This window comes from Cottoperca gobio, chromosome 16, assembly GCF_900634415.1.
Source record: "Cottoperca gobio chromosome 16, fCotGob3.1, whole genome shotgun sequence".
NCBI classification, from domain to species: domain Eukaryota; kingdom Metazoa; phylum Chordata; class Actinopteri; order Perciformes; family Bovichtidae; genus Cottoperca; species Cottoperca gobio.
The window spans coordinates 13,113,871-13,254,012 of NC_041370.1; the positions used below are offsets into that span (position 1 = coordinate 13,113,871).

Here is a 140,142-nt window from a genome sequence, read left to right on the forward strand (position 1 = left end):
GTAATGAAGTAAGTAAGGTGAGTGAGTGAGTAAGTAAGTAAGTAAGTAAGTTAGTAAGTAAGTAAGTGAGTAAGTAAGTAAGTGAGTGAATGAGTTAGTTAGTAAGTTAGTAAGTTAGTAAGTGAGTAAGTACGTAAGTAAGTAATTTAGTTAGTAAGTTAGTAAGTGAGTGAGTGAGTGAGTAAGTAAGGAAGTAAGTAAGTAAGTAAGTAAGGTGAGTGAGTAAGTAAGTAAGTAAGTTAGTAAGTAAGTAAGTGAGTGAGTGAGTAAGTAAGTGAGTGAGTAAGTAAGTTAGTTAGTTAGTTAGTTCGTAAGTGAGTGAGTGAGTAAGTAAGTAAGTAAGAAAGTAAGGAAGTTAGTAAGTCAGTAAGTAAGTAAGTAAATAAGTAAGTAAGAAAGTAAGTAAGTACTTAAGTAAGTAATTTAGTTAGTTAGTTAGTTAGTAAGTAAGTTAGTAAGTGAGTGAGTGAGTAAGTAAGTAAGTAAGTAAGTAAGTAAGTCAGTAAGTAAGTAAGGAAATAAGTAAGTAACTAAGTAAGTAACTTAGTTAGTAAGTTAGTAAGTTAGTAAGTTAGTAAGTTAGTTAGTAAGTGAGTAAGTAAGTAAGTTAGTGAGTGAGTAAGTAAGTAAGTAAGAAAGTAAGTAAGTTAGTAAGTAAGTTAGTAAGTTAGTAAGTAAGTAAGTGAGTAAGTAAGTAAGTAAGTAAGTAAGTAAGTTAGTAAGTAAGTTATAAGTAAGTAAGTAATAAGTAAGTAAGTAAGTAAGCTGGATCATCTTTAGGGCCCGTTTACTGAGATCATAGATCCTCGTGAGAGAGATCATCTCGACAATAAGGCGTGAAATTGTGTGGGATGTTTTAATGCCGTGCCTGTGTTAATTCTCTAACTCTTGCCTCTTCTAACTCTTTACTCAATAAACACAATGATGTTCAAGGACTCATGCTTTTATTGAACACAACCATTTTGACTCAATTCAATTCACCTGGCAGTCAGACGGTCAGCTTGATCATCCTCAAGGGGGCAGTGGACTTGTGTTTTTTAGGATTTGATTTGATGATTGACATTCAACTTTGAGACAAAACAATTTACTTCATCTTTGTGGTTCGGCTTCAGTTTCATTTCAGCTCAGCAGCGCCTTGTCTTCGGATTAAATTGATCGTGACACTTTGCGACAGCAGATGGAGCTGTGAGGCTTCTGTAGACGGCGTCATCACTACAGATTGATTCCTACGAAATTGAAAAAATTTCAGACACTTTCTTTCTTCATTTTATTCCTGTTCTTACATCATCAAGGTCCAGACTCATCTAAAATAGTGCAGACTAAATTTGGAAAAGATGTTCAGTTTGAGGCGCTATACAAACCATGTAATAGCTTAATAGTATTTATTAATGATTAAATGTAATATTAATGTATAAAGACATATAATGTATTGTCTATGTCCAAAGAAAATAAGACAAATTGACACACACATCTATAGAAAATACTGAACATGAATAAATAAGTGAGATATTATGTGCAAAGCCACAAGACTGGGTAAAACTTTAACAATTATTTTAAAAGCAGCCATAACTATACGGCCTGGGAAAATAGAAACAGACTGTGACTCGCAGAACAGCAATTTTGTCTTGTACAATACATACACATGTCACCTGATCACCAGACTGTGGTGCACAGCCTTGTTTTATTTGTTTGTCTGTCACTTCTTCTTTTCCTTTTCCTTTTGTTTCTATTCGATATATTGCACATAATCGGGAGACCAGAAGAATGGGTAGGATTTTACAATTCTTTCAATATTAAGGAAGTCATAAACCTGAAACCCCTGAATATGCCAGACTGCGGTGAACTGTAACTTTATGTAAAAAGTACATTTTATCCACCATATTTATTAAGTTTTGGTCCCTAGTTACTTTACAGATTCCGATTATTAATGCAAAATGATATATACAATATATGGATATTTAATTATAAATTATATTACCAAAAACAAACCAACTTTACCAGCAGCAACATTAAAGCGATGAACACATGTATCAATGACTATAATCCAGTAATAAAATCTATATGATTCTGAAATGGAGCATTCTTAATAATGAGCACTTTACTTTTGATCCTTTGAGTATATTTTGATGCTAACACGTTCGGACATTTGCTTAAGTAAGAGTGTGCATTCAGGACTTTTACTTACAGAGTATCTGCTACTTTTACTTGAGTAAATGATTTGGGTACTTCTTCCACCTCTGATGTCAGACATGTTTTTATTAAGTTATGGTTCCTTTAGATTCCTGTGGTCCTCTGGCCATTTGTCTGTTCTTTGGGATGCGTCTAAAACCTGCAGAAAATCAGATTCAACATTAAGATTAAGATTTCAAGATATTCATTAAAAGAAAAATCTCAGAACAGATCATTTCACCTTTCACATATTAGTTTATCTAATTTCTTTTCTGGTTATCCAACTTTCTACCATTCACCCTTTTAATTCATTACTCTCGACATTTGTCTCACTTGTTATGCCATTTTATTCTATGTTTTATGCCATTATATTCTCTATATTTTACATCTCTCTATACTGTTATTTTGTTAAATATATAAAATAATACTAAAAATGTTTAGTCCTTTGGTAATTTTTGTGTTCCAATAGGATGTCTTGTTTTTAAGGTGACACAGAGCTTCCTGTATCTGTGTCTGCGAGACAAATATACAAAACAGTAGCTATCAACTATATAAAAAAAAATAAAAAAACAGGAGTGTAAACTGCTCTAGATCTTAAATTGATTGACAGGTACATTAATATATGGCGTAACAAGTTATGTATGTTTTCTAAAGATGAGAATACTTTGTTTGATTATGTTAACATTTGCGTTAATAAAGGCAAAAAGTTAAGTATTTTAACTTATGATCAGTTAATAAGCAAAACATGTGACAATATGTTTTTTTGCGGTCAAAATTACATTTATTTTATTTGGTTGTTTTGATGATTGAATGTCTGTCAAGAAAATGTACTTCATCAGTCTTATTGTCTTATTAGCAAAATACCATATACATGCCAGCAAATGAGCAAAACAGAAACCCAACCTTACTGTCTTCATGTCCTACTTAAAATCCTCGACAAACGAAAATACTGCACAAACTCTAGAGCGGTGAAAGCTAGAGCTTTATATAATGTATTTGATTTGTAATTCATCTTATTTCATTTGGTTTATGTTTGTTTTTTATTTGTTCTGTATTATTTTGTTATGTTCTGGCACTATATTTCAAGATGATATTGCTTTGTTACTGTTGTTGGTAAACCTGTTTATTGATATTAACATATAATACATTATTGTAGATTAAACCATGTGTGTTATTACTAGACTGGACCAGCTAAAACATTAAAATGTACTTTGTGTACAAGTATAACATCCAATATTATAGTATCAACCTATAAATGGCAGGTACTTTTACATTCAATACTTAAATAAATGTTTCTGGTAAAACTTCAGTGCTTTCACTTAACATTTGGACTTCAACTTATTAAATGTATTTCCACATTATGGTATTCCTACTTTTAATCAAATGATCCTAATATATCCTTCCACCACCGTGCCTAATCATAATGTATCTTTGTGTTTGTTTGAGTACTTGTACTAGTTGTTGCTAATATTTCAGTCTACAGTGCAGTGGTTAATGTTGAGTGTGTGGCTTCCCCTCTGCTAGAGGACGTGTCGTGGAGCACAGCTGTGGGCGGTGATGGGGAACAACGTGCTCTGTGTGTACAAGCAGGCAGCGATAAGACAACAAGAGAGCAAGACTTCATCACAGAACATCACAGATCCCTCCGGCGCTGTAAATCACTCCATCCCATTGTGAACACACTGGTGACAGAGAGGACGACCTGTTGAAGATTTCAAAACAAAACCGTTTTTGACATGCACTTTGATAAATGTGAGTACTTGTGCTTTTAATTTGTTAATCATAGGCAGAATATAAGTGTTATCACTGGTACTGTTTATTCTTATTGAGTGCAGCTTTATAGTTTAATATTGAATGGTTTAACAGTGGCAACTATGACTTTTTTAAGTTAATGCACTTCTGGACAACATACTTGTTTTTATTAAAGTGTTATTGTGTAAGTAGCAGCATTATAATTTCATTGTATTCATAAGACTACAAGATTACACAAACTAATCCTCAAACTAAATGTAACTGTGTTTTAAAGTCAGACTGTGTTTTTTAGCCAATAGGGCAATATGTATTTTAGATTAAATACCTCTCTATTGATAAGTGCAGTGAAATGATACCTACAACCTTTCTCTTGGTTTACGTTGAATGAAGTCAGGACATCATTTGGGGAAACCCTAATGCACACCCATCCTTGCCATTTGTTTCATTTCCCCTTTTGATTAGTGCCAGACAAGCAAACAGTGTGACGTGACAACTTAACTTTCTTTGTTTGTGCCCTCTTTGTCACATGCCTGACAGATTACATACTTTGTAATGCTCGCTGGTTTCTCTTGAACCACAAAATGAGGAAATTGGCACTGAGCTGCTTTTTCTTTTTCTCAGCAGAGAGAGCCAAAAGAGAAAGGTTGTCGGAATCCCTCCTACGCACATGACTCAATGTCCAGGGGTTTCCACAACTCTTATTTGAATTAGCACAAGTAGTAGCCCAAAGCAGTGTGGGGGTAGTTAGTGCAAACCCGAATTGTATATGTGTGTGGACTTAGATCTCATTCTTGGAGAAACCATTAAAAGCCATTTCCTCACTTCTGGTTTCTCTCTGCTGATGGGCAAGACTGTTATTGAGCAACTTCTATCAGCTGGTAATGTACTCTATAATGCAGACGGTGTTCGCGAATGCTGCAGCATTACATCATCTGTAAAAAGAAAAAGGCCAAACGGTGGCCCTTTGTTGTAAAGATCAAATGTGTCAAGGTTGAGTAACCTATAGTAACACCTTCTGAAACTGAAACTATGCATCACTGAAATGTACTAACTGATGTCATTTATTCTGATTAAGTGACCTTCATGATGTGGTGGGGGCAGGTGGCGCACGGCAGCACAAGGCCTTATTGTTTAGGACAGGTTTTCAGCTGGAAGTGGAAGTGCCGATTTTGAGCGAGAGTGAGAGAAGTCGTGACTAACTGACAGGAATACGAACTCCATGAACTCACATTTCTCTCTCACTGGTGGAATTTGCATATTTAGTTTTAGGAAGTACACTCTCTTTGTATTTGCTGTGGAGAATAGAGCTGTCTTGCCCCTGTGCAGTCAACATTCACAAGCTAAAAAAGAGAAACGACAAAAGAACATTTTCTTCTTTTGCCTCCTAGACATGTACGTACGTAGGTGTAATAGAAAGAACAAGGCGACTACACGTGTTGAGGTGACGTGCCTGTGACACACCAAAGGCAGGAAGATGTGGTTTGTCTTTCTGTTAGCGGAGCACAAGACAGAAAGATGTCATAGAAAATAAGCAGTGGCAATCCTGCTCCATGCTCAAGATTTTCTGATGACTCTGTATGGTTTAGCACGGCCGCACAATCTGTGTTCCTAATGGAAGAGGTTTCTCTTTATCTTTCTACTACGGTTCCACAAACAGGGTGGAAACATCACTTTATCTTGCACGTGTGGGGAGAAGTTTTTGAGGAAACAGAATAACCTGTGTGGTGACATCATATCACCTGGAAACATCAGAATTCAGTTTTTTAATACTTTTTCCTATTTTTCTCACCTGTTATTCATACTTTGTTTTATCAGCAGGGGGAAACATACTCATAGTAAAATGGATTTGATGTACTTTTGTCTAAAGTGGAGCAGAAAAACCACCATGGAGAAACTGAGCAGGCAAAGTGATAACAAACTAAGATTTGTTCAGTCCTGCATTACTTCAAATCTAAGCTTGCAACATGATTTATATCTTATTTCTATGGCCTCACACTTGTCAGCCTGTATGTGTAGTATTGGGTTTATTGACTTTAGGTATATATATATATATATATATATATATATATATATATATATATATATATATATATATATACATAGATATATATATATATCAAGACCTTCTTGATGAGATGGATAGTTAAATTGTGGATGTACTCTGGTGAGAGTAAACAAGACACAATCAATCCATACTCCTCTATTCTACTATTTATTTATTTCCTGACATATTTGGTGATGCAAACCTACAAAAAGAGAGGGCTTGAGGTCTTTCTACATATAATTACAGGTTTTTTGTCTCTTGATTAAATCGTTTTTATTTGGTCGCAGCTTTCTTTTGTTCTGAAAGCAAAAATAACAAGCAGCATTGTTTTAATTTTTTTGCAGCTTTGGATGATGGATATGGTTTCCAGAGCTGAAACAAATAGTGTAATCTTTTGGTTAATTGATTGACAAAAACTAGTCCCCTTTCAATCAAAAACACCAAACATTCTCTCGGTCCAGCTTCTCCAATGTGAGGATGTGCAGCTTTACTCTGATTTATATCACTGTAAATGAAATATCTTTGGGTTTTGTGCTCTGGGAAAATGTGCTTTTTTGCATTACTCTCTGTTTCCTTACATTATATAAACCAAAGAATAAAAACTAATTGAAAACATAGCAGCAGATAATGGATAAGGAAAAAACTGAACTGTATGTAACACATTATGACCAAATAGTAATCTTTTTGGCATTACTTTTTCAGCGCCAAAAGAGAAGCCGTGTTGCACTCTGCCCACAGTGAAGAAACTCTTGGAGCAGAAGAGAAGGCGTGATACGTCGTCTGTGCTACCCTGCTGCTCTACGGCCAGCGCAAGTCCTGCTCCTCCAGCTGCTGTTACAGTAAGGCAGCGCACACAGCAGCTCACTAAATATGATCTCATAAAGATGGGATTGTTTATGATATATCTTTTTTTCTTTCTCCCAGCAGTTGTCATCAGCAGAACCATTTACCTGTACAGGTAAGACTAGGACAACTTCTGCATAACACTTAAAAGCTGGTAATATTGTATAAAGCTTATTCCTCCGTGCTGCATAGTGTCGTTGTCCAAAAACGCATTGATGAGCCAAACTGTTGCTCTGAGTGACATGTTCCTTCATTATGATGAACATTGGCACTGTAGTTTATTTTGAGCATTTCAACAATACACTATTTACTCCTGATTTAGGAAATTATTTAGCCTTTTTAAAATGTAAGTATGTATTTGTGACCTGGTCATTATTAAGATTTATGTCCATGGCTTTGAGTGCCACAGATAGGGAAGTCAGAAAGTATTGAAAGACAGACAATGTTGCTTTTAGTCTTTTTTTTGGGATTTGTTGACTAACAAAAATGTAAAATATTACCAGAGTTGTCCTTTAAATTGTTTTAGTATAAATATGTCTGATCGTCCTCTCCATCCTAGGTGCATCAAGCAGCTACTCAGACATGGCAGTGAGCTATGAGCAGTGGACCTCAGCACCAGAGTCTACACTCAGTTATTACCCCAGCCATCCAGGACCCAGCTACGCTGCAGCCTACAGCCTCCCAATGACTACTGAATACGCCACACATCAGCAGCTCTCGGGATTTATAGAAACAATGCCTCAGACATATGTACGAAAAATCTCTTTGTCATGGACTTTTGAACTAACATGTTGTATCCGCTCCATACCTTTACGATGGTTTGACCTTTATGACCTGCATTCTTCTGAGCAGGAGTGCCCGATGACAGTCGCAGATCCCAGCATGGCCACGTCTTGGTCACTTGTGGGTCCCAGTCACACCGCACAGCTGAGTTTTGGTTCGACCATGGACGCCACCAAGCTGGAAGAGGCCCGGATGCTGCTCAACGGGATGGACTACAGCAGAGCTACAGGGCAGGATGAAGACGGAGACACGTAAGTGCTTATACTAAATGTGTGTGAGAATGTGTTGGTGGTTTATATGTGCTTCAGTATATGTGCGGGTGAGACCCAAGACAAAGAATACAAGTTAGCTGAGAAATATGGGCTATATTCTCATTTTACTTTGAGATCATAGATTGCAAGATTACACACACACACACACACACACACACACACACACACACACACACACACACACACACACACACACACACACACACACACACACACACAAGTAAGTGCTCAATTGATTTACTACCATAAGAGTTTCGTTTTCAGTCACAAGCTAAAAGTGAGAGCCATATTTGCTAATCCTAAAAAGATTAAGAAAACCGAAAGATGTCAATGAGTTTGCGGCGGATTAGAAACTCAGATAAAATGGAAAGACGAATTCAACTGTGAAAGGGAATAGTGTGAAATTGGTTGCGGGGATTACCAGATTTTCCAGCCCAATTTTAAACTAATTCATGGTTTGCTCTTGTTCTACCAGCATCCTGCACATCTACACTGCCAAGGGGCTCAGGGAGTGTGCCTTTGCTGCTGCAGAGAGGCTGAGGGATGTAGGCAGGCTTGATGCCAAAGAACACAAGGGAAAGGTAGGAACAAAAACATCTTCCAAAAGCGTGCAAATTGCTCTTTTTGGCTCACTTCTTTTTAAATTCAAATCACAAACATTAGGACAGGATTATAATTTCTCAAAATAAAGTTGCATAATGAATGTGTTTGTGCAGACTGCTTTGCTGGTGGCGGTGACAGCCAACCAGCCGGAGATTGTGGAAGATCTGCTGTCATTTGGAACGGACATCAATGCATGTGATGTTAAAGGACAAACTGCCCTTCATCTGGCTGCCCACTATGGTTTACCTGGCGTTCTGCAGGTAAAGCAGTAGCAGTATGGAATTACGTCGGTATCACAGCAGGTCAGAAAAGTTAACAATACCAAGCTGACCTTAACAATGATTTCTTTTTTTTGCAGGCAATTCTGTGTAGCAGGCCGGCTGTCAACCTGGAGGCTCGCAATTTTGAGGGTAATTTAATGTTATCACGATGCAAAGGATTAACTGACAGAGAAGTTGTGTTAACGCAGCCATACATTATAATTTGGACCAAGTTTTATCAGCACTAATTATATATACTAATTACACAATAATAGTTACATCATTAGAGCCTTAATTCAAGTGTTACATGTGTCTTCTACTTTGCCTTAGGTATGACTCCTCTGCACTGCGCAGCCATTTCTCACAGTGACACCATGAAGGCGTTGTCGAGCAGCGGGCTGGCAGATGTTGGTCTTCAGACCCTGGCTGCGGAGAAGCTCTCCTGTGTGCAGATGCTTCTCAGAGCAGGGGCGTCCCTATTCAGCCAGGTGCATTACAGCTCTCCCTTTTCTGAATGTCATAGAGCTATAGATGTGTCACAATAGATGAATAGATGAATGAAGGGACAGATTAGTAGCCATTAGGCCAGAAATCAGTTACAGAAGCATCAAAGTCCAATGTGTTAAAAAACCTGACCTTTCATTTACAATATACATTCAAAGGGGAACTGCCCAAGTGTTATCTAACCTGGATGATGTCATAGTACTAACTACTCTCCCCCTAACTCCCTCATTTGTTTTCTCTTCCTTGTTTGACACTTAAATGTCTCAGTCTGACTTGTGGTTTCATTATGTGGTCGTGTTTTTCTTACATCACGTTCTATAATTCCAGGAAATCAAAAGTAACAAGACTGTGCTGCATTTGGCTGTAAAGGAGGGGAACATCCATCTGGTTACTTATCTGCTGAGGATTTCCCTGCCGAACATGAAAGACTTTGTCAACTTGAAAGTGAGTCTCACACTCCTCAAACACCAAACTCTGGATTTGTGATTGGGGCTTATGTGTATGTACAGATAAATACCGTATACATATCTGACTGTAAACAGCCTGAGTCATGCTGCATTATTCCCTTTTCGCTGCAGGCGCATGGCCACACAGCACTACACATGGCAGCTGGTCTCCATGGTAACCCCCACCAGGAGGAGATCCTGCAGCTGCTCCTGCGCAGAGGATCTGATCCCAGCATCCGCAACCTGGAGAACGACCAGCCAGCTCACCTGCTGCAGAGCGGCCCCAAGGGAGAGCAGGTGAGCTGCCCATCATTTTAGCAGCTAGCCAGATCTGTACAGTTTAGTCCTGATGTTTCTTTTATCAATTCATTATCGTCTTAATTTCAATTTCTAGCTCAAGCTCATGCTGAAGAAAAGAAGTGCTTCATCTCGTCGACGTATCGTGTCCTTGCAGGACCAGGAATAATTTGAAAATCCCCATTTGTAATCTCCATTTGGAGGGAATGAGTCTTTAAGATGTTGCCTCTGTTAAGAAGAGGATTTACAGTTTATTGGTATGTTGCTTTGGGAGTCTCTGGCCTATATATTGATAACAAACTAGTTTTGGATATACATCTCCAGGTATAATTCACATTGGATTAGACAAATGATGCTTTAATGCATAAAGCTTAAATGATCTGCGATTTAGCATCTGTAAAAAAATGCGTTATTTATTTTTTACGCACAGGGCAAAGTATTCATGTGCAGGCGAAGGATTTCATTCCAAAATGTGATATTCTACATCAAGCCTTTTCACAAAATGTGTCAGTTTAAAAATCTGACTATTGGAGATTTTAATGTATGTATTTATTTTTGTCAAAATGGATATTCAACATTTTGAAATGAAAGCCTTTGAATGAACAGAAATGAAGAGCTGTCTTCACACAGCAGGATGTATTGACGTTTCTGAGGAAGGTGGATTAGTGTTAATTTCCCTCACAGGCTACAATCCCAAGTTTAATGTTGATTTCTATGAAATCGTTTGTATAACCTCCAGGACAATGTCCCTGAAACCCCTCCGACTCTCTTACCAAAACCCCCCATCATGATAAGTTTTCATATTGATACACTGAGTGATGGTTTTCATTTCAGTCATCACGCATGTTTATGTTAAGAATGCGTATGTTCAAAAAATAAGAAGCTATCACATAACTTAACTTTCTGTATGCATCATACTTACGTGTGTAACATCAAGTACAATTTTTTTTCTTTGTGGGAAAAAGAAACTTGACTGTGTGTAAAATTATTATGTATTTGAAACTGATTGTGACAAAGAATATTCCTATCACAGAGACATCACATGAGTAAGTGCGGTGACAAACTGTCTGACTAACTGTACATTTTAGCCATGAGTCATGAATAAAAGTACAATAACACTTATTTAAAGTTCCATCTAAATGTTTTGATCCTTTGAACAGTTTCATTTACATTTAGCTACAAAACCTACCAATTTCACATTCACATTCACATGTCCCAGGTGAGATGAGGTTTGTTTTTGATTGTAATTTGAGTGATGAATAAGGTTTGAACTGTCCTTCACTTATTTGTCATCTATGCTAGATATTGTAAATCCCTGTAAAACCCAAAGGAAAGATAAATCTCATGAGTAAATAACATAACAATGATCATATTGTCTGATTTCTACCTCACATTTACATCATTTTGGATCATTTCAAGCAACAAGATTATTAAAGACGCTGATAAAACCATGTCGAATTGACAAGACCTTTATTTGAAACAGTGGTCTCATTTTTCACCTTTACAGGTAATAATGTCATGTGTAATATATTTGCCTTAGATTCAAACACAAGAAATAACTAATAAATCACATTTCAGCCATTTTAATGTGTTTCAAAGCATTTTCAAAATGAAATACATTACAGAACAATATCTTCATTGTCATCAAGATACTAAGCTAGCTGTTTCCTTTTAGCATGTTATACTTGGCCTAATCAATGTACTGGTTATTCTTCATTATTTCATTATGCAAAAAAGTAGATATAAACATACATAAATACAAATAAAGGCAAACCATGCATCATCAATGCATGCGGTTCCTTGTTACAACCTGGAGATTTTGTCGATATATATTTAATCATGCTCCTAATTTTATTGTTTTACAAGAGTAAAGTGTAAAGAAGAGATACTAATTGTTGCATTTTTTTCATTCAAAGTACCTAATCAAGTCTCATGGTTGGGAGTATTTTTGTATTTATTATTTTATTTTAGTCAACACTCAAAGAATGCTGAGCAAACCGTAGATAAATATTTTACTGCCTTCTTGTAGGACTTTGTACAGAACTCAGTGGGAAACCCAATGAAACCAGGTTAGACTTCATCTTAAACCCTGTGTATGGCTCATCCAGCTGTCATAGGTATGTTAGCCATGATAGTGTGTGTGTCTTCGCTGGCACGGTTCCTGTGACGACTTCCTCCCTTTCAAGTATAAGCTATATTTTTATACAGTTTGAGGAGGCACTGCAAAAGAAAAGGAAAGCAATCAGAGATAATTGCAAAGAGAAAGTCAACATTATTGAGTTTAAATCACATAATGTTTAAAGTCAACTTACCCTCTGTCTTTGGAATTTGGGTACCAGATGAGCTGGACCTGCAAACAATGAGGATATTAATAAACGCATTTTTATTTATTGTTTAATCCATCAAGATTACTGATTATGAAATAAAGTTTGAAAACTGTGGCCACAACTTGAACTTGGAGTTGGATTTGATGATCATCAGGGTTAGAAATAATCCAAATAAAGTTGAAGCCACAGGGTAACAAAGGTGTAACTACAGACCAAAATGCAGATTTCTGTACCGTTCAGCAGCACTCGTCTTTCTTCTCGTGCTGCCATACAAGCGGCATGCGATCAGATCATATCAGATCAATATACACTGCCCACTCACTACTAACACATGAGGCGTGTGGTTTTAAGAGCAAGCACTAAGGGAAAGAGAATATCAAAGCACTATGTGACTTGTCACACAAGGTTAAAACTCTTTAATGTGTTGGAAGTGTGTTTTTGGGTTGAGTGCAGAACAGGGAAGGGGGTATTTAGAGAAGAGGCATCCAGGGCAGGGATGGGAAAAGCTGTGGGAAACTCAGTTTTAGTCAAATATGTTTTTTCACACTGGTCGGGTATCCCCCTTCAAGTCAAATTCATACAGCATGCACAGGCGCATCATCTACTAAGCTTTGCACAATTCTTACTTGGATGAGGATTTTGCACAATTTGTGAATTTTTTACCTGTTTGGGGAATGATAGATTAGTTACAAAGGGAAATTAGCTTATGTATTTATGATAAAGCCTTTTTATTGAAGTGATATGTGAGTGAATGTCTAAACTTACTGAGGGCTATTAGAATGCCAGTGACACACATGATTACAGCAAGGATAACCCCCGTGGTCTGCAATGTGTCATAATCTACAAGGGACACATTTATTGGAGTTTATGTTGAATTTGAAACATAGTGTAGTTAAAACAAATACAACATTTGATATGTTTTATGTGAATTTATTGATTTGTTTGATAATAGTAGGTGGGGTAAATCTTACCATACTCAAAGTCACTTCGGTCTGTAAACATTGTTTCTGCAAAGAAAGAGCCCGGTCAGTTATAGAGAACAGAGTAGTGTTACATTGTGTTCAGCACCATGGACAGCAAGCATTGCAGCTCTCCGGATCTGAAGGCTTGGCTCCACAACTCCTCAGGAGGATTTTTTTTTTCTACTGAGGGGAGCTCAATGCAGCATCTTTGCTCAGCAGAAAAAAAAGATGCACCATGAAGAAAAGTGGGTTACAAGCCAGCAGCAGGATATCCCTGGTATCATTACAGCAGCAGAGGGAAAGGGGTTTGAAATGTAATAGAGTTTTAGAAAGCCACTTAAATTAACTGCAGTTTAATTTTTAATGCAGATTTCTACTCTTAATGAACATAATGATTTATTTTGCAAATATAAGCCTATTTTCCAGCCACAGCCCGTGCCAGATTGTTAGAGAGTATCTGGGCGTCAATAATGCGGCTTGCATGTTGCTGAACCCTCACTCCCCAGTGGCTGAGCTGGCAGTTTGTATTTCTTTCCATCATTTTCTCTCTACCACAAAGACTCCTCAGTTTGAGAAAAACAAGTGCTACACATCTGTAGTATTGTTCATTACAAGAAGATGTTTTACAGTTATTTACTAAGAGCTCCCTTTGTTATAACACTGATCTATGCATCAGCAGTAAATTGGCTCTTAGCAGTGAAGCAACATTGTAGCAGGATAATTAACGACACAAAGATAGGTATGAACATAAAACAAGTCATTTCATTTTTGCAAATTAAATGACAAAATCATAAAATTATCACACAAATAATAATCAAACAAGTCATTCTTTCACAACTCAGACAGTAGAGCTTACAACTGGTTCACTATGCAATCCAGTAAAAGAAGAAAATCAAATCAAACCTGTGGTGGACATGGCTGCACTGTAGAGATGTAGAAGAGCTCCGTCTCCCAGATATATTGCTGGTTGCTGGGTTGCAGTTTAAGGTTGGATATGAAAAGAGGTAGCTGGACAGGACAGCAAGCAGAACTGCTTCAAAGCCGTCTGTAAACTCAGCAGGAGTCCTCTGGTGGCCACAGTGCAACATTGCATTCATAGTGGTGGAGTCATAGGGGTGGAGTACTCCCCATAGTGTGACCAATCGACCAGGATGCAGACTACACCAGTAGTACAGTTCAACATTAGAATAAATAGAGTAAACAGCGAATGTAATCTGTATACGAATCTTCAACAATGTACTGAGTGCCATACAGTCTTGTGTTCTATGTGTGAGTGTCTGAGTGTCTGAGGGAGTGTTACTGCATGATATCTGGGATATTTGAAGATTCTGTGTAATGTGACTTTTGCTTTAAGATTCCCTCCAGTTTCTTAATTATAATGCTATAGAATCTATAGAAATGTTGCTTGCATGCTCAAAATGCACCAGTTTCTATCCCCATGTGTTGTATTTTGTGCAGTGCAGTCAGCCCGTTCCTGCAACACCAGGGAGAATATATAATGCCCGCATATGCAGCTTTTTACATTCAGAGGCTGCCAGATTCTCTACAGTTGAATATGTGCCAATAAAACGGCACTGAAGAGAGATAGGTAAAATTAAGTGCATTTTTTTATTTTTTTATTAAACACAGTCTTATCCAAGTGCTGCACAATGCAGCACATAAATCATTCACACTCCCTCTGCTGGTAGCTACTACTGCACGTGTAACTGAAGTGTCTGCAGCGTCAGCAGAAGCTGGAGTGCAGCATATGCGAGAGCTGTTTGCTGATCTACTTCTAAAGGCAATGGAATAATAATAATAATAATAATAATGACATAATGATGCATACAAAAAGAAAGAAACCTTTTCAAACATTTGTTTTAATCTTTTGCATCAATCTTAAAGTCACAAAAATACAAATGAGAATCACACAATTCCTACCATATAAAGTTGGAACATTATCTAGTAACAATTATTGATGATAAAAACATTAAAAAAGAGAAGAAAAATAGCACAGTAACATGCTGTGTTCATGGAAAGATTGTACTCAGTTGTGATCAAGGTATTTGCTGCCATCTAATGGTGAGACAGTAACACTGTGGAAAAGAGGTAGAGGGTGAGAAAGAAATCTCTTTCAGCTTCCTTTTGAAGAAAATAGACTCAGTTGTTTATAAGACACTCACCAGAGCTCCTCTGCTCTTTGCCGCCGCGCGTCTACGAATCTGTAGAGTTTTTTTGATTAAAATAAAATGTAACAAATAGGAAATGCATCTTCTTGATAGGCATTTGACATTATAGTTATTATTATTATTATTATTATTATTATTATTATTATAGAACAAAGAAAAAATATTTACCCTTTGGAACAGCTGATTCCACATCAGGCCCCCTGGGTCTGAGGGAAATGAACAGTTAGAGCAAGGGTGTCAAACTCATTTTAGTTCAAGGGCCACATTCAGCACAATTTGATCTCAAGTGGGCCGGACCAGTAACATCACAGCATAATAACCTGTAAATAACAACAACTCCAAATGTTTCCCTTCGTTTTAGTGCAAGAAAGTACAAGCACATTCTGAAAATGTTCAAATTTGATCTTTTTACCTGAAATTTCTTAAGAAAAAAAAGTTCAATTTCAACAATAGTATTAGTTTATCATTTACACATGTGCATTACATATCTTACAGATCACAGTGGATCTACAAAGGCACAAAACATTTCGTCACAGGTATCTGGAACAGTATTATACTTTATGATCAAAACAACTCATTTTTACACTTTGCAAAGTCATCCCGCAGATTGGACCCTCTAGCGGGCCGGTTTTGGCCCCCGGGCCACATGTTTGACACCCCTGAGATAGATAATCCAGCTGGAGGGATGTTTTATCAATTTAACGGAAAACTACTGTCTTAACAGATGAGTCGGACTTCACTTACCTTGACTTATCGCTGTTTGAACAGGTACATTTTCGGGCTGTGTTTGGGGCAAAACACAAGAAACTAATTATTCATGTCTAAAACAGCGACAAAAATTATAAATAGAATGTATGCAGCTAAAGCATTGGTTTACCCCCCCCCCCCCCCCCCCCCCCCCCTCTAGTAGTAAAAAAGGAAGAGGTTGTTCCATGCCTTGATAGGTACATGATTACAGACTGGAGCTTTTGCCAATAAACCCATCAGGGCAGCAAGTCTTGCAGTTTATTGGCCCGAGCACAAGACTTTATTAAGGTAAACAGCAAAATTCAGTTGTTTGACTTTGTCCAAAATGCAGGAGCCAAAATGTTGAATAACATCCAGCAAACAACTTTCACATTATGTGAGAGTCAACAAAAAGAGTTTACACTTTCAACCTCTTTGGTTATGTCATTTAAACCCACTTCTGTTAGCCTATAAACATCATAGAGGCGGACTGCTCAAAGGTATAGTTCGGATATTTTGAAGTGAAGTTGTATGAAGTACTTGGAAGCAAAGCAATGTACTACTGTACTTCTTTTAATGACCTAAATCAATATCAGTTAGTGTATGCAGGTCACAAACCCGGTCTGGGATTTTCCAGCAGTTATGCCGGCCACAGCAGGAGGTACACATCTTAGTCGACAGTTTGCGTAGCAATTGCATGTTGCTATATATATATATATATGTTGATATATATATATATATATGTTGATATATATATATATATATATATATATATATATATATATATATATATATATATATATATATATATATATATATATATATATATATATCAACATGCAATTGCTACGCGAACTGTCGACTAAGATGTGTACCTCCTGCTGTGGCCGGCATAACCGCTGGAAAATCCCAGACCGGGTTTGTGACCTGCATACTCTCAGGACTAAGAATAAATCTGTGAGCATCTTGACACTCTTCCTTCATTCACTCACTTTGACACTGGGAGGCGCCAAAGGGTGCCAATTGCTATCAATTATGTTTTAAATACATCAATGTATTTTTTATTTATTTGAACAGATGTCACACTTTCACATGTGCATATTAAATCAATAAATTAAATGTATTTTAAAAATATTGGGAAATAAGTAAGTTGTGTTGAAAATCGGAGAACAGATTACAGATGTAAACAAACATGTAACAACAACAAAAACATGAATAGCTTCTAAGTGTTTTTCTTTTACTGTAAACAACTGAATTTAATGACCTTTAAATTGACTTTGTGGTCCACCATGTGTAGCTGTGGCAGTGTGAGGACCTGTTTACATCTGGATGTCAGATTGCACATTTCAAAGCCAATTGGTAAATTCAAATATACTTTCATCCTCTGTTTTTTTTCAAATAATGTTAGTTTAATGCAACCACTTCATAGAGTGCAGTTAGGAATCCACAGTGATCTTGACTAACAGAAGCAGAGTGTGTGGATCCTGATGAATAATGTATTGCTTGGTTTTGGTTTCAGGGATACCACAGGCAGTGACAGCATGTGCTGGCAGTTGAGCAGGAGCATTCTTGGAAGGACACATAGTGAGGAAAGGGATAAGGTATAAAGGGCAAATTGCTGTGATGCACAAATCATTAGATCGCGGAGTACTAAGATTGTGCAAGAGGCATCAGTACTCCTCCCTTTCAGAACTGCAAAAACAGAAGCCTGCTTGTTTTGGGAGACTTTGAGGTCGACTCACACATACAGGGATCACAGTGTGGTGACACTGACACTCAACACTACACATCCACTGCGTATTTAAGGTGGACAAACACTTACTGACAATGAGGGCGATACCCATAATGAACAGTAACACCGCGACAACCAGCCCACCGATTCTTAGAGACTCATAATCTGAAATGGAAAAAGAAAACACTTTAAAAGTGCATGGTAACATGTGAAAGTTCTGAGATACAAAACCCCATGAATGCAAAAGCGTTTTGAGACATGTTACCACATTTTGCTTCAAGAGCAGCATAACAGAAATATTTTTGCAGCCCCCCTAATGGTCATGGGACACCACAAATTCCTGTGAGCTGCAGTCACCAAAACTGTAAACACTATGGTCAACCTGAACTCTGTAGCTGGCTGTCTTAATAAGGCTGGATACAATTGTGCAGAAGTATGACATGTCTGTGTTTCCATCCATTTGAACACAATCAAAAGCAGCAGTAACTGCTGGAGAGGGGCTGCTTGTTCAATCTATGAATGCTTCATATCTGCCGTTTATGTTGTTACCAATACAGAAAGGATTACAGCTTTGTTTACATGCATCAAGCAGCACCACGTGTTGTTAGCTAGTTTACTAAAGATGGTAACTATCTGCAGGCATTAGCATGAGCAAATAGATATTAACTACAATTAAAAAATGGGGGGAAAAGTACGAGTAAGTTTTGGCTACTGTTGCTTTTTCAGTTGGCAGCAGTCTACATCAATTCTTTAGTGCAGTAGTTCTCAACCTTTTTTGGCTTGTGACCACTTAGAATCAAGTGTTGTCTACTTGAGATCCCTTGTAAACACTCCCATTAACGGTTGTTTAATTCCAAGGAAGACCAGAGGGGAGGAACAAAAGAACTTCATAAGAAAAATAGAGCAAAATAAAATGTTTGTGCAACTGAAATTTGTGTTTTCCTTTCTTATCCCTGTTTCTATTTTGTGAACCCTCAGATTTATCCTAGGCTCCCAATACTATGACACACTATGGTTGGAAAGATACAATAATGGTATACAATAATTGCCCATTCCCAATAGAAATGTAAAGATAACAACCAGTACATTGCTAATGGTGAGTATTCATAAAATACCAACGCAGACTTTGAGTCAGTCTGTGTACTTTAGTGCCTTAGATGGACATAAAATCCAGCCTGCGACACAGTGTACAGGGTTAGAAGTATTCACAGTAGGACTACTTCTGAAGCTTAGCCCTGGGGTGACAGTTTTCCATAACTTCTGGAAAAACAAGTGGAAAATGCGAACTTGTCTCGACCTCCCAGATGTTTCCTGTGTAGAGGGGTCGGCCATTAAAAGTCCGCGTTCATCTGCTGAACACTCACCGTAATGAAAAGCACTGTCATAGTCTGATAGGAGAGAACAGAGAGAGGAAACAAATGAGGAGCAGATTTACCCACTGACACACTTCAGAGAGCACTCATGATATGACAGCTATTCAGCACTTTAAGGGCCTCAGTCATCCATCTAGTCATTAGTCAGTTTGGTGCCAGGGCCAATTTATATGCCAGCTAAAATGAGTATGCAGCTTATCTTAATTTGACTCTTCTAAGCTTCTGTTCAAATAATACCCACCTTTGTCCTCATCTGCCACGGAGGCTGTGAAAAAAGAAGCAAAAATCATTAGTCTTTATAAGACATTCACATGGTGGTGTAAGTGCTTGTCAGCAAATGCCAAAATTGATGGTAGTGGGAAAAATTCACTCTGCAGAAAGGCCGGAAATGGTGAGTATCAAACACATTGTATTTATGCAAAAGTTCAATGATAAAGATATTATAATACCAAATTGTAAAATAACTCAAATTGACATATATATATATATATATATATATATATATATATATATATATATATATATATATATATATATATATATATATATATAGCCTCTCTCTATACCTTTGTTTACCTACTGTATATTTATTGGATTGCCTTGATCTGTGTTAATCTGTGTGCTATCGGGGATGTGGGAAAGTACAGACCCCTCTGCTCTTTCACCTCTCTTCTCCCATGTGGAAACACATGTTGGACGCATTCATGTTATGTGCCGCTCTTTTGAATCTTGCTAGAAAGTATACTGTACTTGGTAACGAGCTAAATAGAAATTCTCTGCCTCATGTTCATCAAGAAAACAACCAGAATAATTTAAGAGACAGCTTCCACTTGGTGTAATAATAAAAACACAAAGCAGACATTGTTTATACGAGCACCGGTGTTTGGAGCGAGAATAATTTACCCTCGGAGCAGCACATTGAATGTTACATAAATACTTTTCTACTTGTGCTAGGAAACATTTCACATCATTAATGTATTTTTTTACAGCTCTCATTAAAATGTTCAACACACTTTGAACAGCATTTTAAATGTCAGCCAGTCCCAGTAGTTGTGCTTATGTGTATACGTGGACAACTCATGTACAGTTAAATGATAATCTGTCAACCAAATGTAAGTGAACTTGAAGTGTAAGTTTGCCTGTTGCAACTTATTCCAAGCTCATTAACAAAAGGTTATATACTAAAAGTTGACACCCAGTAAAATAATCTGAATTATATTTTATACACTACACGTTCCATTTAATGCAGATTAAGGGTAGAGTGCTCGAGTTAACTTTGGCTTCTTGACCAGGCAGTAAATACTAATGTAAGTCCTTTATTCTATGAAGTAAAAACACATTTTATTTTATCAGTGCTGACGAGCATTTGAAAATAAGGTCGGACTCTAACGGACAGCCAGAAGATAAAAAACCCTTAGGGTAGGCGATGCTGCTTAACATCAAGTTCAACTGATGGCATGCAGGCGCACAGAGAAGTGAACCAAAGACCAGGGCCTGCATTAACAATGGAAAACTTGGCAGCAGTGTGAATAAATGATTGTTCAAACTGCGCTGGAAGGAAACATTTACACTATTCTGACAGCAAAACACAGACATAAAATGATTTAATAGGGAATAATGGAAATCATACTGAAAATAGTACCACTGCAATGCTTACAAAAGGACAAGGCACTCAATACACTTTTGACACAAAAGAGCACATGGCAAGCAGCCATATCACATAAGTGAGCAGCGGAAATCAAGTTGCCATGCATGGGCAGTTACCACTCTAATGCAGGAAACTTACCAAACACCTCCCTGCCAAACGCTGATCCTGTTGTACAGACACATCAGCTCGTTTAGCGTGGACGAACATTAAAACACAAGCAAAGCTACAGAAAGGAGAACCAAATGAAGAACACCACGCTCACACAGCCGTAAAGCTGCTCAACGTTTAGTGAAACGGATGCTCACCGAGTGTAGGAGCCAGCCAGGAGCTGAACGCCACCAACACCACAAGATCCATTGTACCTGCTGAGAAGAAACAAACAGAAATAGTACACAAGAGAATTAATAAATGTCTTCATCTAATTATGTAAAGGGAAAGTGCACACATTTGAAGTTATGGCTTTTTTAAATGTGATTTACAGATAAACAGGTAACTCACTGACTCCCTTTAGACTAAAATAACTCGGCAACTTAAACAGTCTTGCTGAGAACAGAGAGATGCCTGTTGTGAAAATCTTTAGCAACTCCCCTCTAATACCTCTCAGAAACTACCAAGCAGCCACTTGTTGTTTTCCAGAACAGTGAGGGATCAGACATTGAACAATATCTACCAATTTGTTTATTTGCATCAAACTGCAAATCAAAATGATATTGTAAAAGCAAAATGAATAGTCAAAAAGCTAAAGGTATCTTGGTTTTTAGTCCTTTGTACAGGCCAATCTTCAAAACGCTAGACGCAGCATAGTAGTAGTAGTAGTAATTAATAGTACGGCCTCTTGACTGGGTAAGAGATGAGGGTCTATTTAAGGCTCAGCGTCTCAGTACATGGGGATTGGCAGTTGAGGGGTGCATGGAAAGGGTGTTGTGTTTCTTTAGGTCAGTTGGTTAAGAGGATCCGTTTTTCTGGGTCATCTATTTTGCACATGGAGCATGAACCTCCTCGGGTGGTTTTTCGGTCTATATATTATCGCAGACATTCTTTGAGATACTCTTACGCCCATGTCTTTACAGGTTAAGGCAGAACAACCAGACAGTGACTCCTGATTGGACACAAAAGCTTTTCACAATTTAAGGACACTGCATGACTGAAGAGCACTGGTTGCAGTTTTTGTTTGCTTCACAGCCACATTATACCAATAAAACATACAACAACAAAATGTTATGCAGGTACACACCACTTTAGGTCCACACTTGCCAAAAATCAAATCTAAACCATGGAATAAAATGTTTTGCATTGCAAAGATCAAAGCCTACATTACGTACATAGTCAAGGTTTCCCTCCCTGGCCCAGAGCACTGCTGAGGATTCATGCATGACTAGAGTGGGGGTGTGAACATGGAGCTGGAGTGGAGACAAATGAACACTTCAACCCTGGGAGCAGGATTAACAACAAAGGGGTGCCAATCAGGTTTAATCAAACACATACAGGTTGAGTTATTCTAACAAGAACCGATCCAATAATCTTGTTTGTTAGTCTTCTGAGTGATGTAGAGGAATAGAATCAGGAGACAGGAAAGACGCCAATAGAGCATCACTTTAAAAATTAATTACCATGGATTGTAATAAAGTGGGATTAACATGGACAGTTTGTAATTAAAAAAGGGGTTGCTTACATTAACCCTTATAGGCAAACCCATGAGTGCATTCGCACTTTAAATACATATGTAAACTCTTTAGAGGTTTTTTGATAATTAAACTTGGGAGACTCAAGACTGATTATTGCTGCAGACAAAGAGTGACTAATATTCGAGTTCACGTTGCTGCTCTCGTCAATTAACGCGATAAAGATTGACGAACATGTTTTAAATGGTTGGCTCCGGTGTTTTTGGCAGCACTAACAGTAACAAGTGTGACACAATAAACTTCATTAAACTCACCAGACGGCGTGGCATTTCCTGACAGGATAACATTGCGCCAACTAAATGAGACTGGAAAACACTTCCACACTATCAACTTAATACACTGGTAAATACCCGTGTTTACCAGTGTATACAGTCACAAAGGACTGTAGTGTGAAGTTTTAAGTTGGTAGTAGTGTTTGGCTAAAACAAAAATAAAGGAAAACCTCTCTAACACAGAAACTTTCAGATGTCAGCTGTTTACGCGCACTGACAGGGCAATTGCATTCAACGAAATGAATTCATGTCAGAGCTAAATTTGGACATTTTAAATCAACTTACCTTGTATCAGCTTCCTATAACTAATGTGAGTTAGTTAGTTCTCTCCGCCCAGTGAGCCGAACTTTGCTTGAAAGGTTTTCCACTGGTTACTTCAGCAAAGAGAGAACATATGATATGCAAAACCTTCTCTTATAGCTTGCAAATAAAATTAAAAGCGGTGATTAAAAAGGAATTATACTGTGGAGATTGCTTAGTACTCGCTTGCACCAAGTAAAGCTCTGTTCCTCCTTGGTCTTGCCTCAGGAATAACAGTGAGAGAGTGAGAGGAGAGGGGGGTGGGGTGTGTGTGTGTGAGTGCTCAACCACGAGTACTCTTTAAACTACCCTGAGCTCCCCTGAGCAGAGGTAAACAGCACAAGGAGAGCTACAGTACAGTGCTACAGAGCAGAGAAGATTACTCTCATGCGGTTTGGTGCCAGTATAGATAGTAAAACATGATTTCATAATGAACTGTAAATCACGCTCATTTTCCCCCACAGCCAAATATAACAGACACAAGCTGAATCAAGCAGTGAGCTTGTTGCACTGTGGTGTAATTTACAGCCTTTGGAGATACTAGTGCGCTTTCATGGCCTGTCGTTGAGATAAAGTTTTCTCTCAGCTATATGAAAACTGTCTCCCCAAGGTCTCTCCCACACCCAGCTGCCAGATTCCCCCCTCCACGAGTAGCAAACACAGAGCTGGGTGGCAGCAGGTCCTGTCTCAATCTGGTGAATTCACACTCTGATATCCAGGTTGGTATCTGTCTATTGTTATTGTTAGTTATCTGTAGACATTTGTGCGATTTTGTTATTGCGATATTTTGTCACTCCTACAACAAGGACTTTTAGGGCAGACAGCTTTCTTATCTAACCGTCAATTTAACACATGATGTCTCGCCTCCAGCTGTGCTGGATGCAGCAGAAGCTGTGCACACATTACCCATACCATAAGAGTCATGCATTTTTAATTTAGACTGATATACAGGCAGTGTTTCAGACGCAAAATTCTCTGGGAATCACAAACAACTCAATCAGTGTAATGAAAAGTTATTTATTGGTTGGAACAGTAAGCAGAATACATTTAGTAAAAACACATTTTAAAACTTGGCAAGTACAGTATAATAAGACAGGTATACAAGATTACTCTTGGCTGTTCTGTGGAAAATAGATGCTATAATTTCCTCCTCCACTAGATGGAGATGTTGGTCAGGAATGAGCTAGATTTAGTCTCCAAAGTGAACAATAGAGGACCAGACGGCTAGTAAACAACCAAAACAATTTAATGAATCAAGAAGTAAGTATTGAAGTATGATCAGTAAGATCGACTGTAAACAAGAAACTCTCGCCAAACGACTTCAAGTTCTTCATCCTGTTTAAGGGGGGGGGGGGGGGGGGGGGGGGGGGGGGGGGGGTGAAAAGCAAGCATGTGAGCCACAGTGTTACGGTTTCATTTATGAGGAAACATCAGTTCATGGTTTTGAGAGGAAATAACTTCAGGTTTTACCTGTATACCAGATGCTTTCCATCGCCACAGAACCAACAGCTCTACAAGCCACTGAAATGAAACAGAAAAATTGCAGTCAAAGGGCACTGGAGCAAAGTAAAGTCATGTTCACTCGGGCACAACGGAGATTACAAGCAACACTTCGGAAAATGGTATTTCTAAAAGGCATATGCAAACACTCAACAGCAGCATTGATTCTTCGGTGCATTTTCTTGTGTTGTTTGTGGTCTGGTGATGTGAAAAACCCGCAAAAAGACAACTATGTTGAATGAAGAGAGGAAGGGGGATGCACACAACTTAATTCTCTAAGGGATTGACTTAAGGCTAGAACACAGAACTATAGATGAGGGCTCAAATTAATATTGTACCCAGATGAGTCTTAAGTGTCCTTGGATGACAAGCAGTGATTGGATTGCAAGCTTGGTAGCTTTTGATGGCCGTGCCTGTCAGCCTCACCTGCTTTTTAATCAGTAATTACCATAGGGGTTTCTCTGGCATTTCTTAATTAAATTGGACCAAATGCAATTAAAAACCACACTCTCATTCCTTTAAAAGGGCTCTGTGGGGTCCTTGTTTAGTTCTTGCTGTTAAGAGAATAAGCGGTTGAATGGTCATAGCACCGTACCATCTCTCGCTGATCTGTACTTGATTGTTTCAGTGGTCAAATTAAGTTTGCTGTTTGCATAATAAAGGGCAAGATAGAGTTCGAGATTAAAACTTCCACTCTAACTAGAATTGAAGGTTAGAAGTGTAAATGAGGAGGCAAAGTTGTTATGTTATTAAAACAATTAAAGTTAACGTCGGGAGTTGGGGAACAATGTGATGAGAGCATGTAGTGAAGAAGATCATTATCGTAGCAGTAAATGTAACAATGTATCTTTGCCCATAACATTTACACAGAGGAAATGTAACAGTGTGCCTTTCAAATACTCACCATCTAGAAAAGTCCCCGGCGCTCCAGGAGCCAACAACCACGGACACATCAGTGGTGATTTTCCCATCTGCAGTCCTCATATCATCTTTGGAGTTGTTGTTGTAGTTGCCGCAGGCGCCGCACATTTTACCGGACAGGCTACTGTCAATAATGACCGTGACCTCCTGTGAAATTGAGTAGGTGACCCGCACAGCAGATGCCTTTTCGATGATCACAGTCTTCTCTGAGATTTGGACAGATATGTCACTCGTCACTTTACTGGGAAGAGACACTTTCCTGCCATTTACCTGGATGACATGAAGAATGGGGGGGAAAAGGTAATAAACAAAGTGAGATAAAAAACAAAAACGTTTTAACAGCAAAACTACTTTCATGGTTAAGCAATAAACTATCATCACTCCTGACTCTTCTCACCCAGGTCACGTGTTGGCTGTTTACAGTGACGGCGGTTTCCTTGAAGTACACATACACAGTGGCGACAGTGGGAGATGCCCCTTTGCTGCAGACCCTGACGTCCACGACCACTCGGAACCACAGCTTGGCGGTCTCGTCACACAGAGACGCCACTTCAAATGCCCCTTGAGCTCCCATCGCTCCAGACATGCCATCAAAGGAGGTGAGGTGTCCGACTTGGCTCACGCCGCAGTGACCCCGTTTGACGTGGCAACCTCTGACGCCATCTCTTACACCACAAACCTCTCCGCTGGCACAGGACAGCTTCTCACACTTCACCAGCCCAGAGGCCTGGCACACACACTTGGATGTGCAGGCTTTGTCCACAACATCTTGGCCCACCTGGAAAAATACATTGCGTATAATGTTATCTTCCAGGTCGGTAAATATTCATGTGCAAATGCTATGACAATGATAGAAAGTATTAGTATTTTCAATTCTGTGGCAGTTTCTATGTATGACAACAAAGTAAAATCTCAGTACAGTTTTACCGTTAGATATCTGCCATTGTGCACACATCCACAGTTGTCCAAGGGAACACATTGCATGCCATCGAAAACAAAGCCGGCGTCACATTGGCATCCTTCAAAGCAGCTTTCAGAACAAGTAAATGGGTAAATAAAGCTGGCACAGGTCCCACCGCAGGTGTCAGCACACACTTCATAGTGACTGTGTGCAGGGCAGGAAGCAGCTACAAAAGAAGAAGACATTATTAAGACTTTGTATGAGCACCTGAAAAACAAAACATCTGAAATACCGTTGCGTGTAACTTACGGCAGAAGGAGCTGCTCCTCCACGGCTGGATTATCACTCCTTCGTTCTGGCAGGCCACAGCATAGGCCTGGATACTGTTACACAGAGTATCTTTGTTGCCACCCACAGCACAAACATCAAAAACGCAATGAGACACATATGCTGCTGGGTCAATTTTACTGTGACAGGCTTTGAAAAGCCCATTAGGTTCACTCATGATGCCACAGGAGTCAGGTTTTCCGTACACCTTGGCCTTGGCCGGCTCACATACTGGACACTGGCCTCCACAGCCCCCACATACATTGCCAGGCATGTCCACCACCCACGCCTTCCCAAAGTCATCCACGCTGTTGGTTTTTTTGCCACCTGGAAGTCTGAAGTCATCACCACCATTCTTGTCGTAGTTGCCGCAAAGACCACACATCTTCCCCTGGTATGTAGAAGGAACGATCACCTCAACGTAATAGACAGTGTCATACAGGACGGTCAGTCCAAAGTCTGTGCGGACAATTATGTTGCGACCTTCCTGAGTGACTCGGAGACGCCCATTGTCCAGGTAGAGAGGAAGGTTTAGAAGTTCGTCATCCAACTGGACAAAGGAAGAAAGAGAACAGAATCGTCGTGAGGAAAGAAAAAAACATGCACAAATGTAACCACACGTGTTTTGGATTAAGTTGTTGAACTCACAATGACTTTCCATGGCACTTTCTGCTGGATGTAAATGACATAACCGTAGACCGCCACTGCAACAGACTTGGTTACTGCCACTTTGCCATTTCCATATTTCTCATTCCCCTGAGTGACGCTGAACGGCGTCAGCTGGCCATTGTCATCATCACAAACCTTGGCCAACACATAGACACAGGTACCCTGGAAATCAAACCTCCGTCCATCAAAGGAAATGTAATGAGGGTCACCGGAAGCCACACACTTGCCGTGCCCCTCAGGGTGGCAGCCTTTCACGCCGTTTTCAAGCTTACAGGTCTCCCCTGCCCGGCACTTGGCCTTTTGGCAAGACACCGCACCGTTTTCTCCACAGATGCATCGCTCCACGCACTCTGTTTCGGGGTAGAAGACGTCTCCTTTCCTGTAGTAGTGGCCATCGTAGGAGCAGCCACAGTCTCTCACAGGCACGCAGGTATCCCCACTTAGCTGGTAGCCTTCGTCACACTCGCAGGCCTCTGCGCAGGCCCTGCGGCAGGTGGCGAGGGAGGTTAAGCTGGCACAGGTGGCTGGGCAGCCCGTGGCACACAAGGTGTAATGACTGTTAGCTGGACACACCATTGCTGTGGGATAGGATGGGTAGAGGGAGACAGGAACAAGGTAAAATAAAGGAGATATTTCGAAACAAGAGATTTGAAATATGAAACCAAAAATGCAACAATCTCAAACTCACGACAGAAGGCATCTGTTCTCCAGGAGCGGATGGCGATTCCTTGGCTCTGACAGGCAGAGACATAGACTCCCACGGCATCACAGACTGAGCCATGATGGCCATGATACTGACAGGCATCATACACACAGTCCTCCAGGTAAGGAGCAGGATCCACACGACTATGACAATCTCTGAAAGGCCCTGCCTTGTCAGCGATAATGCCACAGTATTTCTGGGCTCGGTACTCTTTCCTCTGGGAGTCTGAACAGGCCTGGCACCATGCCCCCTGGCAGACTGATGAGCAGCCTGGTACGAGGGCCACCTGCCAGCTCTCCCCCAGCTCAGCTCCATTTTTGGTGATCTTGCCGTTCCGCATGGTCAGGTCATCCTCAGCCTTGCCATTGTAGTTGCCGCACAGGCCGCAGACTGCGCCCTGGTAGTTGCTGGGCAGAGTAACGCTCACTGTGCTCCGCCAGTCAAAGGTCACTGTGATACCAGCGGCTGTCTCCACAACGGCTGTCCAGCCGCTGAGAAACACGGTCAGCTCATTTTTGTAATCCAATGGTAACGAAACGAGCTGCCCATTGAGCTGAAGAGGGAGGGAAAAATATCTTTATGAGATTATAGATTTAATAATTCTGCCGCCCTTGCTAATCCACTCTAATGTGCAGTTAAATCTTAGTTTAATTAAGTCTGCCTGGATCAAAATTTTAATATGCAATTAAATATATATGCAGAAGAGCATGAGGGATGTCAGAATTAGCACAATGACAGAAGGCATTATCATCAGCTCATTTGAATGAAGCACAGAGTATCTGTCCTCTGTTTATTTTTAATACTGTGACTACATGACCCATTTATTTTCACTCCAAAAATCAAAGTGTCAAAATGACTCATTTAATCTTTTATTAAATAGCACATATGCTTTACATTATCCATACCTCCACATCTATACTTACCAGGACTTTGTAGGGGTATTCTCTGCTGATGGTGAGGGTGATGCCATATATAGAAAACATGACAGTCCTTGTGTAGGACACAGCCTTGCTTCCCCGGTGGTCGTTCTGCACAGTCACCTTGAACGGCACAAGCCCTGGCTGCTGTGAGCACAGTCCCACCAGCTCGTATACACATGTGCCCTGGAAGTCAAACCTGCGGCCATCAAAACTCCGGTAGTGTGGGTCACCTGAGGCGCTGCATGTGGCGTGACTGATGGGTCGGCAGGCACGCTCTCCATCCACTACGGTGCACGTCTCCTTGGCAGAGCAGGAAGCCTCGCGGCATGTCACCATGCGCAGGCTCGTATCACACTCACATAGGCGACCGCAAGCCTCATCAGCCCAAAAGCGCTGGCCTGGCTTGTAGTAACGGCCCTGATAGGAGCAACCACATGTTTTAGCCGGCACACAGACGCCAGCGCTGAGGACGTAACCCTTATCACACACACAGGCCTCCACACAGGCATCTTTGCAGGTCGTCTTTTGCTCAGGGAATGGGCAGGATGGCTGGCATGGGCTGGCACAGTATTCATAGTGGCTGTGACGCTGACAGCTCATTGCTGGATATAAATCAAATTTAAAAGCATTAACCAAAAATGTAAAACTTTAATTGATAGAAATCTTTGATTAAAATGAGCAAATGAAATTCTCGTAAATACTCACGGCAGCCAAACGTTTTCCTCCAGTCCTTGATTGTTATTCCTTCCGAACGACATTGCTGACTGTAGGAGGCCAATGCCTGGCACAGCATCTTTTTGTCTCCCTTATTCAAACACATATCATACACACAGTTGTTCATGAAGGTCTGGGGGTCCAACTTTTCATGACATTTCTTAAACACATTATTGGTCTTGGCTACGAGGCCCCCACACAAAGCCTCAGTCTCATAGAGCTTGCGCTGGTTACCGTCACAGGTAGGACAGTTTTTCTCACACGTATCCCAGCAGGGATGCTCCTTGTCCTGGTCAGGAGCTTGCCAGCTCTTGCCCCACTCTATCACTGAGGAGACAGCTTTGCCGGCTGGATTCTGGAGCTCGTCACGGTTGTTGCTGTTGAAGTTGCCACACAGACCACAGACACTGCCGTAGTAGCTGCTGGGCAGCTTGATGATTAGCTCCCAGTTCCAGTCGTAGGAGACGAACAGGCCAAAGTTTGTCTCCACCACCGCAGTGTGACCACGCTGAATCACTGACACCACGCCCTCTCCCTCATCCAGTTGTACAGGAAGATTCAACAGCTCCCCGTCCAACTGAAGGGAATGGATCAGAACAATATAAATATAATGTACACAATGAAATACTACAGTTAAAAACACATCAGAAAGTCAAATCTTACCGTGACTCGACCGACTTGGTTCTTGCGGAGGGTGATGGTGTAGCCATACACAGACACGTCTACCTCCCTGACGTAAGAAACTGCAGTGTTTCCCCGGTTATCATTCCTCTCGGTGATCGAGAACGGCACTAGACCATCCAGTTTCCCGCAGGTTTTGGAGATGACATACTTGCAGGTGCCCTGGAAGTTGAAGTTGAAACCATCAAATGTGTGGTAGTGGGGGTCACCCCAGGCCCAGCACTTGCCTGTGTACTCGGGGACGCACACAGCTTCACCCTTCTCAACACGGCACTTCTCTTTGACCCGACACTTGGCATCTTTGCAGGGATCTACACAAGATAAAGAAACAAAAAGGAAATTCATTGGAAAATTGCAATTTAACTCAAAAGTAATTTAACATGTTAACTCAGTTAACAAGTTTAGATTGGATAAAATAGATAAATAAACAGTATGTGTGTCTTGCCTGTGTTGTAGCATGCCCTGATATCTTTCTTGACCATGCATTTGGTGCTTTTAGGGCAGGAATGCTTTTCACAGACGAGGCCTTTCTCTGGATTGCAGGTGCACTTTGTGTTACAGTCTTCCTCATACACCACTTCACCAGGCTGGGAAAATAGAGCAGGTTTATTACACAGGGGGAAATCATTCACAGAAGAGGAGTCCATATTATTCCATTCTTATTCCATCTTATCAACCCTCCCACAAATTTAGATAATCTGCTAATTAAGTCTCAGGAGAAATCCTCAGTGCGTAAATCTAAGATCAGACTGGCTCATGTCCAGCACACTGTGGAAAAGGCGAAGGCAACTTAATTGCCATGTCAGCGTGAATGCTGATATGGGTATTAGCTTGAGCCACTTTGACACTAAAAAGCTATCATTTGTACTTTACTGTGTATGGAATGGCTTTTTTCTACAGAAAGAGGTGTTGTACCTTGTATGCTCTTCCATTGTCATAGCAGCCACACGCAGTCTCTTGAACACACGCATGTCCATTGAATAAGAAGCCAGCATTACATTCACAGCCTTCTGTACAGCTGGTGGAGCACTGGACAATCTCTGTGAGGCCTGCGCAGGATGCAGAGCAGGCGTCTGCACACACCTCATAGTGACTGTTGGCTGGGCATTTCATGGCTGAAAGAAATTAGCACAAGATGGATTTAAAAAAGGAGCTTTTTCTCATACTTCATAAATACAACAATAACAGTTTTGCAGACAAGAATAAGAGGTTGATTTGTAAGAAAAACAAAAAAGTCACTTACGACAGAAAGAAGCCGTCCTCCAGTTTTTGACATCAACTCCTGCCATGTGACAGTTGAAGGCATAGGCTGCTATGCTGTTACACAGCACCTTCCCATCGCCGTTGGACGCACACACATCGAACACACAGTCAGCAAAGTACGGCTGGGGGTCCAGTTTACTATGGCAGGCTGCAAAAGGACCGTTGGGTGCTGTAACAACGCCGCAGTAAGTAGACTTTGAAAACACAGCCTTGCGAGCTGGGTCACATATAGGACAGTTATTCCCTTCGCAGCCATTCTCACACACCACATTAGGGATGGTGACCTTCCATGATTTTCCAAACACATTCACGTTGTTTGAAAGTCGACTGTTGGGCATTTGGAAGTCATCTTTTTGTTCCCCGTTAAAGTTGCCACACAGGCCACAGACCTTACCGCGGTAGTTACCAGGCACTGTGACTGTCACGTGATAGACCAGGTCATAAGTGACAAGCAGTCCGAAGTCTGTTGCAATAACATAACGCATGCCTTCTTGATAGACCAGCACTGCTCCATCATTAAGATTCACAGGAACGTTGTTAAACACTCCATTTACCTTAAAAAATAAAATCTTATTTAAAGACAAAGAAAAACGGATGGCCACAAGAATGTTGAAATATATTTAACATGCTAGTTGTACATCTCTCAACCATCTGCCACTTTGTGACTAAGCAATACATGTCACTGTATTTCAAATATGGAGCTTGGTTCAAATGAAGACTAAGTGTCGCTGCTCACCAGGACTCCAAACATGTTGTTCCTCATGATGAGTGTGAAGCCGTAGACCTCCACAGCAACCAGCTTAGTGACAGCCACCACTTTGTTGTTCATCATCTGGTTCCACCGCACGTTCTCCACCTGCACAGAAAAGGCCACCAGGTGGGTGCCTTCCAGCCCACAGCTCTTGGAGAGTGTATAGGTGCAGGTGCCCTGGAAATCAAATGTTCGCCCATCAAAAGAGCGGTAATGGGGGTCACCAGAGGCATGGCACACACCCTTACCAACAGGATGACATTTCTGCACACCGTTCTCCACTTTACACTTCTCATTAGGGCCACATGTGAACTTCTTGCACACAACCTGAGGAAAAACAGTTGAAAAACAAGATTGTATTAAACATCCAACAAATTAATTTGCATTCTGCAAGTTCACACTGATCAGTCATTGTTTTATAAAATTGTATCCATTACCTCTCCATCTTGTGTGCACTTGCACTCCTCTTGACACTGCCCATTGGGATAAAACACTTGGCCGATGTGGTAGTAGCGCTCATTGTAAACGCAGCCGCACTGTGAGAAGGGAACACAGTGAGCTCCACTGAGGATGTACCCCTCATCACAGGAACAGCCCTCCTCACACTGATCTTGGCAACCTTGGGTAGGGATCAGACTCTGGCATGAGGCAGGACAGCCGTTTGCACAAACTTCATAGTGGCTGTGGACTGAACATTTCACCGCTGTAGACAAGGGACATAAAAGACAATGTGAATTTATTTAACAGAGACATTTAAATATACATTTTCCAAATGTAGGCAGTGAATACGAAGCAACAGAAAATCACAGAACAGGAAGAAACACATGGAAGTGTTAATCTTTCCTATATTATTGTTATAATTTATACCCTATTGCTATTAATGATGCTCCTTATTATTAAAATGAATGCATGTCTCACCACAGAACTGACTGGTTCTCCAGCTGTACACCTTGACCCCCACAGCTTGGCAGGCAGATGTGTATGATGTAATAGCCTGACACAGCACATCCTTTCTGCCCTTATACAAGCAAACATCATAAACGCAGTCTTCAAAGTAGCTAGCTGTGTCCACTACAGCATGGCAGTCACGGAACGGCCCTTTAGGGTCTCTCAACAAACCGCAGAAATCTCCTTTTTCATATTGAACCTTCTGTGAAATGTCACAATCAGGACACACCCCTTTACAGCCGTCAACACACCCTGGGATCTCTGCTACTCTCCAGCTGATGCCAAAATCTGCTGGTGAGACGGGTTTGACACCATTCTTTGGAAACAGGTCATCCTGGGGTTTGCCGTTGTAGTTGCCACAGAGGCCACAAACAGCTCCCATGTAGTTGCTTGGCAGAGTTACATACACAGCGCTTTCCCAGTTGAAGGATACTTTGAGACCGAAGTTTGTGGTGACCACAGCAGACCATCCGCTCTTATACACAGATATCTGTCCTTCATCCAGTTTGACAGGCAGGTTAACAAGCTCATTATTCACCTGGAAAAATAACACAATTGTATTTCAGGGTTGGGACAGATCATTTTAAAATGTCAGTTACTGAATACAAATGACACGGACATTTTTGTAATTATTAATGTAATCCACTGGATTATAATGTAATGTTATCTGAATACTTTTGGATTACTTCAAAATCAAACATTGAAAATATTCACAAATCAAATCAATCAAATCAAATTACTCTTCAAAAACAGTACTGGAACAAACTGCATGTGTACTGTGTGTATTCTACAACATGTGGGATGAGTTATTAGAATCGGTTATCATGATTTTAATTTTTAAAATTGCCATATTTTAAAGACATAATCAAAAATGTAATCAAGTAATCCATGACAAGGTAACTAATCCAATTTCAATTCTTTTTCAAATGTAACCTGGGCTGATTATAGTTACTTAATTTCTGTACCCAACCCAGATTGTATTTAATTTAATTGTTAATTTAAATACATTGACTGAATATTAGAAATATTACATTTTTCATATCTAAACATTGTGTAGTTCTTACCATAATCTGGCCCTTGTGTGTCTTTGTAATGACAATGCTGAGGGAGTGCACCTTAATCTCCACTAATTTTGTGTAGGAGACCACCTTGCTGCCTCTGTAATCATTCTGCACCAGCACTTCAAAGGGCACCAACTCTGGGTCCTTGGAGCAGAGAGCAGCCAGCTGGTACACACATGTGCCCTGGAAGTTAAACTTCCTCTTGTCAAACGTCACGTAATGGGGGTCTCCTGTGGCCTGGCAGGTGCTGTGGGAAACTGCCTGGCACTTTCTTATGCCTTCAACCAACTGGCACTTCTGCCCTGCCCCGCAGCCTTTATCTTGGCACTCCACACGTCTGCTTCCAGCAACGCATTTACACCTTCGCCGACAGCCCTGGTCAGCCCAGAAGGACTCCCCAGCAGGGATGTTTCGACCCTCATAGGTACAACCACACTTACCGGCAGACACACACTGACCTCCACTCAAAACAAAGCCTGCGTTACAGGTGCAGGTCTGCACACACGGGCGTTTGCATTTGGAGGGAGCACTAGGGTCAGAACAAGTGGTAGGACAGGCATTGCCACAGTGCTCATAGTGGCTGTTGGCTGGACATTTAGCAGCTTTAGGGAGAAGAGAAAGGGTATAGAGTGTGATAAATATTAAGGGCAAATAAGAAAAAAAAAAAAACGTATGTTAATTTGAGGATTAATTTATCTATCATTACTTACGGCATTTTGCCATCTTCCTCCAATCTTGAATCTGGATCCCAGCAAGTTGGCAGGCTTCAGTGTAAGCCTCCAGTGCCCTGCAGAGGAAATGTCGGAGGCCGCCTCCCATGCATACATCATATTTACAGTTCTCCAGGTATGCTTGTGGGTCAATGACGGCATGACATTTGCTGAATGGCCCATTTATTATCACTGTGATGAGCCCACAAAACAAGTCACCCTCCCACATCTTCATGAGGCTGTGTTCACAGCGCTCACACCCACCCACACAGTCATCTCTGCACAGAGCGCCTTCCACCAGCCCTGGCACCTTCCAGCTGCTCCCAAAGGCCACAGCTCCACCTGCCTGAGTGCCGGAGGGTGTGCTGAAATCATCATTGGGATTGTCATTGAAGTTGCCACAGAGACCACAAGTCTTACCAGCGTAACTGCCGGACAGAGTGACGACAAGATAGTGTTCCCAGTCATAACGGACAGTCAGGCCAAAATCAGTCTCAATGACCACGGAGCGACCGCTCTGAAACATCGTCAGCTTGTCGTTGTTCAAGGTTATCGGCAAACTCCACAGAGTGTTGTCAATCTGCACAGAAGAAAAAATATATAATGTTATGAAGATATTACAGTCATCATTTCTTAATACACCAATAAATAAATTGATGTCAAGATAATATTTAAACTATGTATATTTGAAGGAACACATTTGTTTTTTACTAACAGAAATAGGGAGCCTTACCCTCACACGACCCGTCTCAGATCGAACTATTGTGATGGTGACGCCATATACCTTCACCGTCACCACGGCGACATACGACACCCTGAGGCTTCCTCTGTTCTCATTTTGGGCGAGGACCTCAAAGGCTGGGAGATTGTCATCCTTCTCACAATTTTTAGCGATGACGTATGTGCAGGTACCCATGAAGTTGTAGTGTCGCCCGTCAAAGGTGCGGTAGTGGGGATCTCCCATGGCCGAGCAAGTGCCAGGCTTCTTTTCCACCGCCTTGGGGACACACGAGGGATAGCCGCCCTTCACTTCACACACCTCATTGTTGCTGCAGGTGATACTGCTGCAGGACAAAGATCCACTTCCTGGAAAACCATAAATAATATATAATTAAAACCCATATTACAGTTAATTAAAGTGTTATGTAAAAATATTGTATCTCTCCAGTCAATTTGTGTATATTATATGAAATATAAATACTTTTATATATAGTATGTGCACTTTACCTGGCTGAATACATTGTCCTGGAGCACCATAACCATTCATCTGGCTGACTCCTATACTATAGAGAGCAAAGCGGGAACCAGAGCTGGACACAGTGCGTCTATTGTTTCCAGGGTTTTGCTTGTAGGACATCTCTGCCCAAGAGAAATCTGTCCCTGCTACTTTTTTCCACTCGACATTACGGGGCAGGTTTGTACCATCAATGCGCAGCTCTGCCATCGCACTGGTCTGTGCCACAATCAGGGCCTTGTTTTCAAAGCCCTCTAGAGCCTCGAGCGAGTAAGAGGAGCAGAAGCGGTCTGTGGGCAGGATGGACATCAAGAAAGGGTCGTAGTAATGGAGCCAGCTCCGTGTGACACCATTGAAGAGCATTAGGACCTGAATGCCATGATCAGCCTGAATGGACAGTGTTTCAGGATTGTGGTAGTGGATCTCCATTATTTGCCCCCTGGTCAGAGTCAAAACCTCTTCACGGTTTCCGTATTGGACAGTGGCTCGGGTGGGCTGCGAGGCCTGGAGGAAGACGCTGTCATATCTCTTCTGGAATGTCAGGGGAGGCACGATGAAGCTGGATCCCCATCCGCTAACTGGCAGCAGCTGCTCATATACATGGTTACATTTGGCGAAGCGCCAGGTGCAGGTGTGACCCGTGACAACAGCAACAGGGTGCTGGGAGGCAACTCTGGTGCCGGAAAGTTCATACACGCTCTGGAGCTGCACACTCTCATACGGCTGGAGATCTATCACCATTCGGTTGCCACTCCCATAGACACGACCCTGGAACTTAATGGGGCCGCGTGGGAAAATCTCCACTTTGTTGCTCTCTTTTCCATTTGTCACAGAGAACTCTTTATAGGAGCCATAGGGGGAGCCAGCAGGTGTAAAGATGAAATATTCTGTACCCCATTCAGTGGTGGGATACACCACAGAGGTGTCTGCTGTGTACAGCTTGGAGTTGAAGGAGGTTACAGACACATCTGCCGAGGATTCAATGCGCACCGTGTTGGGAGACCTCTTGCTGCCGTAGATCTCAACACCAGTGGGGAGACTGATGGTGACCCTTTCTCCAGCATTTAGAGTTTTCTCTTGCTTGAAGTTTAAGGGAGGCACTTGCACTGTCACTTTAGTATTGGCCTGGAACAGCGGTGATGAATAGCTGATAGCGGGGAGTGTCGTAGTTGGGAGCATAATTCTGCATGAATGACAGAGCAAACTCCCTCCCTGCCCCTCCAGCGTTAGAGGGACCTGACAGACCGAGAGCAAGGAAACAGACAGAAAAACACATGTCAGACACACACATTTCAGGTTACCTAAAATAAAGTAGTCCGGTACAAAACTGCATTTCACACATCTCGAATGTGAAGAAAACATTATGAAAAAAAGCATTTAGGAAAAGAATGAGACTATTTCTGCCAAAGCAATCAAAGGATTCACAGACTGGCAATACAAAACTTGGCTTGAGACTTCTTGGATCGCATACACAGTACAAAGAAACAATATAAGACCAAAGAAAAAGTGTCTAAAAAATACCTTCATTTCAAAGTTAAAAAAAGCAGGGATGAATGCTAGTGTATAATGGATGGATTGCTTTTTTTTCTTGATAACCATTGTGAGAGATTTAGACTGAGGAATAGTCACTTAACTGCTTCTCAGCGGCACTCAATAAGTCACTTGGGCAGACAATATAATTGCATAATGGAAATATTATCAATATCTGTGCCTTTGCTGTGAAAAGAACATTTTCTGGGCTCAGCCAGGGCCTGGGGGATTTAGATTACACTCCTGTTTCACCCATTCAGTATAATAGTTCCAACTCAATAGCAGCTGAAGGTAAATGCTATTCCCAACAAAAGCAAATTTCAATTTAGATGGCTATCCTTTATGTGCTGCTCTCTCGAATTCTTCAGCTGTTTAACATTCTGCTTCATTCACACAAGCACCTGGTATGGCCGCACAACAATGCTCTCAACTGATGGGGTTGACAACCTGGATAAATTGCTTCAAATTGAGCGATCACTTGGCTACAATGTCATGCTGGGGAATCCTGCGCAAAGGTTCCAGGAATTCTGCTGTGATTGATTAATTGAGCTAAGCCAAGTTTAGTCAGATTTAATAGCTATTGAAGGTTGTCAGGAATCGGGATAATTGTTAAAGAAAAGAAAGACTTTCCCCCGTTTTTACTGTGTTTGTTCAGTATAACACAGCTTAAAGTCATGAACATTTGAAAAGACAAGCACATATATATCACATTGTAATTAAAATAAGTGGGTCCTGCCATAGTATAGAATAAGAAATAAGAAAATCAGAGTGTGACTTACAGCTGAGAAAAGCCCCCAAAGCACAAAGCAGCAACAGGGTGCCCATGGCTGAAAGACAGAAATGATTGTGTTAGTTACAGAAGTATTTAAACTTTACATTGTTTGAATATTAGAAATGTATTAATTTCACCAAAAAAAAGCCAACATAAATGATCTCAGAAAGAAGAGTGCTTACCTGCTGTATGACAATTCTTTTTTACTGTTCCATCCTTTTATATACTCTGACGTGCAAAAGCACAACCAATCACATATAGTGAAGCTCAACAGCAACGACTTAGAAAAAACAATACCCTTCCTCTAAAACAAATTAAGGCAGAACTTGGCACGGACTTGCACGTCCTGCTGTATGTTGACATAGGTGTGAGGTTTAACTTCATGTATAGGATGAATCATTCATCTTTCGCTTCAGTTACACAACCAAAGACATGCACATCTCGTCATTTATTTCTCAAGATCTGATGAGAATCCCTGGATACCCTCCTTATTAAATTGTATATCTGTAGAAGATAAGTTTGTAGGTATGGGAAATACTAAATATGTATTTGAGGGAACATAATATTTCCATCAACCTTTCTAAAATCTAATTTTCTATTCCTTTCTCTTACATGAAACATTCAACAGACTAAAAGATGCTGAGAATTTAGATAATATATCACTAATCATGCCATTATTAGAGTTTTGTTATTCAACTTTTTCTTTTTAATTAGCAGAAATTTCAATGCCATTGGGAAAATTATTTGCTCACCTTCAGCTGCACTGTATCTTCTGGTGTAACCAAATAATATTATCCATTTTAAAGTGGGCAAGGCAAGAATGTGATAAGACCAAAGTCTGAGTAGAAATCCAACAGTCTAGTTTGAGAATAGGGCTGGGTTTTGAAGAACATAAAATATAGAGCTGGGTTTTGAAGAGTAGAATATCTATATATATATATCTATATATATATATCTCTATATATCTCTATATATATCTCTATATATCTAGATATATATATATATATATATATCTATATCTATCTATATCTAGATATATATATATAGATATATATATAGATGTCTCACATCACAGACTATACAAGTTTACAAATGCTGGTTTCTTCTAGTAAGAACACATTTTCTTTGATTTTCACAGTAAAAAGAAATATCAGCTGTGATGCAAATACATTTTAGCAAATTATAAATATAAACTTTAAAAACTGACATTGTACAAATGTAATTTGTTTATTTCCTCTATCTTTATTAATTTGGCTTTTAATGCTCTTCTGCAACGCCAAGTGTTATGTCATATGTGCTATCAGTTAGAGGAAAACCTCCGCGATCACACCCCTTTTGTACATCACATTGGTAGCACATAAATCGCAACTTCTGACAATGTTTATAGTGTGTCCTTTAAGCCAGTTCATACTTGTAAACAAGACATGTTCCTTGTAACACTTGCAAAATGGGTGGATAATCCCATAGCACTGATCGATCAAATCCTAATTAAACTAACATTTCTGCAGAGTGGCAGTAGTTGAGCTTAACTGACAGTTTGCTTGTTTTGTGTGTCACCCAAAAACAGCACAGTGAAGGGTGGTACAATCATAGGTGATAGAAGGTAAATATAACTTGGCCCTCAAAGTTTGCATAAGATAAAAAAAAAAAAAACTCCAATATTGAATTAGTGCTCATTTAGTCAGAAGCCTTTGGGCAGGGCAACAATAAGCCTGGTTTAGTTTCTGTAAACATTGTGGATTTAGATTAAAGATTACATTGGCAAGAGATGACCTTATATAAAAAAGGTGTATGGGCCTGACTGATAAGGGTGCTGCTAGTATTGTGTAAAATGTATGAGAAGGGCATATCTTCCATCAGAGTTTAAAATAACAGGCTGCATAAAAGCTCTTAAAAAGTTTTTATTCAAACATTCAACAATACACAACCAACGCAGGACATCATCCAGTAAAGCCACTGTAAAAAAAGAAAAAGAAAAAAAGAGTATATATACACATACATACAACACACATACATACATAACTTACCAGCCAGGAAATTCAGGTAGAACCCATGACCTGACTGAATTGCGTGAGTGGAGATTATTAAGGTTTCCACAGAGGCCACACAATTTGCCCGAGTACCAGAGAGGGACCTTGGCTGTCACCATGGTAACACCAATCTCTATCTCCAGCTCTGACTCCATCCCAGCATCTCTTGTCAGGATCACTGTGATCTCTGACTTGTCCTGGTTCACACCCGACGACAGGCACACCCCTGATGGCAAGATGTGAGGGAGGGACACAAAGTGTCCATTCACCTATGGGGTGCAGCAGTGAGTAAGTTAGGACAGACATTTTCAAAATGTGTTTCAGTTTCTGGCCATAAAAATCGTGAGTTATACCTTCACTACGCCTTCCTGTATGGTAAATGATGATCCATGCACGAGGATTTGAAACACAGTGACAAGCCTGGAAGAGCTACCATCACAGAGTCCATGGTAAGAGATCAGGCTGAACCAGTGCACACTGGCTTTGTCACAGAGGGACATCAGACTGTAAGATAACAGAGGTTTCAAGCTCAGCTGCTGACCACTGAGTGTGGTGACTTGGAGGTTTCCCCTGAGCTCACAAATGTCAGCTCGATCATGACAGCCCCAGGAACCATTCCTCAGAGCACACTGCTGCTCCAAACTGCAGCCTGCCTCCTCACATATCACTCCACCCAAAGGGTGGCACCAGCATCTCTGGGTGCAGTCCTTAGTGTACAATTGCTCATCCATCTGAGAGGAGGAGAGAAAACCAATTCTGCAGTTGCTAATACTCCATGTGAGCTTTGATTACAGATAGCATTCCCTTGAGAATGTGCCTTTACCGTTTGCATTAAGCTTGTATATTTACCTTGATATACACGTCATGATGAACACACCCACACCGACTGTAAGGTATGCACTCGCCCCCATCAAACACATTTCCATTGTGGCACTCGCAGCCTTCTGAACAGCCTATTGCTGAAGAACCAGGCTGGAGCACAGCAGGGCATGAGTTGGCGCTGGATTCGACACACTGACTTGGGCTACTGCGGTCAGGACACTGGAGAGCTGATGGTAGAAAATACTAATTATTCAGAGTGGGTCACAAACTCTTCATTTCAACAGCAATCAAAAGTATTCACTTGCCACAATGAGTGTTCTCTCTCCACGATCCCACTGCTATGCCTTTAGCCTGGCAGGCTGCAGAATATGCTTCCAGTGCTAGACATGCGGCCATGTGCCCAGCCCTGGCACAAACTGCCCTTTTGCACAGAAGTGTGTAAATATCATGCTCCACACCACTGTTCCAGCACCGGTGGAATTCAACAGTATTGATCAACAGGCTATCGCAGGTCATGCTGTCGTGTGGGGACGGCCTGCACTCGTCACACTCTCTCCCGCAAGTGTCAGTGCAATGCTGTCCAGGAGCTGCCCAGCTGCGCAGGAGCTCTGCAAAGCTCTCGGCAAGATGGCCATTTCTCAGTTCCAAGTCATCATATCTGTCCCCATTGAAGTTCCCACAGAGGCCCGTAGCTGTGGCATCATTTACCTGTGGTACAGTTAACCTGAGGTATTGGGTAGAGGACAAGTCAATTCCCACCCCAGATGGTGTGATGATAATCAATCTGTTGCCAACTTGGTATGCTTTAAGTTCTCCATTGTCAAAAGGCACTCTGTGTTCTTCTCCATTTATCTGAAAGCACAGAGACCAGTTAAGGTTGCAAATAATTTTATATCTTAAAACCCAAATGAACACAGTTTGCAAAACTTACTTTTATTTTCCATAGAGTTTCAGGGTCTATGTATACTTCCATTGAATGCAAATTAAATACTAGTCTGCCGATTGTGAAAGTTCCATTCCCGTCGTTTTTAAAGCCAAGTAGCAGAGTATAGTCATGCAAGGCTTTAGAGGAGAGGGCCGACACTACATAGGTGCAAGCTCCGTGGTGAGGCAGAACAACACCATCAAAAGTGATGTAGCCAAAGCCAGCAAACACTTGGCACACTCCATACGGCAAAGCATGGCCATCGTTTACCAAACAGCTTTCCATGGGGCTGCAGGTCACCTGTCCTCTATTGCAGTTACACTCTTGGCAGCTTTTCTCAGAGTGGAAGTGGCCAGCAGGGCGATACTGTCCCTCATGCACACAGCCACAGTCAGAAACCAGCACACACTGGCTATCACTCAGCACGTAGCCAGGGTCACACTGGCAGCCCTCCTCACAACCTCCACTGCAGTTTGCTGGGGAGGACAGTCCAAGGCACACAACAGGACAATGAGGTCCACACAGCTCATAGTGGCTATTCTTAGGGCATGACAAACCTGTGGGGAGAAAGATGCCAACATAAGAATTTGCTGTAATATACGTATAGACCTAAATCACAACCAACATATTTCATCCTACAGAATTGTCTCCCCAACCCCCCCCATAGAAGTATCAAACATTAAGTATTTTGAGCCTGGACAACATAATCAGCTGAGAGGTGTTAAATAAATCTAACCAATGAGAAAAAGACTGAACCATATACTCACTACAGAAAGTGTCACTTCTCCACTGCCTGACTGGGAGCTGAGCTGCTTGGCAGGTAGCAGCATAAGATGTAATGGATTTGCAGAGTGCCGAGTAGTGTCCGTCAAAAGAGCAGGAATCCGTTACACAGATATGGAAGTAAAACTTGGGACTCAACACCAGAGCACAGTCTGCAAATGGCCCTAGCTCATTCAACAACACCCCACAGAAATCGCTGCCTTCAAAAAGCTTCCGCGTCTCAACAGGACAATGCTTCTGTCGGGAGGAACAGGTGGACCTGCAGGCTTCTGCTCCCAGAGACCTCCAGCTGTGGGCAAACTCTAGCCGAGTTTGGGCAAGCTCTTCATTAGGCATCATTTGGTCGTCATGAGGATCAATGTTGGCATTTCCACAAAGACCAGAGACGGAAGAGCCATAACTGCTGGGGAGGACAACCCTTATTGTGCCGGTGTTGTAGACAATCAGCTGTAATCCCACATCAGTGTGAATGATGATAGATGAAGGTGTGCGGTAGGCATTTATGTGGCCTGTCGGGTGAGAGTATGGCAAGGCCTTACACAGTCCATCAATCTGAGAATGAAAAACACGAATTAAAAAGTGGTTCATTTTGAAGATTCTGTCGATAAGACCTTGCAAAGCACTCACCAAAACAAATGAGTCATCTTTTCTCACCACCACCTCCAGACCATAGATTGAGAGTGTCAAATCAAGGCTATGAAAAAGCCTTTTGTGGCAACTTGCATCAGAGATGGTGATATTGAATGATGTTAGTCCAGTAAGGTTGGCCTTTGTTTGAACCAAAGAATACGCACAACTGTCTCTAAAGTCAAAATGATGTCCATCAAAGGTCATAAAATGAAGCCCAGTAACAATGGTACAGTTCTGGGGCTTTTCAGATTGACACAGCCTCTTGTGCTGCTGCTGCTTGCAGACCATTTCTCTGGGGCACTGGTTTGGGCGGCAGTGGATCTCTCCAGTAGCCGGTCCACAGATGCAGAGCTGACCACAGTCATCCGGTATCCAGAAAGTTGAGTTGAGGTCGTGGTATATGCCTCTGGAGTCTGTGGAGCCACACTGATCTGGTTTCACACAGCCAATTTGACTCTCAATGAAACCAGGGTTACAGAAGCAGCCCTGCACGCAGACCTGGATACAGACTGCGGCAATAAATTCACAGGATGGAGGGCAGGCCGAGCCACAGGTCTTGTAGTGGCTGTTTGGTGCACAGTGCACATCTGAAATGATTTATTGGAGAGTCATTTAAAGTTTATTTAAATCACTTATTAATTGTCACAACAAAATTGTAACACCTTTTTATTGCACTCAACACTACTACTTACCAGCCGACACGCCAACGTGGTAGCCATCACTGGCTTCTTCACAAACTAAGGAATATGAATACATGGCCTGGTCAAGAGAAACCTTTGACCCTTTGCTATGCTTGTGGTCGACCACACAACTTTCATAGAATGAATCCGGACGGACTCGACTATGACAGTGGGACAACGGACCATTCTGATCCATGAGCACTTCACACGGTCGCCAGACAGCGTCATTAACAGAATCCGTAAGCAAATTCTCTTCATCCAGTTTCAGGTTACAGCCAGTACAACAGTTATCGTCCCCATCAAAAAGCCGGTAAGCCTGAGCAAGCTCCACACTTGTCTTAATGGGAGGGGAACCAGGTGTAGTTACAGAATACTCATCTTCAGAATCGCCGTTAAAATTGCCACACAGCCCATACACTTTGCCCTTGTAGTGTGGGTCCAGTGTAACAACAACAGTGGAGTACTTGTCAAAGACTACATGCATACCAAAGTCAGTTGTCAGTAGAGCTTTGCCTTCTTTGTAAGAAACCTGGATCTTACCCCGCAACAGTTTAACAGGAATATAAGTCACATGACCATTAACCTGAAAATAAAGGAGACCCATTAGTGATAAATGTAAAAAAACCTGAGCAGCCGTCATTCAATAACTGACATTTACTTACATGTACGCTTCGCTTTTCGCTACCGAGCTTGATGATGAACCCATAAACGTGTACAGTGATGTCATTCTTTTTGGATACACTAAAAGGTGTCAGACCACATGCTGCCCCTTTGCTGGCTGCAAGCAGATAGGTACAGGTGCCGTTAAAGTCATAGTTGAGCCCATCGAAGGTGTGGTAGCGATTGCCTCCCAATGCCCAGCACAGACCCCGACGACTCTCGCAGACAGGCACACCATTGCTCAGGTAACATCGCTCCGTTGCATCACATTTTCCCTCACATGGATCTGGGTTTTGCTCTGCTAATAGAATATATTTCAAAAACATAAAAAGTACTAAATGCACCAAGTAAATCAGTATCTAAATGTGTGGTTCTTTAGTTTAAAATGCTCACCTTCCTTTTGACAACCCAAGATTCCTTCTGAAACTATACAACTGTGCAGTGCAGGACACGAGTACTGCTTGCAGACAAGGGGAGGCCCACAGGTGCAGTTAACAGTACAGGTTTGTAGCAGTTTGCTCTCAGAGGCCTGAAAACAGAAACAACAAAATGAGTTTATTAAAGAGCTAAAACATATCGATTAAAATATTGCAAACAGAAATGGTCTAATTAAAAAAAAACGTGTTTATTTCTGACCTTAAACCTCCTCCCATCCTGTACGCAGCCACACTGCTCTGCTGGTACACAGGCATGGCCATCATAAAGGTACCCAGTATTACACTGGCAACCTTCCTCACAGTCTCCGGGGCACTGCATTGCCTGGTTAATCTCCGGACACAGTGAGGAACATACATTGACACATTGGCTGTAGTGGCTGAATTGAGGACATTGATAAGCTGTAAAATAAAACCGTTAGACTTCAGTATGATATCCTACTGCATTTCATCATTTGAAATTGTATTCACGTTTAATTAAAAACGCCACTAAACAATATATCTAGACTTACCACAGCTTGTGGTGTTCGTCCAGAGGTCAACCACCCCTCCTGCCTCCTTACATGCGGCCTCATAGGCCCGCAGTGAATCACACAGGGCCCAGTGTTGGCCCTCTGCAACACACAGGTTTTCCATGCAGAATGAGTAGTATTTCTGCAGTAACACTAAATGGTGACAAGAGGAGAATGGTCCACTGGGATTGGTGAGAAAGCCACAGTACATGTCAGAGGTGTACTCGGGCCTAGGGGAGAGGCAGAGTTGGCAGGTACCGTCACATGTGTCGCTGCAGGATAAGTCAGTATCAAACCACTTCCATGACAGCCCAACGATGTAAGGATCAGAGGTCACGCTGCCATTAGGCAGCTGCAGGTCATCCGAGGGATCGTCATTGTAGTTCCCACAAAGTCCGCAGGTTGTCTGGTGGTAAATGTCAGGGATCTTAACCAGAATGTGGTTTTGCAAGTCTGATATAAGCTCAATAGACTGTGGGGTTTTGATGTATATCCGTCCATTTTTCTCATGTACAGTGATGTTGTTCTGGGAGAATGGCAGGTTCTCATAAACTCCATTTACCTGGGTGAAAAAGAATTCAATTTCGAAAAATCATAATACAGTAGTTTGCATGTTGTGAAAAATGACTTTACATTGCATGCTAAGAGATGACAATAAATCATGTTGAAGGCTGTGAAATCATTACCTCAATTTTTCCAGAAAAAGCCATTGACGTCCCGAAATGCATTTTATTGACTTGCAAGTAGATCTGCCTGCCCTCACTATAGTTTCCCTTTGCAGTTATAAAAACAGACTCTACATTCAGTTTATTGAGGCATGTCTGCACCAGAGTGTAGTTACATGAACCATGAAATTCAAATGCCAGTCCATCAAATGTGGTGTATTGGGATCCATCAACAGAGCAGTGTGCCACTTTGGGTTTGGGGTGGCAACCTTGAACACCCCTAATAAGCTTACACTCTTCATCATCTCCACAGGAGACATTATGACATGTCATGTGTCCCCCAGCATGACATAAACAGCTTTGCTTGCATGTAGACAACGCCTGTCCTGCCGGGAAGTATTCTCCATGGTGAAAGCAGCCACAGTTTTGTGGAGTGACACAGAGGCTGCCACTGTGAACTAAGCCTGCTTCACACAGACAGTTCTCCCCCATGTTTGGAGGCATCTCTACGGTGTTATTCTCCCAGCCGAGGCAGAGGTGAACAGAGGCAGAACTCATGTTGTAAATGGTACTGGAGGGACAGGACTGGTCTGTGGACATACAGAGAGACATCAGTCACTTAGGACAGGAAGACGGGAAAATATTGTAAAAGGTTAGGGTTGACCAGTGATGCATTGGTACCATCTAGTGGTCCAGTAAAACCTGGAAGGTTGCGGCCGCAATACATATGAGCCTCAGAACACCAACTAATAATTTATACTAACACTTTCAAAACAATACACAAGGGAACAAACTTTAAGCAACTACAGGCATATATCTGATTTGTATGCAAATAATCTCCATTCTCTTATCCTCATGTTGCGTGATCAACAACAATCTAAACATGATGAAATGGTGTGCGCTTGCACAGGCTTCTGCAAACTCTCCATATTTCATTTGGTGTGCAATGATGCTGAACTCAAAATGGCACAATTACAATAGAGAGTATATTCATAAAATTTAATTCACTTGCACATCAGAGCTGGGAGCACACCACTACTCACAGCAGAATCCAGGACTCCTCCAGGCATAAACTGTAGCCTTGTAGGAAAGACAGACAGCAGCATACTCTGCCAGGGAGTGACACAGTGCAGGCTGGAGACCTCCATGAAGACACAGGTCACTGACGCAGCGCTTGTAAAAGCTGGAGGGGTCCACTTTGCCATGACACTGTCTGAATGGTCCATTAACTTCCAGAATCTTCCCGCAAGACTCCGGGTCAGAGAAGCGGACCAGACGCTCAGATGAACATGTTGGACAACTTCCTCCTAGACAGCCCTCCACACACCAAGGATTCTGCCCACGTCTCCAAGCTTTTCCAAAATGCTCAGCACCGAGATGCTCCTGTGTGCCATTTACTGTGATGTCATCAGTAGGGTCAGAGTTGAAGTTACCACACAGGCCACAAGTAGCATTAGCATATTTAGTGGAGAGAAACATGCTAACTATGCCCTCTATGCTGAGACTCAATACAAAGACATTGTCTGTGTAGATGTAAGTGTGCCGCCCCAAAGAGAAAGCCATAGCATTAGAGCTGAAGAGAGAGGGCATGTTCTTCTTGACACCATCAACCTGTAGGGGGGGCCAACATTGCATTTGAAAGTCAGCACAGGGCAACACATTTTCAAAAGCCATCTTTGTAAAGTCTGGTTTAATTATCAGATGATTTATTTATGCATGACCTATTACAGTGTCAAACGAAATGGGCATTTTGTGTGACACTCACCTCTATGCTCTCAGTGTTTTTGCTGTTTAGCTCTACAAGCACACCACTCGCATTGACCAAAACATGAAGAGCTGACTCTCGGTGTCCATCTGTCTGTACGTGAACCTGAATGGCACCAAGGCCTTGTTTTTGTGCACACATGCCCAGTAACTGGTACCGACAAGTGCCATGAAAATCATAGTCATGCTGGTCAAAGGTGACTATGTGATGAGCAGAGTACATGCATGTCTGCAGGGGCTGCGGCACACAGCTTCTGACTCCATATTGAAGATCACAGTATTCCTTAGGGGCGCACAAATCCAAATGGCACTGCGCCTGGTGGGTATTGGGGTCACAAAAACACAGTTCAGTGCATCCCTCATCGACCCAGAAGGTCTGGTTGCTGTGGTAATGAAAGCCGTTGTGAGTGCAGCCACACTGGGACAAGGGCACACATCTGTCACCATCCAGGACGAACCCTGGATCACATTGGCAGGTCTCCACACATTGCAGGGTGCAGGGTCTTGAACTGGATGAGTCCTCACAGGTGGCAGGGCAGGCTGAGCCACAGGACTTATAATGACTATTCAGTTGGCAGGAAATGGCTGATAGGAGAGAAGGAGAATGATCAAAAACTACACACACAAAAAAAACAAAAAAAAAAACAGCTGTAACCAGTTAAGTATATATACACACACGTTGGCTTTTAAGACATTTTGAATCTTAAATCATTTTTGCATCATAGTAACATAAATGTACTTACGGCAGAAAGTGTTATTCCGCCACTCTCCTATCTGGATCTGGGCATTTTGACAGGCGGCAGCAGAGGCCTCCAAGATCAGGCAGAGGGCCTTCTGAGTGTCATTACTAGAGCACAGGTCAAACATGCTGACAGCGGCAGATATTTTAGTGTAGTTAACAACTTCCCAGCAGTGGTAGAATGGATTTTGTTGTGACCAAATGTACTCGTGCATGGAGAGCCATTGACTGGCTACATTTTTCTCCAGTAGCTGCACAGCAGAGCAGCGTGGGCATGCATCTCCACAATCTGCTGTGCACCAAGCTTCCTGATCAGGAACTCTCCAGCTCCAGCCAAAGGTGGTAGCATTAACAGCCTCACCCTGTGGGGTCCTGAGGTCATCATCTTCAATGCCATTATTATTCCCACACATTCCATGGACTTTCGTTGTACGAGAGAGGAGGATAGAGGCAATTTGAGAGCAGTCATACTTAATATTGATGCCCAGACTAGTACCCACAACAACAAACATGCCACTCCGATAAATATTCACACGTCCAAACTGTAAAGTCACAGGTAGTAGCCTTTTCTCGCCATTTATCTGTGGAGAGAGCACAAAAACACATTTATAAGTATAGAATGCATTTTTCATGTAATTTTGTTGTGAAAACTATTTAAAGGCCATATTGAAAAAATCACTTATGGTTATTCTGATCATAAAATAAAAAAGGAAAATCACAAACTGACAGGTCAGAATGGAGCTGTGACTGTTTGCATTTCCTAATTCAAACTTACCCAAGCATAGCCTTTTTCCCCTCTGTAGATGGTAATATAGTCTTTCGCCACTTTGACATGAATAGCCTTAAGAGAGGAAGCCTCGTTGGGGGTCCTGTCTTTCTGTACTCTGACCCAAAATGTTGTAATGTCACTGATGCCATTTAATATATGGATCAAAGTGTAGGTACAGTTTCCATGGAATTTAAACACCTTTCCATCAAAAGTGTAGAAGTGGGCTCCCCCCAGTACCAAACACTGGGTTTGCCGAGGTGGGCTCCGTGTATCATGTTGCAAAACTAGCAGAGGAAAAAAAGAAAACAGTCATAAAAAATTATAATGCACGACTAATGAGTGTTGCATGGTGCAATAAGTGAACAACAGTTAGCCTGTGATGAAAAGTCAAAATCCCAGTATAACCAGCTGGGCCTACCTTTCCCTCTACAGCCCCAGGTATCGTTAAGGGTGCAGTTCTCTCCCTCAGGGCACGAGGCTGGCTCACAGCTCATCTCGGCAGCAGCAGAGCAGTTACACCGCTCAGAGCATCCCTCAGTCCACGATATCTCCCCAATCTACAGAGAACAGTGAGTCACCGTTGGCGTGTTACCCAACCTCTTGTTAAAACACAGCGCAAACAACAACCCAGAAGAAACACAAAAGGTCTTGGATTTTATGATTAGTCATGCTACGAACACAGACTAGGCATATGTACGTTTGGCCAAAACATTAATGAGTCATGTTATTGCATTGAATAACTAGGGCATGTCACTTGTTCATAACTACACATGCAGAAGGGTCACATTAAATGTCATAACACACCTCAGTCAACAAATAGGTTTATCAGGAGTCAAACAAAGCTGCAATTTTCAGGTTAGATCACATTATAAATCTATAGTTTCACAAAAGTCGTAAATGAATTGCTTGGATAAAAGGGAAAACGTATATGCTAGTCGGTATAAGCTAACTAATGTGTAGCTACTCACCTCATAGTAGTGCCCAAGGTATAAGCAACCACATTTCTCAGCTTTGACGCAGCCATTTCCACTCTGCATGTATCCAAAATCACATTGGCATCCCTCAGAACATGCAGGGCTGAGCAGTGGGCATGGGATATTGGATAAAATACCACAGGACTCAGGGCACGCACTGACACATATATTATAGTGAGAGTTTTCAGGGCATGAGAGTGCTGCGGAGAGGGGGGGGGGGGGGCGAAAGGGTTCATATACTGTACAGAATCTAGCTAGCGTTACATCAATCTGGCAACTTCACTGTATAGAGCTTGCCATAGTTTACAATACAAAAATAAAAAGAGAAGCATGCGTGCAGCCCTGTATGATTTACATACATGGGCACACCATAACAGACTGATGAAACACATGTACATGTAAGAATGTCAAAATTAATAATACTCACAGCACTTCGTACCCCTCCATGGTTTGGCCTTAGCTCCTGCCTCCTGGCATGCAAAAGTGTAGTCTCTCAAACTACTGCAAAACACTTTTTCATTTCCATTAGACATACACAAGTCATTCACACAGTTCTGAAAGAAGGGCTTTGGGTCCACAGTAGAGTGACATCGACTAAATGATCCTCCAGGAGCAAGCAGCATGCCACAGAAGTTAACAGATGCAAATTCTGCTGCCACGGTAGAGTTGCACTCTGAACAGCGATCACATTCTTTAGAGCAGTTTGTTCCAGGTGGAGAACGTGACCAGGAAGATGCAGAGATGGAAACATCACTTGCAAGGCTGCCATTCGGGCTCCGTTTGTCATCTGTAGCAACAGCGTGGATGCTTCCACACAAGCCACATATTTTTCTATAAGAGGCGGGGATCATTATTTGCGTCAGATCAGGTCCTCCATAAGTGAAAACAACCCCTGTGTCTACAACAACACGGGTCAGCAAGCCAGAACGCCGTATTGCCATGTGATCCAGCTGGACAGGAAGACCCCTCAAAACACCATTAATCTGGAAAATGTTAAAGTTACAATTCAGGCACATTAAACAAGTTTATGTTTGTACATGTGCAGCTGCTTACCTTTACTTTTCCCAAATGCTCCATCGCCAAAGTCACGTTCACTCCTCGGACCCTGAGGTGCAGCTGTCCTCGCTGGATAATAACAGTGGGGTCAGACTCTTCCTCGTCACAAAACTGGAATAGAACATAACGGCAGCTTCCAATATTAAAGTCAAAGCTATGTTGATCATAACTCCTGAAGTGTCTGCCACCCATGGCTGCACATTTAACAGGTTGTGATGTGTGACATGCCCTCTGGCCGTCTTTGATGCCACATTTTGTTTCAGTTGGACATGTGTGGTTGGTACATTGCACTCTGTTGTGGCCCACACAGACACAGTGCACCTGACAATGCTCATCAGGGTAGAAGTTCTCATGGATTTCATAGTAAACATCATTGTAAATGCAGCCACACTCCGAGATGGGTACACATTGCCCACCGCTATGGAAAAACCCAGGTTTGCAAAAACAGCCCTCCTTGCATTTCACTGCTACAAGACTTTGGTTTTCTACACAGTCCGACATGTGACTGGTGCATAGGCGATATTCACTGTTAGGTGGGACAGGAGAGATCTAGGAAGTGGGGGGGGGGGGGAGAAAAAACAATTTCATGTAAATATTCCCATTCTGTACACATTCAAAATAATTGAGATATCATAGTTACTTACTACAAAAGTTGAAAGCCCTCCATTCATCCACTATAGCTCCCATTTCTTGACACACAGCAACATAGCTGGACAGAATCTGACACAGGGCAGTCTGGCTACTATAACAGAAGTCATGAGCACAGTTCTTGTAGAAATCTTCTGGATCAACAGTTTTGTGGCAGCTCTGGAATGCGCCATTAGCGTCCAGTAACCTACCACAGAAAGATTTTCCCTCATAAAGAGTCATATCTTGTGAATTGCACCCTGAAGTGTTCAATGGCACATCTACGCAGTCACGATCAGTGCTGGTTTGCCATTGTTTAACGGCCTGAGAAATATTGGATTCGTAGTAGTGAGGCATCAGATCGTCTTCTGGATTAGAATTAAAATTCCCACACAGGCCACAGAGATTACCAGAGAAGATCCTTGGCATTTGGACAGTCAGGACATCAGAGCTATACACTACAAAAACACCAAAGTCAGTCTCTATACACTTTGAGAGTCCAGTCATGTAGAGCTTTACTTTGCCTCAGCTCAATACAGATGGAAGACGCAGTAGCTGTCCATTTACCTAAAAACAAGGAGTAATGTTAACACTGCAAATGGAGAACACATAACTTAGTCTAGAACAACTGAGGAAAAATAAATTAACCTACCACAACTCTGTTACTTTCATCATTTGACATCTCAATGGAATAACCAGAGACTACCATTTTAACAAGCCGAAAGGTAACATTTGTAGCATCTTGGTTCTGGACCTCCACACTAAAGTCTTTCAACTCCCCCCAGGCGGGACAGAAAGAAACGAGAAGGTAAGTACAGTTGCCATACACATTAAAGTTACGCCCATCAAAGGTGGTATAATGAGGACCTCCTTTGACTATGCACACCCCAGGCCCATCATTGTGACAGCCCAGGACTCCATTTATAACCTTGCACACTTTTCCATCCTGGCAATGAGACTGAGCACACATAACACTCTTGGAGCTCGGCTGGCAGACACATTTCTCCTGGCAGTGCTCGCCCATCCAGAAGTTCTCCTTGGGGTGATAGTAAGAACCTTGATGAAGACAACCACAATTGCTATGTGGTAGGCACTTCCCACTACTCAGTAAATAGCCCCTGTTGCATTGGCATGATTCCACACAGGGCACGGTGCATTTAGTAGGGGCCTCTGGGTTACCGCAGGTGGCAGGGCAGGCAGAACCACAGATCTCATAGTGGCTGTTCATAGGACATACCATAGCTGTAAAAGGAACAAAATACTCTTAGCATTTTTCTTTCAGCAAACCATGAGAGTAAAAAAAAAAAAAAAAAAAAAAAAAAAAAAAAAAAAAAAAAAGTTAAAAATAAAATCATAAAACTCACGGCACTTTGAGATGGTTCTCCAGTTTCGGACTCTGGCTGAGATCCTCTGGCAAATGTTGCCATACTCAGTCAAGATCATGCACATAGAAGAGGCAGCTTCATTGACACAAAGGTTGTTCCTGCAACTACGAACAAATGGGTCAGGGTCAATATACGAGTGGCAATCTGCAAAAGGTCCACCGCTCTTCTGCAGTAGAGTGCACCCAATCCAGAAGGAGTTGCCTTTCGTGTGAGGAAATGATTTGGTTTGGCTTTCAGTACATACTGGACATGAGATACCACCAACGCAATCTTCAATACAGGATCCTGCACCACTGTTCACCACCCATAGGCGGGTAAAATCCACAGTCTGGTTCTCATCTGTGCCATAAGGTGCAATGACACTGTCTGAGAAGCTGTGATTAGCATTTCCACACAAACCACACAGGGATCCATACAGCTCTTGGCCAACTTCAACTTGGAGATGGTGCTTCCAGTCATACTGCAGAGCCAGGCCGAAGTTAGTGTCCAGAACGACGCTGGAGCCACTTGGATAAAAGTTCAGCGACCCATTTCCCAAGCTGAGTGGCAGGTTCCTCTTCAGTCCATTAATCTAAGTTTGTATGCAAGGACAGACAGTCAATGAACACCCAACAGTTACAAATAAAATTGCATGTTTAAATTAACCAAGTTTGGCACACTCACCCTAACATGATTTTTGTCTTCTTTAACTATGGAGATATTAAAGCCCTGGATGCTTATCTGCACTGTGTGGATGGTGGAGACAGTGGCACTGTTCAAATATGCTCGGGCTATAGTAATCTGTAGTGGAACAGAAGCATTTAAGCCTGGACAGGTGGTCTGAACTAAAGTGTAGTTACAGTTTCCCTGTAGGACAAAATCTCTTCCATCAAATTTGCGGTAATAAGAGTCGCCCCATGCCGAGCATATTTTAGTTTCCAAAGAACAGAGTGGTTTTCCATCTTTGATAGAGCACTTCTGTTTGAGACCACAGTGCAACTCTTTACAAGAAGCTGCGGCTGAAAAAAAAAAAAAAAAAAAAAAGGTAAGTACACTTCTATGCATTTGTGTTGCACAAAAAAATGCCAAACATGGAACACAAAGATATTCAAAAAGCCTCAATACATACTTTTGTCACACACTGCCGGATATAGATGTCTGTTCATGGTACTCAGATAGTATCCTACATCCTTGTCTGTGTGAAGAGAACTGGGCTCTGCATCAGGCAGCGGAGCAAAGTTGGGCTCCTGGGAGAAGTTAACTGCAGACTTTAAATCTGTGTAAGTACTGTTATCTTGCTGCTCGCCCATATCACTTGAATTGAACTTAGGTATAGTCTGGCAGATATCATCAACAGATGGCAGTACTGTGAAAGTTGAAGGACTCTGTGCATTGCCACCTCTGAAGAAAACAAGTTGCAGAGGACTGCCACTAGTAATGTGGATTTTATCCGAGTTCACAACCGGGATGGCCTTCATGATGCCACCAACGAGAGACACATTTTTTCGCTCTGTGCTGGCGGTGATGTCCAGGTCAGAGTTGATAAAAGACATTGCCAACAGGAAACTGGAACTAATTTCTTTGTTTACCAAGGGAGGGATAATGTAATCAAAACCCCAGTGTGTGACTGGTTTCAGTTCAGCAAATCCATAAAGGCAATCCCCAGGCGTGTGTTTAGAGCTGGTAAAACCAACAACTACACCTACAGCCTCTTGAGAGTTTAACTCAGAGCCAGAGAGGCTGGAGTTGCTCTGGAGGTAAACACTCTGCAGCACCCCTATATTCAACCTAAGGACACTACCCATGGGGTACATATTGCCTTCAAAGAGTACTTCCCCTGAGAGGAAGATATCAACCGATGTCGCCCGGTCAGAGCTGGTGATCACCATCTGGTTGACAACCTTCTGGTTAGGAAAGTTTGGAGAAATGGGATAGTAGTGGGTTCCCCAGGAGGACACATCATGAAGGAGGCTATGGTCACAACCAGTCTGGGTACAGAATGAAGTGACGACTGTAACAGGCCATACAGACTTCACTCTGAGGAGGTAGGAGGAGCGATCGCTGGTCATTCCCACAGACAATGGCAGGTGAATAGTCTTTGACTGGTGAGCAGAGAGGAAGATGTGTTGCAGGAAGCCGCTTTCCAGAACCTTCACAGTGACTGAGGTCCAAACATTAGCCGCTGTGATAGTTACTTGATGGCTAATATTTGCCGTTGGGCCATTATGCGGGGGAAACATCATCAGAAACTTCCTACCAGGACTGGCCACGGACATGCCTGTAGGAGAATTTACATTTTATTCAATATAAAACATTTGAATATGTATCCACATTAAGACTACAGGAAAGTGAACAACAACATGATTTACAAAATATAGACTACACTGACAGCAGTTGATTGTAGGACATTAAAAAAAAAGACACTTGCACTTAAAGAGTTTTAATCCATTTACTGAGAGCAGTGACCAAGTTTCCCTGTATGCACAGCAAGTCTACTTTTCTAAAGAGATAAGACTGGTGGTGTCAGCTTTCAACAAGCTCTGCAGCCAATGAACAGCATAGTTCCTAGTTCCTGACTGGTTACACCTGTATTACCTTGCACTCTCACTCTGGCAGTTTTCATGATGACAAGGATCTTGGCGTAGGAGCAACAACATACTAGCAGTGTAGAGAGACGACTCTAAACAGCTCATTTAAAATGTAAGTTCACCCATTATTATTCTAAATTAGTATGTTGTTACTTGCATAAAAAACTACTGTATTATTCCTTTCACTACTGACTTTTAGCACAAGCTTATACTGTATGGGTTGTCATTGCAAAAAGTAGTAAAAGTTCAATTTATCTTTAACATTGTTTATTGTGCGTTTTGTCTTTAGCAAATGCAATTTTACTCAAAATACAAGATGGAGAGAGTCTGCAACCATAACTTTACAAAATTAAACACCAATGATAGAGATTTAAGAGGCGCTAGATTATTTACACAATATGTGTACATGCCATCAATACATCTATATATGAAATATCATGTTATCTTCCAAACCAGTTTATAACATCCTAGGATCATATATTTTTAACTCATAGCAAAAGCACTGACAAAAAAGATAGGTGTTGTGTGACCTATTTTTACTTACAATTATGTCTTGTAATAAAATCCTAATGCAGACAAAATACGGAATTTCTGAAGACCCCAATTACTAACCACAATTCCCTTTGGCCACGTATTATCAGCTTTTGTTTTTTCAAGGGCTGAGACATAGCTACCCCACTCATTACTCAAAACTAGACAAATAGAAGGTAGACAGCAGAACTGTGTTGAGACTTGTGTTGCAGGTGAAAGAGAAATAAACTAATGGAAATATGCTGCAAATATTTAGAGAAGGGATGAAGGTACAATGGACATAGCCGAGTGAAGAAAACACAGACATGCTGGAAAAACTCAAGTTATACTTTTTGTGCAAATAACCGTTGAATCTTGTTCAAACACATGTGCACCTATAAACAATAGCATGACACTTACCAAGTCCCAGGAGGCACACCTGGAGCAGCAGCACACACTGCATTACTGCACTGAACCTACAGCTGCTATATGTTTAGGCTATTTGCATGACATGGATAACATCAAACAGCGAACTTTAGGGATGCGCTAGACACATACTGCCAGCAACGAGGGAAAAATGTCTAAAACAGCAGATTAGCACACCTGTGTTTAATACGCCTGCTAATCAAAGAGTGTTGACGTCTTAATACGGGCTAATTGCAACTGCCAGGTGATCCGCATTATCAGTGGCAGATTTCATTTTGAATTATTAAATGTTCTGGTCCAGTTTAAAGTAAATAACTTGTAATTTTCAGGAAAATAGTAACATCAGTTCTGACACGTGAAGGTATTTTACGCAGTAACAAACATTTGACTGAGAGGCAAACTTTAAGGGGCAGTTCAGCACCATATGAGGTGGCTGTGAATCCCCTTGTAGGTGAGAATAGAGTTTCTCTGAATTTGGCCCACACAGCTGCAGAAAGCTTTTCCTGTTGATCTTAACGAGTCGCCTCCACTCACTTTGGATCTTCTCATCGACCGACGTACAGCTGTGGTGAGTGTGTCAATGTTCGTGCAGAGACTAAGAGAGGTTACACAATATTATTTTAAAACTTAAACTTCCGCAAACGGTAACACGTTTTACAATATGACCATTTTCTTTTATTATTAGGTTATTGATTATGTCTTCAGTACTTGGCTGTAATGTAATAATACAGAAATACTACGAGCATAATGGACTTTATTTGTTAGATTTTCTCAGCAAGTTCACCAATTTATTGTGGGTTGTTTATTAACCAATCATTCTCAAGAGTGTAACTCACTTAGCGAGATTTCAGCTCTAAACAACAGCAATGTTGTTAGTTATAGAGTGAGTCAATGTGAAAATTACACAACATTCAAAATCAAACTTCTTCCTTAAGGAAGCAGGTAACAGAAGGTGAGGGTGTTTTAAACCTGGCTTGGCACACTGCATCACCCCATCTCTTACTTCCTGTGTTAGTAAGTTTGTTATGCAAATTGTGCTCATGAGTGAACTTTTTGACCTGTTATATTAGTCCAATAACAAAGTGTTTTTCTGCTGTTGTTAATCAATCTGCTTGCTTAGGGAGTGTCAGAGGTGAAGCAGGGGCACCACATATTTGTTGAACTCTTTACAACTCTTCTTCACAGAATTTCTTTTTTCACATGTTGTGTCACTTTATTTCCTGGAGGAGTGATGAGGTTGCTTTCAGATAGATGGGGACTATGAAAATCCTCAATGTGACTTTGGATATTTCTTGTGATAATGTTGTTAACAAAACAAAGCCAAAACGGCTTTGTCTCCATCTGATAAAGTAAACCTCATTCTATGTACCTGGTTGTTGCTGTTTTAGGAGAGAGAGAGACACAGAAATAGAGAGAGAGAGACTCACATACAGAGAGAGAGAGAGAGAGAGAGAGAGAGAGAGAGAGAGAGACAGACGCAGACGCAGAGAGTGAGACAGACACAGAGAGAGAGACAGAGAGTGAATATGTGTCTTAGTTGTTTGACTGTTTGCCTTATTGGCCTGATGCTCGACACTCGCTCATAACACAATAGTATTGGAAATAACTTGTTAGTAGTCAGACTGTGGCGGATTGGAACCAACTGAGGTATTGTGAGTTTTACTTTCATTTCATCATCTGTTTCCTTGTTACTTTGTTTGCGGTCCAGTGGCATAGCGGAGAGTATGTTTATAGAAGAAAAGGAATATACATCAACCTCACTTAGATAAATGGCTCTGGTACAGATGGCAGAGTTGAGTAAACATTTCAATAGGAATATTGTCTGTCTTCACTGAACCAGAGTGAGCTACCACTTTTTATAGAATTGAATAGCAATGAATAACAAATGATCTGGGTGCTTTTTTCTGTTATGTTGTTCGGCTCATTGTTTTTTTTGTGTGTGTCTGTTTTAGTGTTGACACATCTTCACAATAATCAATTGTTTTCTTGGCTGTTTTCTCACAAACTCTTTAGGCCACAGTAATTCTAACATCTTTGCACGTTAGTGATCGTTATCGCTGGTGGTGAAGTCTTGTCAGCGATGTACAGTGGTTGAGCAGAGCGCTGTTATCAGTGTGAGCAGATGAGAAAAAGATAAGCCCGTGTCTCTGCAAGTAGTTCTGCTTATGTACATGTAGTAAACCTCTGTTTGTGCGTGTGTTTTGTTGATATAGATTGTACTGGGTGGGTTGGAAGGAGTGGAAAGCGCTCATCATTCAAAATTAAACCTGGTAAACAAGATTAAGGGGTTCTGTGGGCTGGCCTGGCCAGACAGGTATGATGTTTAGGGTTAATCCTGTCAGTTGAGAACTGCATCATGGAGGATGGATCAAAAACAAGACAAATTCTCCCTCTAGCAACAGTACAGTATATGCTTTTTCTTTTAGCTTGCACTACAGACAGTTTTATGATTTTTACATTTACCTTCTATGATCTTTGCATCTCTAGCCAGCAGTCAGCTGGTATGTCTGCTTTATAAGCAAGCCTCTGGTTATTATATGTTGCAAATTGGGTCTGGTATTAAAGAGCAAATTCAATCGGCATTCAAATGTACAAGAATATATTACCCAATTTGAAAAATAATACAGGCGTCAGGATTCATTTTGATACAGAGGGAGTGGACTGGGTTGATAAATATTTCCAAATTGGATCGGCTTATTATTTCACCCAAAGCGACTCTGAAAAGCAAATTGGATACAGAAGGGGATTTTATTTGCTGCTTCTTAGGTTGTTTGCGTTTTGGAGATTTACTGCAGCTATTCACGAGGCCAAAACAGCCCACACTGCACTCTTTCCAATCAGCCTCAGTTGTGTGATTAACATCTTTTTCCTATATAGTCTTAATGCTGTTCTGCTAATTTAGCATGAAGATAATCTTGTTGTGGTGGACTGGGTTGTACTCGTTCTTGTGCAGCCCTACAGGGTGGACATTTGTCTCACATGAAAGTATCACATTTACAGTTTCTGGCCAGTTTTCGGATGCATAGCTCTTTCATAAAACTGTATGGAAAGATTAAACTGATGTTAACTAGTCTCCATTCTTAATGCCCATGTCTCCTTTCGTTTTCACTTCCATTGACCAAATATGGTAAATAGAATCTTCTCGCCATACGGTGATGATGGTCCACTTCCTTAAATTGTAGCAATGAGTAGGAAGCAGTAAGTCGGTAACTGCTGTGTGGGGGTGTCGGATGGGTTTGTGCTGCTGCTGTCCCTCAGAGCCCTGCACCCTAACAATGTGGGTCACCTCCGTTCTTTCCACATAGTCATTAACTACGAAGGAAACAAGGACACAATGGGCATGGCTAACAATGAACAGGCTCCTACAGTAAAGCATTTGGCACAAAGGTCAGTGGGATAGTTCCCTCTGTGCACAGTATCAAACATTGCATGACTACTGGTTCCTGATCCCATGCCAACCTCAATGGCTAAATCTGACCAATGAGGATTCATCCGGGAGCTCAACTGGGAGAGAGGTCATTCCCATGTTTTCCCACTTTAAAAATAACCCCATTCATATTGTGTTGGATACAGCTGGGGCTTTGTTTGGTGGCCCAAGAACATCTGCGCTTCGCATCTATGTTGTGGTGATGGGGAGCAGAGGTAGGATTTGTTTTGGGCCCTCTGCCAGGAGGAAGCTGTTCTCTTTTAAGATCAACAATACATAAACAAATATACCACAGCCAATGTCACTTGGTTTCTGTGATGTCATAAATTTAGCGGACAAATGTGTTCAAATGAAATCGAGCGCATGCTTTTTCTTGCCTATTTAGCATGACGAGTGTTGCTTAGCAAGATTTATTAATTTTACACTTTTTTTTTGCGCAACACCTGGCATAGCACTTAGGCTTTGCATAAGGAGGGGAAAATGTTGGATGGACACTTGTTGACAGCTGACTGTGACAAAATTCTCAGGGCAGTTTTTCTGCTGAGCACTATGGGAAATAAGGTCATTCACTGACCCTCTCACCACCACCCACCTCGGATTACAATCTAGATTTGCATGCATACTTCAAACCAGTTAAAACTGTTCAAGAATTTGTTGGCTCAGAAATTGTGGTTTTCCACTGACTAGCAGTATGTGATCCTAAATCTCAAAGTGCCACACAAGTCCCAATAATAGACAGCATTGCTGCTTTCCATCTCACCCTATCTCGAAACCAAAACACCAAGATTCTGCACACATCAATGGCTGAATATTAATAGCAGATATTTTTAACTTGGTTTCTTTTCCCCCCGCAGCATTTGAAGATGATGCGATTTCTGTTCCTGTGTCTGCTGCTGCTGCTGCCATCTGCTTCTGGTATGTTCTCATCTCTGTGACGCTTCCAGGTGATAAACATCTAATCAGGGTCCATGCATTCCTGCGCCGGCATGTTTTTCTCACCTACCTATGTATTTGAACTGTCTGTGCAGATTAATATATGCACAACCTTTTGAATTATATTATAAAACCACCTAACGGAGAAGGTGCTCCAGTGAAGGTTCACACATATAAGATATAAGAATACAATTAAAGAAAAACATGCACAGTGATCATCATCAATATTCTCAGTGCTGTATTCTTGGTATAGAAGATTCCAGAAAATATCAGCAGATAGACTCCACTGAATATACGTAATACACATATACCATTTAAAAGTAGTGTTGCCCAAATGCTTTTTGTGCTGTACAGTCATATGAATAAAACTATTGCCTGTATTGTAAAAGTATTCTAACTCTATACCTTCTCATACAGCTGTTTCAGAAGAGACTGAAGGATCCGCTACTGGAGGTATGTAATGCATCTTTATCTGTAAAATAAAGAAAAACGGCAGCACTTTATGAATAAATCAGCTTTGGCACAGTTGTCATAGTGCTATCCAACACGTAATCAAGTGAACTGGTTCTTGCTGTAAGCCAATTAAGGGTAATTTAGGGACACAAATAAGTACATCTGATTCAAATTAAGCATTTAAATCAACTGAAAGATCACACCCATAAGCAACAACAAAGAACATGTTTTGAAAGGGATTATCGTACTGTAATTTCAGTTCCAATATGTTGTCCTTGTTTTGACGTCGGGTAATCTTAGTCGGTCCTTTAGGCCATGTATGAAATAATTAACAGATGTCAAGGGTCATTCCAGACATGTTTGTTGAAGCGAACTAGTGAATTTGATGTCAAACAGAATAACTTGAAAACCTAATGTAGATTTATAATGCAGCGTGCTGGACTAGAAAGAAAATACACATTTCCTAGGTTTTAGATTCTCAACCATCTCCCATTTCTTACTTGATGGTAAACTGGTGTGGATTCTTGTTTTCAGCTTTGTTGTTTTAGATGGGTTTTGGTTTTCTATGTAAAATATTGATTCTTATTTATATTTTTAACTTCTTTTCCCTGTCAGACCTTTTTGTTCCTAAAACTGACTTGATAAAACCCTCAATGAATAGTGTTACTGAAATATCAAAGGTGTTGCTTATATCCTGACTATTGTACGATAAAAGAGCTCTGTTATTATTTGAAAGTGCTCACACTGTAAAGCATGCATTTCTGTACTGTCTGTACAAGCATCTGATTTCTCCTTACTTCACAGGTCCAGTTGATGATGATGATGATGAGGATTAACAGGTGAGTTTATTACCTCATTTCCCAGAGTGGATTGGAGTGCAGTAGGATTTTCTGGTTTCCTCATATCACACCTACAAACACTTTTAACAGCAGCTGCCCAGAGGAGAGAGTGTGAAGGTTATGGCCTCTGTAAATATTGTCAGCAAGTCAGCATTGTGTTTTGGGTGCTGTAGTCTAGTGAAATAAGTGGGGCTGTGGCCCCTGTTTGCTTTCCCTTCTCCCAACCATTAAACCCTGAATGGAATCAATTAGCTCCCTGAAGGGGTGCTGTGGATTCTGCCGAAAGGCCAATGAACACGTCGCCATCTCCGCCATCCTGCTGGTCAGCTAATCAACATTGGCATTCTCATTCTCTCCGCGCGCCACTCTCCGTCAATCCTCATCTTCGCTTTGATGGACATTTGATAGAATTACAGATCTGTTTTAAAACGGGGCAGTCGGCTCGTGGAGAAGCAGCCTTTCTGCACGGAGTTGCGATTTTCTCTGAAGCCTCGACCCTCTGCCTCTCTGTAGACACAAGCCCATGCACATAGACTCAATTCCATATTCCTTTTTTGGTTGTATTGTCGGGGGTTAAAATGTACAGTACACCTGGAATCAGCAGAACTCAAGTTAACTGTTCTCTTCTTCCACTTCTTCCGTCTGCCACAGACATTCCAAAACTTCACGATGGTACATTTAAAGCTACAGGTGTAACAGACTCACAAGGTGAGAAATATTTTAATTATAATTTATGATGTACATCAACAAGTATGAAGGATGCATACTAGCATGCACTGGTATCGACTTACCTTACTTACCACTGCTTGTTTAATACAATTGCCAACTTGCTATTTTTTCTCTTTTAGATCAATTCACCGTGATTGTCATCATTGTTGCTGTGGCTATGTTGACTCTTTCAGGCGCTGCAATAGTTGGTAAGTATTCTGTGTTTTGCTTTGACATAATGTAATGAAATGTGAAATAGTGCCTGTTTTTATTCCCACAGTTGACAAATACATTGCTGTAAAGCCCTTTGGTGCTTGGCTGAAATCTATGTAGTCCCTGTGTGCCTTGTAAAGCTGTTAATACCTAAGCAAATATGAATTTTCTTTTGTGCAACCGTGACCTTTTTTCTATTTTTCTTTCTTGCAGCCATACTGTTGGTAAGACGCCACATGCGCAATCGGCAGCAAGGGTAAGGTCAAATTTCTCCATTTTCAAAATTGATATTTGAGAGATGCATGTTCCACTTTACGCTTAGTCAGCCTGAAAGTGACAGAACCAGTCTGGTGGGTAACAGTTTTTTTGCTGCCTTGCCAATGAACCCTACTTCACCCAACTCGCCAGCATAAAAAAAACAGACAAAAACACTCAGGTGGCAAAACGTTACCAGTATCCACCCATCTGAGCCTGTCTGGACTTGTACAGCAAATAGTTTCACAGCCTAAGGCCCTCCACTGCCACCACTGAGCACTCTCTACCTCCAACCTTTCCCCTGTTAGCCATCAAACAATAGCCTTAAGACAGTGCTGCTGGGTCTGTATGACCAAATGGGACAGGACCTAACCTGTCCAAAAACTTACCTCATCAACTGAGGCCTAAGTAGATGACTCTGAAATAAAACAATCCAGTAAACATGATGCTGGCGTCATGACAACAATCTGCCAACAGCACTCTGTCAGCAGAACAGCCTAAACCAGTTCTACAGAAAGACGCTCTCTTGACACTTGTTTTGCCTCCCTTCTACACCTTGCTTATTTACCTGCAGTTAGTTCTAGTAAAGCTTTCTGCACACTAATTAGTTTTTTTTTTGTTCTGCGATGCAGTAATACATGATCTGCAGGTCAGGTGAGAGAGGTTACAGAGTTCAAGTTAGTCCCCAGAGATCTCCAAGCAGAAGCAGGAGAACTGCCATTGCAGAGAAGACACCCAAGACAATCTGCAAGGGTTAAATTCCTCTGCAGGATTACTGGCTGCCTCCCGGGGATGCAGCCAGCTCTGGCAGTGTTTGGTGCTGACTGATCGCTCTGCTAAAAAGAGGCTTAATCACACAGCAACCTCTGCCTTGTTGGATCAACAGTGCCTTGCCAAGTTTATAAGTCCCACCTGGGGATGAGCTGTGTTTTGAGGTGATGCAGTCACCGTGCACCTCTCAGAGCCCTGCATGAGGCAGACGTGTCGTTTCCTGAATTCCGACACAGAGGGATGTTTCTTGTTTCTTTCTGCTAACAAACTGTGAAATAACCTAAAAGTATCTTGAAGGTGACATACTTTTTGTTTTTTGCCCTGTCTCCTCCCCTCCCCTTCCTTTCCCTTCCCTTGCCTTCCCTTCCCTTCCTGTGGCCTGTTCTCCCTCTCTCCCTCTTCAGAATCTACTCCGTGCCTACAGAGCAGGTCCAGAAAGGGGATGTCTAGTTCCTGGTGGGGTAGCAGTCCTAATGACAGACAAGAGAGGAGCAATGCACCGGTCTATGTCATCTCCTACTCTTCGACTCAGGATAGTTAGACTTCGTTGCACAACAGCCTACTTCTCAACATGCAGTTCATAGCTCGCTACAACACAAGTCACTATCAATACATATACAATATGTGTTTGTTTTTTCTGCTGTATACTTTTGTCTCTGTCCCAGCCGTTTATACTCCACATACACGCAATTTAGCCGGGGACATTTGGAACGCATTCAAAGCTTCTAATTGGATTCTATTTGAGGAATCCAAATCAAAGACAGTGAATATGGCTTAAAGCTTCTTTTGTTAAAAGGGATAATTTAGCACAGCCAGAGCTCCCTTTTTTTTTAACATTCTGAAACAAGAAATTATTCCCACCAGCTATGCAGTGAAACTGTATTTGCGTTTGATTTGGGGCATGAGGAACAGACCTGTCTGTTGTCTTGTGTAAATGGTCGATGAGTGAGACGAACAATGCTAATCCACACTAAGCCAGCCCAGTGCTCACTTCACTTGTCTGACACCTTCTGTTCTTGGCCCATTAGGAATGACAGGAGGCAGTGCAATAAGATAAAAACCTGTTTCCCCTCTTCTCAACCATAGTAAAAAAAAGAAACCATTGGAAATAGCCAGTGTGAACATCTTCTTGCAAGGCAGAAAATTAATCGCCCGCCACGAAGGATGATATTTTTCTTTTCCCCCCTCTCTGTTTCGTTTTGAAAGGCTTTCACTTTAGTCCTGCAGATTGTAAACACAGTAGCTCTCTGAATGCTGTAGAGAGTTAGATTAACGTCTCACACTGGTAGAAAGAAGCTGGGTGTGAGGGAGGGATATAATCTCACAAATCAAATAAAGTCCTGGGGATGATTGGGAAAATACCAACATTGGCTTTGTTTCAAACACTCGGGGTATAATGCCTTCTCTGTTTTCATTTAAATGGAAATCAATCATGCCCTGTGAAAGAAAGCTTTTTATCCAAGAACCCTGTGCACTGGTTGCCTTATTTGTTCAAATACAGTGGAGGGAACTTTCTGTAGCCAAGGTTAAAGGGGAATGGGACATGCTCCCGTTCGACATGACAGTATTTAATTTGTGGCTTCATGAAGACACTTATAATGGAGTAAGCAATACTGGGAATGGCTACATGGGGTTAAACGCTGGATTTGTCAAAGCAGGATCTTATTTTGCTCCTCCACTAAATCTTGCAGCTAATCTCGCCACTGGGGACAGAGCTTGGCTCTATTCCAGCCTGACTTGAGAGCAAAAACAATTGTGCAGTCACGTCCTCTTCAGGGTGTGCAGCAGCTATAGGTCTGTGCTGAGACGTCGCCTTAAAAAATGATGCATCCCAATTTATTTAACACAAACAAATTGGCAGATGTGATTTATTGTTTGTGCGTTTGTTTTTCTGTTGGTATTTGAGCACTGTTTGTACAGTATGTGTTATTTCTCAAAAGCGTAGCATTGCCCCATAAGCCTTCAATATGTGTCAGCATTTCAATTCGAGGACAATTGGACAAAAATTGCAGTACAAAACATTTCAGTTTTTTTCCCCATGTCTTAAATAATATTCACTCATATTCAGTATTTCTGTTGGACTAACAAACCACAATGGAATAACATTTGAGTATTTTCTTTTCAAGGTTTTTTTCTTCTTCTCCAAATTGCAGAAAGCAAAAAGACTCCAAAGAGAAATACAGTATTTAGTCCAGCCTGTTTCTCGCATGTAACCAAACTCTACTCACTTATTCCCCCATGTAAAGCCGCTCTACTGTGACCCTACATCTGTAAATGTAACACATGTAGACGTTGAGCTTTTGTTTGTTTTTCAATGGGATGTGGAAAAGGTTCAGATTTTTCTTTTTTTCTTTTTTGAACTGGCTCATTTGTTTTCTTTACAGGATAGTGTACGGTGTCCCTGAGAAGTCAATGCACTGCAACTTAAGAAAACCTATGCAAAGAGACTTAACGTAAGCAAATGAAGAAAACCTCTTAATCAATGGGACCACACATGACACGCATTTAGAAAAAACCCTGCTGCAAATACAGAACCAAATCAAGAAACGTGCTACAAATGCACGTTCGTGCAGCATTCTTGTGTTTAAATGTGCATGTGCAGGATGTTTGCTCCATTTTATTTGTGTCTTGTCTAGTTGCATGTGTTTTCTAAAGATGTATCGTGTAGCTCTTTCAGGGCCACCGTACTAAAGGCATTGCCTGACCTTGCGCAATTATTCTAGCCTTTTGTATAACTTATATAATATATTGTATGTATTTACAGATTTACAGACCTATATATTTGCATTGTGTCTCTTGATGGAAAAAGAATATTGTGTTTGGTGAAATGGTCTTTTTATACACTTGTTAAGGGGTGATGTCTTATCTCCACTGTTCATTTAAAAAAATGTTTGTGGTGGGTGAGAGTCAGGTATTTGCCAAAAACTCTTATGTAAAATATTACTTATGACTTAATGTTGAATACACATGTTCGTATGCACTTGCATAACCAGATGTACTCACACTGTATGTATTATTTGTGCCAAGGGCATTCACATCTGTTTTTCGTTATATAATTATTTACAAAATATATATATCTCTCTTAAAAGAAAACAATTGCGGTCATAATATACCATGAATCGATTGTTTGCACATCTGCTCTCTCTTTGATTTTGTTCTGATAGCAATTAGAACAGTGAATACTGCTGTATATTATGTAGGTATGCTGAACTCTGTATTGATTTTGACATGAAATCTTTTATAAAAATTTGCTTGGTTTCTCCCATTTTGTTGTCTGCATCATTTTGATGCCATATGGATGCAAAGATTATGCGCCAGTGGATCGTGTTTAATCTAGGGCTTTACTCACTTACAAGCATAGAGCCACTAAGAGGCTTAGACACCCCTTACTAAACATCACGTTTTTGTTGAGATTGAAAGTGTGAAGAGCATGCAGTGTTTATCAGGAAGAGGAAGTGACCCAGCTCTCAGTTTTAGATCCTGACAAAACATAAGTGGTGTGCGAGATTGTCAAACATGGGATGTTGCGGGGTTATTCTTCATAACCTTTAATAATAATCCTGTGAGACACTGCCTATGGCTGTGTTATCAGTTATAAGATAAAAAGGTCATTAGAAACAAGCCCGCTTCATGGTTGAAGGTGTGATTCAAATATGAATCATCTCCATCATTTGCCAAGATAAATAATCACTTTACTTTTTTAGTGCAGTTTTCCAAGTATAGAAATTACATTTGACAAAGATTAAGCGAATGTCACTTTTTTTTCTTCAACATGAATCATTTATGTTTATTGAGTGTTTTTCTTTGTCACTGTTACCAAGCAGCGTACAGTCAGTCAATCCACATTCACACGCACATGTTTTTTCCCCGTGATGAAGTCCTGGTTGGTTTCTTAGCTCTGCGCTTGTATCAATGTACACATGCTCTCTTTAGCCTTGGGCTACTCGATATGATCTGGACAAAAAAAAACAGAACAGTTCAAGAATCAGGCACTATTTAAGCAATGAATTATATCAAGCACAAATATTCAACTGTAAGGAAAATAAATAATGTGCTTTGCAGCTGTTGCAGTTACAGTTTCGCCCAACAAATAGCTTAATCATAATCCTTTTGATTTATTAATCATCACAGAGATTTTAGTCAGCATTCTGTTGAGCTATTATATGTCTGAAGTGACTGATTGTTCGCCATATATCACCCAGTAGCCTGTGATATAAATTACTTAACTCATTCAACCGCAGTTTTCCTAACGGCGTGTTATAAGCACGGCTGCCCTTCATGCACACGGACTGTAATTTAGTCAAACATCGCTTTTGTCCGGCAGCTTTCATTGTCTTAAATTATTCAGCACTTGGGCTAATCATGCACCTCTCAAACATGGCAAAAAATACATAATTTTAACAGTCACTAGAATTATTGAAATAAAAAGCTGTAAGAACTTACTTAGATGACCTCTTGTGACAGCTGGGTAGGCGACAGACCCTGCCACCTACAGTCAGAGATAAGCAAAACAGTGAGCAGGCCAGTTGAATACAATTACAATTACAGTAGTTTACAAATGACAAAAGTGGCTTTCAGAGCCATACTTACAGCCAATGATCATGATGCCCACGATGAAAAGTACTGCTGCAATGGACAGTCCAGCATAGCGCAGGGATTTATAATCTGGACACATAAAACACGATTGAAACACCATAGACACAACAGGTAATAACACAAGAAAATTGTCAAATGTAGCTTCTTACCATAGGTGAAATCTTCATCCCACTCCGAGTCTATAAGAAGTACAAGCAGAAAGAAAAGTATTGCATTAAGTTTGAATGTTGAACACACAGGAAGAAAAAAAGGAGAGAGGATCACCGGGGACCAACAGTCAGAGATAGCATGACAGATCTACTGGCCCCACTGGCATGCTGTTGGTGGTGTATCAAAACCCTATCTATGGTAAGCCAGTACAGCATGAGGACACAAATATCTTATCTCTTCTTGTATAAGGTACAATCAAGCATTAATCTGTTGGCAAGAGAGGACGTGAGGTGCTCTATTCTACCACTCCGCCATGGGTTTTGTTCGGAAGACAGGGAATTGTGATACTGTCAGTCTGCCATGAGATAACAGTGAAACTGCAACGCCTGTGGCATTTAAGGTAACTATGGAGTAGTAACATTTTTAGTCACCCCAGGCAACATATTGATGGGTCCCAGTTTTGGTAGTTCTCTTAGTTACGGATGGGGAAGATGTCACTGTGGATGAAAAAAATAGACAGTTAAACATTAGTTTTCATGACTTTTTTTTAATGTTATGGATCCTTTTACCTCTGTATTTAATGCAAAGAATAATGCGAAAGCATAGTTTTGTATATCGGAGCATATGGTCTCCTTATCTTTGCCATTCGAGTCCATACATAATTATTTCTCATTAAATTCTAGGTGCATTCCTATGTTTAACTCTATTTTTAATTGAATTTCTGAATATTTCAGTAGAATGGCTCTCTTAGGAAATTTAGGCTGGCACTTTTTAAATCATATCAGTGCTCTCTCTGTCGCTCTCACTCTAGTTCTCTCGCTTTCCCCAGTGCTGTAAAATCGAGCAGAAATACTCCTCTGTACTGTATCTCAACAAGGACAGGGAGTTTAACATTTTCTAATTACCTCATAATTAGTTCCTAAAGGGAGAAAGCTTACTGCAAGCCTTTGCTATTGGTGTGAGGGAATGTTATAGCCTGCTGGAGTGCTCACGGTCTATCCATCAGCCAAACTCAATGGGTGTTTAAACATGTGAGGGTGATGGTGCAGATTGTTACCTGGAGGTGGTGTGACCTTTTTTTGCAGTGTTGTTGTTCCCTCAATGGGAGCTAAAGGGACAGAAACATAAAAATCACATTAGGTTGAATTGAAATTATGGGTGTCACGTATACGGCACTAACAACACACCAGACTACCTGTTGAATTCTTATCTGATCTGGTGGTGTTGACATTGACTGGTTTGCTGGTGCCGCTAATGTGCTGGCTTGTGGTTCGTTTTGCAGGGGGAGTTTCTGGGGAGGAGTCAGCATCTCTGGTGACTCTGCTCACCGCTCCTTTTCCTGTTTCATCAAGAAAGCAACTGAATTAAATGTAACTGAAAGACGCCTTACCTTTTGTCATGAAATGAGATGAATAGATGAATAGATAGATAGATAGATAGATAGATAGATAGATAGATAGATAGATAGATAGATAGATAGATAGATAGATAGATAGATAGATAGATAGATAGATAGATGTTGCTGTTTTTTCTCTTCAGCTATGTTACTTTACAGATTACGATTTTATACACTAACCATATGATGAATTTATAAAATAAATAAATAAAAGTGTATAAAAAGTTACATTTGGCTCCACCACGACCAACTTCTCTCCTCCACCACTAGACAGGCAGGCAGATTGATAGATACAAGTTTAGAAATAATATTTATGACTAACATATATGAATATGGATAGTAAGTGTAAAAAATGAAAACTCCACACTGAGGAGGCTGCAAAGTGTCTTTTTTTTCAGGATAGCCACGAGTAGCGTACCAGTGGGAGTCGAAGCAGCGGGCATTGTTGTTAAGCTTGCAATATTGTTGCTCACAGACTCCATTTGATCCACGGTTGTGGGAGTCTGAGCCCTTGACACTGCGGGGGGGGGAAAGACACATTTTAATCACCAAAAACACAAGTCAGATGAAGCCTCACAGCGAGTCCTCGATACACTAAACTTTACAGGAAGAACAAAGAGCAGTGTTGTTTACCCCAGTGACTTTCTCAAACAATGCTGTGATGTATTCCTGGCAGAGGCCAGACTAGAGAATGTGTCTGGCCATGCAGGGGAGAGAGGCCTGCAGATGCACTGAGAGTATGCCACAGTAATAGTCCTATGAGTGGGGCAGTGCAGCACAGTTACAAAGAAGTAGCTCTTACAAAACCTCTGGCTACAACAGAGCTGGATTGTTGTGTGAGCCTGCGGGACAGTGAGCCCGTTGTCTGTTTACTCACTCAGCACCTTCCAATTAGTGCTGAAACTCTACAAAACTTCTACTTTCTCGGGCTAATGCTGTGATTCTAACTACTTTAATGAACCCATATGCAGGAAACTTGACTAAGGGTGTTAAAATTTATAGCTGATTCTATTTTTTTATGTACCCGATATATTGCGTGTGGTGTTTGTTTGCTGTAAACCTTTTATTAAAGTAATCTGTAGTTCTAAGTTCTTTAGTCTGAGCTCCACTATATGATATAAAGTTGGACCTTCAGTCTTCCAAGCCCACATTAGGATCCACAGTATAATGTATACTCAATTTTGCCTATTCCTTTTAAAAATCTGTCTCTTACAAGTCCCCTAATTTTATGGAAGTGACATACTAAACAGATGGTGCACCCTTTTAAGTTGCTAGTATGTAAACTGCAGTTTAAAGTGGCACACTACTGAAAGAAGAAATAACACATTATTCCTCTTACAAGCAATATGTTGAACTTTCGTGAGAAATAAAACACACCCTTGTGCAATTCAATACACTCAGGCGCTTTGCTGCTACAGTCTTACCTCATCTGGTATGACTATTAGCTTATTTTGGCTAATGTTGGCAAACGCTAGATACATATTGCTGTATACCTGACATTAGTGAGTTTAATTACTGACCTTATGACACTTTGCCACCTCTACTACTGTAAAGCTGAATTTGAACATTTCTGTTTTAGCATAGCATTATCCTGTTGTTGTAATTGGTTGCTGTTCAGCAAAAGCTACGACTTGCTTTAAACTCAATTGTCTCAATACACTCACCTTTTAACATGACAAGCAGGAAGAAGGTCAAAGAGGTCAAATAAATCTGAAAGGAAGAAAAAAAACATATTATGGGGAGAGGAGGTGAAACAATGATGCAAGAAAGTATGAACCAAGTTGTATCTCAACTGATGTCTTAACAAATTGTATTTCAACTTGTGCAGCTTTATCACAATCTGTGTTTATCACCTTATCCAAACTCTGCAAAGTAACCCAAAGCCTGATACACAACATCCAGACAAATGTCTGCTCATTAGCATACAGAAAGACAGTTAATTCATGTTTGGCCACGCTTCTGATGTTACAATTGTCTAACCAGGGAACAAGGTGAACATGCATAAAAAACGTAATTAAGGATTGAAGCGACAGAGCATTCACACAGGAACATTTTGTGCTATGCAAATTTAACAGACAGGAAGTTGCACTTATTGAGGTTGAGGACCACATGGCTACTTCTCCTTCCTCTTAAAGCACAAAGGCAGCAACATCTCCCACTCTTCACGCGGCGTGAATACATAACATTCTTACTTTGAATGTCAAACTTTGTAAAATCCACATTTATCTTATTCATTTGTCAAAAAATGAGTGATTGAGGCCGCACATTGTGTATGCAATCCTCCCACACGTGTCTGTGCTGAACTTTGTGGCACTATTGATCAAACTTCATCACATTTTTTAAGTTTCCTACTGTCACCAATTTAAAATAAGTTGCATTGGAGGATGTGTCAAAACAACTTCTTTTAGCATAATGATACTCCTGTACTGGTGAGCAGCATTGTCTGAATCAGTGGAAAAACATACTTGTTCCACCCCCTCACAACATATTGCCCCTAGCTTGAAACAAAACACTATATAAAAACAGATGTAGGCAAAAAGCTGTCCAATATTGCATGCTTTTATAAAAATACAGAGAACAGCAGCTGCCGAGCAGAGGCAGGTAGAGTGACGAATGGAAGTCTAGGCCAGTGGCTCGGGTTGAATCCACCCCCAGCAGAAAATTAATCTCGATCTTTGACCTATCCTGGTGGCAGCTCGTCCTCCGGGCTTGGAGCAGTGTGACAGGTGAGCGTCTGTGGCCGTCATGAGTTGTGACAGCTCAGATTAGCAGGTCATGCCAATCTTCATTTCACTCCAGAGCATATGTCAAGATGAGGCCTGTGTCCCCTGGGCTGTACAGGCGTCTTTCCCTTCCCCTAGCCTGACCTGCCTGCCTATTTGTCACATCTAGCACTTTCACTCACTCTCCGTCTGTCTGTTCATCCGTTTGTCTGTCATCCTCCATCAATCTCTCCTTTCAGTCCACCTCACCAAAATACCTCTCAGCCTTCTCATATTTAGTCATTCATCCAGGCTATTATGCTTACCTTAGTATCCATCCTGCGAGCTCCCCGAGTGCCGAGGTTCATCCACAGCCTCATCATCCACGCCGCTCTCCTCTGTATGTCACTTCGGAAAGGCTGATGGGCTAACGGCTAACCAACCACACCCATGTACATGCTCTCAGTACTTCCTCATCCAATTGTCTGAACTCTGTTTCAGTCTTTCATTCTCTCGCTCACCCACTCTTTCTCATGACATGGCCTCCTCCTTCTTGTTCTTTGCCTTCCAGTCTTTCACTCTGCTATGATCTCTGTCTGCAGTTCAGCCTTCTCTCAGCACGGCAGCTTGTCGTCCTACTTTATTTCTGTTCTCCCTTCAGTATACTGTCTTTTATTGTACCTGTTTATTGTTTCTATTGTATGTGTGTTTTGCCTGTCTGTCATCCCGTCTAGCTTGCTGTCTTTTTCCATGTTTAAACAATCTTTTCTGTCCACAGGTCCAGCTGTCATCATGTTGCTGTCTCACAAACAAGATATGGATGACCTTGTTTTAATGAGAAACTGTTGATATATATATATATATATATATATATATATATATATATATATATATATATATATATAAAATGCAATACTGTTGGACTAATCATTGTCTGCCTTTTATTGGTGAGTTTTTTTAAGAGTTTTATTAAATATCCTCCATTGAACACACTGATATTGAGGATGTTCTAAAATATGTGTAGCTGTAAATAACTATGGCTATATTCTTTACTTTGAATACCAACATTTTCAAAAAGCATAAAGAAGCACATTTTGAGTATATTTAAAAAAGATATTTATAAAAAAGATATATCTCTTTCATGATCACGTTGAGTTGCAGTTTAACCTGAGACACATCTGTGGGTTTTTTGTCAAATTTTTTTACTATTTCTTCAAGGCTGCAGGATTGGTGTGATTGTGACCCACCAGCATGACCTAACAGAAGCACACATCCAGACTGTTACAGCAGACAAAGCCTGCAATTCATCCACACGAGCAGAGGACATTCTTTGTCCAGAGTGCTTTTGGATCAGCTTGTCCTCACTCACAATTCTATGGTTTCTCTAAATAAATTGTTAGCACTTTATAATGAGCAGCCTTAACACAGTGGTTTTCAGATGCAAAACAAAAATAAGTGGTTGCTCATTTTATGCTTTTAGTCAATCCTACTGTAGTATGTTGTAGGTAACCAATCACAATCTGCTTGTACACAAATATGATAAGTAGAACGTGTTGGACAGTAAAGCACACTTACATTTTGTACTTTTGACTCCACTGCATTTCTATGAAGGTTCCCATCACTTAGAAGCATAGTGTTGAAGTCAGCAAATTCATTTTATTTTACTTTTGTGGATTGTTATAGGCCATACGCTGTGTCCATCACAAGAGAAAACTAATCACAGTAAACTACTCCTCCTACGCCTGAAGCTCTAAGTGCTTGCTACATTTTTTGTACAATTCTTTCAACTTGGTGGTGGTAATGACACATGCTACACACTCACACAATGCCAGAGCTGACTCAGAAGAACTCTGCTATGCTGTTTTGTGGGGGTTGGATTGGGTTGGTGTTAAATAAAAAAAATGAAATCGACAAAGGCTGTCAGACAGACAGACAGACAGACAGACACACAGACACACAGACAGACACAGAGAGGGAGAGGCTTTTGTTAAAGAACACTTCCTTCCTTAATAATTTGTTCCTTATTTCCATTCTTTTGTTTTCATCACTCCTGCGGGGCATTTTTGTTGATGAGCTGATTTAGCTCTTTATTTTTCCTCATCAGACAATATTTATTTTATGTATGGATGTAAGTTTACATACATGTGTAGATAAACATTTGAAAATACATTTCAGAAAGTGATGTATGAATACGGAAATGTATTTGTACAGAATGTGGTATCATACTAATAGTAACAGCTTTTTATTCAATTTATTTGTCCTCTAGTCATCATTTTATCCTAGTGTTAGAGTGGGAGTATGTGTGCATTTAAATGAGTAAGATGAGGGACGTGTGGATTTAAATGTGCTTACATATGGTAAACAAAAAAACCCAGGTTTAAATGAGACTTGAAACAGAAATATATGTTGCTTTCGTTGAATACACTGTATACCTTCCCAGAGATTAATGCTTTTCTATATTTGAATTTTGCAACAAATTAACACTCAATTGTGTTTGCAAATTACATCCTTACTGACAACAGGAGAGCGCAGCCACAAAGTGAGTCATAATAACTGCCAGTAAATTCATGTTCTAATTTGTAAGACCTGTGGTTGCTTTTGATTTGATTTCTATTTAGTTCAAATTGAAAACTGTGAATAATGAAAGCAATGACAGGGTTTGCAGCAATTTGAGTTCAATTTGAGTAAGCTCCCCACTGGTAGCACCTGTTAAAGTAATAAAGGAGTGTTATTCAATCTCAGATTTGTTTTTCCCCCAAAAAATAAAAAAAACATTCATGAGAGGGGTAAAAAACACTCCTAGAGCTGAAGTAATTAAAGTCCCATTTTTGTTTCTCTGTTGACTTAATTGTGCACTTGTGCAGCCTAAATGTTCAAGCTCCCTCGAGATTCACCTGAACGCATCATATCAAAACGTTCATGAGGAAAAACAGAGGTTGACGTTCAGCAATGAGCTGTCAAGCCTTCAGTTTATCAGATTACTGTTTGTGCCTGAGCAGAAATGATGCATCATGAACAGGCTGTGGTATGAACACAGCAGTCATCTTGACAGGAACTTAAACAATTGTTCAGTAATGAGACAAACACACCTTGACAGCTCATGATGGAGAATAGCGAGCCTAATTGAGGGAACGCAGCTCTGTGAAACATTGAGATTTATCTCCAGGGAGTCTGGCCCCATTGAGGAAACAGAATTGAGTAGGTTGTACAAATGTGTGGACAACAACAACCTCACCCGGATTTAAATATCACCTCTCTCAGTACATATTTCAACTCTATTTTACAGTAGTTATAATGTTGTGTGAAGCTTGGTGCAGCTAGAAAAACAAGTCATGAAGCAAACCACATCATCTTCATAAAAAAAGAAATCAATAAATTAAGAATATACCATTTTTTCTTTAAATGTGTGTCTCATCTAAATGTGTTGCCTGTGCTGTGCTGTGCTTTGCGTGTGAGTCTGATGTGACGAATCGTGCTTGAGGGAAAAGTAGAAGCTGGAAGCAGAACCAGAAAGCATGCATAACGGCTGTTTACAGATATAATAAGAGCCCAGGCACTATTTGCGTATTTGACAAGGCAGCGGGAACCTAAAAGAGCCATGGAAACGTTCTGATCTCTGCACAGTGAACATTAAAAGATGAAGTTACACAAATACACAGAGCTTGAATTTCCAGGGGCGCGGGGTTCCGTTGGAGGAATATATATGTATATCTTTAACGGTGCACGATCTATCCGGTCGATCACAAACTTTTGGGCACTCCTTTTAGGCACTCCTTTTGGGCCCCCCTTTTGGGCACCCCTGCTGTAGACTCTTAGTCTCAAGTTATTTTTTTATTTTTGTTGTGTTATATTGCTAGGATTAGTTTTATCTTGTTATAAAATCTCCATTTCTATTAGATTTTATATTGGATTTTATAATTTGTCGATTTTAATTAGCTGCCTCGTGTAAAGCAACTTCGGTTTTGATGTGTGTTCTATAAATACTCTAATTAATGTATTGGCTGTGGTGTAACGCTATACAGTGGATTATTTTTCATTGAACTACAATTTGAGCAATAATGGAAACCAAAGGAGGAGGAGAGTAGATTTCCTAATACCCTGCTCGGTCTCTCACTCTCTCTGTGAGCTAAACTTCAATCCGAGAGAAAACAGGATTAGAGTCTGGCCCTAGATATTGCTTTACCTTACTGAAGACAAAACCATGCTAAATACCACTCAGTACTATCCCATTGTAGGAATCTTCACGGCCTTACTCTTTGTATTAGAGAGGGGAGGAACAGGCCACTGTCGTCAGGTTTCATCTTGATACATGTTTCAAAATGTTGACATTGGATGGGTCAAAAAGAATGTTGTCTGCTCGGGTGGCACTGTGAGTCTGTGCTGCTTCTGCCCCATTGCCAACCACAGCGTTGTCAGTCCATTTTTGTCTCTAACTGAGTGATTCATGTCTACCTGCAGGCCAAAAAGGGGGGGGGGGGGATGTGGGAAGTGACTGTGACTTGGCTCCAAGAAAGAGGGTAAAGGTGGCAGAACAAAGAGAGGTGAAAGGAGGAGTAATATCACAGAGGGAGAATAAAATAAACTGGTGTCTGATCTGTGTAAAAGGAAAAAGCACATGCAGTAGCATTTATATATATATATATATATATATATATATATATATATATATATATATATATATATATATATATATATATATATATATATATTGTTTCAAATCATTCTGCCATTCTTAATTGCTTTTCTTAAGATTCTTCAATTATCTATGTTAAGTTAACTCAATCTGAGGAAAACACTCAACGTTAAGAATAATAACAAAACAAATAGAAATACTGTATTAAATGGAATATTACATCAAGCATTTCAGCTCCACTCTACTCATGTGACAGTTACATTCAATGTGACTTGTGAGATAACATTCAACACGTTTTGCATTCAATATCTGCTACACAACACTAGCAATGACTATCAATGAGCAGTATCATAGAGTATTTGTTTGCTCTGACCTTCTCACTCTAAACTAATTCTCCTCGTAGTTCAAAGGGAAGATCGGAATCTCTCTGAGGTTTTCGAACACCTCTCCCTCTCCCAGCAGCCTGCTGTGAGACAGATAGCATCTCAGTTACCATTAAATACGTGCTAAAGTGGCAGCACATCATCTACCTTTGTAAATGGCTAATTTAACAACTGAATTGTGATAATAAATGTAAAATCATATATCAAGTAGGAGCTATCATCATAGGTTAGGGTTGTGTTTACACACCTGAGGGAAGGCTCTCCACTCATTCCTTTGAAGAGACAATCTGTGGTCGAACAAGAACGGAGGGGAAGGAAGAGGGGAAGCCAGGATGTCCTGGTTCAGACCCCCGTCTCTTACGTCTTCATACAGATGGCTGTTAGTGTCCACAGGGAGGTGCGTGACATCTTGAAGAGCACATGGAAATGTATACTCAAAACATGAATAATTGCTACTAGCAAACAATAAGATTAATTTAGAAAGTTCTCCACTTGGCCTAAGCTGTTTGCCACAAGTTCAAACAACGACAGATTCAGCTCCCGATTGTCTCGGACTGCATCGTGTTTTGGAACGTGAACGTGTGTTTACTGTTGTCTTGTTTACGCTGACGCATATTTGTGCCTCACCGTGCCTGCGTGTTTCCTCAGGGAGTGTGCTGAGAGGCGGCATGTAGTCACCGGTGGGGTAATAATAATGGGAACTTTCCTGAAATTAACAGAAGAGATAGCATCAGATCAGCTTTGACCTGAAGTAACTCCAGTTACATGACAATGACACATATGTTGCATCAGTGCAGGGAAGTCTTGGATGGCCCTTTCACCCACATTATTTTCTCACTAGCCTCTAAAACAATTCCACCTTGCTTCAACTTTATGTTATCCTTGCTTTATACAACAGAGGTGAATAGACTTTTATTAATAGACCGTTTTAATTGGAATACAGACAAATACTGAAGAAACAGTTGGGATGAAAATGGTTGACAGTAAGGGGGAAAATCCTGATTGATAGGGATTTATAGCATCAGATGTTGTCTCAATTGTGTTGGGGTGTAGTCCAAAATCTTTAACACTATCTGCACTCAAGGCCAGATAACACTACAGGGAGACGGGGAAATGTGTTTGTATTGGTAATGTGGCTGAACCAACCCTTACAGGTATGTAGTGTTTTAAATGAGGGGGAAAATAAAGCCAGCCTCTGTTGGGATTTGAGGTTTCATTATACCCCACCCTGGCAGCACAGTGCTATCTGTTTTCTTCTACCTCACTCAACTGTTTTCTTCAAGGTTCAAATTCTTGTTGGCCTTTTTAAAGTACAAAATGATAATTTCTCCGAGATCGATGTGCATTTTGAATGCTAATTGTGAGGTATTGATCTGTGTTCCATCTCTATGCACAGCTAAAGGTTTCATTAGTTTATCTATCCATTGTCCTTGTTATGGCTGAATCCTCTACTTCCTCCTCTGCCAGATCCCATCACCCCCTGCCTTACTTCTTTCCTCACCTCATCTGTTTACTCAGCCTCCTCTGTGTCTCTGCATATTTTTCTAACTTCTACTTCTCCTCCTCTCTCCCGTTCTTACCGCTGCATAGCTCTCGTAGACATTGCTGTCAGTTTCAGATCCAGAGTCGACGAGGAGCGTGCGCTGGGCTGCGGCGTTGATCTTTTCTCTGCTCTCATACTTGTTGGAGTTGCTTACAGTTGACTGACTGGATCTGCATGGAGAAATCAGATTCTGTCATCTACTTTTACTTTTTTGATTAATTTCCTATCAATTTTCACTCCCTTAATATGAACTGCCGGAGATGCAAAACACTCGGAACACATAGCTCATTTTTTACTGCACACATTAAGTTCTTCTAACAATGTATCATGTTGTGCTTGTACACATTTATTGCAGGATCGTGGTGCAAATTTGATGACACTAATATGAATGGATATTGACAGAGGCTTGTTGTTTTGCCTGCCTGGCTGTTTTTAGAAGCTCATTCAGTCAATGGACAAGGTCTCAGACTTCTCAGAGTGGATTGGATGTGTGTCTCTTTATTATTTCCACTGCAGGGCCTTAACTTACCCCTCCTCTTCATTCTTCTTTCCATCTAGCACATTGCCTCCTTTACTCCCTGCAGGGGGAACAGAAACAGGAGGGAATAGGCTTAGTGTTAGGAAATTAGAACTCGAAGAGAGGAGCATCATCTCATAAACACTGAAATTGATCAGAGCAATGAAAGGGCCAGAGAGCGAGAGTGAATGAAAGACAAGTAATCTAAGAAAATCTATGTGAAAAACCAAAGGGCAGAGGAAGGTGAGGAATGAAAAATACAAGATAGAGAGTGGAGATCCTGACAGTTAGACTGAAGAACAAATAGAAAGAGACAGAAGGAGAGATGGAGAGAGGACATAACGCTAGCAAATGAGATAAAAGATATGGACGAAATGCAGAAGTGACAGCTTTGAAGGATGAATGTGGCATGAGGTAGAAGCTTAGAGAATAAGCAGTAGGAGAGGAGACAGGAAAGATGGGTATAAAAAGGGACATGGAGAGATGAGAAGAGGGTGAGAGGCTGAGCTGACAATTGCCTCATGGTTCTGGAGTAATCTCTTTAGAGTTCTGTTGAGGATTTGGGACATTATAGTGCCAGAAAGTGATGTGGGAAACACTTTTGCATTCATGGATGAAAAGATCATTATGGTTACCTGTCTTGCCTCGCCTCTTTTTCCACCTCAATCTGAGGAAGCAACCCAGTGAATTAAACACCAGCAGGACTCCAAACACCAGTGTGAACACTACTGTCAAGTAGACGGGCAGTCCACTCGCACCTAGTTCACAACACATTAGAAACATTAGCTTAATGCACAATAATGAAAGTTAAAAAGGACGTACTATGGAAATGCTAGAAGTGGGACAGACCCTTTCTCAATTCTCTTTATTGCTTAAATACTAGCAGAGGGGGGGGGGGGGGGAAGTATGGGTGGGCGCCATGACAACTGCTTCTCTTATAGAGTAAACATTAACAGCCTTGGAGGTGCATACATAAACATGATTTAGCTAAATGAAGCTAGCTGCTGTGCAAACAGCAATTTCCGACTGCCCTTAAGAGCTTTTTTTAGGGAGTTGTGATAAAAGACTTACTATGTGAGAATGAGTCATCATCTGTTGGGACTTCTTCTAGGTCTGGCCTCTCTGTAGAGAAATAAATATATAACAGAAACGTACATGCCAAACTTCTAAGCATATGATGCTTATGTTGAATTTATTGAGGATTATCAGACGGTTGCACAGTTTTTTCAGTGTCAAGCTGGGGTTACTCCAAACTGACCCTTGGTGGTGATGGTCAGTACTGCATTGTTGTCAGCATATCCACTCTCTCCCATTGCATTGAGGGCATTGACAGAGAAGTTGTAGGTGGTGACAGGCTGAAGGCCAGTGACAGTGAAGGTTGTTGCTCCGGGAGGAAAGACGTCCACGTAAAGGAAACTGACTGACTGATCCCAACGGTATCTGTCAACCAAAAGGTACTGTCAAGTACAATTATTTTATAATGAAAGGGTGTCATTCTTAAACCAACATCCTTTCTTAACTTCTCACCTTACACGAAACCTTTGCCGCAAACCTCCATTGAAGCTGGGGATCCAATCCAGAGTGACCGAGTCATGGGAGAAGCCGATTTGGCGAAATGATGAAGGAGGATCTGGGTAATCTGAGGGCCAAAGAAAAGAAGAAATGTGGAGAAAAAAAAGCAGATGTACTCTCGATGTTGTGAGAATACTGAAGAGCAGAACACCTTCACTCGACGGGTGGCTATTTGAAAAGGCTTTAGGTGCTAAGAAATGAAGATGTGTGCCATGAGATAGTCAAGTGATTATATCTGCAGACTCTGAAATAACACCTGAGGCCCTGCTGGCCGATGCGAGCGTGCCTCCCCGCGCTCTGCTTTGTAGTGGTTAAAAATAGACAAATTGATATCACTAAAAGAAAATGCGGTGCTGATGTTCTTCTTGATAGAAATAGAAGAGTGGAAGACTTTTCCCATTGGTCATACAATTGGCTTTGAAAACCTAATTATTCTTATTATTAGATATGTGTATCAGAAGAAACAGTAATAACTGTTTACCTCTGGAACAGAGTGAACACATTTAAACCAGGGAGGAGAGATGATGAGCATGGTCAGAACTTGTATCTCTTTTTAGTTTATTCCACAGGCTTCCATCTTTTCCACAGAGCACCACCTTATCTGCTTTTTCTTAAGGTTGTGCTTTGTTGTATGAATGATCAGGAAACATGGAGAGAGCCATGGCTTATCTCTCTCGGAGCGAAGTGGCTGATTTGTCCAATTTATCCAACCAAAGTCCTGCAATGACGGATGAAGCCTCTTGATTATTATCAATATTGTTAACACAGATCAAAGGAGGCAAACCAGGCCTTCAGTCTGACATGAGGCACTTCTTCAGTCAGGGTAGTGAAGAGAAAGTGGATTATTTTGAATTTGGAGCATGGAAAGAAAGAAGGGTGGTTTAGGGGCAGCAGGAGAGATAGTCAAGGAGAGACGGAGGAGAGATAGTTGAGCAGCAACCTAAGAAGGGAACGCTGTACTCGTCTTTGGCTCCAGGCTGCAGCCCAGTTTGTAGAGTAAATAATTCCCACTATCAGCTCTACTCATAAGATTCCAGGGCGAAGAGGTCAGCCTTATTTGGATATCGCACTCGTTCAAATCCAAAAGCACCATGCTATGAAAAAAAAAAAGCCTCTCTCTTCCACTCGAGCTCTAAAATGATAAGGAAGCATATAAAATGTATTATCACTGCGTCAGATTAATTATGAATATTCACAGCACTAAACAAAATGACTGAGGAAAAACAGGGACAATATTGGATTGTATTTTACGGTTTTCATAGTAAACATTAAATGTGTCCAATGGTGGCTGTGGGCCTTGGCTGAGAGCAAGACCGTGTTGATAATGGAGGTGGACCAAAGATACACGGGTAGCTTGAAGGCAGGAAAGTGTAAGCACGCCGGGAGAGCAAAGCACATCGCTGCAGCATTATCTGAGGGAGAAGTGAAGTACTGCTATGGGCTGAATGATAAGAGGGAGATAGAGCAATGGAATAAGTTCCTTAAAGGGCTGACACTCAGTAGAAACAGCTCTCTCCAGTTTACAGAATTATGCATGTTCAATGGCCCTCCCACACTATTGTAATGTTGCTGGAAAAGGCTGATAAACCTTGGACAAAGCAGCACAGACACGATTATTTTTGAGATGCTGCCAAATTAGAACCAAAGGAATAGTTTGTGCTCCACTGCCAAGTACGTGATATGCATAAACCCTACATGTTGTGTGCTCTAGAACATTGACTTTGATCACTTTCCATTCATTTAAAGATGCATTTGGTGATTTCTGACCACTAGGGAGCAGAAAGAATCTAACAAAATTGAAAGCAACACAAGTCTGACGTAGGTTTAGCAAACTATTACCTCCACATCTACATTAACCAACATACTGCCTTGTAGCTCTGGTTTAGTCTGCTATATGGGTCTTTTCATCACTACACGCTTGACTTTTTTTTCACAGTCCTCTCCTTGAATTAGGCTCTTTGCCATTTCATGCTGGGCAGGTGGGAAGAGTGTGTTAATGGGAGCATAAAGACTCAACCTTATAGTCTATGTGCTGGCCAGATCACCAAAACAATGAGCAAAGAATGGCTATGAGCGGCTAAATATTTTTTGGAACTGCAGAGCTGGTTGTTAATTCTCAGTGGCATGTTATTACTTCAGACCCTTCCACACAACTAAATCATTTAATTTAATTTGAATAAATAAAAAAACATTTTTAGCATTTTTAGCATACCGTTGCTGTCCAAAAAAAAGTATTTATCTCCAAATTTTGAAACTAAACTGAAGGATGAAGTGTTTTTTTATGAAATGAGAGAATTCTCCCCCATCTGAAGTCAAATAAACCATTGAATTAGTATCTGAAAAATGCATTGCTTCAACGCTGAGACAGGGTTCTTTATCTTAGAAAAGTTGACGTTTTGGAGGTACATGGTTTTCACAGGCCAACCTCAGTCATCCAGAGACACACACACACCATACACACACAAACCCCAAATGTACAAAGATACAGTACTTGTGCTGACGAGCTGGATGTCTAGCTTGTCTTCGCCGAGTGAGTTGCGAGCAGTGCAGCTGAAGACAGCATAGTCCAGAGCCGCGCTCACATTTACAACCCTAACTCTGCTGGTGTGAAAGGAGCCCTCCCTCACGGTCTGCTCCTCATACCTGCAACACACACACACACACACACACACACACACACACACACACACACACACACACACACACACACACACACACACACACACACACACACACACACACACACACACACACACACACACACACACACACACACACACACACACAGAAAGAGAGATAAATCCTGAGCAGGCAGACAGCAGGGATTGTGATGTCCTGCAGATTGCACTAAGTCACCCAATTTCACACATCAAAGAAGCATTAAACAGGCATTTGCATAGTGAAAAGCAAAGTATAAAATGCCCTAAATCTGGATTTAGTGGTGAAATAGCAAGAAATAGCAAAATAATATATTATATTAGGGTAAAACCTAATCTAATTGTGAGGATTCATCAATATGTAACCAAATGCTGACAGTGGCACTGAAGTTAACAGTGAAAAGAATAGTAAGAAAATCATTTGAAAAAGAATAATGCATTCTCTCTGACCTGGGGTTTGCAAAATCCATGCGTACACCATTTTTTTCCCAAGTGAAGTCCACACGAGGAATACCTTCTGCCTGACACACTACCTCAGCCGTAGTGGTGCCATCCCCTCTGCTTGCTATCTTCCTCCATTGGGCTCCTTTCTGAAGATCTGGTTTGACTACACAAGACAAGATGGGCATGGAGGTTATTCATGGAGAAACAAGACACAATACAGGATTAAAAGTACTTGTGTATTTGTTAGTACGAAAACAAAACATGTGCATGTTCCCAATAAGTCTACATGTATTTGTTGTTCCCCTCTAACACTGAGACTAAATACTACAAACTCACATTGCACCACCAGCTGCACGTCTACAGTGGCAGGGGGTGCTATGTCATTATCGGCTGTGCACTGGTAAAGACCAGCATGAGCACGAGTCACATCATAGATGGTCAGAAGGCCAGATTCGTCTTCCTGGGTCTCCTCTCCCAACTCCACCATCGCTTCTCCCTGTGGAAGACAAAGTGAGGTGGAGTAAGCTACAGACAGCAGCTATCCCTCAAAACACACTCCCCTCCTCCTGGGTGAGGGCTGGAGTAGGGGGGCGGAGGGTGGGGCAGTGTGAGAGCGAGAGCGTGGCAGGTAGACAGTGAGGGAGAGTTGAGCAGGAAACGATCAGGGCTTGAGGTGGGGATGGGAAGGGCGTCGGGGGGAACGAGATCTGAGGACAGAGAAAGATAATGCCAAGGGTTGGAGAGCCACAGGGAAAGAGGAAAGGGAGGGGCTGTGCAGGTTGAAAGCGGGACACACACTATTGCCAGGGGGTGGGTTAGACCGGAGAAGGCATCAGTAGATACAGAGACCACGCCACATTGACAAATGTGCCCTTTAGTCACGCAGCAGTAATGAAAGCTATTTTTCTGGATTTGGGCTGTGTGTGGAGCAGGAAGAGGTGGGGTGGAGGGATAGTTAGAGCCAGTGAAATATGGTGCATCTGTGCATTTAGAAAGGCCAGTGATAAACGGTAAGAACGGATAAGATAATAGAAAGCAAGCCAGATAAAGGAAATATAATTCAGGGGATGATTCTGCGGATGTGTGTGTGTTTGTGTGTGTGTGTGTGTGTTTGTGTGTGTTATGTATCCGAGCTCTCACCAGCCATTTCCAAGAGAACATGCCAGATATAATGGGATTGGCATCTGCGACACATATCAGGTCTGCTGTTTCCCCCAGGTTCACTAACACAGGCTCTTTCTCTGCCTTGACACTGGGAGCATCTGAGAGTAAGAAAAAGGGACAAGGCTAAGGCAGGACCAAAGGTTAACATGCCAAATCATTTGCCAACCCATTTAACAGGCATGCCGCATCGCTATAATTACACTTAAACTTATTCGCCTTTGAACTTGTTCATAACCCTGTCTTAGTTGGCCTCTCTATGTGTTGGAAGATTACAGATCCTTCTGCAACCAAAGTGAGAATTGGCCATTTGACCCAGAAGGCCCTCCACTGACAGCACATTCCCATATGACAGACTGACCAGCTCTTCATTAAGTCTTATCTCCTTCCTGACTGCCTGGCTCCTCTTCTTGTCGTTATTCCCTACCTCACAAACTTCTTTTATACTTCCCATGAGTGCAATGTACTTGCAACAATAAAGCCATTAGTGCCTCCTTGTCTATACCTATGTTCACACTTGAAGTAAAGCGGAGGGAAACACTAGAGAGACGCAGACCTCTGGGTTGGCGGGATCCACCGATGTTGGCCTGCTAACCAAGACCGACATTGTTAAGTGGGCTACACTGCCACCCATAAAAGCTACTACAATCCTCCATACATAATGAATATCTACAACTGTCAAGCCCAGTCAGATCAGGAAGGCAGAATCCATTAGGTGTGTACCATGGGCTTTGGTGAAACAGGCAGAGGTACATTTTAACACTTCCATTATTAAATCATCAGTATCGGAGCAGAGGGTCTGGAGCTCGAGGCGTGGCCCGGGGCAGCATTGGAGATGCACGGCCTTGCATGGAGGCCTAATGAATGTCATGGTTGCTGGGTAGAGGCTGAATGTTGATGTCTGGGTGTGTCAGTGTGTCTGGATGCACTAGCGGTTATGACACTTAGCAGCTTTAGACAAGTACAAAAACATGTTAGAAGTCTACAGATTTAAATCCAACACACAAAAATTGACAATTATATGCAAAACTGATTCGGCTCATTCTTCGTATTTAAAGGAAGAAGGCTATTCAGCTTGTGACCCACATGGCCCAAAGGTTTACCTGCAAATCTGGCAGGCTAGAATCTGAAAAAAGAGTGATTAATTATGAATGGATTGCAGGAAAGTGAAAAATAAGAATTTTCTATAAAGTACCATTTTTATATTTTCTCTCCCATCCCTTTCTCTTATTTTCATCTCTTTTGTCCATTCTTCCTCTGGTAAATGTTCTTGGGTACTTTAATTAAGCCATATGAATAATTGTAAATAATTAAACATGCTTTCAAAGGTAACTCTAAAAAAATTATCCAAACACAAAGTGCAGTTATGGTGCAGCTGTCACCCATGCGTCATGTAACATTTAAGGACTTTTCAAGCCAATTTCACATATACAGACATCAAAACATACTGTATTATTGACCAATGTTGAGTAAATATACAGTATATATTCAAGCACTTTCAATGACCCATTTCTATTTATGTCTATTTCTAAAAAAATTCAAGGCCTTGATTTATTTCACAAACTTTCAAGGATTTTAAGGACCTGTGGGAACCATGTTAATATGGGCAAAGTAATCTACAGGCACGGTTATTCAAACTTTTACTAGTAGTAAAAACCTTGAAATATTAAAACGTGTGTGGGGGGATACATGTGTCTGCTCATTCATTCTCTGAGTGCAGGTTCTTACACTGAACGTCCAGCATGACGGAGGTTTGGTTGACTCCCTCATCATTTGTACACTTGACCGTGTAAACTCCGGCATTTTTCCTCGTCACGTTCTTGATCTCCAGGGAGCTCTGTTCTGACCAGTGGTAGCGCAGATTCCCCTCTTTCCGAAAACATGGAAACACACACACGCAGAGACACGCACACATGCAAAACAACGGTAAATTAAGTATTCATTACACGCTCATCAACCGCGTGTCCTCTGGCCACTGGTCTCTAAGTGACATCTAATCCTGCATTATTGATTGGCCTGGCTGGATTCCCACATCAAGCCAACATTAGGCTGTGTGAGAGACACCTCCTGTACCGCAGCAGCAATAGCTGGGTTTCCACATTCAGGATACATTTTATGGTGGGGGATGCGTATGATGGAGCTAACACAGTTAACAGAGAAAGAGAGTGGGTGCAGCAGGGCCCTGATGACAGCGGTCTGCATGAGAAGCCAGGTTTAGAACCGTTGTGTTGTATTCAGGGAGACAGCAAACCTCATTTAGACTGCATACATTAGAGCCATAATGAGAATCACATTTGGCAGGGTCCCATGCTGGCTAACCTGCCATGTTTTATTCAGACCCTGAATGGCAGAGCTGAGTGCTTACTTGCTGGCTCAGCTCGACTAGGACCTGGTTTATAGAGCCATCACATAGCCCTGGATCACCTTTGACCAGCTTCTCCCTGCGGTGCAGCCAAATGCAGGAGACCTCCTCTGGGTTAGCTGAGACCAGCAGTGGGATGGTTGCCATGTCATCCTCCACCACCTGAACCTGCGCTGGCTGCTTTGGGCTAAACTCTGGTGGGTCTGACACAGAAACGGCACAAAGATTCAGCTATGGAAGTTGGATTTACACCAAAAATCAGAGGCATGAATACAAACTCCAGCACACAGAATGACAAGAACCAGCAAAGGAGAAGACAAACACACAAAACATATTGAGCATGAAAGCAGGAAGAGACACTAATGAGAGTCAAACCAGTAGAAAGTTGACATCCCACCAATAAATCCAGATCTAACCAACTTCACATACTTAGACAACGGGGGAGTAAGGCAACGCGGGAGGGAGAGGGACAGGCATTAAAATGACGAGTGACAGTACTGTTGTCCAACTGCAGCTCCGCACAAACACACAGTGACATTCCTTCATACTCATACACAGTACCAAGCTTTGAAGCAGCGGCTGGCTGCTGCCTGTGAAATGGCATCAAAGACAAACATGGCCATGCAGCAAAGCAAATGCACAATTAGGACACACTGCCGCAGAGCTCAACAGACCCACAAATCGCAACAAAGGTTTTTCCAGCAAACAAAAAACACACACATACTATACGCTGACATTTCTGTGCAAAAGTACAGCAGTAAAGCAGCTTACATCTGCACCATCATACATCATCATTATGCATCGTTTAAGAAACCACATCTCATGGTCACTCGCCAAGAAGAAAGAAGGGAACAAACAAACCAAGAAAAAAGGAAATGAAAAGAAACGATTCACCCTGTACTTACAAAGCACATTAAGTTTGAAGAATGTATTAGCCCTCTCGGCTAACACAGGAGTGTAGGCCTGGCAAATGACATGCTGATTATGATGCTGTGAACTCAGATTGAGGGACAGAGAACTGTGCACTGACACACCACCAAACTGAGCCCTCCTGGGGGGCTGCTCCACTCCCTGGAACCTAGGACACAAATTGCATCCAGCAAATCCAATCAACAGGAAGGATAGGAAGTTCATGCTACACTCATAGTTATAGCCATATAGTCATTTAGTTTATTTTGCAGGTAAATGCCCCCATCAACATGTCAGTGGGCCTCATGCAGGAAGCGATTTAAAAACATATGTGCTCTAATTTCTGTTCATATCCACATGTCGTTCTTATTTTGTCAGTTCACATTGATTTCTGGGATTCAACAATGTTTTCTTATCTTTAATCTTCTCTTGGGTAAAAGTTTTCCGAGTGAAGAAAGAAAAAAACATTTTGGTATCTCAGTCCACAGATTACTTGTCCAACGCAGAGAAACAAGTCTAAAAATTGGGAAAGATAAAATGCATGAATATCATATAATCACATTTAGATTGTTGAACGTTGAAGTTCTTCTTCTTCTTAAAGCACTTTTGGTGGCGTCTCTGGAATTCCTGGGCACAACACCTGCCCTTTTTTATGTTTAAGGGGCGTAACCTGTGCTAATAATAAACAATTGGCCATATAGCGTTATATATAAGAGTATGTTGCTGCATGAGACCCACTGTCTGCTACGGGCCTTTGCAACCACAGCTTTGCCAAACCTGAGTCCGCCCAAACTCCAGGAGATGCTGGCCTCGGGGTTACTGCTTCCAGACTGGCACTCCAGAGTTATCCCTTGGCCCCGACGTAGCTTCTCCTGTTTGGTTGAGATCTTCATGCTTACTGCTGTAACTGGAGCACCAAAGAGTAAACAAGAAAACACAATCCTCAGTCACTGACAATATAAAGATGAAGAATACAAAATGATGTAGCTGAAAATCTGTGTGAAGAGGTTTATAATAAATCCATTCATCTGATATTGTGCTTTTCTCTCAGCTGAGTTAAAGACTTTTATGTGTTAGAGCTCCAATCTAACTCACAGTGAACCAAGAGCTTAGTGTGGGCAGAGATGGTCTTCTTTGCTTTATTGGAAGCATCGCAGCGGTAGGTGGCCATGTTGTCACTCGCCGTCAGAACCAGGACCAGTTCTCGAGCCACACTCCGATCAAAGGATGTCGGCCTCAGTGCATCAGTCACAACTTTCCCATTCTACAACAGGAAAGGGATAATATTACACAAAGAAGTGTATGTACTCTATACATAGGGTACAGCACGCACATACAGTTAACGCTAACCTTGAACCAAGTCAGAGTCGCAGTGGGATTCCCTCCAGTGGAGAAGCAGATGAGACGGACCGTGGTCCCTGAACGAAGAGGAACATCTGGAGAGGGAGTATCAAGCCATACCTTTTGAGGGGGGTCTGTTACAAAAGTTAGAAAATATTTGTACAATTTTAGTACATTTATTGTTACCATACATGCTTAGCAGCCCAGTAGTTTACCGTATTTTCCGCACTATAGAGCGCACTGGATTATAAGGCGCACTGTCAATGAATGGTCTATTTTCGATCTGTTTTCATATATAAAGCGCACCGGACTATAAGGCGCATTAAGCGAAACAAAACAGTCAGATAAGTCAGTCAGTCAAACTTTATTAAACGTGTTCACAATAACTCAACATTGTTCAAACGTTAATGAGCGTATTCACAATAACTCCCAACCTTGTTCAGTTGTAACACGTAAAAAAAACAGTCTGATACCGCCAAATCAAACGTCATCTTCTTGCTTCCTCCACTTCCGTACCATTGATTCATTAATGTTGAATTCTCTCTATTCCCATGTTCTACTGCGTGACTGATAGCCTTGAGTTTGAAGTCCGCGTCGTAAGCGTGTCTCTTGACAGGTGCCATTTTGGGGTCCTTATACACACACACTGTAATATTATGATGAAGCACAGTATGTATTACTCCGCGACGCTCCTGACTACGGTAGCCGTAATGCTGCAAGCGGTGCGTGTTATGCAAGTACAGCGCGTATCCCTATGCGTAGCTAGACAGTTAGCTAACATGCAAAAGTCCTCCAATAAAGATGCAAGGTTTGCTTTCTTGACTTTACTGTTCTTATTTTACTTCGTAAAAAGACAAATAGTTTCCAAGGCTCAAGCATCACAGACACAAACACAGTTTTTTAGCGTCTCTGCTCCACGTGTTGATCTCGCAGCTCCGTAAACAAAGATCCTCGCAAAGCAGAAGCGCTCACTCTGACACGCCCCCAGCAAACCAACAAACCAATGAGCGCTCACTCTGAGTCAAAAAACATGTCCCAACTCTATAAACATAGAAATAGGCAGCACAGTGCGGCTTTGTAGTTTACAAAAGTCGTACTAAAACATTTTGACAGAGCGCCGTGTACCACACAAAATCGCTTCGAGATCAGTAAACACAACCAGAATTAATCCATATATAAAGCGCTCCGGATTATAAGGCGCACTGTCGCTTTTTGAGAAAATTAAAGGCTTTTAAGTGCGCCTTATAGTGCGGAAAATACGGTATATTTAGAGACCATCACTGGCCTCTGAAAAGAGCATAAGTCAATTTCAGTTATATAGAACATTTTCAATGGAAATATGTACTATATATATTTATATAAATATTTCCTATATGAAAAAGCAGGCCTTGAAAATAGTTTCTCTGTTGAGAATTGTATTTGTCAAGAGCTATATATATATATATATATATATATATATATGCCTTTTTACGTTTCTTACAATAGAGCCCTCCTGAACCATGACGTATGTGTTTTTGATAAGATGTAAAAAGTGGTACTGAATCAGAATTTCATTCTCCTTTTATATGCTGGTTATGTCTACTGAAATACAACAGTTTAAAGAAACTAGACTTAAACTTACTCACAATAGACATTGAGTATGGTGATCTGGGTCTTGGAGAAGTGTGTGCCCTTGTTGAAAGCTTCACAGGTGAGTTGCAGTTCATCCTCCTCCCGGGAGACCCTGTGGGTCATGTTGGACATGGTTGTCATCCCACCATTGTCTCCCTGCAGACACAATGCACATATGACAGACAGCCTTGGTTTCTGTCATTCTCAGTCTTAGGAGAGAGATAAAAAAATAAATAATCAGGGAGAATAACAACCCACACAGGTTTGTCTTGGAGAATACAGATGGCAAATTAGCTGCTGTAATGACCGATGTTGTGCATGGTCTGTGATAAATAAGCATATTTATCTGACTCTCCTGCTTTGTACACGGTTATAAATTGAGCAAAGGGTTATTTTGCACCTGCCTGATAGTGGTCATGCCTGTGCAGCACATCTGGTTATTAAAGCCATTATTGTGGTGATTACTGTAAAAGCCACAGTCAGAAAGACTAACAAAGACACTGGACAGGAGTGTCACTCTTCATTAACCTCACACTGTTTCAGATGCATTAAAGCTCACACACAGCACACTGAGTGCCTTGTGTAAGATCAAATGAAAAAGCTGCTGCCAGATGAATAAAGAGCTTGTTTAATAACGCTCATCTTCTGTGTCAGCTTTTATTCACTTTGATCTTATTAACATACACAAAATAGGAGAAGAGCAGAATACTCTTTTTAGAAACGCCTGCTGATTCATTTGCAAAACTGCAGTAGGTCTATTCAGACACACTGCTCATGGTCATACCATTTCCCTTTCATCTGTAAAGGTTCACAGAAGGTCACATTTCATTTATAAGATTATTATAATTCAATGGGAGGCATTTTAAAAGTTTTTGGTTGGTGCCCTGAAGGCAAGTTTGACTGAGGGGCAAGGCATTTACACTTTATCTTTTATGCCTTGTGTCCACAAAAAAGAAACAAAAACATATCCTTTTTCAGTATTTGCTTTACACCGACCAGCATGATCATTAATTATAACTCATTGTGCAAACTGTCTCTTGCCAACATTGTCCTTGTCTACCTGCTTAGACAGACATATTCTAACCTTTTGCTAACTGTGTGCTGTGTAGTCCCACCTCTTCCATAGTTGCACCAGTGGTGTTGAGCTCCTTGTAGCCCAGCCACCAGCGAATCTGGACAGGCGGATTACTGGAGGTGGCGTAGCAGGCCAGATTCAACTCCTGCCCCTCGACGGATGTGAACGAACCCAACAGCGTCACCTCTGCAGGTTCAACTGATGCACACGCACACACAGATAGGCAAACATACATAGACAAGTCGGTAAAAATATCGCCCATGAATAGTACATTCAACAGCAACCTTTTCTGATCACAGTGGCAGCGCAACTATTTTGGGATGTGAAACATAGAGCTGCATCAAGGGTAAGAAGGAAAATCACTTTGAGTGGCAACTTGTTTTCTCAGGAGGTTTTCAATGTGGTTTCTAAAGTCTGCTTCGTTTTTAACCACAGGGGGAGACAGGGGTACAATAGCTGCAGGCAAAGTGATGTAGCTGCATAAAGCCTTTGGGGGAATAAAAAGACCGGGGGACTGAGCTGGCAGACATAGGGAAGGAGGGGTCATGTATGCACATCTTTAAACGTATTTGTGTCTTTCCCACACGAGACACAGAATGGGATGCATGTGTGCATGCCACACACAAAGACTGTTGGAATTAAGCAGGTGCCGTGAGGTAAAAGAGGCATATTCATATTACACCAGTGAGACGTATTCTGTGCCCTGCAGCTTCTGCCAGTGCCTAAAGCGCAGTCAGGCAGTCAGCAGCTCATTTTCAACATCCATGAATGGATGACTGTGAAGCATGGCACCGGGGTCTGTTGGGGGCTTTGTGAGGAAAGGAGGGGTACTAGAGTAACTTCGAGCATAAGCTAGAGATTTCTACGAGGACCGTTCCTAATTCAAAGCATATTTACATAAAATAGGTGCATCAATCATATTTAAAGCTCTGACTAACATTGTCTGGCTCTGTAGTGGAAATCAGACTATTGTTAGACTCAATGCACCAAGGCTGCTGAATATTAATTCTGTATTTGTTTTATTGTTGCTGAAACAAACATTTTACATTCAGAGAGAAAAGTATAATCATTAACCATGGGCGTTACTATCGCACAAAGTGTAGGCTTTACTGCCTCAGGGTTGTGCATTGAAGCAATTCAGCTGAATTAGTGTAGCAGCTATGAAAGAGCATGCAGTGATTCTAATCTGGAGGCAGTCGGGAAATATGGGCTGCCGCCATAATAACCATTAGTTTCATTAATGATATTAGCATTAGAATTTATGCTGAGACAGCAAAATAATTGGTTTTGGAGGTAAGACTCTTATTATATTCCTCAGCCTCTTGTCCATATCCTAAATAATCCATTGCTGCGAGTCCTGCCAGGGCTTTGTGTGTCAGCGTGTAAGTGTGTGTGTGTGTGTGTTTGTGTTCCAGAACTGTGCACTATATTGAGCATTTCTTTCACTCACAGAGCACAGTGATTTTGCGGCAGACAGACAGAGGTGACAGGGACACCAGATTGACACTCTCACAGCACACCACTGCCTGGTTGTCTGCGGGGCTGATTTTCAGGATGAGGATACTGCTGGACTTCTGCGCTGCGACGTCCACTTCCCAAGTCTTGGACAGAACTTCTCCATTCTGACACACAGTCATACACATGAAATTCAAATAAAGGCAAAATCAAGAATGTTTGAATAATTTCACGGTCCCATATGGTGCACTCAGTGAAGTACAGAAGCTGCTAACACTGGGATGCTTACACTGCAAGTTGTTCAACTAAAATAGCTCATTTCGCCAGTGTGACAGTGTGTTGCAAAGCCTCCTTAACAGATGGTGCCGAAGATTTACCTTGGTCCAGTGGAGAGTGGCCAGGGGGTTTCCACCATAAGACACACACTCCAACACGAGCATTCTTCCCGCTTTGACTTCCTCTCTCTCCAGACCCACAATAACTGGAGGCTGAGGTGGGACTGCCAGGAAACGAGAAACAAAAGTAAAAATGGACTTGACAAATGGGAATGGAATAGATGGCGATAGAAAATGGAAGAGAGAAAGGTGAGGGAAGAGAAGGGACGTAGTAGGTCAGGGAAACGGGGATGGAGTGACCATCAGGAGGACAACATAAAAAAAAGAAACTGCACTGCGATGAGAACGCTCTTGGCAATTGAGTAGGGAGCATCCCTGTTTGTTGAGACAGGGCCAATAAATTGGGCACATTCAACATGACTGTAGGATAAGAGGTCCAGATCTGATGAAAGCATTACGTATTAAGGGAGCAGTGAGCTGGATCCAGTCCATAAAGCAAAATAACAGATGTTCAAACAGTAATAAGGCAACGTGAAATATGAATAAATTACAGCCCCCTTGAATAAAATATACGCAATAAATAGAGGAGGATGGGCCTTTGTTATTGCTGCAATCAGTTTCAGAGAGCAGGCTGCAGACCCTGGGCCAGTGTGACAAATTGCCACCTTGCTAACAATCTGGCTGGCTGAAAATGGCCACCGCGCTGGCTTTGATGGGATGGCATGCTGAGTAAGACTGCAGCGGTGGCCCAAGTTCTGCAACATTAGCACCAAGCCCATGTTGTTTAATACAGAGCAGAGAGACTGAGAGGGCGGGAGGAGCGCTCCCAGTTATTGGTGGTTGTTAAAACAGCAGCAGCGGCTTCTAATGTGGAGGAGTATAGATAGAGACAACATTAAGTTTTCTAGTCAGCCTGTGGATAATACAGCAGCTGAGCTGGAGGGAGCGCTCACTGCTGAAGGTGTCAGCAGACCTGCTCCACTTTAATCAACAACATGATTTAGGCCAGGGAGAAGCAGGTGGGAAGACTCTCAGGCCTAAACAATCAATTACTTCAGCTGATCAACAGAGTAGAAAATACTAAACCAACTGTAGTAAACTGTAGCTGCCATGTCACACTGTTTGTGCATTCAGCAACAATGGTTTTCATTGTTGCCTCAACAAATAAGAGGAACAAGAAACGCCAAATGCAATGAGAACCAGAGCCGGCATATGTGTCAACTTACCTTTGTGTGCTGCAGTAACAATTGTATTATATAATGTCACACGCTTTGTGATAATAACATGAAAGAAAAAAAGCAACGGAAACTGCCTCCCCTCCTGCCTCAGTGGATTCTAAATTAAATTTGAGCTGATGAGCACAAAAGTTTGCTGGTTTAGTTTTGTAGGATTCATTATTATTATCTGTGGTGGCCTTAGCTTCCCATTTTAGTTATTATTATGTTAAAAAATACAATACTTGAAGCCTCACTGATATAATCCATCTCAGTTGGTCTGGTAAATGGTTTATGTGTTTTGGTTAAACGTTGGCGAAATAAGAATAAGGGTGTAGATCACTTTAAGATCGTTGAATAAAAGAGTAAATCTAAATTAATCCAAATTTAATTGCAGAGTTGCTGTGTGATTTTACGCTGCTAGCCACCTCTGTGGACTAAATGGTTTTACAGTAAGAAAACAACCGAGACCTCCTACTTTTGGTCATATCAATCTCACCCCACCAGGAGCAGCCCTGTGAACAGGAGGCAGTCACACTCACGCTGTCTTCAAGTAGGTGTGAGTTTGCCTTCAGGTTGAATGTTTCTCCTTGGATTTCTAACATAGACTGATTGCACAAGGACGGATACCCTTGGGCCTCCCCGAGGTTGGGTTCCTGTGTGGTTGAATGTGTTTGTACACGAGGGTTTTGCTTTTTTTAAAGAGAAGGGGTGTTGACTGTCAGTTTACAGACAGGTTGAGACACTCACAGTACACGCTCATGGTCATTGTGGTCTCCACAGGCCGGAAAAGGGCGGGATTCTGGGCATGACATGCCAGCTGCCTCCCGTTGTCAGAGCTCAGAGCGGTGAACCTTTGTGAGGTAACAGAAAGACAAAAAGAGTTTATATTGTGCCATACAAAGTGCTAAAGCTCAGGTAGTAAAAGTACCGATACAGTAATGTAAACATACTTCATCACAAGTAAAAGTACGGAAATCGAAATCCGACTTACAGCACAGACGTATATAGATTGTTAATACTGGTGCATCAATGTGCATGCAACATTATAGCTAGAGGAAGTGGAGATAGTTTTTACCACTTTATTTACAGTACGGTAGTTTAGTCGAGTGTTTTCCAATCTAGGAGTCACCAGATAAGTCTGAGGGGTCGTGCGATGATAAATGGGGCAGGAAAGTAGAAAAAGCAAAGTTCTGCTGCACAAATGTGTAGTCATGTTGCAGCCTATTTCTCCAGTCTTTCCTTCTTGTCAAACATTGGACATATTGAATAATTAAACCATCTGAGGAGTTTAGAGGGGAAATTCTCTTTGGTGGAACTACTAAATGTCACAGAAATCTGAAACGTGACAAAGAGCCCTAAATATACATGTTTAGGAACACAACCTAAAACGGTTACGAACCACATCTTTAATCTTTAACAATGTGTTGTGTTTTATTAGTTTTTCATGTTTTGTTCCCCCTTAAGTTCCTTCATTTGAAAATAACTGGTAAATGTAGCTCTAAAAATGACTATATTTGCCTCTGAAATGTGGGTCGAAGTAGTAAGTAGCCGAAAATAGAAATATTAAGTACAAGCACCTCAAATTTGTAATTAAGTACAGTAATTGAGTAAATATTCTTTCCACCACTGTGTTTATTCAAAAATGCACTTTATGATGTACATTGAAATATCTACTAGTCCCTTCAATGCGGTGGATTTAATGTCTTCTATTTCAAATTACAGTACAATGTCAACTGTAACAATCACACATGGCCCACTGCTGTGCACGCTCAGTGTGAATCTGAGCAGGGAGCATCAATATTGCTTAAGACCTTGGCTGCTCTGCAATAGAGCTGAACAACGTTGCAGCTCCTCAGTACCAATGATATCTCAGGATTTGACAAGAGGTTATTATCTTTGACACAGAGGAGACAAGCAGGATTAAAGTAATCTATGGCCCTGTTTAATGTATAGGCACCTGGCGAACCTGCGAGATCGGATCTGTCTCGCTGCAGGAATGTAATTTTGTGCATTTGACAGAAGCTAATTTAATCGCACAGTGCCATGTAACAGTTCGCTGTGTGCAGAAATTCATTGTGCTCACTAAGACAGAGGGAGAAAAAAATAAGAGCGGGGTGAAAACAAGGGAAATGAGAAACAAAGACAGACTTGGGGAGATTGAGGAGAATGAGTCTGGCAGGCCGGCGATCACATACGTTACTTCAGCATGCGTGTTCACAAGCTTATCCGTTGAGCTAGACGTGGTGAAAGACTCTGCACCTGTCAGCTCGACTCCATCTAAAAAGACACAATGGGGGGAAAGGAACACAAAAAGGGAGAGTACTCTGTGTGTAAATGTGTTCATGTGTAACAGAAACATCAGTGTTATTCTTGTGTCGAATGGTAAATACTGGGATATGATGGACACGTGTATTTCTGTGTGTACTATGTGTTTGTGTGTGGTACAGTAATAATACCACTGTCTCAACCCGTTTTGAAATTGAAATCAAATCAATGTTACAATAACAATATGATGTTTTATTGAACACTATAAAGATGTACATATAACAAGAAAAAGGAGAATATATATATATATATATATATATATATATATATATATATATATATATATATGTTAGAACTACAGCACAACACAACACATTCACACCAAGAAAAATAATCTCTCCTTCTCTGTTTCAGCAATATTCAGAATAATAGGTGTGACGGGGGCGCAAAAGGCAAAAGCAGAAAATGGAAACTGCTGTTGTTTTTGTAGACAACTACAAACTTGTGAGGCGTTCTCTGTACATGCAATTGTGAAGTCGATGGACATTGGATGGACTATTTCCTCCCACACTGTCTGGTCTTTTCAACTCTGCTATTTGAAGACTATGGAAATAATAGAAATAAGATATCTTAGCTGAACTTGCATTTTTATTATCTGCAATATTTTTCATGTTTAAATATTCAGGTTGCGACCTATAGAGATACCAGAATGTGGAGTATCAGAAAGGCTGTTGCCCTCTGTTCAAACCTGCCAAGCTAACCATCTCTCTCACATGTAGTGCACTTGAAAGGGGCCACTCACCTTTATAAAGTGTGATTTCAGCCATGGGCTTTGCGTCAGGTGCGATACAGGTGACGGTGTACTTCGCCCGTGCCACCCAAGGTGTTGCCATGTTCACCACAAAGTATGGCTTGGAGGGAGGAACTGAACGAGAGAATCAACAGCTCAAGTTTCATATTTATCACATCCTTAACCTAATATCCATCAGGCTAATCTTTGTTTAGGGAAAGCAGGCGCTATCACAGATGGATATTAGCCTATGCAATGATATTATAATAAGAGCTCGCAACATTTGTGAGTGACTGGAATGTCACGCTGTCAGCTGTTGAGTGATTTACTACAGCGAGGTTTGATGTTCTGTTGTCTTAGAATACAAATTGTGGACAAGAAGAGAATACAGAGATGAAATAGTGATGAAACTGATCCAGTGCTAATCTATCATAGCAAACACCAAACACTCCTCTTCTCATATCACCCCTGAGCTAAATATGTGCTTTCTGGACTGATCAAAGCAGTATTCACTTCTCCACTGTTCTACTCTACAGTCCTTTTATCTGACCATAAATAGGAATTCCAGAAAACAAAACAAAAAAAGCTGTTAACACAAGGGACCGTAAATAGTTTGGCAGTAAATTGAGAAATCTGTCACCAACTAAATATCAAAGAGATTTCTGCAGATCTGTGAGCCACTTTTTTTTACCAAAACTATCAGTTCAATCATGCACACGCTGCAGAAACCTGATTTGTCTGTTGTGCCAGCTTTTAGGGAGTGGGTGAGCCTGTAGAATCACAAACCATGGTTACTGTTAAGGTAGTTTCTTTCATCAGAGATCAAGTGCAAAGGCTGCCTGACTTCAGAGATCGAACAGGGAGTTGAACATACAGGAAAGGTACATGTGTGTGAGAGAGACATGAAAGGCTCTGGCAGAGAAGTAAAGAGATATGGCAAGAATGAAAGAGTGAGTGTAAGACAAGCTGCAGAGGAGAGCAGGAGGAGATAGCTGCTGCTGAGTTCTGGGATAAATCCACTGCTAATGTGTGGCTAAACAGCTGGACCACAAGCAACCAAACCAGCCAGCCATTCAGCTTCTCTCCATCTCTTTGGCACAAACAATCAATTCCTGGCCACTAGGAGGAGCTGTTGCTGTGTGCAGAGTCGCCCATTGACTCCAGTCTGCTATTGAGACAGATGAGATGTGGCTGCAGCTTCAAACTGATTTAAAAGAAGCAATTGAATCTGTGTGGACTGTGATGGGTTACCCAGCGCACTGCAGAGGCGCAAGCTGCAATAATGAGATGCATTTGTTTGCCCCCCCCCCCCCCCTCTTCCCTGAGAAGATGACTGGGCCATGCATCTATTGACAGCCCCTGCACTCTCAATCTACTAAGGCCTGCACGATTCAACACAGGCGCATCACTTGTTGTGCTCGAGAAATGTCTGGCAGCCTAACAAATCCTAAAATAAGAATAATGATATGTTCGCAAATGAGGCAGGCAGGTATCTCATTTTTTTCCTCGCTCGCTCATGCTGGTCCTCTTATCTCTCATTCACTTCATCATGCCTCTCTTGCAGACCCCCCTCCCCCTAACTCCCTCTCCCAACTCCCAACGCTATCCTTCTTGACCACTGCAGTTTTAAACTGCAGAAGTGTGGGGGAAGGTGTGTTCCAGCTTGCACTGGGAATAAAAGCCTGTCATCTATCACATCAAACTATGTGACCCAATCAGCTCAGTCAGGATGAACATTTGTACAAATGTAATAGCACATGTAGGACCACAACAAAACACTCTATTCAATTTAGTGGACATGCACTCAGAGCAAAAAACAGACAGCAAACAAGCTGTTCTCTGAATTAACTCTTTCTGCCCCTTCTTTGTCTAATTGCCTGTCAGCTTTGTTATATTGTCTCCCTGTCTCTTGTGCTTTCTAGCCCTATCTCTCTTATTAAGGTACATATATGAACACAATAATAGATAGGCACGCAAAGACTTGCTCCTGCCGCACAGACGGGAAACAGTGAGCCACAAAATTTGATTCATTAGACAAATACAGACGGATGGATGGATAAGGCAGATAAGAAGCAGATTAGCAGACACACATCAATATGCATATCCACCTATCTCTCTCTCTCATTCACATACAGATGCACACACTCTCGTTCCTCCTTTGCACACAAACACCCAAAGATAAACTCAAGTCTACAGTGCATGCAGATTTGCATGCACAAACACACTGACACAGGCGAGCGAGTGTGCAGACAAGCTACTTTCATCTCACTTCAATCTAAAAACAGGCGCCAGAGTGTGTGTACAGTCTAATGTGATACCAAGCTGATTCTGTAGAAAATATTGGAGGAGACCCAGAGGATAAAACAGTCTCTAAAAACCTTATTATGCTGAATTAAGAAAATAATGGAGCCCAGAAGATCAGACTTCTCAATACCACACAGACACAATTCATCAGTTTTATCTCTGGAAGACAAAGATTGGCTGAAGCCACACATCCGTGCACATGTACGAGGATATATTTTTATACTAAAAGACACACATTCACAAACACACATACGCACACATTGTAGGTCTCAGGTGTGTGATCTCTGGCAATAAAACAGTGTCGTTTTGTTCAGCTTTCCCTTCCCTCTCTGCCTCCCGTCTGTTCTCGGGGAGAAGTGGAGCAGCAGCCCTATCTCCCCTCGCCCACTGTCACACCACTCCTTCCTGACCCACTACTACTGTCACTGTGATCTGTTGCTTTACATAACAGTTAAATACGTATTTATCCACATTATTTCACACATGCAAGGATGGAAAATATACCTTTTGATTGATTCAAAATGAAAAGGAGAGCGACAGAACATTTCGGTCTCATTTGACTATTTAGCAGGGCTTCCTTTGCTAATTGTCCATCACTGTTATATGCACACCGTCACACCAGTGTATAACACACCGTCCTCTGATGGGGTTATATCTTGGTCAACTGTCAGAACTTTCCATGAACGAAGATGAATAAAGTCACCATGTTCTGCGTTGCTTGTGCCCCCATTTATAAATTGTTCCATTATTCATAACAAGGAATCGTAAAATGAAGGCTCATTATATACTCTTCAAGTGCTAAACTCATTAGCTACCGCAAAAACCACACCATAGCCCTGGCTCCTAAAATGTCCTCTAACCTCCAACCAATACTGATAATACACTTACACACATGGGCACACACTCTCTCTCTCACACACACACACACACACACACACACACACACACACACACACACACACACACACACACACACACACACCCCTCTGTAAGAACCAACCATGGCAACTGAATGAGTAACACAGTCTAAAACCAGAACACATCAAATAAGTGTTTTTAACATGTGCAGGAGGCATCTGTACAGGCATGCAATGCGGTGAAGAAGAGAGTTGTTCATTAATAGGCTTAAATGCTAAGGCTAATGGTATAAACCGAGACACAGGATGTGTCAGGTATGTGACAGGCACAGTACAGGGTAAGTTTTCGAAGAGGAGGGGGTTTCAGCGGAGTGGGTAGAGGTTGTTATTGTCATGGATTACTCACTGCCACTTGATCTGCCTATTGCAGTAATCCCCTATCTAAGCTCCGCAGGAAGGCAAAAACACACAGGAGTTATGTTGCACCAATGGAAATGTCTTGAAAACATCTCTTTGTAAGCTCAAGGATGGGGCTTATTGACATTTTTACCTCCGTCCCTGCTATTCACTGCCTGTGGTGATCCATCTTGAATTAGCCAGTCATGATAGCATTCCCTCTGACCTAAGAATCCAATTATACGACCAGCAATCTCTGTTTTGTTTTCACATTCCTCCCCTCTCCCCCACTGTATCTCCTCATAAAGAGTTTATAGTGTTTTGATTTGATGCAGGGTTTGATGGGATATGGCCATGGTTGACTGGCCAGGGGTATGGGGCCTTGGGAGCTGTAGTTCAGTGATGGAGAAGTCTATGGGGAACTCATCAGAGACAGTGCTCTTCAAAAGGATGCACAGTTTCCAGTCCCAGTTCAGCACTAACAGGAGATTGAATTCATCAGCTCATTATCAAGCCCCAGATTAGTCACGTATTTTGCATCAGTTGAGTTGGTGGGGTGGAACAAATGACCCTTTAGGACCAAGGCTGAAGAGTGCTTTTTAAGGCAGTTGCTTCACTCTGTGCCCTTTGCAACAGTACAGCTGCAACTGTCCATCTTAAAAAGTCAACAGCTGGAAAGTGTTCCCAAGACACTGAACAAAAACACCAGCAGAGACTCAGATCTGAGCATGTCAGGCACACAGGGAAGCAGTAGGTCTCAGTCACGGTAAATACGACTACCAGTGATCCCTGATGCAACACAAACATAATTCCCACACATTTTGACCTTTTCGACAAAGCCGAAGGCAATCGTGTTGACTTTGTGTATGTGGGTGCATATGCAATAGGCATCTCAGAGGTAATAAATGTGGGAGTCAAGCCTGCTGTGGCTGCAGGTGTAGGCCTGCTGTAGGACATAAGACTGCTGCAGTGTAGAACAGAACGTAGCCTTTCAAAGGAGATGTCTGCGGTCTATGCCTCTTCGTATCCCACACCACCCGCCATCCCTCCCACCGGCCCATTGATGTCAGAAAAACCTGCTTTCTTCCCAGAGGAGAGTGAGGCTGCTATAATCGCCACGGCAACCCCCCCTTCTGAAAAAGAAACTCTCTCCATGGTCACCAAAGAGAAAGCCGGAAAGCGAGGGAGAGAGGGAGAAATTGTGCAGAATGGGGAGGGGGGTGTAAGCAAATGAAGTGCGCCTGGAGAAGAAAGGGTCTTTTAGAGTCCTCTCCTTGCCACATATGGGCTTGCTCCCACAAGCAAGAGGGATAGGGAGAGAGAGATACCAGGTTGTTATAGAGTGACAACAGGTGGTCTAATGTAGTCGCACAATTACATCTATTCCAGCGCATGTCTGAGTAGGAACTTTTCAATCACTTCTCTTGTAATTTATTCCTGTGAAAGGGAGAGACATAGATCGCCCCGAGGGTTGCCAGGGAATCCGGTCTGTTTCTAAGACTTTATATTGTGTAGCTGCTGGTTAAAGCCATAGACCTACTGGAACATGTGGGGATGGCAGATTGCTTGTTAAAGAAATAAATAACGTCAGAAAAGTTAGGAAAATCGTGACTTTCTTCATGTTTCATACATGCTTCAAAAATACAATTTCGCATCAAGGAAACCGTTGAGTTCCGCTGTACCAAAGACATTTTAAATTGAATGTCTAAATTCAAGTGTGCTTGGCTTCAAATGCCTTATCTCAAGCAAATTAAAGCTCTTTATCAATAGAAAATGAATAATTTACAGCTCTTTATATGCTGATTATCGGTCAAGAGGTTGTGTGTGTTACTGGAGTGTTGAGGGAGCTCATTGTGCCTTATATACAGTACATACATCAGTTTGTAAAACCTCTTACCTAACATACAGTGATTGAGCAAACTCTCGCAGATTGAATGTAAAAAAATTGTCCAGATATACTACGAGTGCGAAGAGGGGATGAGATTTTTTTTGTACAGTTGTGATTCCTCCCTCTAGAAGTTATTTCCTTCATAACTAACATAATTTCCTCAAGTTTGAATAATTTCCTCAGCTAGAATAATCAGTGTTTGTGATCCATGTTGACTTCTGACTGGAGGGAAGACATTTTCGATTTTGAATATAGGAGATAAAAGGTTAGAGGTGAAGTAAGTGCGCGAAAAATATGCAAAAATAGAGTCAGGTCGAGTTTTCTTTTTCTTTTTTCAAACAAGCAACAAGTTACTTAACCTGTTTGCAGACACACAGGTGAGTTAGGACATCTTCATTAATGTCCTAAACAATCTGATGTTTGCATTGCATCTAGTTAAGAAGAACAAATACATATGTATATGCCCCCACATCCCCTCTGTTCACACTCTCCATGGTTGTGCTCACTTAGCATGTTGACCCAAACTGCAGTGGAAATGATTGCTTGACTGCTCTCAGACTGGCCCGCTTGACATTCATAGTGGGCTTCATCTTCCAGTTGGGCCTTCTCAATCTGAAGATGATACTGCCCTGAAGAAGAGAGGGAGAGATTGATAAGACACATTATGTTGTGATAAGTATGTGCTCACTAAAAACATTTAAATAATAACAGAGAAGAAAAGCTCATTTAGCTTTCTCCTCTACTCCCCACTGAATATAACACTCGCTGTTCAGAGTTGTTGCATGTGTATCGATAAATACCTCCTGCAAGCCCTATTTCTTCTTTGTTGATTTCAGAGTGTCTGAATTATAGGAAATTTTCAACATGGGAAATGGGAAAATTAACAATAAAAGCAATTTGTACAATGACAGTCTGGCATTCAACTCAATACGGTAAATGCTCTACTGCTGACGTTTGGGTATTTGATTTGATTATAAATAAACTATTTTTTGTATCTCTGTAAAATGGAAACATCTCACTTGTTGAGAACCTCCTGCTGCAGGCATTTCCATTGACATGCAAGCGGTTGTCTATACTCAGGCATTTTGTTTCAGAATGACTTTCCAGCATGGTAAATGAAATCCAATCCCAGATTCACAACGCCGACCGAATAAACTGTCTATTAATTGATGCCAGGCAGAATCTTTCTCTCTGTATCTCTCTTCTGATAGTCTGGCATGCCAACATGACCTGATTTGTTTGATGCATTGCCATTACCTGTGGGGATTAGATGATGTTCAGTGTTGGTTTTCAAGCTCCTGATTCTTTGGCTCACAGCTTACTAACATGTACAAAATAGTATCTTGGTTTGACAACCACCCAGGCCTAAAAATGCAAGTGTCAAGTAAGCTGGCAAGATAATTAATACCAACCAGAAGCAATTTTCACATCTAAGTTATCATTGAGTGCAGAGAGAGAGGCATTGAAGTTATTAATCATATTCCTCTTTCCTGGAATTACTCACAAATAGTGCAATCAAGTTGCAGAGAGTGTGTATTTATGGTAGGGGAGATGTCGAACGGCTACATGGCAATTTGTTTATTTGTCCATTACTCTGTATTTATTTCAGCTAGGGCCGTCATATTTTTGGGGTACAGTATATCTACATAGCCATTATGTCAGCAGCAGAGTATATTCTGCCCTCTGCCAATCTGCATTGGTGTAATGGCTTTACCGCCATTACACGAGTAATTGAGAAAAGACAGTCCCTATACTGTACATATTTTTATATTATATAATTTTTCACATTTGCTCTTATTCTTCCATTTTCTTTTCTCTTACTGTGTTCATGTATGAACCGTTATAAACCAAAGCAAGTTCCTTGTATGGGAAAACCTACTTGGCAATAAACCAAATTCTGATTTTGATTCTGAATGGAAAAGGAACGGGAGGGAGAAAACTAACGGGTGTCAATTGTTGATCTCGATTCAAAGAACCTTTTTGCAGCATTCAGTTAGCGGAGTATAAAGAATATAATTGCTCTCTCTTGCCTTTTTTCCTAATATGTAATATTTCTAAAACAAGAAGAATCCACAAAATGCCACACACGATGTGAACCATCTTTTCCCGACGCTGTTCAATATAACACACTTAGGAGTTTATAATATTTGCTTACAAGCCTATAAGGTTTGTTAAACTTGATTAAACATCTTCATTTGCAAATACATTCTAGTATTGCCTAAATGCCACAGACTGGTTTACAACTTTATAAATGTTTGATATTAGTTAGCTGATATTTATTAAGAAAAATATGCAACACTTGCAGTACATGTGATGTCATGTGAACACTATGAAAGTTTTCCCGATTGACTGGCTAGATGCCATGTAATCAAATTACACCATCACTGAAACTAAATGAAGAAAAACTCTCTTGATGCTTTGGTGCCTTGAACAAACTGTTTCATCTGTTCCTCTGTGTGGTTGTCTTTACTGCACATTGTTGCACACAGATGCATGAAGTCCTATATCGAGCCTCATGTCCATACACATTTACATTATGGCTTCCGTTTGAGGAAACTAAGGGTGCTACTTCTCCTGTAAGTATATGTTGAAATCAACGCTGGCCTCTTCTGTTTTTCTGAATGTGTCATTTCAGGCTTTTTTAAGTATCAATAAACATCACTGATGGTGACAATCAGTGAGAACTGGTGGAGTATCAAGTGCAGTCAAGTGCCATCTTAAATGATTTAGCTCTTTTTGTGCAGTGTAAACTGATTGCAAACATCATTCTGCATTTCTTTTGCTGGTAAAGTGTACCTGTGCTGATGGGTTGTTTATTCATAAGTGTATGTTTGAGTGTTTGACAGCTTGTGTGTGTTTGTGGTCCTTATGTTCGTGTGTATACATTCTTATTTAGTTTTTCTTGAGGTAAAATGAGGCAAAACTTTTTTTTCTAATCCTGTACCTGCTGTAATGTTTTCTATAATTAGCTCACTGATGACTAATCAGCTGACAAACAACATTTTAGTCTTTTACCTTTGTTTTTGTGAAAACTCTAGGCGTTAAAAGGATGGACAATGTGTGAATGAGCATCTATGTAGTGTTTATGTGTCGCTGGCGGTCTCCCACACTGTGCAACAGTGAAGTGCGGCTTGTCTAGTTGCGGGCTGATCAGGAACAGATGCTCTTCTCTTACTCGGAATTGCTGTCTAATTGGCTATTACTTTTTATAGACTGTGTTGCAGATTCTGCAACACACTTTATTCCCTGCCACATTTCACTGATTTGCTGACACTATCGCTTAATTTTTTTTCTCTCTTCACATGTGAATGACAGTGAGGGGGATGTGTGAGAGGCTGTTGACAATCTCATCACCTCCTCTTTCCCAGATGCTCCCAGTATAGAGAGCCAGTGTCCCATAAGGTTCCATAATGTCTGTGTAGCTTTATTATAGCACTTTCAAGCCATAGAAACAACATCATCTCATTGACTTTTAGAGTAGCAAACATCACGTTACACTGCTCTTGCAGCAGCACTTCACAATTTAACTATATGAACTATATGTCACAAGAACATAGAAAAGTAGGACAAATGTAATACTGACAGCATGTTACATGGTACAACATAGTTTCATGTATCCTTTCCCAATTTATGATGACTAATTCTGGCATATTTTTAGTCATGCTTTTATCATACAAGTTAATTTCTTTAGCTTGGATAGGTCCACCAAAGCCCAATAGGCCATATACCTTATTTCGTGAGAATCCCTCTTTACCTCTCTTGGGGTTTCCAGTCATGCTGTAGCGTTGAAAGCCTGGCAGGCTTCTCTGTGGTCCCAGGAGGAGGCCATCTTTCACCCACTGCACAGTCCCTGAGGCCCGCAGCACCTCACACCTCAACACAGCTGTGGCTCCCATCCGCACAGTGAGGTTCCTGGGCTCAGACCTGAAGGCCTGCTGGGCCTGCGTGCCTGGAGACATAAAGGAAGTAGGAGCAAAGGAGTTGGAGTGGAATAGTAAAGCAGGGAAGGGATGTGATGGGCTTTAATGTAAAGAGGTGGAGAAGAACAAGGGCTGAGTATTTTTGAGGAGTGTGATGGAGGAAATAAAAGGAGTAAAGGCAGCATGACATAAACATACACCACAGGGATGCTGTGGTCTTTTCTGAGAAGGCATCCCATTGTGTCTGGTCACATTATTCATCCTGGCATATGTTTTATTGATGGGAAATTGCAGTGATACGGTCCTGAAAATGAGTCAATAAAGTAATTACTGTGAATTAAATCCCCCCTCAGTCATGCAGATAGGGTATTGGGAGAAGGGAAAAAGCATGGGGTATCAGAGACCTCGTTCACCTGCGGTTTTTCTTCAATGTCGATGTCCCACCAACTAATTCCTCCCGGGAAGAGTAATGATTATCACTTTAATCCCCCTTGTTTGTCATAGGTGGGGTTGGCCATCCTTCAGCCAGGCTCTTAGGTGACATTGTGGTGCAGTGCATTTGAGTCAGGAAGGTAACCTTAAAACAGGCAGCCTAAGAGCCTCCAACACTCGGGCTAAGAATATTATACATAGGGTTTATGAATACATTCAGTTCAAGGAGCCAAATGCAACCGCATACTCCAATTGCTTAATATCTAAGCGTGACTCTCGTTTAAACAATGCCCCACAGAGAAGCCAGCAAGTTTCCGCTAGGCTGTTTGAATCTTGACCTTCATTGAGGCAATGACCAAGTTGTTTGTGAAGTGCATGCTCTGTTGCATCTGACAACATGAGTGAGAGGCAGAGCTCTCAGATCAAGGCTGAACCAGTCACCTCACGTCAAAAATGAAGGGCAAAATTGGCCATTACAGAGGATGCATACAAACAACTGAACACAGGATCACATTTGCATACAGTTTACATAAATGAATACTCAACAGCGATCTACAGTGGCTTCTGGAATAGTTATAGGCTACTATTATTCTGAGATATAGAAATACTAAATACCATATCAAAATGTGGTGATAGGACTTCTCATGAGAGGATGTAACTTTTACATTAAGCACAATCTTCCTCTTACAAGATGAATTCTTGAATCCTGCTCAGTTCATTACATTCAGGGGTTTTTCCAATAAAGCTTTAGCCTACAGTAGCCTACTTAGTAGTGTAAGACAGTAAATGGGAAATAATACTGTGGGACATTTTCTTTGTGACAGTAAGCTAGATGGCTTGCTGAGAAATTGTATAAAGGGTTATAAAAAAGGGGGGAGAAGAATAATCTTTAGTGTAGTGTGCGTCAGTGTAGTGTTGTTGTTGTTGTTGTTGTTGTTGTTGTTGTTGCTAGCCTGATGTGTAAGTTGAGAAGAAAGCTACATAAAGTTCCATAAAGGCTTATCTTCGAAACCTTTGATATTCTGTACAGTTGTTTAACAGAAGAGGAGTTAACCAAGAGCTAAGGAACATTATTTTTTATTATTACCTGAAGTAAATCCGCACACTAGCTAACATAAGCTAACTAAAAGTAAGTTAGCTTATGGTAGCTAGTGTTAGCTAATGTTAGAACGCTTTAGAGAAAGCTTTTCTATTGATGTGTAACTGTTATTTCTGACTTAATGGATCTTCTCTGCTTGTGTTACTGTTAGCTTACATTTTAGCATGTCACAGATTTAATTTTAATGGGGTTTTTTCACAGAAATAAAATATGTTGATAGTTCACCATGTTTGTTGTTTCCTGCTTGTGGTCGCACTCCCCCACTCTCTCTCCTCTCCCTCAGTCAGGCTGCCTAATGATGATGTCTATGTCTTTAAACCAACGGAGTCAGTTGAAATGAAGGGGGATTCAATGTTCCATTATCATCAATTGGCCATTATCCTACATTTTGCCACTTGTGACCACAGTGTTGAGCTAAAGTTTAGAGAAATGTAGTCATTCCCTTCACACATTACAAGTATTTGACCCATTGTTGGTATTCAAATATTAATAACTATCTCTTTGAATAAACTGACTTTACACATTTGCACAGTTATTCCATTTGAAGGTCCCAGTACAGTCCCAGGACTGCAGCAGCTAAATGGAATGCAGCTATCATTAATTAATTGTATTAATTGCAGCTGGACTTTAATGCTATGATCTGTCAAAATGTCTGCTGTGGAATATTGATTTCCATTCTCTCTTCAAGAGTGGATATCTACAATTATTTATGCATGCAATTTTTCAACTCTGATTTCTACATTAAAGGTGTCTCTTGATGCAAATATTTGTTTAAAGCTAAATGTTCCTCTCCTGCCATAAAGTAGAAGCAGATATGATTGAGATTAATATACCATATTGTTGGATCACTTGGGTTATGTTAAGTCCATAAATGTATAGTTACCATGGAAACTAGTCAGGAAATACTGTGCACATAATACTCAGTAGCAGAAGTGAGATTATGTTGGTATTTTTCATTTCTTGTATAAATTAGTCAATGCTGGAGGTGAGATTAAGAGGGACATACAGAGTGTATAAAAACCGCCACGGATAACATGCACAGCACCATACCGCTCACATTGGACAGATTTACCTTGAGCTAAAAGTCACTATGGTCACATGGAGTAACCCTATTGGCAATACTACAGGCAGTATTCGGATTAAGTAATTTGCATAAAACACTAATACCCTGAGACTGAGTTTCCCCTGAGACCATGAAAAAATCGGTTAACAAAATGTGTTTTTCTACCTGTTCAAAGAAAGAACGGTCCCTCAGCGAAAGAGAGTAAAAAAGATGCAGCAGGCTGGTTTTCTATTTGACTAAGCAATAACAGAGGAAGGTAACAATGATGATGTTAATAGTTGGTCTTGTTCACCACTTTAATTTGCTAACTGATGTCTGATTTGCAAAAAAAAATAATAAGTTGAAAGGAGAACCCTATATAGAAGCCACAGTAAGCCCCTTGATACTGCAGTAGATGTGGTATCTTAAACAACATTTTTATAGTATAAAATACATACTTGAGAAGGTGACCCATAAACATAAACATACAATAGCTATTAATTTACAAGAAAACATCCTTTAAGGCTTTAATAAAGTCAAGGTTCCCACTGCTTAGCTGAATGGCCTGAACACGGATGGTTCTTGAAAAGGCCACAGTTACTGTAAGGATAGCTCCATGGTGACATTTGATTCTCTTACCCAAGATGAGACAGAGAAAGGGTAGAGCTGAAGGAGACACAATCCATGCTGACAAGAAGTCCATTTCACCACTGACACCTGACCTTCGACAATCCTGCAACAACCATGGAAAAAAAAACTTACATGAAATATAAATAACATAAAACTCCATGTACCTACACGATGAATAAAATAGGCATTTGCTTTTCAGAGGCATTTGTATTAAGTCCAGCAGTGTTGTATAGGAGGCTATCAGATTAAAATGAGTCTATTTAATGTGTTCTTTTTTATTTTTCTAAAGTTTGACTTTCTGACACTATACTGTAGCTTGTGTTTGCTATTTACAATTCATTTTCGCATCAAATCTCACAAGCTTCTGACAAGCACATGATCGAAACACATTTACAGCAGACTTTTCAGATCAATCAATCAATGAATCAGTCCATCAATCCTGCATTAGCATGCAATGAAAACACACAAACATCTTTAAAAAAGCCACATGGCAGGTTAAAAGGTCTTTATTACAGTCTAATAACAACTTCAATGGAAAACAACGGCTGCATGGAAAGCAGGAAATGCCTTCAAAGATATAGATACTGCTAATTGATAAATAATGTAAATGATGTGAAACGTGAAGTGATTAGAAAGTGTAATCTTCAGAAACACATAATTGGATGTTTTCAAAAAGCTTTAAGCAAGGTATGTTTAGAATTAGTGTCAATACAGGAGGTGACTCACCATGATCACTTTCCTTCTGTCAAGAATATTAGTTGCTCGACCCTTACAACTATCATAGCAGCAGCATATTGTATTTGCAATGGCAATAATGTTTGCTAGATGCCTAAACTATACCTCAACATTACGGAGTGACATATTTTGTTATTTGGGCATGACGACTTGTTGAGTAAACGGGCTAAAGCGTGTGTTTGGCACGGCCCTTTAAGAAAGTCATGTCAAAATGTGTTTGTGTGTTTGTGCCAGGTTATTTCCCATAGATACATGCCATGCCAATCATTGCCCATGCTCTTTTTGTGAATGGATCCCAGGGACAGTTTGGAATTAAGTCCATAGGCCGTGCTGTGGGTCTGTGCACATTGCATCCAATACTCTTCTTATTTGACCTGGAACAGCCCTCTGTGTATTTTAAGTCAGTTTGTAATCACTTCAATTTATCTGCTGCAGGAGTGGAACAAATAATAGTGATTTACTTAATTGAAAACTAAATATTTTCTCATCTGAATAGACAAAATGAATTGAAGGCAACAGCTCTTTGACGCATCTCCCCTCAGTCGATTAGTTGCACTCCAACAGGCTTTGATAAGAATTAACTCACACTCAATTATTTTTTTCACTCTCAAAACGTATTTTGCGTATTTCAGAGCCCCATTTCTGGCAAGTATACTCTTTGAACACACAGGAGCAATTACTTCCCTCTTCAGTGAATAGAAATACTTTTCTGAGGTTAAAAGTGGCCATCTTCACATTTTCTTTGTCTCTTTTAAGGCCTTGTGTAGGTAAACACAAACACAATCATTATATCCTGCCTAATGTTGACATGTCTTCTCGTATGCATGGCAATTTACAGTTATCCATCTCAGTAAGAAACACTGGATTTCTTTCATATGTCAGTACAGTACAATGAAAACAGTCAGAACTGTATCTCCTCCTTTGGGATTTAGAGCTCAGGTACAGCAAGTATTCCCTGTGAGGAATATCATCCCACCACCACACACACACACACGCACACACACATTCCGATTACCAACACAAACAACCACCTTAATTGCTTTCAAAAATACAGGCAGTTGCAAGAATATTAACTGACTGATACATGACATTTGTATGACAAATCTGCGATGGTGTACCACTTGTGAGATGTCATTTAATGGTTGCTTGAAATATAACATTAGATAAATACCACGCTGAATGGCAATTTAATTTGTCTTCAAATATAATAAAGAGCCATATTTTACTACAGCAGCACTCATTGCCACAGGTTCCTTTGACCTTGTTCTTCACGAGCTTCTTACAAATGCAAATGAGAAAGTTTGATTTGAAATTTGATTCGCTTTCAGAAACAGGGCTGCCACTCTCCCCGCAAGGGCATTAGAAGCAGCTGAACCATTCAGCGTGACCCCGACAGGTAAATTTTTAATGGCGTCTTTCATAACATCATCAAACGACTCAATACACTCAATCCTAGACCAATTTAACGTGAAACCCCATGAAATCAGTCAATGTGCAGAAAATGAAGTCTCAACCCTGTGCAGCCTTCCATTTCAGATGTGGTCCTACATCTTAATACCAACCTAACTTCTTACCAATCTCACCAGTTGCCTGTGGCTCCAATTACTGTAGCTTATAGAAGCAGCATTGTGAACCATCACTGCTTTAACACTGAACTGCTGATTAGGTGCGTTTCTAAAAGATGCAGATTAGATTATCAACACAATCTAATCGCATGAATCATTGATTGTGCATTAAAACATGTCATTCTTTAAGCAGTATGATTAAGACCTAGCTGGATGTGCTAAACACACCTCAGCCTCGAGGATAGACGGGATAAATCATACGTACTCAGCTTGGTCCAGCAGTTCTCAAGCTTGACATGTCCGGTGCAAATCCAAGGCACTCAACAACAAAAAAAAAGTTATGTGTTCGTGTGCTTTGTCTCCACTCTCTTCAACTCAAAGTGTTCAAGTTTACTGGATTACTCTGACTTCGCTACACACACTCACATACCTGCTATCCCCAGGAAAAAGTTGAGAGACAGAGAGGCAAAACCTTCTTTCAACCTCCACCAACTCAAGCACATCTGCCTGCCTAGGGTGCACAGAGAGAAAGAGGCAGGCAGACAGACACGCAGAGAGGGGGGTATCTCCTTCTTAAAGCCAGGAATCTTTAAATAGGTGTGTGGATTTGCATGAGAGAAAGAGAGCTGTGCTTACCTGTTGAGCGACACCAAGGCTCAGGAGCGTCTTTTTGTCTTCCTGATCTACAGATGGCTCTCTGAACACAAGTGAGCGACGGAGGTGTTAAAGAATGCCAATGGGACTCCCCCTTCTCTCACTCCTTAGTCTAAAGGCAGAGGCAAACAGAAAGAGAGCGAGGCAATAGCGGAGATTGAAGAATGAAGCAAGGCGTGCATATGAGAAGTGTTGGTGGCGGTGGTTACAAGGGGGTCATCTGAAGAGTAAAATAAATGACAAAAAACAATAACAATGTCATAGCTCCCCCGTAGAATTCAGAGAATGTTTATCCTTTTAAGGCTACGCAGTGAACAAAATGACCATTAGAAGGATTTTTGGACCTCTTGTTTCAGCGGAATTTAATAAAAAGCTATAAAAGCATAATAAAGTTGCAGTGAGCTAGAAATAAGAGCGGAGGAACATGCCTGTAGTTTCTTTCTATTCTGCCTCTGCGGAGTATTCATGGAACACATTATTTAGCATTTCACTGTGCCGGGTTTGAAGGAGCAGTGCAGCCCTCAAAGATACAGATGCAACATGGATGTCTTCACAGCTGCTAGTTTGTAACATTTATGCTCATACATATTGAATGGAATAGAGTATCCACATTACTATATTTCCTATATGGAATACTCCTGGGGTGATCTGCTCCGCTGCAGAGATGGAGAGCGAGACAGGACCAAAGAATTCACTTTCAATAGTGGGATATTTGATTTTTATTTTCTGAATATTGCTCCCCCCCCCGTCCCTTTTGTCAATTATATACTTCCAACTGAATGGTGGCTGGAGAATACCACTATTTGCTCAGTTGAACATACTGAATACTCTTCCAGCAAGACAACTTAAAAGGTCATGTTTATTTTCCATGTGCATGTATTTTTCATTGGATCTGCTGAAAGTACAGGCTTGTGCTGTGGCTCTGTGTTGACTACATGTACAAGCTCTGTATAAACACAAAAGCAGTCATACTGCTGCATTTGTTGTTCCACTATGGGTCAGCCATGCAGTTACGATAGACCAGCCGCTGTCTTTGGGAGTAGAAACTCCCGCATCTGTGCAGCAGGCAATAAAGAAAGAATGATAATGACACATAGTTTAGTGGCACAAATTCAAGGACTGTAACCGTATGTTGTGCATGCTGCAAAGTGCAAGTGTCCAGTATAGTGTGTGGGTGTGGGGGTGTGTGTGTGTGTGTGTGTGTGTGTGTGTGTGTGTGTGTGTGTATAGTGGGTGTGTGTGTGGCCCAGATGTTAGCAGCTGGGATGTGTAGTCAGAGCTGGCCCCACAGACAGTCATTAAGCCCAGCAGCCCAGGGCTGGAAGGTTAATTCCCCTGCCTGGAGGAGTATGTAGGTGGGAGGCAGGAGAAAAGGAGGGAGGGAGGTGGAGGATGAGGAGGGGAGGTGGTGGGGTGGGAGGGAGGGGGCAATGGGAGGCGAGGGGGCTGTGAAGCTCAGCACTCAGTTCACACAAACAGCACTGTCAGCAAGAGTGGAGCCGCTCCACTGCCAGACGAAGGAAGAGGAGGGAGAGAGCTGGGGCCTGACAGAAAGGTGGAGAGGGAGGGAGGGAGATGGACAGAGGATCTGAAGATGAATGGCGAGAGGGGAAAAGCAGGGAAGAGGAGGGAAATACAGTAAGAGGGTAAAAAGAATTCATGTCAGGAGGTTGGACAGGCAGAGGGTGAGATGAAGGGGACAGGAACGAGCAAGGTAATGGAGCGAAAGAAACGGATAGAGGAAGGAGACAGAAAGATACTGTAAAATGGGCTGTGGAGTGATGAATAGAAGACTAGGGAGGTGCAGGGGAAGGGGGAGATGGGAGGAAGGAAGGCTGACATGAAGAGTTGTTTTGAAAACCAACAGGAAGTCTTCTGACTCAGACCAGTGCGGCAGGGAAAGCAAGGAGGAAGATTAATCAAAGAAAGCAATAAGCACTACGGTGGAAAGCAACACAATATGTGGAAGAAGCAAAGATTGGGTCATGTCCAGGAGATTGATTCAGAAAAGTTGAGTAGGAGTGAGACTGCATGCAATATTTTTGTGTGCGTTTGAATTCCTGTGTATGCCTATTGGTAGTGTACAGTATTTGTGTGGAAGGTGCATTGTGTAGGAGGATCATTAGGATCTTCATTAGCAATGTGGCAGCTTGGATTCTGTTTTCTTTTTTTTTTTTTAAAGAAAGAAAAACACTCTTAATTACAAAGTTAATATGACAGATTGGAGTCAGTAACAGGCAGAGATATTCAACGCCCAATATGCGACCCACACAAGAAGAGCATTAAACTAGTTCCGCAGCCACAGTTGTTAGGAAGTGGTTAATAAAAAAAATTAAAAGGGCTTAAACCTTCAAGACTACTGAAGACTCTCGACAATGGCCTGCAAAATGATCTTTGTGCATTGAGCTGGAGAGTATTACATCCACACTCTGAGCCTCGGCATTAACTACAGCCATCTGACCTGATGATGTGATTGGAGCCCCGGCTTCTGTTGCCTGCCACAGTACAGCTGCCATATCAGTGAAGCTTCTGTGTTCTAAATCTGTAGACAAGGTCAACATGTTTTTTCTGGGTTTTTTTCCCCTACGGCCAATCTGGCTCCCAGTCGACCACAGGAGAAGGAGATTTAACAGGCAGCCGCAGAGTGAGAGCATGCATCACCAGAAACCAGAAATGACAATTACAGGCGTCACTAAAGTAACAGTAGCAAACAAGAGATAAGAGGACTTTTAAAAGTCTGACAGCATAGATAGTTGCTTAATCCCCTTCAGCGGCACTTTTCTTCAAAGTCTTCTATAGTGACAAAGTCGGAATGGGGACGTGAACTTTGTCCCATTGCTGGCAAGTTTGCAAGGAGAGATTCTAAAGTTGCTGTGCTTTGGGTGACCTGTAGACCGAGTGATGCCGGAGCATGTGGAAGAACATGTATCGGGGTTAAGAAGGATTTGGAAAAACCCAATTAAACACACCGACACACTCTTTGCTGTTCCCTTTCAATCCCCATCTCTGTGTCCCTATGCATGTTGGCAGCAACATGGAGTTCAGAGCTGGGCGAGTGTGTGTATATGTCATGGTGGATGGAAAGGCTTGAGACAACCAGCTGTGGTGTCCAGATTGGGGAAGGATTATTTCCCAAATCTCCCCCATTTACCTCAGCTGCGTAACAAGCTCCTACATAACCATGTTAATTCACTGTTATTGCAACTTTGCTTCCGCTGTTAATAACAAACAAAGACTGTCGACCAATCAAATGAGATCTTGTTGATGAGGTTTTATACAGATCTTTGTCTAGGTACAACATGAGAAGGCTTACTGAGCGAGTGTGAGAGGGTCTATATTAGATCAATCTTCATCAGACTAATAAACAGCATTAGATACGGCTACATGACTGATGGCTATATGATGCTAATTTAATTGTAGTAACATTCAGATGGACAGTAAAAAAATAAATATCACTAAATTGCTGCATGTGCGTATAATCAAACCGGGGCCAAGAAAGGAACAAAAGCTAAGAAGTACTAGGCTTCGTTGGGAAAGTCTTCTTCAAACAGATTCCTGTGTGAAGTCATGAGGTCAGAGGCTGTACAGGATCGCTGAAACAATATTATTAGGTCACTGAGGGAAGAGGAGCTGCGTCAGATAATAAGACTCAATCCAGCGGAGTGAAAATGCATGGGAGGGAAAGTGCTGACGCCTCCCATGCTCTCGTTCATCCAATTCCCAGCGCTTTACCCTGTGCCACTGATATTCATGCCGAGCTGTCCGTCCACGGGCCACAAACTTTAACGTTCGTCGTCTCCACCGCCCCATCTATCACGCCGCTGTGGTGATGGACGAACGGAGAGCAAAGCAGAGAACATGGTGGTGGGTAGGGAGGGGGGCTGGAACAGACATGAGGGGACAATATTTAAATTTGAGGTCAGAAAAGACAATTGTTGTATCCACTCTTGTGTGTCCCATTCGCTCATTCAGAGCCACCTCATCCATGTGCAATAAATACACGCACAAACATATGTGCATGAAGTCACACATACACACACACACACACACACACACACACACACACACACACACACACACACACACACACACACACACACACACACATACACACACACAGAGACAAACCCACACACCAGAGCTTCCTATCACAAGCAATTCAATATAAAGATACACAGAGCTCAGGCAATAACCTGATCCTGGTGAGAGATGTTATAGGCTTTGACAGGCGGGGCTGAGCCACACAGCCCAGGCTGTTCTCCCAGTGTCAGTAGCAAAACAGAAGGATTAGAGGATGAAACTGAGCTAAATCTGGCCAAGCTAAAAATGGGGGCAAAAACAAGGCATGGAAAGAAACAATATTGAATGGATCCAAAGCAAGCCTTTAACAAAAGCTATTAAGCAATAAAAGGCCACTTTAATAACAAAACCCTTGTGTTCTATTATTCATGTTCATGTTCATGTTCACACACACACACACACACACACACACACTTCTACATCTTTTCATCATTTCATCATTTGTCTCCGAACCATTAACAATAACTCTAACCACTATACTTTAACTACAGTGAGCAGAGGTCAGCAGTAATGTTCCTCTTCACCTCTCCCTCACAGTATTAGTATTTTCAGAGTGGTGAAGATTTTGCAATTTTTATCTCCACCAACCAATCTTTATTACTAAAAGAGGTCAAGCAATGCACTTTTCAAGGAGTGATTCAATCATTCTAATTTCCGTATACATTATTTGTGATTATTACAAAGAGACGATTCATGCTGGAAGAGTTTTTATCTTTTCAACCTGACACCCAGGGTGACGCTACTACGCTACTATAACAGGACCTCAATTGTGTACACATTTAATTAAAATGGAAGACATCTCCGTTGTATGTATGTTTCTTTGATTTTCTCCACAATCGTTCATCCAATTCTCGAGAAAGCTGCGAGCACCAATACCATAGGCTAAGCAATTGGCCCGTTTTGACCAGGCACTATTTATGGTTTGAATACAAAATATGTCTTGAATTTAGGGGCACAATTGAAAATTGTAGTCAAGCACTTAGCCAAGTATTTCTTCAAAATGCAGTACTGGGGTTGTCGAGGTGAGATGACATTTGCTGTTTTCATCATCAGGTGTGACTGGGTTTGTTATTTTGCTTTCGGCAATATGAGCCTTGTGCAGTGGACACTAGCAAAAAAGCAATAATTTGAAATAAATTAAACTTGTTTTATTACTTGAACAATCAAATTCACCAAAATTAGTAAACCACATACTGTAAAATAGTTTTTAAAATGGTCCATCTATATCCCTGAAGCTGCAAGAGAAAAAGACTGGCCACCTGAAAGTGTGCCTCACATTTTATCGACTGTAGCCGTCACACAAAATTGACCAACTTTTATTTTAGCTGCGTTGGCTAAAAGCTACAAGGAAAAAAAAAGTCAATAGGCTACTGCAGATTGACCTATACACATTACCTGCTGCAGACCAAGCCATTTCATAACATAAGATGACAAAAAGCACAATGCAATGCAAATAACCAGATGTGTGGCAACAATTAAGGAATACTGGTGGTGTGACGTTACATGATATGCTGCAGAAGTGCCCGTCTAAACTCCATTACAATTCTCAAAAGTTATACTATTTTATGAAACACCTTTTCCTCATTATTTTTGTGGTCTTAAACCATGACGGTATCAAATCATTTCTAATGGAGCATGGAATTTTGTGGATCCTTGTACCTTTTTGAACTAGCCTCTTGCAAATCTGATCGCATGCCAAAATGACCTCACTTCTCAAATATCTCCTCATTCTGAAAGGCTCAAAGTGGTTCTCACAGCGATAGAAGTACAAGAGCACACAGGCATACAAAAACACACACAATTAGGCCCAAATACACCTCTGCCAACAGATGGGCTTATAGCTTTGTTGAGGTGGAGTTTGCCATCCTGCTCGTCCCATTTTTGGAAAATCCACTTTAATTAACATATCAGGGCTCCAAACGAGGCTAAACCTCTTCTCTCCAAACTGTAATCTGCCCAGTTTGAACTGACCAACCATAGAGCCTACATGATAAGGCTTGCCAACCGAAACACAGGGATAATCCAGTTATACCTGCTTATACAGCGGACAGCTAAAAGCACTGATCTGACTAGGCTCCCTCTGAAGTGCCATAGATTGCATTTTGATCTCACCAAAGTGTTTTGATCTACTTATATCACGTGGCCCCATCTGACAGGACTCTTTAAGTCATTTTAGTCGCATTATCTGGAATGTGCTCGACTTGAAAAATAAGATTAAATATATGGACTGCTAGCCGGTTGGAGAGCATATGCTTTTTTTATTTTTATTCTTCCCCTGTGCCTTCTTTCACTTTATTTCCACCCATACAACTCTCTCCCAGCCTGTCACTCTGTCCTATTCACCAAACCCTCAACCTACCTCTATAACAATTCATCCTTCATAAAATGTATTTATTTTCTTTCCTTTACTCCCAAACATCTATTTCGATCTGAAGGTGTCACAGGAGCAATGGCAGGGTGACTGTGGTTCCCTCGACCTGCAGACTCACAACCCCCAGAGGACCGCCAGGGAAAGTTGAACGGGCCAACAGATGGAGGCTGTTGTGTGAGGGAGGGTGAGTGTGGAGTAGAGTGTGGCAGCAGTGCCGCAGAAGATGTAGGGAGTTGTGAGTGTGTGCGTCTGTGCATGTGTATATGAAGTCTACACTTGTTTCCGTGCGTGTGCAAGTGTGTTGTGTGTATGTGTGGATTTGTGCTTTTGTGTTGTTGTTTTTTTTTGGGGGGTGGGGGTGGGGGGGGGTGTATGGCAGTTTAACACAAGATGTTTGAAATCTGTTGGCCTGACAGCGTGTCACAAGACTGCTTGGTTAATAGAGTCTCCTGGAATGTCCTCTCCTGCAGTTTTAATGAACCCCAAGCCAAAAGGCCTAATGAAGCGTGCTCCGTTTGCCAAAACAGTCCCTCGGCTTGACCTCGCCTGACCCTCACCACTCCCACGCCACTTTAGGGTGGATCTCCATGGTGACCAGCCTAAAGAGTCTACTGGGCCAAAGTTGTCAAAGGGACAAAGGAGGAAGCAAAGTTAGAGAAGAGCAAGCAGTTAAGACAAAGGACGTCAGCACATGTGGCTGCATATGTTTAAAAATGGAGGTGGTTTTCCCACTTTAATATTTTAAATGTTGCATATTTCCGCTTCTCTTTGCTATCATGACAAAAAAAGGCCAGTTAGCAAAAAGCTGCTGCCAAGAAAACATTTTTCTTAACAAGCTCTTCCCCCTTGTCAGCATCCAAAAAAGATACACGCATACACACAAACACAAGTGCATGCACACACACAAGTTGGCCCTCATTGCAGTTTAACTATTCTTTGTTCAAGACAAGCAAGAGCCTCATTATTCAATAAGTTAGGACTGTAACACAGGCAGTGTGTATTCAAGAGGGATGCTGCTGTGTGTATGTGTGTATGTGTGTATGTATGCATGTGTGTTAAGTATGAGTTAAGGACTAATAAAGTGCAAGGCACCTAATTAAACAGTCTTTGTTTATGCTCTATAGCACTGGTATAAACTCAGCAGGCACAATACAGGGTGGTATGCCAGGTCGCTTTGCTCTCATTTGAATAACTACAGACAAAAGAAAAGAGAAAGAAGGGGGCAATCAACTTCAAAAGAAATTCATGCTTAATTGCAAAACTGTGAAAAAACTTGCAAAGACAAAGGAAAATGTGCTGATTAAAGTCGCATTGAACAGTGTTTGCAATCATACACAATATTTGAGTCGGATCTTATTTTGAAGGTACATTGAATACCATAGGAAGCGATAGATAACATTTGATTTGATTAAAATCATTAGACTTTTGAGAAAGTCTATTTCACATCCCTATTGCAGTGTGACAGGTCCTAAACAGGAAGTGTGAATTCAGTCGAGGCTGAGAATGGAACTTATATAATAACTTTTGAACAATGATTTTTGTTATTTAGTTTTTTTGCTTTGCTGCTGTAAGCTGTTGAGTCGGCACGGCACTATGACGTTAGAATAACAAGCACTGACATGCAATGGTTCCTTTCCAGCACCCAACATATGAAGAGCCAAACTGCACATGGATGGTTGGACTTTTTTAATTATAATGTGAGTCTGTCCTGAGACCCCTCCACCACTCCCCTTTAAGAAAACAGGGTGGAAAACCTGAATGGGCAATCAGTGCTGTTCCGCCTGTGCACATTCCTGAATTCAGCACACTAATAGTGCCATTCATTATAACCCTTATTAAAAAAAGACTTCATGATATAATAACAAATAAGACAGGCTGTACATACTGTCATAATCGACAGAAATGAAAAGTGCCAAGGAGCACTATATTACCTCTGTAACCTGTCTCTCTCTCTTTCTCTCTTTCTTCTCTCTCTCACACACACACACACACACACACACACACACACACACACACACACACAAACAAACACCCACACCACACACACACACACACACACACACACACACACACACACACACAAACACCCACACACCCACACACACACACACACACACACACACACACACACACACACACACACACACACACACACACACTGAAATAAAGTAATCAAGGTTATTTAAATGAGTGTGCAGGCTGCATAAACAGAGCAAGCGGTAAAGAACATTACCGGCTATGCATTCTTAATCTCACAAGGTGGTGAAAGGGCTGGGTGGTTAGGGTCCATTTACAAACAGTTGTGACCTCAAGTGGAGTATATGCATATTGCGAGATCACACATGGCAAGAAATATGCAGATTTTTTCACCCTATCTCAATAAAGAATATCAACTGCATGCCTAACATGTGTTATCTTAATGTTGTTCATTCTGTGCAAAACTGTGTTGTTATTTTATTTTTTTGTTAGGACCAATGTAAATATTACTCATTAAAAGCATCTAGAAGAAAGGGTGTCAGGGGATGTCGGGGACAGTATTGGAGATTTAGTGTGATCTGCCTGTGAGTGTGAGGGAGGAACTGTGGGGTTCCTGAGTGCTACCAGCTGATGTTCTCATGCAATGAAAAGACTAATTCATTAAAAGGTTATGAACATGTGTGTATGGAGATGCTATTGAGTGTGCATGTGTGCATGGCAAATATGCACCATATGGGCTAGGGTTTGCACCTCAATTACTGTGAATGGGGTAAGTGCGCTATTTATCAGCGCCACCTCTTTGGCTCACATGCTATATGCTTAAATCTTCACAGTCAGGCTTGAGATATTGTAGACTCTCAAACAGTTATGCCAAATATTTCAACATATATAATGATGGAGGCCATTGGCCTGGGTATTGGTGTGACAAATGTGGGAACTGTTTGATTTTTATTTACCCATTGCTACAAAGTATAATACCATCACATATTGACTAATAAAAAATAGAATATATAAGCAAGCCAGATATAAAGGGTATGTTGGGAATGTGGGTATGTCACATGAAGATAAGCTGACACAAAGATAAACATAGACATTTCAGTAATATGCATATGGTTTTGCATTCCGGCATGTTTAAAGCTCACTAACTAGCACGTTTTATCTTTCAGGTTTAATCTGTACAAAAATTTAAATCTTAAAGGAAAGTCACTGTGAGTTTGTGAGGCAACCAGTGGAGACTGTCGGGAGTCACTCGAAGTGACCAGCTCAGAAATAATCCAGCACATACACCACAAATTGTCCTTGTTGCATTCCTCTTATTATGCCAAGCTAAACTAACAACTATCTATCTAGCAAATAAGCATATATATATATATATATATATATATATATATATATATATATATATATATATATATATATATAAATAACTAGTTGTTAGTTTATCTTGGCATAATAACAGGAAACAGGCAGTTTGCCTGGATCTGTAAATGTATATATAAATAAGATAAAACAACTGATTTGAATTGATTTGTTTTTAATAGATAATTAGTCAAAGATCGTTTTGGTAATCAATAACTGGGTATCCTACATCAGATCATTTTGCACTCTACAGGTGCAATGTATCATATAAATCTACTTGCAATTACAGATGTAAACAAAAGAAACAATGCTGTGCTTCATACTGAAAGTATTTTAGGCCGACACTGTGGATTCAATGCTATGCAAAACTTCAATGCCATAGTGAGGATTAAGCCTATTTCATAGTGCTGTGTTTTATTGTAGTGAGAATGTGCATTGGGGGCTTCTGCTGGATGAATCGACGCTACCAAATTGAACTAATTGCACTGTTGCCTGCCCAATGGGCCCCGTCTGGGACTCAGGAGAGCAAAAAGCTGAGAGCAGGCGAGTACATTACCAAATCCGACTAATTGCTCACACCTGTGCCTGCCCAGTTCACTCTACTGGGGATTCTAGGGAACAATAAAGAGCAAAGCTGGAAACATATGGTTGTGGAAACAGGAGTTAAAGTTTACAGATCATAATCTATCCATCTATCTATAAATGTATATTGATGTGGATTAATCAAATGGTGTTTTAAGTCAGTCTACTATATTATTGCACTGTAACTACAGTGTCAAGTTCCACTGCAGGAGGTGGGTGAATGTGTGCCTTCAGAAGTAATGTAATACCCTGCCTCAACCACCTCTCTGTTGTCAAAAAACAAAAAGACCTCAAAGCGACACCAGATGACTGCTTAGGTGCAGTCAGAAGCTAAGTTCTGAATCAGACGGTTTCCAATTTCAGCGGCGTCTGCTTTTAGTTACCTGAAGAGTGGAGTACCACATGATGGACATTATATGGAAGTTACAGTACATAAATAAAAAAGCAGCTCAGATGGAAATCCAATTGGAACTGGGGTCAGTAACTTAATGCTGACACACCTGTTCCATAAAGGGTTCAGTACAGTTACATTTCTATATAATAATGTATATTATAAAGTTCTATAACTTTTGTTTATAATTTCTGTGTACATTTTATCATTTGTATCGTCATGTTATATTGTGCATGACATAATTATTTCTTCCAAGCTTTTTTATTTCCTGTTTTCACATGTGGAAGACAATAGAGAGGAGGGAAGCAAAGAGAGAAGGACAAACTGAAGAGCGATGTTGTTCCTTATGGTCAACTCAGACCTCCATGTAATCATCAGCTACTTGACTGTTCACTTCCCCCTGGCCATAATTCTTTTTTTAAATGTACGTAAATATGTGCTTCCACTGTATGTAACCACAATGTTCAACTTTGCTGTTCGACCTAACTTTTTTTCTCACCTATGAATTTCCTATGAACACATATTCACTGTGTCTGCCATGTGTTTTCCTTTGTACAACTGTAATTGTGGGCATTGTGTATTTTTGTGTGTGACCCCACCTTCATTGTTGTTACACCTTCTGCTTGTACCTTGGTAAGGTTAACATATCTCTCAAGAGGTATGATGTACTGCACCTTATGTACAAGCTATAACAAAGAGATCGCCATCTGTATGTGTTTGCAAGGAAAGGATTGTGTGTGTGCACATAAATCCGAGGGCACAAAGTCATCCCCTAATGGCCCATTGTTTTTGGAAGGGTATGACTCTTGCTCCCCTCCCCTCGATGTTGGGGGAGTAGAGCACAGTCTGGCTAATATTTAACTAATGACTGTGCCTTCCAGACTCGACCGCCCTCCTCTCACCAACTGCCAGACCTGAGCCATCTCTGCAGTGAACGTCACTGAAGTGTGGCTGTGTGAAATAAAATGTGCAGGGATGGGGCTCTGCACAGTATCAGGGGAGATGGGTACGGGAGAAAATAACAGTTGGAGAGCCCATAAAGGAGCTGTGAGGGAGGGAGATGCACAGTGTTGTGTGGGAGGCCAACGAGTCCAGCAGTCTGAGAGAATGCCATATGCTACCTTGAGGCAGGCAAAGTCTAGCAAAAGGCGAAGGAGAAGCAGAGTTAGACAAGAGCGGCTGGTTTCCATCAACAATGATATTGAATGTGTCTGGCCTTCACATTGCTCACTAAGGAGCACACTTATAGATGGAGGCTATGCCACTGACAGAGGGGAAACAAGAGAAGGGGCTGAAAGAAGAAGGAAGGGACAGAGATAGGGAGAATGAGTGAAAAGGCCTAATTGGATAATACGGTCTGTGTTCATCAATTGGGAGAGATAGAAGAGGAAAACAGAAGTCTGTTAGGGCAAAATAAAAGAAACAGTGGGAATTAAGGGGAAGTCGGGAGACGGGGAAGGGAAGAGGGGTAAATAGATAAAAGATACAGCAGCGCCGATTATTGTTATGGTGTCACCAATGTGGACAGAAGCTACCAGTGCCGCCAGGCAAATGTAGTATTAGTCACTTCAATAATTAATCACCCTGGGAGCATGTCTTTGCAGCCATGCACTGACCCATTTCTCTAACATCTTTCTCAACAGTAACATTCCCACAGAGCCTCTCTTCTTCCATACCTTCATTTAGTGAGGTGGGGGTCCAGGCCCAAATCCTCTGGGTCAAGCCTGGTCATTTATTAGCCCCATTTCTCAGGAGAAATAAAAGTAATCTTGCTGCTCTTCTCAAAGGCTGGAAACCATGCAGGGAGACAGAATAGCGGCCTCGGCTGTGGCCCAATGGGCCTGGCTGACTGTCTGTCCTGGTGAAATATGAAGCCCATATGTAGGACGACCATATGAAAGAGAGACCCAACAGGGTTCCTTCAGGCTTTGATGCTCATCACCACAAAAGCAGATGGCGGTGTCCTGGTCTTAAAACTTTTTTTGCACCCCCCCCCCCCACCTCTTCTTTTATCCAGTCCTATCCGGCCTATTAGCCCCCTGCCTGTCATGGTCTAGCAGCCTATGCTTAACCCCCAGGGGGCTTCCAGATCTATGGAATGAAGTCAAGCTTCCCTATTGACACAGGTCTCGCTGGATAGCTTTGAATAGAATTCAACCGACTGCAAAGGCATGTTTTAGAGGACAAAATGGAATAAGGTGTGGGGTGGATCAATACTGCAGGGTTGTTTTGACTTGAAATGATTTGCTCTCTATGTGCTCAGACAAAGCAGTGCTGACTGCAGGTGGCAAAGAATTTTTCCGGACATTGCGTGAAAAGTAACAAAGGGTGTGTAATGGAAGAGAAACCTGCATGCATCTGTGTGAAAGATTCGGATCAAAGCAGAGATAACCCACTGTGTGTGCTCTATATGTATTCCTGCCCTCTTCACTAAAACAGGCAGGATTTGTGACCGAGGTCATTTCCCAACCTGTGTGCTGCTCTCACCCAAGCAATTTCTGAACCAGAAAGGCAATCAAGGACTTAAAGTCAGACACAATGCAAATAGGTCTGAGAAGCCCATCTGTAGTAATCCAACAGTCCCTCCTGCACCGGTCTGCTCTCCGTCTCAGCCTCTCTGTGGCACAAGCCAATTAACTGTTTGATTCGGAGCCGGGGATGAACAGCCTAATTGATTACATGGCGATAGTCGATTCAATTATCAATTTGGGCACAAAAAGCTGTACAGAGATGCAAAGCCTGGAAGTTTGCTGAACAACTCCTTCAGTAACTTGGCAGCACAATCGCTGTGTGCATTTGTTTAAGCGCAGGAATGAAAAGTAAAGGAGGAAGGCACGGAAGCAGTGGAAGAGAGGCAGGAAGACTGGCACTTGCTGTAGCTACTGCAGGTTGTTTACTTGCAGTCACTGACTTACACCTCGCATATGCCTCTTCTTTCTCCTCAACACAGACATTCTTTGCTGCCTGAAGCGCACAAAGAAACGCACACACACAAGCAGAGAGACAGAAAGGCACACACACATAGAAAGACACACAAATATTTGAATTAATACACATTTTCCCACAGAAATATATTATATGGTATGTATTGATATGGACACCTTGTATACATACAGTGACATTTACGTATAAAATACCCTCATTAAGACACACACATACAGACACAATAAACATACATACATAATTAAAACAAAAATAAACACACTTAGACATTTCCACCTGCACACGCTCTTATGTGTAAATACATGGACACACACATGGGTATTCAGGGATTTGCAGCATTTGAATCACATGAAAAAAACATCATGCCTCTGATTCTGCTTTGTTTACCCTGTCATGGAGGGCTGCTCTGTTCGATCAGGCTGGAGAGGCACTAGGTTGGGTGGTTGTGCTAACGAAGTCTCAATGTGCCGTCTGTCGACAGGGTAATTTCCCAGGATAGCTCTGTGTTCTCACTTCTTATGGTTCTGCTGGTAAAGATAGAAGAAGATCAGCACCTGAGTCATTGGAGAGAAGAAACCAAATTGGTAGAGCCTCCAACCACTATTCTCACTCAAGGTCTCCGTGAACCTCGCACCAGATAGACTCATGTATTTCTTTCTCGACATGTTAAACCATTACTAAAAAAATATTAAACTAAAGATATGTTATACATTACTATGTGCTTCGAGCAAGTTCTCATTTAACTGCCACATATGAAGTATTACTATACCAGAGGCATATTATTTTACAGTCACTGTAATACTATGTACATAATACCTACATAATTAAGCACATCTTTCTGCTTAAAACACAGGACAGCATGTGAGAGAAAGCCTATCAATGTCAAGTCTCTCATGCAGCTATTTAATAATTGAAAACTGTGAATTTAATATTCATATGTTCAACTAATGGGGGGTTTTGGGCAATACTGTAGAGATGCAAGAGATGTGTTCTTGTTGAAAGATGAAATAGTCTCTTTAGGATTGCGTAGAGACAATTCTTTGTTGATAGTTTGGTGCCATTTAAATAATCAAGCTTGTGCTCACTACAGGGAGTCTTTATCTTGAAATTAACATAACTGCATAGTTTGGGTCATTATATAACAAAAAGAAAACAAACACAGACCACACAGCTGGAACTACTGCAGACTAAGAGCAGCAACGATTAGTCGACTAATCGATTAGACGATTAACAGAAAACAGAAAAATAATCCGCAACTAATTTGATAATCGATTAATCGTAAAAGTAATTTTTAATGCAAAAATGTCCTGCTTGTCTCTGTTTTATAATCACATTTAACTGAATATCTTTGAGTTTTGGACTGATAAAACAAGACATTTGAAAACATCACATTGGACTTTTTCACTATTGTTTCACTATTTTCTGGCATTTTATAGACCGAATGATTAATTGATGATGAAAATAATTGTTAGCTGCAGCCCTACTGCATACCACGGTGTGTTCACAAGCTGCAATGATGTATTTTGGATGCTCACACTAATGCATCTATACCCGTAGCATCTCAACCAGTGAAGTATACAGTTGCCTTCACTGTAAAGTCCTGGCTGAAAGAGAAAAACATTTTTCTGTCATTATAGACCCCCTGTCAGGCACTTATGACTGCTCACACAATGACACATAAGTTACACCCCTTTTCCATTAACAGGGAATGGTTATGGGAACAATGTGCTGCTCTGGCTGTGCAGGATGGAGACAAGGAGGTGGTAAAGAAAGAATGCCCAGACTGTCGGGAGTGATGGGGAGGGTCTGTGTTGAACAATGTTTTTAAAAGTTGTTGGAGACAAAAAGTGTGCCAAGGGGACTTCTCCATCAATCTGACAGTGTCCACCCTTGCCTAGCATGGATTTCTAAGCATGCTGTCTATGTGTGAATACAAGAGTGCACAGCAGGGGGTTCATGGATATAAGGCACTGCAAGTGGTCCTCCCAGATGGTTGTATCCCACTGCTAGTAGGAGGTCTGCAGCTTTTATCTATGACAGGCAGTAGGTCTTACCATCCTCCACACACACTGCCCTGCTTCAAGCCTAAGGCCCACAGGGCTGAAGTTATGAGGGAGGCAGGGTGTCCTAACGCAGGAACAATTCCCTGCTTCCCCTCAGTCTTTATTTTAAAAAATGTTACTAGAGAAAGAAAAGACCTCAAAGACAGCTGCTGCTCAGAAACGCAGGGGATGGAAAATGGTTGCTCTGTTCTTTGGCAAGGTCTATCTTCCCTATCTGCCACACACACACACATACCCATGAATGCCTTTGCACACTCTGACGCGCACAAATGCCCCTGCATGGCTTCTTCCTCCTCAGAGGGTTGAAGCTGGTCCAGAGCATCAGCATTGTTGGAGAGGCTTAGTGAGGGAGAGACGGAAAGTCTTCAAGAGGAAGAGCAGAAAATGGAGAGACAGACACTGCGATGCCAGGAGACACTGAGCCACAACGCATTCCTAATCGACTTGCTGCCAACTTGCAAATCCAGCATTCTCATCTTGTCTATGCAAGGTCAACTGTGAGATGTACTGAAACAAACAGAGGGAGACAGAGGGAGACGTTAGATAGGGAAGGACTGGATGAGTAACCGGTGCAGTGAATAACTGTTGTTAATAGAGAGAGGTGACAGGGTCTAGATTTAGCACAGTGTGTCTGCTGCTACATAAGGTGAATTTTAAAAGTTGTCTGCTTCAGTGTCCTCCACAATGCCACCTTGTTACCACTCAAATCTCCAGGAAGTCATTTTTCAGAGAGGCCAGTGTGTGTTTGTGTGTGTCGGTGTGTGTGAGAATCACAGAGGATAGAGGTTATTCTTTTATCCTTTGACCCAGATTTGAGGGAGTACAGAACAGGGGACATGAAAGACACGGACCTCCCAGCGGAGCCGGGGTCGTGTGCAGCCTGAACACGGGCGCACACCGGCACAGCCAGCCGAGCAGAAAACACTATTATGCACACACACAGTCCATGCTGACACACATGCTCACAAAAAAATGTATGCATGTACACACACCTTTAAAAAAAAGTCATGTGATCAAGGTCACCCAAAACAGGGCATCTCCAGTGGAAATTCTGTCAGACACACCTGACACAGCTCTCACCACAAGCCTGCTACTTCTCTCCTCCATGCACATAGCATATTAGTTATAATAAGGGAATGTGCAATCACTGATTATTATTGACAAAACAACCTTTTCTGCACAAAACCGAATATTCACATGTGCATGCTAATACGGCCTCCATTCACACCTGTGCATTTGTGTTCAGAATTTAGAAGTGTTGCATTCATGACATTTTTCACATAACACGCATTGACAGAATGTGAGGTTGAGCTGTGAGCATAGCAACGATGAAGGAGAATGATTGTAGGCTTTCCTCTCCTTAGATACAGTCTTATTGTACTGTATAGCAGCCTGCAATGAAGTTGGCGTAGGTGAAAATGAAGTGGCTCTCACAAGGAGTTATTACAGCAGACTAGAGGGAGATCACAAACAAGTTAAAAGTTATAGTCTGCATATGTGTTTCTCTGTCGATTCCACAATGAAAGAAGAAATAGTAAATATCAGGTGCAAACAGATTTAGAAAGAAGTTTCAGGAGCAGAATGGACAGATTTACGGTGGGAAATGGGCACATTTACAGGAAGAAACCTGGACGCACTGAAGACACAATATTGGGCTTCTGCCAGTGTAAAATATGTTCCCTCACCTACAACCAGATGGTTCCTCACTTCTGACCCCCACCGCCACACTTCCATCCCTCTCCCTCTCTCTCAATTTTTGTCTCTCCAACAGTCTTCTACCTCTCCCTTAGGGGGTAATAGCTAAATGCTGTCATTTCAGCAACTCAACTTAATGCCACAACCAATTGTGCTGTCACAAAGAAAATTGTCTTTACTCTGGATATGAGTGACAGTCTTTGGCCAGGCTCCTACAACTACTCTCAATGGCCACTGAAATCCCTTAAGGTACACTTCTTGTTAGAGGTGACACGTTAGCTTGGAGAAGAAAGCCATTATCAGGAAAGAAAGGTATCATGCAGCCTGCTGGTGTAAATTGAAACCAAATACAATGGCTACCAGCCATGGAAGTATTCTGGGAAATCTAACATGGCCATTTCCTTGCCTTGCTGGAGCTTTCTTCACCTTATTTGAGGAATTATTTGAGGAATGTCTTTGGCAGGATTTCTTATTTTAGAATAGAAGAGTTTTTTTCTCTGCTTTAATACAATTAATTTATAAAGTATCTATCAAAGAACAATGTCCCACAGACTCCCTGCCAATATTACTACAACGTCATTTTCATTTTCTAGCTGACTTTTAGAAATCCCTCGTCACCTACTTAGTAATTGCAGTCCTCCTCTCTTCCTGCTCTCTAGTCACAGTAAAGCCTGGGAGCTTGGCCACATGGTTCAGGGCTGGGCTACAATGCACAAGGACGAGGGGGGATGAGGAAACTAGTGGGGGTTCAGAGGCATAAAAGTTCCTTTCTTCTCCGCCCTTGCCTCTTTCTTTGAGCCAGAACAGAGGGTTGCCACGGCGATGAGGTTGGTCTGTCTCCCACGGCGTGGTCTGGGAAGAGCAGCAGCTTGCTCTGACATTTACTCAGGCTGGAGGAAACAGAGACGATAGAGGAGAGAAACACACAGACATACACACACATACAGCGAGAAGAGAGAGGGGGACGCGTTAGCAACCAGCGATTGCAGAGAGTGGATGGATTAAATGATAACACCTGTAACATCATAGGATTGACACACACGTAGAGAATTGGCTGCCACTGCCTTTATATAAACTTTTTATCTTCTTCTCAGTGTCCATTCATCCCCAACTTCTATTCCTGGGCTGCTTTTTCATTTGCTTTCATTTAGATCTTGCCAGCAAGTCAGCAAACTAAGACATATTTCCATCCTCATTGTCACTGACAAACTCATGCAAAGGAACACAAGCTAACAGACACACAAACACACACAAAACTATGGCCATTCTACTCGGAGGTCAACTACCAACGCTGCCAAAAGTTCTGTAATCAAAATTGGGAAACTTTGCCAAAGATTCTCGTGAACACAGCTTTTGTTTCACAGCAGGAAAAATGTATTCAGGACAATTGCTATTTATCAGATTCCTTTATTTTGTTTATCTTTTGGTATGTGTGTGCATGCTTGAGAGCCATGTCGTTGTGTGCATGTGTGGTGTAAAGGTTTTGGATGTATCAACATAGAGGATCTCCATTCTGAAAAAGCCTGTGACGCCTGAGAACACACAGCAAGTTCATAACACTTTTCTATTTTATCAAAAGCTGTTCAAATACTGCCTGTCTCTGATTAAAGGAGACAACAGGCAGCCATATCAGCAAATACAAGCAAGGGAATAGAGGTAAGGAGGAAATCACTGGTGTGATGTGGGTATAAAAGATAAGCTTGAGTACAACGTACTGTCACATTTACAGTAAACACGTAGTGTTTTTTCCCTAATGGATCAGTTAGTATATAACCCACAAGAGGCAGAGAAATATGAAGGAATGCATCACAATATGCCACAATGCAAGCCACGCAACATTAGCTACAATGCTGATAGAAAACGGCAGCATTTCATAAGATACATCCATATGTGCCACTTTGGCACTTAACTTTAGTAAGAATATGCTAATGCTCACTTTTCTCTCCAACACTGAAATACACAAGGCTCTCTGTCAGTTGTGAATGAGCTTTGTTTTCTCTACGACTGGAGCTCTAGTGGAAATGTTCACTTTTAGCCTCATTCTGATTCTTCAGTCTAAAATGAAGGCAACTTCAATGGGGAAACTCTTTGTTAGCATTACCCATATGAACACAGAGGTATAAAAAGACAGTTCTCCCAACATGACAACAAAACTTTTCCTTTTCTCAGAGTAATATCCATCCATATTTCCCGTAGATCACCCCAGTACAGTGCACTCAGTGGCATTTGGTCTTTGGTGCTCAAAGCAAAGGGACATTTTAAAAGCTCAACAGCAACATTTCTTAAGAAATAAACAATGTCCCAGCTGCGATAATACAGACAACTCGAAAGTCTTTCTACCAACTGTTCATCTCCATGCAGGATACAACTTTTAAAATAACAAGGTCGGTGGGTTATCACAAGCAACTGTGTCATTGTATTCACAAAGACACTTTGACTCGTAATAAAGTGCCAATGGTTACATTAAGAAAATTAGACAGCATTTTCAAATGGAAGTCCCCTTTATCTATCTGTTATCCAAAGTTGCTTTTAATGATTTTTGACCCCTAGAAAAATGAAAGAAGACACTCAACCATGATCTTTGATATATTATGTTGAGGCCTTATTCTCTACCCTTTGAAAGCAGTACATTATTTAAACAGTGGCCTTGCATTTAGCAATACGTTTTTGCTCTGGTTTCTCAGCAGTTAGCCCTCCATCCGCCTGAGTGAACTTTTCTCTAACTACATAAAAAATGGCATGGCATCAAAGGTTTGCTGTCTTGTTCACCACAATTTATCAAACTTAAATGAATGATGTAGTCACATTGCTAGGGCAATTTACTGTATCCATTCACACATAATAGAAAAGTCTCACCTGTAAAAAGCCTGTATGTGGACTATATCTTCATTACAGGGTTGCAACTTTTGTTATGTTAGCTTCCATTATGTTCATTTTTGATGGATGTTAATACAATATTTCTTTAGCAACTCAAGTATCTGAACAGATAGCATCACATTTCATTACTATTAAGTAGTAGCTATTATTACACCCAGTATTGTCTTTGAAGTTTGTCTTCTTACAGTCTAATTCCACCTGGTTTCCAATTAATAATACAAGACAGTATTCACTGAGCATGCTTTATTCTGATCCTCACACCATGTCATTAGATAGTACATCACAATTAGCATGCTACCATAGTATGTCCAAAAATGCTGTCCTACAAATGGAGAAACACAACATTGTATTTGTTCCCAAATAGGTTACAGGGCAGGGTATCATTTTTTATTCATAAACTTTGCTTTTACAAATGTAGAATTTTTCTAAACATCAAAACCATTTACATTAAACCCCAGTGTAAAAATGTTATGCCACCACACAGATATATCCAAAATGGCACAAACCATAAATTGAACTAGGCTTTTGATTTAGATATAAAGTATTTCTTCCACTTTTATCTGGATGCTACTTTTTTTGTAGACTCCCTCCGATGAACACATGCTGACTTGGTCATTGCTTCATTTGTACACTCTGTCTCTGTACATGTGGTCACTCCCACAGTGATATGGGGATAAAGACAGACCAAACGATGCTTTGTAGCTTTCTTTGCGTAGGATCTTATCACTTGCCGAAGGCACTTTGCCAAAAACCAATGGGGGTCTCGAACTTGTTCCTCTCTGCCACGTGTCCTATCTGCCCCTCAGTCTCAGGGGGTCAGTCATTCTGTGAGGCTGAACTCAGGGGGATAGAAGCAGCAGGAGCAAGATGAGCCTGGAGGGGATCTTCTCACCCTGAGACGAGTGATTACTTCGCTGGGACTAAGTTATGCTAATGCATTCATCTCCAAAAGCACCATGATTATTTAGAGTTCCTCACCAACTGTTTTAGATTTTGCTCGCTTGCTATTTTATGCAAAGATGCCTTTTTTTCCCCAGCCCTCCGATGGCACAGCGCTTGCCGAGCTGAGGGAGATAAGAGGGGAGAAAATTCAGAAGATTGTTGAATTCTTTGCCCTTATTTTAATGTGCCCTTGATGTGTGAATGAATGCAAATCAAAAAATATGTCTACTTTTCTCCTGAAAGTATCGCATGTTGCAATTTTACAAAATGACAGTGGAGTGGAATAGAGCAGATGATATTGCATACAGTATATCACTTCCCTTATGTCTCTGGCCCTCTAAATTGCCACATGTTTTATTTAAAAGGTTCCAACACTTTCTCTTTAATCCATGCAAACTTTTTGTATTCCCTTCTTGTCATAGAACTGAACCCCCTGTTGTCCCATTTGGCCAGTTTTGATACCATATTCCACCTGGTGATCTGCACGCCGTTTGCGGTAAGGCAGTGTTCTGGCCTGGCTGTGGTGTTCCTGTGAAGCAGCATCAGGGGATATCAGGAGCATAATACCAGAGTGAATATGTTCGAGCATATTCCCTCTAATCCTGAGCACACTGTAATCAGGAGGGGACTAGGTTTCCTACTGCTGTGACTGCACAAACACATGCCATTGGTCTGCTGGACTTTGCAAAGTTGTGTGGGTGTGGGAGGGGTTACGAGTTGGGAGGAAGAGGAAGCGGAGGGGTCTGAAGAATTTAAGGACTTTTTGAGGGATGCAGCAAAAAACACAAAGAAAGCTAATGAGAGGAGAGAAGGGGAAATAATGCTGTATCAGATGCAGCAGGAACAAAAGTTCCAGGAGTTAAGAGGAGGTGATGGTCAAGAAACAAAGGGAAATAGAAGAAGTTGCAGAGAGATTTAAAAGTATTCCGAAGGCCTGCAGGGATTTGCAGAGAATTTGGAGGAGATTTCTGTATATGAGAGCACTGCCCAGATGCGCTGCAGAAAGCAGCATCTGCAGCATTAATTACAATAGCCCCCCTCACTCACCCCCGCTGTACTCCGCCACCTGTTTCTTTTCAATGGCCTCACTATACGTGAGTGAAATCCAGGAATCCACATTCAGCACTATGGCTGATGCAATCACATACAACCTGCATCCCCCTCCCACCCCTCCAACTCAACCCATTCACCCACACAAACAATTCCCTGTGGGTATCTTGATGTCTTATCTATTAGGAAGTGAAAGTGAGAAAGAGAGAAAATAAAAGCTCTCTGTCACCTAAGATGTCTTGTCCATGCGGTTTGTTTCTTCCTTGCGACTGAATTGATTTGGTGAGTCAACCGCTTCACTGATGGAGAGATTGTCGGCCCCCAGAGGACGGAAGCGCACTCGGTTTGCAGCGTGACGTGCACATTGCCATGTCAGGACTATGTTGTGCCAGCGTTTGTGGTCGCTACATATTGCTGCTATCTGGATCCCAAGATTTCATCTGCTCAGTTTGGATTGTTTTCCTGCTGCTCTCATGGAAGGATGGTGAAATTGTATCACAGATTAAGCTTAACCTATTTCACGACACTCCGGCCAGCGATGAGATGTGGGTTGATCTTTAACTTCTAAGGTCTCGGGGTGAGAGCAGGACAGTGTTTATAAAGTAAAAAATTGTAATGTCAAATATCTCTAAAAGAAAGACCTGCAAAGAGGATTTGTGGTGAAATAGCATGAGATCAGCTCTCGGTGACCAAGTGGTAAAGGCCTGGGCTTATCTAAGTGGAGGAAAGGGATTGATGGGGGGGATGCAAAAGCCCTACAAGCCTCTTATAATTGAAGATCTCTTGCCGAGAGAGAGCATGCTCATGTGACAGACCGCACCTCCCTGCTTAACCTGCAGGCTGTCAGCTCTATTGCCCAGTTTGGCCCAAATACAGCTGATCAATTGAATAATTTAGTGGCAATTTAGAAATTCGCCTTTTAGATGTTGGATCAATGGTATGGATTCCAAAAGTCAGAGTTGCATCTGATACGTGGCTGTCGAACCAGCACCATTTAGAAACAGCAGCAACATCAAGTATATAGTACTCTTGAGTCTTTCTCTGTCTCTCTCTCTCTCTCACACACACACACACACACAGACACACACACAGACACACACACACACACACACACACACACACACACACATACACACACACACACACACACAGACACACACACAGACACACACACACAGGGGGAAGCAGGGTTGAAGAGGTCAAGCAAGAAAAAAAGTAAATATAAGAATAAGCTGCAGTGAAAATAATATCAGCTGTTACAACAATAATGAACATCAACACGAAGGCAGAATAGAGATAGAAAACTACATTTCCTTTTTTTTCCGCTTGACCTCCTGCTGAGATTTAAAGGCTTTAATTCTCCTGGTGATGTTGGGATCCAAACAGCTACAGTGAATAAACAAGATTACCCATTTGGACATGCCAGTAAATCTTATCATATTGGAGCAGGGAGCTGGGAAATGGGTCCAAAGCAATAAGGTTGACAGAGGCCAAGACACAGGCAGCCATGGTTGCTGAACACAATTCCTCCCTCAAACAAATCTTCCTATTTGATTTTGTGACCTACTGTAGATTTTGTACTTCGGTTGTGGAGAGACCGTGATGTTTCATATGTTGGGGAAGCAAAAATTATCACTCTTCATAGGCGTGAAGCATGTACCTTATCAAATATTATTCTCTGTCAGATATTAATCACCACTGGATTTGCGGGAAGGATTCATTATAGTACCATTCATTTTTCTTTCTTCCCCTCTCTCATTTCATTACATACTGAAAACTTAAAATCTTAGCAAAATGAAACTCTAAGAAGTTTGCTGCTTGGAAACAATGTCTTTTCAGAAAGCTGTGCAA

General features: G+C 41.4%; 6 protein-coding genes and 3 long non-coding RNA genes across 17 annotated transcripts; 3 read left to right on the top strand and 6 right to left on the bottom strand.

Annotated features, from left to right (window-relative positions):
- The first annotated feature begins 3,759 nt into the window (after positions 1-3,759).
- Positions 3,760-11,340, top strand: nfkbid (nuclear factor of kappa light polypeptide gene enhancer in B-cells inhibitor, delta). 2 transcript variants are annotated; one of them, XM_029452637.1, is made up of 12 exons: positions 3,760-3,921; positions 6,668-6,804; positions 6,890-6,923; positions 7,368-7,558; positions 7,661-7,842; positions 8,339-8,444; positions 8,580-8,726; positions 8,825-8,876; positions 9,057-9,214; positions 9,558-9,674; positions 9,809-9,973; positions 10,071-11,340. In XM_029452637.1, the coding sequence occupies exons 1-12, from the start codon at positions 3,906-3,908 to the stop codon at positions 10,140-10,142; spliced, it is 1,377 nt and encodes a 458-aa protein (XP_029308497.1). In that variant the 5' UTR covers positions 3,760-3,905; the 3' UTR covers positions 10,143-11,340. The 2 variants fall into 2 exon arrangements, with proteins under 2 accessions (XP_029308497.1, XP_029308498.1); XM_029452638.1 differs by having other exon boundaries at positions 6,893-6,923.
- Positions 11,341-11,821: 481 nt separating this feature from the next.
- On the bottom strand, positions 11,822-13,006 carry LOC115021897 (uncharacterized). Its single transcript, XR_003833769.1, has 2 exons — positions 12,286-13,006; positions 11,822-12,193 (listed from the first exon to the last, which is right to left on the bottom strand). It is a non-coding gene; the product is annotated as an uncharacterized LOC115021897 (long non-coding RNA).
- A 1,945-nt stretch (positions 13,007-14,951) lies between these two features.
- Positions 14,952-23,472, bottom strand: LOC115021299 (FXYD domain-containing ion transport regulator 6-like). Of its 7 annotated transcripts, XM_029451642.1 has the most exons (12): positions 23,327-23,425; positions 23,149-23,237; positions 22,232-22,309; positions 21,215-21,274; positions 21,048-21,074; positions 19,503-19,526; positions 19,253-19,276; positions 17,979-18,053; positions 16,175-16,211; positions 15,599-15,636; positions 15,425-15,463; positions 14,953-15,337 (listed from the first exon to the last, which is right to left on the bottom strand). In XM_029451642.1, exons 4-11 carry the CDS (start codon positions 21,264-21,266, stop codon positions 15,456-15,458), a joined length of 285 nt encoding a protein of 94 aa, XP_029307502.1. In that variant the 5' UTR covers positions 21,267-21,274; positions 22,232-22,309; positions 23,149-23,237; positions 23,327-23,425; the 3' UTR covers positions 14,953-15,337; positions 15,425-15,455. The 7 variants fall into 7 exon arrangements, with proteins under 7 accessions (XP_029307503.1, XP_029307502.1, XP_029307501.1 ...); XM_029451641.1 differs by lacking the exon at positions 22,232-22,309 and having other exon boundaries at positions 14,954-15,337; positions 23,327-23,424; XM_029451643.1 differs by lacking the exons at positions 22,232-22,309; positions 23,149-23,237; positions 23,327-23,425 and adding an exon at positions 22,846-23,087 and having other exon boundaries at positions 14,952-15,337.
- Positions 23,473-24,341: 869 nt separating this feature from the next.
- Positions 24,342-37,645, bottom strand: fcgbp (Fc gamma binding protein). The gene is made up of 21 exons (XM_029451175.1): positions 36,460-37,645; positions 35,966-36,318; positions 35,233-35,812; positions 34,526-35,124; positions 33,432-33,999; positions 32,951-33,216; positions 32,499-32,840; positions 31,743-32,316; positions 31,415-31,614; positions 30,945-31,086; positions 30,482-30,810; positions 29,810-30,395; positions 29,108-29,706; positions 28,170-28,737; positions 27,461-28,059; positions 26,795-27,362; positions 26,512-26,711; positions 25,982-26,362; positions 25,568-25,854; positions 24,634-24,684; positions 24,342-24,498 (listed from the first exon to the last, which is right to left on the bottom strand). The coding sequence occupies exons 1-20, from the start codon at positions 37,643-37,645 to the stop codon at positions 24,675-24,677; spliced, it is 8,937 nt and encodes a 2,978-aa protein (XP_029307035.1). The 3' UTR covers positions 24,342-24,498; positions 24,634-24,674.
- Positions 37,646-40,651: 3,006 nt separating this feature from the next.
- LOC115021253 (IgGFc-binding protein-like) lies at positions 40,652-57,884 on the bottom strand. Its single transcript, XM_029451540.1, is given in 29 exon segments — positions 40,652-40,724; positions 40,796-41,067; positions 41,152-41,529; positions 41,648-41,847; positions 41,926-42,472; positions 42,552-43,102; positions 43,313-43,880; positions 43,956-44,545; positions 44,651-45,221; positions 45,301-45,599; positions 45,692-45,827; positions 45,935-46,134; positions 46,245-46,806; positions 46,931-47,499; positions 47,953-48,520; positions 48,675-49,258; positions 49,417-49,993; positions 50,188-50,465; positions 50,600-50,738; positions 51,150-51,355; positions 51,583-52,138; positions 52,209-52,748; positions 52,750-52,760; positions 52,856-53,405; positions 53,491-54,080; positions 54,203-54,794; positions 54,887-55,221; positions 55,332-56,480; positions 57,721-57,884. Coding segments are annotated over 29 exon segments (12,177 nt in total). The 5' UTR covers positions 57,764-57,884; the 3' UTR covers positions 40,652-40,708.
- A 188-nt stretch (positions 57,885-58,072) lies between these two features.
- LOC115021254 (uncharacterized) lies at positions 58,073-63,378 on the top strand. Its single transcript, XR_003833709.1, has 4 exons — positions 58,073-58,294; positions 62,008-62,068; positions 62,504-62,539; positions 63,344-63,378. It is a non-coding gene; the product is annotated as an uncharacterized LOC115021254 (long non-coding RNA).
- Positions 63,379-64,025: 647 nt separating this feature from the next.
- Positions 64,026-68,590, top strand: LOC115021218 (uncharacterized). The gene is made up of 4 exons (XR_003833706.1): positions 64,026-64,086; positions 64,227-64,295; positions 64,513-64,555; positions 65,730-68,590. It is a non-coding gene; the product is annotated as an uncharacterized LOC115021218 (long non-coding RNA).
- A 405-nt stretch (positions 68,591-68,995) lies between these two features.
- Positions 68,996-74,738, bottom strand: fxyd5 (FXYD domain containing ion transport regulator 5). 2 transcript variants are annotated; one of them, XM_029451485.1, is made up of 10 exons: positions 74,496-74,723; positions 73,132-73,177; positions 71,886-71,984; positions 71,267-71,410; positions 71,129-71,179; positions 70,503-70,568; positions 70,071-70,100; positions 69,916-69,990; positions 69,769-69,814; positions 68,996-69,279 (listed from the first exon to the last, which is right to left on the bottom strand). In XM_029451485.1, the coding sequence occupies exons 1-10, from the start codon at positions 74,550-74,552 to the stop codon at positions 69,255-69,257; spliced, it is 639 nt and encodes a 212-aa protein (XP_029307345.1). In that variant the 5' UTR covers positions 74,553-74,723; the 3' UTR covers positions 68,996-69,254. The 2 variants fall into 2 exon arrangements, with proteins under 2 accessions (XP_029307345.1, XP_029307346.1); XM_029451486.1 differs by lacking the exon at positions 71,267-71,410 and having other exon boundaries at positions 74,496-74,738.
- A 4,161-nt stretch (positions 74,739-78,899) lies between these two features.
- Positions 78,900-115,970, bottom strand: nphs1 (NPHS1 adhesion molecule, nephrin). The gene is made up of 31 exons (XM_029451186.1): positions 115,944-115,970; positions 113,017-113,110; positions 109,639-109,833; positions 106,391-106,513; positions 100,452-100,574; positions 99,580-99,661; positions 98,132-98,235; positions 96,210-96,331; positions 95,828-95,999; positions 94,418-94,575; positions 93,317-93,458; positions 91,701-91,825; positions 91,446-91,614; positions 91,128-91,257; positions 90,347-90,519; positions 89,504-89,644; positions 88,808-88,948; positions 87,059-87,180; positions 86,255-86,414; positions 85,925-86,081; positions 85,309-85,460; positions 82,773-82,884; positions 82,504-82,685; positions 82,317-82,367; positions 82,170-82,174; positions 81,881-82,031; positions 81,258-81,306; positions 80,766-80,898; positions 79,813-79,891; positions 79,433-79,593; positions 78,900-79,268 (listed from the first exon to the last, which is right to left on the bottom strand). The coding sequence occupies exons 2-31, from the start codon at positions 113,078-113,080 to the stop codon at positions 79,185-79,187; spliced, it is 3,762 nt and encodes a 1,253-aa protein (XP_029307046.1). The 5' UTR covers positions 113,081-113,110; positions 115,944-115,970; the 3' UTR covers positions 78,900-79,184.
- Between the last annotated feature and the right edge of the window lie 24,172 nt (positions 115,971-140,142).

Bases quoted from the DNA above. Each gene is read 5' to 3' on its own strand.
- fcgbp (XM_029451175.1), bottom strand. From the start codon at position 37,645: ATGCTCCCAACTACGACACTCCCCGCTATCAGCTATTCATCACCGCTG. The intron at 33,217-33,431 runs GTGAGACATGCA...CCTTGTCTACAG, and splicing joins GAGAACCAGTCAGTTCTGTG to CGGTGAAATGTTCAGTCCAC. The intron at 25,855-25,981 runs GTGAGAAGAGTC...CATGTCATCCAG, and splicing joins ACAGCCAACACGTGACCTGG to GTAAATGGCAGGAAAGTGTC.
- fxyd5 (XM_029451485.1), bottom strand. From the start codon at position 74,552: ATGATGAGGCTGTGGATGAACCTCGGCACTCGGGGAGCTCGCAGGATG. The intron at 71,985-73,131 runs GTGAGTGTATTG...CCCCCCCCGCAG, and splicing joins CCTGCTTGTCATGTTAAAAG to TGTCAAGGGCTCAGACTCCC. The intron at 69,280-69,768 runs GTAAGTTCTTAC...TTTTTTGTCCAG, and splicing joins TGTCACAAGAGGTCATCTAA to ATCATATCGAGTAGCCCAAG.
- nfkbid (XM_029452637.1), top strand. The intron at 6,805-6,889 runs GTAAGGCAGCGC...TCTTTCTCCCAG, and splicing joins CTCCTCCAGCTGCTGTTACA to CAGTTGTCATCAGCAGAACC. The intron at 8,727-8,824 runs GTAAAGCAGTAG...TTTTTTTTGCAG, and splicing joins GTTTACCTGGCGTTCTGCAG to GCAATTCTGTGTAGCAGGCC.
- nphs1 (XM_029451186.1), bottom strand. From the start codon at position 113,080: ATGGACTTCTTGTCAGCATGGATTGTGTCTCCTTCAGCTCTACCCTTT. The intron at 82,885-85,308 runs GTACTGTATCTT...TTTGGCCCTCAG, and splicing joins CATCCAGCTCGTCAGCACAA to ATTACCCAGATCCTCCTTCA. The intron at 79,594-79,812 runs GTGAGGCACAAA...GTGCTCTTCAAG, and splicing joins TGAGGAAACACGCAGGCACG to ATGTCACGCACCTCCCTGTG.
- LOC115021299 (XM_029451643.1), bottom strand. From the start codon at position 21,266: ATGGATCTTGTGGTGTTGGTGGCGTTCAGCTCCTGGCTGGCTCCTACA. The intron at 18,054-19,252 runs GTGAGTGTTCAG...TTTCCATTTCAG, and splicing joins TGACAGTGCTTTTCATTACG to ATTATGAGTCTCTAAGAATC. The intron at 15,637-16,174 runs GTAAGTGAAGTC...CATTTCCCTCAG, and splicing joins TCAAACAGCGATAAGTCAAG to ACCCAGGGGGCCTGATGTGG.